This window comes from Ambystoma mexicanum, chromosome 1q, assembly GCF_040938575.1.
Source record: "Ambystoma mexicanum isolate Mex_15411 chromosome 1q, UKY_AmexF1_1, whole genome shotgun sequence".
Taxonomy (NCBI): Eukaryota; Metazoa; Chordata; class Amphibia; order Caudata; family Ambystomatidae; genus Ambystoma; species Ambystoma mexicanum.
The window spans coordinates 59,751,506-59,895,684 of NC_090922.1; the positions used below are offsets into that span (position 1 = coordinate 59,751,506).

The 144,179-nt window shown below is 48.3% G+C and overlaps 1 protein-coding gene across 1 annotated transcript; it reads left to right on the top strand.

The window, feature by feature from the left end:
* Positions 1-52,801: 52,801 nt before the first annotated feature.
* PSMD7 (proteasome 26S subunit, non-ATPase 7) lies at positions 52,802-115,574 on the top strand. Its single transcript, XM_069635511.1, has 7 exons — positions 52,802-53,084; positions 64,198-64,289; positions 77,869-77,961; positions 81,101-81,198; positions 85,570-85,650; positions 114,420-114,511; positions 114,613-115,574. The coding sequence occupies exons 1-7, from the start codon at positions 53,011-53,013 to the stop codon at positions 115,055-115,057; spliced, it is 975 nt and encodes a 324-aa protein (XP_069491612.1). The 5' UTR covers positions 52,802-53,010; the 3' UTR covers positions 115,058-115,574.
* The last annotated feature ends 28,605 nt before the right edge of the window (positions 115,575-144,179 follow it).

A 144,179-nucleotide genomic window follows, 5' to 3' on the forward strand; every position in this document is an offset into this window, starting at 1 on the left:
CCCCCACCCCCCAGCCACCAGGGGCAGCCTCCACCAGGCCCCCACCCATGTCTCCCAGCACCCCCACCCCCCAGCAGTGCAGGGGCAGCCTCCACCAGGCCCCCACCCATGTCCAACTCATGTCTCCCAGCACCCCCACCCCCCAGCACTGTGGGGCACCTGCCAGCAGGCCCCCACCCATGTCCAACTCATGTTCCCCACCACCCCCACCCCCCAGCACTGTGGGGCACCTGCCAGCAGGCCCCCACCCATGTCCAACTCATGTTCCCCACCACCCCACCCCCCAGCACTGTGGGGCACCTGCCAGCAGGCCCCCACCCATGTCCAACTCATGTTCCCCACCACCCCCACCCCCCAGCACTGTGGGGCACCCACCACCAGGCCCCCACCCATGTCTCCCACCACCCCCACCCCCCCAGTCACCAGGGGCACCCTCCACCAGGCCCCCACCCATGTCTCCCACCACCCCCACCCCCCCAGTCACCAGGGGCAGCCTCCACCAGGCCCCCACCCATGTCTCCCAGCACCCCCACCCCCCAGCCACCAGGGGCAGCCTCCACCAGGCCCCCACCCATGTCTCCCACCACCCCCACCCCCCAGCAGTGCAGGGGCAGCCTCCACCAGGCCCCCACCCATGTCTCTCAGCACCCCCACCCCCCAGCCACCAGGGCAGCCTCCACCAGGCCCCCACCCATGTCTCCCAGCACCCCCACCCCCCAGCCACCAGGGGCAGCCTCCACCAGGCCCCCACCCATGTCTCCCACCACCCCCACCCCCCCAGTCACCAGGGGCAGCCTCCACCAGGCCCCCACCCATGTCTCCCAGCGCCCCCACCCCCCAACACTGTGGGGCACCCTCCACAAGGCCCCCACCCATGTCTCCCAGCACCCCCACCCCCCAGCAGTGCAGGGGCACCCACCACCAGGCCCCCACCCATGTCTCCCACTACCCCCACCCCCCAGTCACCAGGGGCAGCCTCCACCAGGCCCCCACCCATGTCTCCCAGCACCCCCACACCCCAGCCACCAGGGGCAGCCTCCACCAGGCCCCCACCCATGTCTCCCACCACCCCCACCCCCCAGCAGTGCAGGGGCAGCCTCCACCAGACCCCCACCCATGTCTCCCAGCACCTCCATCCCTCAGCCACCAGGGGCAGCCTCCACCAGGCCCCCACCCATGTTCCCCACCACCCCCACCCCCCAGCACTGTGGGGCACCTGCCAGCAGGCCCCCACCCATGTCCAATTCATGTTCCCCACCACCCCCACCCCCCAGCACTGTGGGGCACCTGCCAGCAGGCCCCCACCCATGTCCAACTCATGTTCCCCACCACCCCCACCCCCCAGCACTGTGGGGCACCTGCCAGCAGGCCCCCACCCACGTGCAACTCATGTTCCCCAGCCAACATGTCATCACAATCTAGATCCCTGGTCCCTATGGTCAGCCTCCAAATGCAAAACACCCACCCGAGTATTGCATCCACCCACTCATAATTTGCAATTACATCACAGAACACCAATTGCAAGTTCCGAAACAAACACATTTCCCTCACATACACCCAATGGGTGTCAGTGAATCTCAAAACACATATCATGAAATGCATGAAACCAATGAGATACCACACATTGAAGTTCACCAAAAAAAATATGTATTAAAGGAAACATAAATAGAATAAAAAATGAAGAAACAGAAATGTGAATGTACAAAAATTAAAAGAAGCATGTCCGTGAAAAAAAGCAAAACCAAAAATAAAAATCCAAAGTAATGTTGTCCAAAGTCAATGGGCCTCATTACGACCCAGGCCGTAAACAGCGCCGACCCTTACCGCCTGAGTATGAGGTCCCTTAGCGCCATGGCGAATTTAACACCTGCTTTTAGCAGGTGTTAAAATCCATGGCGCTAAGGGACCATGGAGTTAATTACGCCACCGTAATTTACGCTGGCGTAATTAACGCCTTCCCCACTCCCATTATGCCCTATGGGGCAAAAATGGGAATGGGGAAGGGTAAATGGGGATTGGGGACTTACCGCCCCGCCAAGGTCCGAATGGGGCGGTAAATCCGCCAACCACCATGGCGTAAACGTAGTTTACGCCATGGTGGTAAAGTCACGGCCCAGGCGGTAACTTACCGCCTGGGTCGTGATGAGGCCCAATGTCCACAAAACAAAATCCAATGGGAAATAAAAAAGAAAGCCATTGCTCCATGGTTAAAAAGTGAAAAAAATACAATCCAACAGTGAACTATGTACATGGGAACAAGCCAGGGTCCATTATCCCAACAAAAGAAAGGAAACCTATCTAACTACACTAACTAATAAAATAAACTATATACAAAAATGTGGCCAATGTCCGAAAGGTCCAAATAAAATCAAAACAAAAATGAAACCTAACACTACCTACATAACTATGTACAAGGGCAGCGGGCTAGTTTCACGGCTCACTTGTGGATGTCCCGGGCCAGGGCATCATCGAACTCCTGCTCAATGTCCCGGAGGCGGTCCTCCTCCCTGGCCCCGAGGGTCCGCAGGGCCGTCGACGTCTCCACCTCCAAACCCCTGCGGATTGCCTTGAGGCATTCGGCCCGCCTCAGGGCCCTCCGCATGGAGTTCTCCGCCCTGACCATTGTGAGCCGTGCCTCTTCCGCCCGCTGCCGCTCCGCATCTATGGCGTGGCCCAACCGCTGCCACACGGAAGACACTATCTGTCCTGGGTCCTCCTGCCTTCCGGCTGATGCCTGCCCCTCCGATGTTGAAGGCCCCGAGCCTTCATGGCTCCCACCACGTTGCTGCTGCTGCTGTGCCTCTGCCCGTGCACTGCCTCCTGCTGCCTGCACATCCTCCGCTGGCTGGGGTGCAGTCATAGATGTGGCCACCCCTGCTGGACGTCCGACTCCCGACTGTGGCAGGGATGCCTCCTCCACCAGCCTGGCCGCACCGTCAGAGGCAGCTCCACAGGGCACCCAGGTGACTGATGGGTGGGAAGATGGCACAGAGGACGACTGGCGCTTAGGGGGTCCAGTTGAGGAGGGGGTCGTAGCAAGCCCCATCAGACGGAGGAATCCGGCCTGGGTGACCTGTCCCAGCAGGCTGACGTGGTCAACGAACCTTTCGAGATGACGTGCAGTCTCTTCATGAAAAGACTGCAGGTCACCTCGCATGGTCCGTTGACGCAACGCCACACCAGCCAGGACAGGCTCAACCCGGACCTGGATAGCCACGTCCGCAGGCAGAGGAAGGCCAGTTGACGTGAGCTCATCCCCTGCCTGAAAACGGGTCTGGACGTAGGCATCCATGCTGGTGCAAGATGATGCAGGGACAGGATCAGGGACAGGATTGCACATAGGCACCTCCGCGGCGGCCTGTGCTGCCTCCTGTCCCTGGTCCTGCACTGCACCACTAGCACCAGTGGGATCCCCACCTCCAGACCCCGTCTCTGGTGCTTGCACGGCCTCCTCCTCCACCAAACCCCCCACCAGCCTGGATGACTCCGTGCCATCTTCCCCTGTTGGGCCCTGTGGGGTCCCAGCTGGCCCTTCTACTGCCGAGGAGTCCAACTCCAACCTCCGCCTCTTGGACCTCCCCCCGGCAGCTGCGGCCTGGGACGCGGCACCGGACTCCTCACTCCTCGAGGAGATGACAACATGGGAGGGGAGCCGGGCCTTGCGTCTCCGGCAGGCGGTGGGATCCCCGCCGCTGTGCTCCACAGCACCTTCTCCGCCCTCTTCATCAGTTGTCGCTGCAGACAGGGAGAAACAAAACACAGGCATCAGGGCACTGTACAATGGACACATACACACATGACAGTTGTACATGAGTGGCATTGGCAAACCTCAGACATGTCATCACAATCCCCAACACACATGTCATTACAACTCGCACACATGAGCCATACCACAGCCATATCGCAACTGCCACCACCATCCATACACATACAACAGCATGAGCAGCCAAAGGTGAGCCAGACATCACATGCAACACAGGAAGTGCACCACACATGTACACACACCACCACACTTGCATGCATGTGTACACCTCTGCCAAGTGTCGCAGTGTTCAGACGGGCATCCATGTCACATCTGCCAATCAGGCTTCCACATACCGCTGTCACATGCATCCATGTTGCATCACTGTTGCACCCTTGTCAAATACACACACATGCACATGTACACAGTGCTAATACATGCAGCCAAAAACAACATACATGCGTGACATCACGGACATGTCTACTTACATACACATTCATCCAAACATGTGTGCCCACACAACTGCATTTGGCATGCAAGCCTACACACACAAGCACCATCCATGTCTCACACATTCCAGCCCTCGCATGTGTCAGCCCCACGGCCCTGTACACCCCCACCCATACTCGAGCCCATACAAACAGATGTGCAACCTGCACACTACTGAATAATCACCACACGCACTGCTCACAATCAGGATGCATGTACACTCACCGCTCGACTCCAGACGGGTCTGCCTCTCAAGGACCTGGACGTGGAGCGCTGGGGATATGCGTTCCAGGACCCTCATCTGTTCTTCCGACAAGTGGCCCCGGCGCCCCTTGGCATCCGCTGCCTTCAAGAGGCACCGGGCCTTGTTCAGGGTCCTGGACCTGAAGTCCTCCCAGCGCTTCTTGACATGTGGTAAGTCGCGGACTGCCACCCCCTCCGCGTTGATGGCAGTCACGATGTCAGTCCAGATCCGAGTCCGTCCTTCCTTGTCGGCGCGGGAACTTCCAAAGAGGGCATCATACTGCCCCAGGACTTGCTCCACCAGGACACCAACTTCAGTGGCACTGAAGCTGGTGCCCCTCCGCCTCTCTGGCCGGGGGTTGTCAGTGGTCACAGATGGTGTTTGCCCCGACATGACAACCCCAGAGGCAGGAGTGGGTGGGCAACTGGGTCCTGGGACTGGGCTGTGGAGCGATGGAATCCCAGTCGGGAGTCTTCGGTTCTAGCAGGGGTGGTCACAGCAACAGCACCCCTGGCTGATGTGCAGGCAGCAAATGGCAGGGCACGTGGGCAGCAGGCAGTCAGGCAGCAGCAGATGGCAGGTGGGAGCGTGCTCGGGGCTCTGGGGGGCAGTAGTTCGGCCTTCTGGGCAGGAGCGTGGTCTTCCGTGTGCTTACGCGTGGCCAGCTTGATACGGAGTGATTTGGCACGTGAAAAATCTGCACGTCAGCGTGTAATTCGAGGAAAGGCCCTTAGCGCGTAAGCGTGTCTGCACGCATACGCATTTTCATTGGACAGAAGGCCCCTCAACCGCAAGCGCCCCTGTGATGTGACGCATACAGACGTGCATGGGCATTTCAGCGCGCGTGAAAAAATGCACGTCAGCGTGTAATACGAGGAAAGGCCCTTAGCGCGTATGCACGGCAGCACGCATATGCGATTTCATTGGACCAAAGGCCCTCAGCGCGTGAGCGCGTCTGTGACGTGACGCGCGCGGGTGTTTCCCTCATTGCACGTGATGACAGAACACACGTGGATTTCCACCAATCGCGTGTGAAAGTTCCCGGCACCCCGGAACACACGTACCCAGGCTAATCACGTGTGGAACTTCCCGCGCACCCCGAAACACACGTACCCAGGCTAATCGCGTGTACGCTCACTCCCCTCCGATCACACGCGATGACACTCGGACCTGCAGTCTTACCACGTATCCGAATACGGGAAACCCGCGCACGGCAAAAAACGTGCACAGGCGTCAACGCGTCCGCCCACACGAAGGCAGGCGGAGGCGTCCCCGCGCACAGCATAAAAGTGCGCGCAAACAACAAACGCGTATATACAGCTACGATGAATGCCCCATTTGTCGCTGCACTGATCGTGGGACACCGCAGGAGGAGGAGAATAGCCAGGGCACGCATTTTCGCACCACGGACAAGCCTTTTTGGGATGCCTGACAACCAGGTCTACGGCAGGTATAGGTTTCCACCCCATATCATCCTAGACCTGGTCAGGGAGTGGGAAGATGACCTCACATCCCCCACCCTTTGCTCCCAAGCATTGAGCCCCTTGGAGAAGCTGCTCAATGTCCTGCATTTTTTGGCCACTGGGTCATTTCAGCGGACCACTGCCATAGTGGGGGGGTCTCAAAGGCCACGCAGTCACGCTGCCTACACCAGGTACTGGCAATCATGACAGCGCGCCCCTCAGTCCGCAAGCACATATACATGCCCAGAACACCCGCAGAAAGGCAGGCCGTTGTCCTGGATTTTTTCAGGGTGGCACACTTCCCCAAAGTGCTCGGTGCCATAGATTGCACCCATGTGGCCCTACGTCCACCTAGGGCCATTGAGCACATCTACCGAAACCGCAAGCTCTGGCATTCCATCAATGTACAGGTGGTATGTGATGCAAAGGGAATCATCACCTCTGTCTATGCAAACTACCCTGGCTCCACCCATGACAGTTTCATATACAGAATGTCCGCCCTGAGCTGGGCCCTGGAAGCTGGGCAGCATGGCGACACATGGCTCCTAGGTCAGTACAAATGCCCTTGCACATGCATGCAAGTCACACACAGACAAACATCCAAACCCTAATAATCTCAACTATTATCACCTCCCCAGGGGACAGTGCCTACCCTCTGAGCAACCACATGATGACGCCAATCCAGAACCCCACCACACCACCCCAGGTAAGATACAACGCCGCCCATATTGCAACCAGGGGCATAGTGGAGCGCACATTCAGAAGTGCTCAAGTCACGTTTCCGCTCCCTTGACCGCTCTGGTGGGCAACTACTCTATGCACCACCAGTAGTGTGCAGGATCATTGTGGCAGCATGTGTCCTGCACAAAGTTGCAACACGGCAGGGCGTCCCGGTGGACATGGTGGTGCCCCCACATCCCCAACCAGAGTGAGTGAGGACAGGATGTCCTGAGTTTTAGAGATGAAGTGGGAGGCCAGTGCAGTGCAGAGGGCCTGGGAGGGGACAGGAGAGGTAGAGACTGCAGCAGGGTTGGCAAGCTCCTTGCAGATTTTAAAGAGTTCAGCCGAGTTGTTAGATGCCGCAGAGATGCGGGCTTGGATAAGGGCTCTCTTCTTGGTGAGAACAGAGAGACGGTATTGCCTTTGGAGCAGGCGGCAGGCCAGTTTGTCAGAGGATGAACATGAAGCACGCCATTTCCTCTCTGCCACCCTGCACTTGCGTTTTAGGGTGACGAGATCCGAATCATACCAGGAGTTACATTGGGCTTTGGGCTTCAGGCGGATTTTCATGACAGGGGCAAGGATATCAAGAGTATCAGATATAGCAGAGTGGAGCAAGGAGAGGGCTGTGTCAGGGTGGGAGTCAGCCGAAGGGGAGGGGGGGGCGAGAAGGTGGCAGCGAAAGCTGCAACTGACACGCGTTTCATGGGTCGGATGACCGAGAAGGTGGGTGGCAATGATGAGGGTGGCTTTGCCTGTGGGGTAGGGAGGGTGAGGTGGGAGGATAGGAGAAAGTGATCACTCCAGGAGAGAGGAGTGGAGAGAGGGACAGAGAGGGGAAGGTCAGAAGAGATCAGAGCATCAAGAGTGTGCTCTGCAGAATGAGTAGGCCCAGACGGGAGAATAGAGAGTGAGAGAGAGCCGCAGAGGTCACAAAAGAGTCCAGTGGGGGGACAGGAGGCATCTAGGTGGATGTTGAAGTCACCAAGAAAGAGGAGTTGAGTGGTAGAGGACAGGAGTGAGGAGGAGAGGTCAGCCCACTCAGAGAGGAAGGAGGAAATTTGACCAGGTGGCCGATAGATAGTAGCCACGGTAAGGGAATGGCTAGGAGAGAGAGAGAGTCGGCAGACAAGACATTCAAAAGAGGAGTAGGTCTGCGTAGGAGTGACAGTGGCAGGAATCCACTCAGGGAAGATAAGGGCAACACCCCCCCCTGCACGGTTGGGCCTGGGCACAGAGAGGATCTTGTAACCTTCAGGTAGGAGTGTGTCAAAGCTCGTGACAGTGCTGGCTGTGAACCATGTCTCAGTGAGACCGAGGACGTCAAGGTCCAGTTCCTCAAGAAGGCGACAGATATCGGAGGAATGCTTGATGGCAGAGCAAGAGTTAAGAGTGGCAAAGTGGAGAAGGTTGCCATCCTTGAAGGACTTCCGGGGAGGGGTACAGATCAGAGGTACGCCCTGCGGAGGTGTAGAAGAAGGAGGTGAAGAGGGAGTGCGAGAGGGGGCAGGGAGGGAGGGTAGAGGCAAGGTAGCCGAAGACAGGGGGGGGACAGCAGGGGAGGAAAGGAAGTTGATGAGGCGAGGGAAGCATCTATCAAAGAGGTGAAGGTTGGCCTGAGGGCCTTGGACCAAGACGGTCCCATTAGCGTAGACATTAATGATGGCCTTAGAGGAGCGGAAGGGGGCCAAGAGGACATCCCAACGGGTGCCACCATTAATGGGAGAAGAGGAAAAAGGAGAGAGCACAAAGACCATATGAAGGGTCCATAGGTCAGGTGAAGGCACGAAAAAGAGGATGTCAGTGAGAGTTTCCTTAGAGCAGGCACTAGTGTAGGTGTCAGCGATAAGGAGGCCTGGGTTGGAGACCAGGGTGTCCTTTTTAAACTTTTTCCTACCAGATTTAGTGAGGAGAGCAGGATAGTCAATAGAGAAGCAGTTAGAGAAGATAGGCGAGATAGAGAGCACCATGGAGTAGGAGGGAGTGTGGGGGCGGGAAGACAGACGATACGAGAAGCACGCAGGCAGGACGTGAGCGGCAAGCCCAAGTTTACCACATTTCAGAACAGTGAATGAGTATTAGGTACAGAGGCCACCTAAGTTAGAGAATCATGCGAGGGGAGAAAAAACCCAAGTTTACCACATTTCAGAACAGTAAATGAGTATTAGGTACAGAGGCCACCTAAGTTAGAGAATCCTGCTAGGGGAGAAAAAACCCAAGTTTACCACATTTCAGAACAGTAAATGAATATTAGGTACAGAGGCCACCTAAGTTAGAGAATCCTGCGAGGGGAGAAAAACCCAAGTTTACCACATTTCAGAACAGTAAATGAGTATTAGGTACAGAGGCCACCTAAGTTAGAGAATCCTACATAGGATACCACCATTACTATGTCAGAGTTCCCATCACACTGCAGGGCAAGGCAACTTTCAACTACAACCCCCCCCCCTCCCTCACAAATGACCATGACCCACTGAACAACTGCACCAGGGTCATGGAGCCTCCAAACCTCAATTCCACCTGGCCACAGGATCACCTTTACCCTTCGTCACCATCTCCCACCTTGTGTGTAAAAAGATGCCTGAACCCTCAGAATCCACACTCATTTCCAAAATCACAAAATCAAAGGCATAAAAACGAACCCGAACACCCTCCAGTAGATGACTTGACGTAGCAGTACCTCACAAAGGCCAAGTACTCCCACAATGATGCAACAACCAAGGTAGCACAGCAAAACAATGTCACGACAGGATGTGAGACATGTGTGGTACATGACATAGGATGATGCACCATGAATGGATGTGTACTGTCACAGGTCCCCTGTACAGGCGCGGGAGTGTCACGAAACAACCACCCCCACCATGTCCCGGGTGCCTGCAAGGTCAAACTCACACAGGCCCCTGAGACCCTGGTGGGGAATGAGGTTCAGGGATATGCAGTTGAGACAGGTGTTGACACACTGGATGACTGGAATGAGTGGCAGGAGAGGGGAGGATGAATGACACATGAAACTAGGGAATGCACGAAAATGTACAACCTGCATGAACACATACACAATCCAAACAAACTTGGACATCATTGTCATGGCCTTCTGTAGTCCAGGCTCAGGAGTGGTACGAACCAACCACCCCCTCTAGGGTTTTGGCGCCTGCAAGTTCGGGGTTTACACAGGCATCCGCAACCCCAGTGGGGAAAGAGGGTCAGGGAACGTTGCTTGGATAGGCACGGGAAGCAGGAACACCGGGTAGAGGGTACAGGTTTCAAAATTGCATAGGATCACGGGTGATTAGGGAGAAAAAAACATACCAAATTGAACCACACATACATCCATGCATCAGTACACTCCCCAGCAAGCCTATGCAGATCAGTTCGTAAGAAAAACAACAAGACACTTAGCTCTGGTTTTGAGTGCTGGCCTCCTGCCTGCGCACTCTCAGGTCCGGTTACAGGAGCACTGCAATGCTGCAAAGAGAGCCACAGTCAACAACCTGTATGTGCCAATTACACAAAAACACAACACCAAACATGCCCCATAGCAACAAACTACTCTACAAACAGACAATCTGTGCTCGATGCTTCGTACCCATATATAACATCACCCCTGTGACGGGTCATACACAGTCAATGCAGTAAGTCAGCCGTGGGTGCGTGGCAAATGGAACACCAATGTGTCACAATTCACACAACATGCAATGTTCCCTGGGTAAGCAGACAGACCCATATAGCAAGCCATGACTACAGAACAAGTTGCGTACCACCATGACCGAAACAAAGTTGGCAGTGCATTTATCATGAAGTACGTGGATAAGACATGCACTGCACCCGAGTATGTCCCTTGCTGTATGTCCCTGTGAGCTGCCCCTTTCCATGTCTCGGAAGGCTACATGGTTGATACAAGTGCCTCAATGGACCTTGGTGTACCGGAGGGTATGTGCCACTGCCCCTGCATGTGTCCCAGACAACCCTACTTTCAACAGCCATCAGTCCACAAACACATCTGAGCTGCATTGTGTGCTTCAACACCAATATTCGTCTAAGCTCACCCTCAGTGCTGTGACTAAGCCTGCATGTGCAACTCGCCTGGTGCAAGCTTTGCTGTGTCGTGGCCCCCCTGTGATGCTCACCTTGCCTGGAGTTCCTTGGAACATGTCAGCAATTCTAGGATGTGGGTCTGCAATCACTGTGCCTCTGCTTGTGCACACATGTGCATGTGGGCACCAACAAACGGGTCCTGAATTCCGTCGTCCAATGGGCCATGTCTGCTGGCAAAGGTGCTCTGGAGGCTCATCCCCCTGCAGAAAGGGCATGAAACACATGATTAATGCTTCAAAGTCATCTGTGTGTGTCTCATCAGGCATCTCATTACTTGACCATGTCAGAGAGTCACATCACGAATCACACCATCAGTCCGTCTTTCACCTCCAAAGTGTGGAACACTATCTACAGCATGAATTGCAACAAGCACATGTACAGGAAATATATGAAACATACTACACAATGCATAGCAATCAATGTCCACATTAATCATGACACACCCCATCTAGCAAAAGATGAACAGTGGACAATGACACCTAAATCATCCCCACTAGGGGTGTCAACACAAGTCACACAGCACGAGACATGCCACAGATATGACAGTCCAAAGCCCTTGTGTAAAATGCTGTAACACCGAACCATCCTTGCGAGCCCATGGATAAGGGAGGCAGGAGTAGCATATGTGAGTCAAGGGCCCCAAGCAGCAAACACATACACAAGACAACCATGAAGGGCCCAGCTGGAACAGACAGTGGATGCCTTCAAAAGCCACAAAGCACCGCCACATGAAAGCACAATAGACTAGCAATTTTAAACTAAATCAACTATTAACTAATTACACTAACTATGGAAAACCTACATTACCTATTTAAACTAACTATCAAACAGAAACTTAACTAACTAAACTAAAAGAAAAATCACAAATGGCCACATACGACCCGGGGGGCAGGGGAGGCACCCAGGAGGGGGGAGGTACAGGGTGCTGCTCAACATCCACATGCGATGATGCTGAGCCAAAAGAAAATCCTCCATGGGCTCAACGCCTGCACAGCACGACCTATGTGGGAGATAGATGGTCGTCCGAGTCTGGCTCATCCTGGAAAGGAGGACGTGGCACAGTAGCCTGGCCACGCCTAGCCGCAGCTTGCCCCTCGTCGGCAGCAAGTCTGCCGGACGGGTGAGCCTGGTTCTGTGTGGCGATGTGACGTAGGTCTGCATGCAGAACCTCACGTGATACACGTGCTTCCTCTTGCAAAGTAGCACGTGTAACACGGAGTTCCTCCTGCAAGGCCTGGCTGGACAACCGCTGCACCTCCCGGCAAGCCTGTAGCTCAGCCGAGATGGTACGCTCAAGCTGTGCAAACCTCTCCTCTGCCTGCTGCCTCTGGGACATCATAAGGACACCCAGACACCCAGAGTGGATCTGAGGGAAGCATACTCCTCCCTCAGGGCATCCATGTGTGCCTCTGCGTGAGCAGCAATTGCTTGACACAGAGACGACATTTCAGCCTGGCGTGCCCAGCCTGAGCGAGCGGGCCGTGGACCGTGCCGCCTGCTGCTGGAGAAGCACCTGCCTAGCAGGGGGGAGCACAGATCGGGCCACACGCTCCATGCTCTCAGCGATCTGGGAACCACGGATGCAGAGAGGCAATCGTACCGAGAGAAAGGAACATCTTTGAATCCACAAGAATCTACACACAAGGGGAAAAAAAGAGAAAAAAAGAAAAAAAGGGAAAAAAAAGGGAAAAAGAACAAAAGGAAGACAAATAGAGAGCCGATGAGAGAGAAAATTGAATACCAATCAATACTGAATCAGAATTATGAGAAACATGACAAGGAATCTCCCCTGAGGAACCGTGGCTAAAGTCATGGGGAAACACGTGTTGGGAGACAATTTGGGAGACAAAGTTTGTTTATTGAAACTTCAAGTGTATGGAGTATCCAGAACCTATACTGAATAAACAAATTGGAATTAACATAACCAAGTGATTGAGTAATTCTTCCCAAGGAGCGCACTAAAGGGTACCAACTTTATTTCTCGGAATTGTACATATATTGCTGCAGCCACAATACAGGCACCCCTGGTGCAGACCCTTGGCCATCTGAGAAAGGAACCAGAGAGGCACAAAGGCTTCGCTCTAGATAGGAACTCAAGCCGACATTGGCTGCAACATCTGTTTTTTTCAAAAATATGCTCTCAGCGATGTTCTCCATTGCTGCCCCCTGCCGTTCGGAATTGGCAGTCATGTCTTGCTCCCAATCAGGATACAGCGGTTGCACGCGGCGACCGCGTTGCCGGGCTTGACCCCTGCGGGACCCAAGGACCGGGGGTCCTCGCTGTGTTGGCACCGCCTGCGGCTGCACGACTACATGCCCCCGTCGACGTGATGCCCCAGGCACATCAGTGATTGGTGTGGAGGGTGACCCTGCGTCCCGATCCACCACGGGCGGAGGAACCAAGACTGTCTGATCCCTCAGTGCAGGTGTCGCAGACAGAGGAGTGTCCACATCAGAATCACTCACCCCTGACACATGGACTTGATGCTCATCCAACTCAACATGGACGTCAGAGTCGTCATCAAGGCTGGACTCATAGGCAGCCAGAGACAAGATGGACTGCAGCACTTGGGGGTTTTCGTGGCCTACCACCCCACGATCCCCACTAGTGCCGGGTTGATGTGGTGTTACCAACCCTGTGACTGGCATGACAACACCATCCTCCGCCTCCATTGCGCCATCACCTGAAAAATAGAGAGAAAAAGGTCAATACACATGTCAGAAGCACATGACACACACACACCGACAGCAAAGGCATCCGGCAGACATGTGACACACAACATATGACCTGGCATGCATGCTGGGTCTACTTTGAATAGCTTCTGTGATCAGACCTGTTGAAAGGTGGCAGTTTCCATGGAAGTGGGTCTATGCAGTGCAAAAAATGTGTACGCCACTCACTACCTACATGTACAAGCACTACATGGTGTGTGCCAGGAAATGTGAAGGCAGTGCAATGTCAAATTCAGACATCACGTGCATTGTGCATTCAATGTGTACCATGTCTAGAAGCCAAGCACCCCTCCACCCCAGTACCAAAGCAGGGATGCCTAGCATGGTATCAAAAGGCTGACCATACACCTGTGAATTGACAGGCAGTGTTGACTGGCATCAACAGCTTAATGTGATTCAAATTACAACACTGCAAATGATGCTGGGACAGTGGGCAGGACACATGATGAAAACTCTGGAGGCCGCCCACGTGTGAAGAAGACACAAGAGTTGGACAGAGTCATTGGCCATTGAACAGGCTGAGGCCTGGGAGCCACACAGATTGTCAGGGCCTAAACATGTGTGCAACGCAGGACTGAGCCACAGTTGACATGGGGAGGCCGATGAGATGGCAGGCAATGTATGTAACCAAGGACTCATATTACAATGATCATCCAGTCAAGGACACATAGCGGTATGCGTGCAATGCACATGGAGCATGAATGGGCACTCATGTCCCTGCGGGACATCTGACCCATGCACAGTACAAGTGAGATACCCTGCATCGAGTACTAAGGCTGTACCACACGGCATATGTCTGGCAGTTTCTACGCTGGAAGTTAGCATCTACACAGGACACATGAACAAGAAACTACACATTGGCAAGATTGGAGCAGACCAGTGCAAAGGTGGAACTGGAGTGCAGAGTGGCGGAGGAGGGGCAAGGGAGCATGCCCACATGGAGTCCCGCATGCAGGCAGAGGAGACATGTATGACGGTAGCATTGCATTACTTACACATCAGAACCATGTACACGTCACATGTAGCAGCAATCATGCACAACACATCCCACAAGTGAAACACACACGTCCTCAACAAACACGCATCAACACTCACTGGACTGGGCATCAAAGTCCAGCATCTCTCCCACTCCTTCGACCAATTCAGGTGGTATGAACTCCACAACGAGAGCCTCATGCAGAGTGAGTTCTTCCTCCTCTGGTGCAGGCCCACCGCCAGTCACCAGAGTCAAGTTGTAATTTGAGGCACGCTTGGCCTTAGTGCTGCGCTTGATGTCATTCCAACGCTTTTTGCACTCCTGCGCCGTGCGCGCCTCATGGCCGAATGAACTGACATGTTCCGCAACATGCTTCCAGTGGGTGTCACGTTGGGCAGCCGTAGTCTGACTATTGGCACCCACTAGCATGTCACGGCTGTGGCCCCGCACGTAGTCCACGAGGAAGTCCAGTTCCTGCTTACAGAAAGGCTTCTTCCTCGACGTGCAGGAGGTCGTGGCTGTGTGTGGGGTCCCAGCCTGTGCTTCAGGTGCAACCTTCCTCCTCTTGGACTGTGGCGCAGACCCTGGCTGGCTAATGCCGCCCTGACCAGTATGGCCAGTGGGTCCGGTGGATTGAGCCAAGGGAGTGGCAGGTGGAAGGATGAGCAAAGGCCTGACTTGTGTCAGTGGCAGCTGGGTGCCCACTAATGGACCCTGCGCAGCAACATCAGCTGTGGCAGGGTCATTGACCGCAACCGTCCTGGTTGGCAGACTCACAACCGGGGTGCTGTTGGGTGCATCTGCCCCTGCACTTGCCAACACCGGCTGTTCGGGGCAGCAGATGACATGACTGCCCCAGGGACACGTGTCTTGGTCTGAGCAGCCCGGCCTGCCCCTATGGTTTCCCCCCTGGCCTGTTGGAGATCTACCAAGGGCTCTTCAAGTGCCAACGCAGCCTGCGCTGGCAGACCCTGAGCCTGGGTGGCGGTGTCCACAGCTGCACCTGCAGCTACCACTACCCTTGGGCCCGTGGCAGTCGATGGAACGGACTGCCGGGTCATATGGGTGCCAGTGCCAGATGCAGGAGCTGCATCCCCCGGAACCACAGGGGGTTGTGGCATGGCTGCACCGACACATGGCACAACATTGTGCTCAAGTGGCGCACCCCTGCCTCTTCCCCCTCTGTGGCTGCCCTGGACACCCTGGAGTCCCCCTACTCCCTGGTCACCACGGCCACGTCCCCGACCACGCCCGCCACGAGGAGTACGCCCAGCTGAGGCGCCCCTCACCTTTGGTGGCCTCCCAACCATGGCACAGATGTAGTAGTGCTGGCACAGATGGAGTGGTGCCAATGGGAGGTGTACACCACAATTGACCTGGGCAATTGGGGTGAAGGGGGTGGGAAGCAAGATGTTAACAGCCCCCCTGCACCTGCAAGGCTGTATGTGACCCCGGTGATGTGGTGACGGGTCACGCAACGCTTAGGCACCCCAAACCTGCAGTAAAACCATGCACGCAACCCTGCAGCCTACGTGCGTGGATTCAACCTCCCGCAGTACGCAGTGGCACCCAGTAACACGAATAACGCGTACGCGTGGGACATGCAGGCTACTATGACATCGAAAATGGGTGCGATACACAGGGGCACCCGCAGTGGGAAAAAGAGCGTGTGCGACTCACTGTCTGACTAGCGCGATGCAGAAAAACACGCGTAGCCAATACCCCCGCCAAAAGAAGAGATACGTCCTTGAGAGCTGTGAAGTTGTGATGGCGCGCGAAACAACAGGAAGCAGCAACACACGTTGGTCTCCATGAAAGGCACGTACAGCGAACTGCTGGGCCCACTCACCTTTAACCCGTGCTGAGGGAAACGCACGCGCACGTCACGTCACTTACGCGCATGGGCCCTTTCCTCGTATTACACGCGGACGTGCAGTTTTTCACACGCGCTTACGCCCATGGGCCCTTTCCTCGTATTGCACGCGGACGTGCAGTTTTCCACGCGCGCTTACGCGCATGGGCCCTTTCCTTGTTTTACACGCGGACGTGCATTTTTTCACGCGTGCTGAAATGCCCATGCACGTCTGTACGCGTCACGTCACAGGGGCGCTTGCGCTTGAGGGGCCTTCTATCCAATGAAAATGCGTATGCGTGCAGACGCGCTAAGGGCCTTTCCTCGAATTACACGCTGACGTGCAGATTTTTCACGTGCCAAATCACTCCGTATCAAGCTGGCCACGCGTAAGCACACGGAAGACCACGCTCCTGCCCAGAAGGCCGAACTACTGCCCCCCAGAGCCCCGAGCACGCTCCCACCTGCCGCTGCCTGACTGCCTGCTGCCCACGTGCCCTGCCATTTGCTGCCTGCACATCAGCCAGGGGTGCTGTTGCTGTGACCACCCCTGCTGGAACCGAAGACTCCCGACTGGGATTCCATCGCTCCACAGCCCAGCCCCAGGACCCAGTTGCCCACCCACTCCTGCCTCTGGGGTTGTCATGTCGGGGCAAACACCATCTGTGACCACTGACAACCCCCGGCCAGAGAGGCAGAGGAGCATCAGCTTCAGTGCCACCGAAGTTGGTGTCCTGGTGGAGCAAGTCCTGGGGCAGTATGATGCCCTCTTTGGAAGTTCCCGCGCCGACAAGGAAGGACGGACTCGGATCTGGACTGACATCGTGACTGCCATCAACGCGGAGGGGGTGGCAGTCCGCAACTTACAACATGTCAAGAAGCGCTGGGAGGACTTCAGGTCCAGGACCCTGAACAAGGCCTGGCGCCTCTTGAAGGCAGCGGATGCCAAGGGGCGCCGGGGCCACTAGTCGGAAGAACAGATGAGGGTCCTGGAACGCATATCCCCAGCGCTCCACGTCCAGGTCCTTGAGAGGCAGACCCATCTGGAGTCGAGCGGTGAGTGTACATGCATCCTGATTGTGAGCAGTGCGTGTGGTGATTATTCAGTAGTGTGCAGGTTGCACATCTGTTTGTATTGGGTCGAGTATGGGTGGGGGTGTACAGGGCCGTGGGGCTAACACATGCGAGGGCTGGAATGTGTGAGACATGGATGGTGCTTGTGTGTGTAGGCTTGCATGCCAAATGCAGTTGTGTGGGCACACATGTTTGGATGAATGTGTATGTAAGTAGACATGTCTGTGATGTCACGCATGTATGTTGTTTTCGGCTGCATGTATCAGCACTGTGTACATGTGCATGTGTGTGTATTTGACAACAGTGATGCAACATGGATGCATGTGACAGCGGTATGTGGAAGCCTGATTGGCAGATGTGACATGGATGCCCGTCTGAACACTGTGACACTTGGCAGAGGTGTACACATGCATGCAAGTGTGGTGGTGTGTGTACATGTGTGGTGCACTTCCTGTGTTGCATGTGATGTCACCTTTGCCTGCTCATGCTGTTGTATGTGTATGGATGGTGCTGGCAGTTGCGATATGGCTGTGGTATGGCTCATGTGTGAGAGTTGAAATGACATGTGTGTTGGGGATTGTGATGACATGTCTGAGGTTTGCCAATGCCACTCATGTACAACTGTCATGTGTGTATGTGTCCATTGTACAGTGCCCTGATGCCTGTGTTTTGTTTCTCCCTGTCTGCAGCGTCAACTGATGAAGAGGGCGGAGAAGGTGCTGTGGAGCACAGCGGCGGGGATCCCACCGCCAGCCGGAGACGCAAGGCCCGGCTCCCCTCCCATGTTGTCATCTCGTCGGGGAGTGAGGAGTCCGGTGCCGCGTCCCAGGCCGCAGCTGCCGGGGGGAGGTCCAAGAGGCGGAGGTTGGAGTTGGACTCCTCGGCAGCAGAAGGGGCAGCTGGGACCCCACAGGGCCCAACAGGGGAAGATGGCACGGAGTCATCCAGGTTGGTGGGGGGTTTGGTGGAGGAGGAGGCCGTGCAAGCACCAGAGACGGGGTCTGGAGGTGGGGATCCCACTGGTGCTAGTGGTGCAGTGCAGGACCAGGGACAGGAGGCAGCACAGGCCGCCGCGGAGGTACCTGTGTGCAATCCTGTCCCTGATCCTGTCCCTGCATCATCTTGCACCAGCAGGGATGCTTACGCCCAGACCCGTTTTCAGGCAGGGGATGAGCTCACGTCAACTGGCCTTCCTCTGCCTGCGGACGTGGCTATCCAGGTCCGGGTTGAGCCTGTCCTGACTGGTGTGGCGTTGGGTCAACGAGCCATGCGAGGTGACCTGCAGTCTTTTCATGAGGAGACTGCACGTCATCTCGAATGGCTCGTTGACCACGTCAGCCTGCTGGGACAGGTCACCCAGGCCGGATTCCTCCGTCTGATGGGGCTTGCTACGACCCCCTCCTCAACTGGACCCCCTACGCGCCAGTCGTCATCCGTGCCATCTTCCCACCCATCAGTCACCTGGGTGCCCTGTGGAGCTGCCTCTGACGGTGCGGCCAGGCTGATGGAGGAGGCATCCCTGCCACAGTCGGGAGTCGGACCTCCAGCAGGGGTGGCCACATCTACGACTGCACCCCAGCCGGCGGAGGATGTGCAGGCAGCAGGAGGCAGTGCACAGGCAGAGGCACAGCAGCAGCAGCAACGTGGTGGGAGCCATGAAGGCTCGGGGCCTTCAACATCGGAGGGGCAGGCATCGGCCGGAGGGCAGGAGGACCCAGGACAGAGAGTGTCTTCCGTGTGGCAGCGGTTGGGCCACGCCATAGATGCGGAGCGGCAGCGGGCGGAAGAGGCACGGCTCACAATGGTCAGGGCGGAGAACTCCATGCGGAGGGCCCTGAGGCGGGCCGAGTGCATCGAGGCAATCCGCAGGGGTTTGGAGGTGGAGACGTCGACGGCCCTGCGGACCCTCAGGGCCATGGAGGAGGACCGCCTCCGGGACATTGAGCAGGAGTTCGATGATGCCCTGGCCCGGGACATCCACAAGTGAGCCGTGAAACTAGCCCGTTACCCTTGTACATAGTTATGTAGGTAGTGTTAGGTTTCATTTTTGTTTTGATTTTATTTGGACCTTTCGGACATTGGCCACATTTTTGTATATAGTTTATTTTATTAGTTAGATAGGTTTCCTTTTTTTTGTTGGGATAATGGACCCTGGCTTGTTCCCATGTACATAGTTCACTGTTGGATTGTATTTTTTTTTCACATTTTGACCATGGAGCAATAGCTTTCTTTTTTATTTCCCATTGGATTTTGTTTTGTGGACATTGACTTTGGACACCATTACTTTGGAATTTTATTTTTGCTTTTGCTTTTTTTCACGGACATGCTTCTTTTGATTTTTGTACATTCACATTTCTGTTTCTTCATTTTTTATTCTATTTATGTTTCCTTTAATACATACTTTTTTTTGTTGAACTTCAATGTGTGGTATCTCATTGGTTTCATGCATTTCATGATATGGGTTTTGAGATTCACTGACACCCATTGGGTGTATGTGAGGGAAATGTGTTTGTTTCGGAACTTGCAATTGGTGTTCTGTGATGTAATTGCAAATTATGAGTGGGTGGATGCAATACTCGGGTGGGTGTTTTGCATATGGAGGCTGACCACAGGGACCAGGGATCTAGATTGTGATGACATGTTGGCTGGGGAACATGAGTTGCACATGGGTGGGGGCCTGCTGGCAGGTGCCCCACAGTGCTGGGGGTGGGGGTGGTGGGGAACATGAGTTGGAAATGGGTGGGGGCCTGCTGGCAGGTGCCCCACAGTGCTGGGGGTGGGGGTGGTGGGGAACATGAGTTGGACATGGGTGGGGGCCTGCTGTCAGGTACCCCTGCACTGCTGGGGGGGTGGGGGTGGTGGGAGACATGGGTGGGGGCCTGGTGGTGGGTGCCCCTGGTGGCTGGGGGGTGGGGGTGCTGGGAGACATGGGTGGGGGCCTGGTGGAGGCTTCCCCTGGTGACTGGGGGGGTGGGGGTGGTGGGAGACATGGATGTTGGCCTGGTGGAGGCTGCCCCTGCACTGCTGGGGGGTGGGGGTGCTGGGAGACATGGGTGGGGGCCTGGTGGTGGGTGCCCCACAGTGCTGGGGGGGTGGGGTGGTGGGATACATGGGTGGGGGCCTGGTGGAGGGTGCCCCTGGTGGCTGGGGGGTTGGGGGTGGTGGGAGACATGGGTGGGGGCCTGGTGGAGGCTGCCCCTGGTGGCTGGGGGGTGGGGGTGCTGGGAGACATGGGTGGGGGCCTGGTGGAGGCTGCCCCTGCACTGCTGGGGGGTGGGAGTGGTGGGAGACATGGGTGGGGGCCTGGTGGAGGCTGCCCCTGGTGGCTTGGGGGTGGGGGTGCTGGGAGACATGGGTGGGGGCCTGGTGGTGGGTGCCCCACAGTGCTGGGGGGGTGGGGTGGTGGGAGACATGGGTGGGGGCCTGGTGGAGGGTGCCCCACAGTGCTGGGGGGTGGGGGTGGTGGGGAACATGAGTTGGACATGGGTGGGGGCCTGCTGGCAGGTGCTCCACAGTGCTGGGGGTGGGGGTGCTGGGGAACATGAGTTGGACATGGGTGGGGGCCTGCTGGCAGGTGCCCCACAGTGCTGGGGGGTGGGGGTGGTGGGAGACATGGGTGGGGGCCTGGTGGAGGCTGCCCCTGGTGGCTGGGGGGTTGGGGTGGTGGGAGACATGGGTGGGGGCCTGGTGGAGGCTGCCCCTGGTGGCTGGGGGTGCTGGGAGACATGGGTGGGGGCCTGGTGGAGGCTGCCCCTGCACTGCTGGGGGGTGGGGGTGGTGGGAGACATGGGTGGGGGCCTGGTGGAGGCTGCCCCTGGTGGCTGGGGGGTGGGGGTGCTGGGAGACATGGGTGGGGGCCTGGTGGAGGCTGCCCCTGGTGACTGGGGGGTGGGGTGGTGGGAGACATGGGTGGGGGCCTGGTGGAGGGTGCCCCTGGTGACTGGGGGGGTGGGGGTGGTGGGGGACATTGGTGGGGGCCTGGTGGTGGGTGCCCCACAGTGCTGGGGGGTGGGGGGGGTGGGGAACATGAGTTGGACATGGGTGGGGGCCTGCTGGCAGGTGCCCCACAGTGCTGGGGGGTGGGGGTGCTGGGGAACATGAGTTGGACATGGGTGGGGGCCTGCTGGCAGGTGCCCCCCAGTGCTGGGGGGTGGGGGTGCTGGGGAACATGAGTTGGACATGGGTGGGGGCCTGCTGGCAGGTGCCCCACAGTGCTGGGGGGTGGGGGTGGTGGGAGACATGGGTGGGGGCCTGGTGGAGGGTGCCCCTGCACTGCTGGGGGGTGGGGGTGGTGGGAGACATGGGTGGGGGCCTGGTGGTGGGTGCCCCTGCACTGCTGGGGGGTGGGGGTGGTGGGAGACATGGGTGGGGGCCTGGTGGAGGCTGCCCCTGGTGGCTGGGGGTGGGGGTGCTGGGAGACATGGGTGGGGGCCTGGTGGAGGCTGCCCCTGCACTGCTGGGGGGTGGGGGTGGTGGGAGACATGGGTGGGGGCCTGGTGGCGGGTGCCCCTGCACTGCTGTGGGGTGGGGGTGGTGGGAGACATGGGTGGGGGCCTGGTGGAGGCTGCCCCTGGTGGCTGGGGGGTAGTGGTGCTGGGAGACATGGGTGGGGGCCTGGTGGAGGCTGCCCCTGCACTGCTGGGGGGTGGGGGTGGTGGGAGACATGGGTGGGGGCCTGGTGGTGGGTGCCCCTGCACTGCTGGGGGGTGGGGGTGGTGGGAGACATGGGTGGGGGCCTGGTGGAGGCTGCCCCTGGTGGCTGGGGGGTGGGGGTGCTGGGAGACATGGGTGGGGGCCTGGTGGAGGTTGCCCCTGCACTGCTGGGGGGTGGGGGTGGTGGGAGACATGGGTGGGGGCCTGGTGGAGGGTGCCCCACAGTGCTGGGGGGTGCGGGTGGTGGTGAACATGAGTTGGACATGGGTGGGGGCCTGCTGTCAGGTGCCCCTGCACTGCTGGGGGGGTGGGGGTGGTGGGAGACATGGGTGTGGGCCTGGTGGTGGGTGCCCCTGGTGACTGGGGGGTGGGGGTGGTGGGAGACATGGGTGGGGGCCTGGTGGAGGCTGCCCCTGGTGGCTGGGGGTTGGGGGTGCTGGGAGACATGGGTGGGGGCCTGGTGGAGGCTGCCCCTGGTGGCTGGGGGGGTGGGGGTGGTGGGAGACATGGGTGGGGGCCTGGTGGAGGCTGCCCCTGCACTGCTTGGGGGTGGGGGTGCTGGGAGACATGGGTGGGGGCCTGGTGGTGGGTGCCCCACAGTGCTGGGGGGTGGGGGTGGTGGGAGACATGGGTGGGGGCCTGGTGGAGGGTGCCCCACAGTGCTGGGGGGTGGGGGTGGTGGGGAACATGAGTTGGACATGGGTGGGGGCCTGCTGGCAGGTGCCCCACAGTGCTGGGGGTGGGGGTGCTGGGGAACATGAGTTGGACATGGGTGGGGGCCTGCTGGCAGATGCCCCACAGTGCCCCGGGAGACATGGGTGGGGGACTGGTGGAGGGTGCCCCTGCACTGCTGGGGGGTGGGGGTGGTGGGAGACATGGGTGGGGGCCTGGTGGTGGGTGCCTCTGCACTGCTGGGGGTGGGGGTGGTGGGAGACATGGGTGGGGGCCTGGTGGAGGCTGCCCCTGGTGGCTGGGGGGTGGGGGTGCTGGGAGGCATGGGTGGGGGCCTGGTGGAGGCTGCCCCTGCACTGCTGGGGGGTGGGGGTGGTGGGAGACATGGGTGGGGGCCTGGTGGTGGGTGCCCCTGCACTACTGGGGGGTGGGGGTTGTGGGAGACATGAGTGGGGGCCTGGTGGTGGGTGCCCCTGCACTGCTGGGGGGTGGGGGTGGTGGGAGTCATGGGTGGGGGCCTGGTGGTGGGTGCCCCTGGTGGCTGGGGGGTGGGGGTGGTGGGAGACATGGGTGGGGGCCTGGTGGAGGCTGCCCCTGGTGACTGGGGGGGTGGGGATGGTGGGAGACATGGGTGGGGGCCTGGTGGAGGCTGCCCCTGCACTGCTGGGAGGTGGGGGTGCTGGGAGACATGGGTGGGGGCCTGGTGGTGGGTGCCCCACAGTGCTGGGGGGGTGGGGGTGGTGGGAGACATGGGTGGGGGCCTGGTGGAGGGTGCCCCACAGTGCTGGGGGGTGGGGGTGCTGGGGAACATGAGCTGGACATGGGTGGGGTCCTGCTGGCAGGTGCCCCACAGCGCTGGGGGGTGGGGGTGCTGGGGAACATGAGTTGGACATGGGTGGGGGCCTGCTGTCAGGTGCCCCTGCACTGCTGGGGGGTGGGGGTGCTGGGAGACATGGGTGGGGGCCTGGTGGAGGCTGCCCCTGGTGGCTGGGGGGTGGGGGTGGTGAGAGACATGGGTGGGGGCCTGGTGGAGGCTGCCCCTGGTGACTGGGGGGGTGGGGGTGGTGGGAGATATGGGTGGGGGCCTGGTGGAGGCTGCCCCTGGTGGCTGGGGGGTGGGGGTGCTGGGAGACATGGGTGGGGGCCTGGTGGAGGCTGCCCCTGCACTGCTGGGGGGTGGGGGTGGTGGGAGACATGGGTGGGGGCCTGGTGGAGGGTGCCCCACAGTGCTGGGGGGTGGGGGTGGTGGTGAACATGAGTTGGACATGGGTGGGGCCCTGCTGTCAGGTGCCCCTGCACTGCTGGGGGGGTGCGGGTGGTGGGAGACATGGGTGGGGGCCTGGTGGTGGGTGCCCCTGGTGGCTGGGGGGTGGGGGTGCTGGGAGACATGGGTGGGGGCCTGGTGGTGGGTGCCCCTGCACTGCTGGGGGGTGGGGGTGCTGGGAGACATGGGTAGGGGCCTGGTGGAGGGTGCCCCTGGTGACTGGGGGTGCAGGGGGACATGCGTTGGTTGGCACTAGTGCAAGTTGACATGTGGTTTGGCTGGGGGTCATGGCCATGGTGGATGGTGTGCCTGCAGGACATGTGCAGGGTAGGCCCCTGTGGTGTGAGCCACCTGCAGGGGCCATGGAGGGTCTGAAATGCGCGTACCCTGCTTGCACGGGCCCAATCGCGTGTGGAACTTCCCGCGCACCCCGCGCACCCCTGGAATACACGTACCCTGATGGAATCGCATGTGGAAATTCCCGCGCACCCCTGAAATACACATACCCTGCTGAAATCGCGTGTGGCACTTCCCGCGCACCCCTGAGATACGCGTACCCTGCTCGCACGGGCCCAATCGTGTGTGGAAATTCCTGTGCACCCCTGAAATACACATACCCTGCTGAAATCGCGTGTGGCACTTCCCGCGCACCCCTGAGATACGCGTACCCTGCGGAAATCGCGTGTGGAACTTCCTGCGCACCCCTGAAATACGCGTACCCTGCTCGCACGGGGCCAATCGCGTGAGGTACTTCCCGCGCACCCCAGTGATACACGTAGCCCGCTTACCGTGCTGGTACAGGGTTAGCGCAGCCCTTTGCGCTGGATTGGGTATATTGATGGCTTTTCCCTGCGCGAGAGGCGTTCTTGGGGGCGTAACTGGCGCTGCTGCAGGGTCGCTGCGCCACTGTGCGCCACGGCTGGTTTTGGTGGCTGGAATCCATGAATACGCTGTGCGCGGAAATGGATTTTAGCGCACGCGGCTGGCGCAGGGATTCGCACGTGCACACTGTGCGCCAGCCGCGTGCGCCACTTGTGCGCTGAATTCTGTGAATTACCCCCTTGATATGCCCATCACCCTGATTATGCAATTGGCAGAAATAGCCCTGACCAAAAATTACTTTTGAAATGAAGACAACTACTATGAACAAATAGCCGGAACAGCAATGGGGGCGACCTTCGCACCAAGCTTAGCAAACTTATATGTCGCAGATTTTGAGGAGAAATTTATATATACTGAGACCAATCCCTTTGCCAGCAACATTGTGAGTTGGCGCCGACACATCGACGATATATTACTTCTGTTCGATGGAGACAGTACGACATTGAACAACTTCAATAGATGGATCAATGAACTCAACCCGTTTCTCAGATTTACACATGAGGCAAGTAAGACAGAAGCCACTTTTCTTGACCTCAAAATCACGAGAACGGGACACACCTTTGAGACCACAGTCTTTCAAAAACCTACGGACAGAAACTCTTTGTTCTGATCTTGATGGTCGTGCAGATTAATAAATACCTCCGTCCCCAAGTACCACACAGGCGGAAAAACCAATCACTGCCTGTGCAATCTTTGAGGCCACAGGTGTAGTGAGCCGTCAATCTGGAACCAGGAAAGCCGGAAGGACCCCCTGACCACTGTAAGGCAATGAGTGATAATTCAACAAGGTGCAATGTGAACAATATGCAATATATGAACAAGTCTTAGCAAGGCTTGCCTAAGTTTAATGTAATCAAGAGCCTTAATGGGTAGATCACCAGCAGGGGACCAACAGCAGAGTCAGTGAGCCGGGTATCCAGTGAGGCTTGGGTAACAGATCAACACCTGGGCCAAGATGAATTGCACAAGAAGTAATTTGTAGCAGTCCAATGTACAAAACGAGGTCAAAAGCCAGTGGTTTTCAAGAGCCAAAAGTTTCATGCAAAGGATGATCCGATATGCAGTCCGGTAAGCAGGTCCGAGGTTGAAAGATAGTATAAACAACAGCAAAGGTCCAAAGCAATGGTGACAGATGCAGGGAGAAGAAGAAGCAATCCGTGCAGCAGTCCGTGGTCGTAGTACCTAATAATCCAATGATAAACAAAACGCCAAACAGTCCTTACAAGAAGCAGCTGTGAAGCACTGCTTCCGTGGCTTCCGATGCCTTTAACTGCTAGATGCAGTCACATGATGCGCATCACGGAAGCGTGTGAAAAGTCACGTGATACAAGATGATGAAAAGTCACATCACGTGACGCGTGAATCTCCGTGTACCCAGGCGGCAGCGTAGAACATGCGGGAGTTTCCATGGCAGTTGCCAACGAAGGGAGGGTCGGAAAACTCCCGGAATGCCAACCAGCGCTCTCCTTTGTCTGGTGGAATGCCGCCTCTACTGTGTGCGAGCTCGTGAATTCCGAGCGCCCTGATGGAAGGTGACTGCTGTGCCAGGTAGGTGCGGGCTGATTGGTGTAACTGTAGAATGCCTAGCAGGATGTGTACTGGGAGACGTGACACTCTAGTTGACTACACTAGTTTCCATCAAAGGTCATTAAAAGAAAATTTACCTTTTGGCCAGTTTCTCAGGTTCAGTAGGAATTGTACCACCACAAGCGAATATGACCGACAAGCGGAAAGACTTGCAAATAACCTAAAGGACAGGAACTATCCACACAGAATAATAAAACAAGCCAAAAAGAGGGCAAGAAATATACCGAGAGAAATAACCCTCAACCAACATGGCAAAAGAAACCGAGATGAAAATACAATTACAGCAGTATTCAGTCACTCTGGAGTCACTAATCGCTTAAAAAAGGAAATTCGAAAAGCCTGGTACATTTTGAATGTAGAGGAAAACACATTACCGGAACCTCTGTTTGCAATTAGAAGGAGAAAAAATCTGAGGGACTCATTGGTGCACAGTTACAAAGAAACTAAACCGCTATTGGATACAACCACACTCTGGAATACACCAAGACTACTGGGAAACACACTGTGTGGGAATTGCTCAGTCTGCAAATTCACGGAACGCACTACATCTATAGATATTGGCTGGAAGTATCCCTGGGACCAGAGGAACTTTACAAATTGTTGTAACACCACGAATGTGGTGTATTTGATTCAGTGCACATGCAATAAAAAATACATTGGAATGACGACGAGAGCCATCAAAATCCGCATTGGAGAACACATGTCCAACATTAGGACCAAAAAAAGAACAGCTCCACTGGTTGAACACTACATTGAAAAGAACCACACAGAAAACGATCTTGTATGGACAATCTTGGAAAAGGTCAAAATACCAAAGAGAGGGGGTAACATAGCAGCTCTCCTATTGAGAAGAGAGCAACATTGAATTTTCAGACTACAGAGCCACTTACTTGGCCTTAATGAAGAAATTTGTTGGCAAGCGTTGGCGGTTATGTAAGAGGATTGTAGTATACCACCGGGCAGGCACAGAGGATGGACACATCCCTCCAGGTGTTTGAACAACCGTCTACCAGAGGGGGTTTCAGACAGTAACAATTGTGGACTCCTGTGTATGCACTAAGAATATTTAACAACTCCCACTGAGTCCCCACATGAAAGTAATACCCAACATTACTTGCACTGAAAACTAACCACCCGACCGGATCTATGGTCATATCCTACAGAGCCACCAACAGCTGGATAGATATATACATATTATTCTACAGCCAGAACACAAAATAGGGCATTGTACTACGTTTCCCAGCACCATCTGGGACCGACTAGCATATCTACTGGTATACAGTAGATGACCTGCAATAGTAGCCACAGATGAATAGTTTCATCCTACACGCACGAGATGCCGACGTAGAGCCGCAAAAGGCGATGACAGGATCACTATCCTCCCAGTTCTCGGAAGTTACAGCTACATCGACACTGTGAGGACAGCAGAAATAAGCATCCTGTAACATGGGTACGAAACTATTGCTACCCTAAAGCAGGACTTTGCGAAGATATCACAATTATAACTGTGCATATTATAACTTAAGTGTGTACTACATTTCCCATCATCCTTGGGGGCACAGTGGTAGTCACAATTTGTTTCACCCGACCTGAAGACACGAACATCTCCTCAACGCGATAGTGCGGAAACACATACTATTTCGGTAGTCCAACACTAATCCACTACAAACCGCATCGCCCTGACCGAGAGAAAAATAACCGCTATTTATGAGCACAAAATCTCAATCGATATTTTGAGGACATCAGATAGAAGCATCCTTCAACATGGGTATGCAATTATTGCTACCCCAAAGCATGACTTTGCGAATATATCGCAATAATAACGATGCATAAAAGAACATGAGTGTGTACTACACTTCCCAGCATCCGTGGGAGCATAGTAGGAGGCACAATGTGTTTCACGTGAATAGTGGATACAAGACACGAACATCTTCCCAGAACGGAGGTGCGGAAATACATAACATTCTGGTAGCCCAACCTTAATCCATCACTAACCGCATTGCCGCGAGTTAAAGGAAAAATAACCGCAGTTTAGGAGCGCAGAATTTGGGTCACGTGAGCGTGACGCCAACATAAATACAAACAGTAATCCAAGATGGCATCTACACGAACCGGCGAACGAGACGCGGCTTTCAAAAGAAATTAAGGTGAGAAACGATGACCGGCCACAAAGTAGAGATAATGCCTATAGATTTGCATGATAGTCCGGTTCACAACTATGAGCTGACCTAGATATCTAGGAACTACTAGCCACGTTGAAATAGTGATTAAGGTACACAATGGACCATGGAGTACTGGCGGATTAGCAGTTAATGATGCGATAGCCAGAAAATGTGCTAGTACACATGCCCGCAATGCCGTATAGCCAGCTACAAATCGAGATGTGTAGCAATGGCTATACACCACCAATAGGGGGACATAGATTTATACAGGTTACTGAAATGCATATGCATATGCACAGGCTACTGTCTAAGGGACCATGTGTTTTCTGTCCACAGGAGAAAACCTAAAGCGCAGAAGCACTGATCCTATACCTTCCACTGCACAAGATCCAGTAGAGAAGACAGGTGACTAAGCCGCATTGTTGTCCCTTGTTGAACTATAATACCCCTATGGGGATAGTTAATCAGAATAGGAGAGAATGAGTTACCAGCATTGATCATTCATTTATCCACAGATTCCAGTGTGGAACATATATAGTTGAATACAAGAATCGCTCATCATAGAACAGGCAGTAACAACAAATACTGCCCATACAGGTAAGAAATGTCTTACCCTCAGAACATGTGGAAACACATTCCCACACATTGAAAAGCAACAACCCTTTATTAGAAGCACCATAAGACTGATGACAGTTCCACTTGTCTTTTCTTGTCGTTGTATCCTACAGGATTCAGGGATCCATTCATTAAGCCCATTGGACACCCGAAGATATCCTCATAACCTTCATACATTGAAAGATGTATATAGAATGCCACACACATAGGTGTTCGTCCTGAAGAAAGCGGCCACTTACTGATCCCGCTGAAACCGGTTGACTCTTTCTCGAAGTAGTACTGGATTGATTATCCAGACTCCGATACCCCACATACACAGATGAAGGGGGCTCGTTGTTGAGGCAATTGTAATCACTATTTCTATCTAACTCACTGTTAGGAAAACAGAAATATAGTGTTTTTAACAGCCCTAGACTGTTGGCCACAGGGAAAACGTTTTGCGTGATAAGCCATACGCGTTGGAGGCGGCAAAATTAAAAGACTGAGACCGACTCCCACCACGTATGCACTTACTTTTAGAAACTAGGAAAGTAGTGAGAGAGGATAGGGACAGTACCTCTACACTCCATTTGTAGTCGGCACACCAGCACCTACTAGGGCTGGTAGCGACTGTGCAGGAGGTTACTTACCTACAGGGCTATCTAGTTAGCACTAGGGATTCAGTATCCTATAAAAGGAAAACGCAATGGTTCAGGAATAAGAACTGACTAATCAGTGGCTACAATTAGCATGAACAGTGCAGTAGTACCAAAACACAAGCTTACCAATGAAAAAGGTGTAGAAGTTCCATAGAAAACGTGGATGTCCAGAGGTGGGTTGATGATGACAAGAAATGCTCCTCCTAACACCCGCCGGCACGAGGACGCCTAACAGTGTCCCACAAGGCAGTCCCAAGTCCAAGCGGAAAGTTCCAAGGTTCACCTAACACCCGCTGGCACAAGGGCTCCTACTACCCCACAGAAGAGTCTCTAGTTCATTTGTCAGTACACGTTCCAGTTGGAATGAGATGGAAAGGAGTCAGCAGGTTGCAAGGTGAGTGATGATTCCAAAGGAAATGAGGAGGCGCAGCGCAGTGTTTAAAGAAACAAGTAGCAAGTCCAAGACGATGAGCATAAGAAAATGTAGTCAGGAGGATTCCGGGTCGATACCAGTGCGGGCAAAATAAAGTTAAAAAATCGCTAGACAGGACAGGTCAGTAAGCGTTCCAGGAGTCGTAACAGGGTTTTCTTGTTACCAGACAGAAAGGGGCAAGACAATCGGAGTTCCGTGAGACATAGCCGGGTCATGAATCAGTAGAGCGAAGAGTAACAAGGTTCACAAGGCTGCAGAAACAACTTCAGAATTAGCAAATCCAAGCCATGCAGGGTATAAGTAGGAAGGAGACTGAAAACACGTGACCCCGTGGAACGTGTCTAACGTGAGAAAACACGTGAACTAAGGAACGTGAAATGATCGTGTTTCCACTGCAACCCCCAACACCGCCAAAAAGAACCACAGCGTGTTGCTATAGAACTGGGTAGTCTAAGGACACGCCGTTCAGGTACATTATTGGGAAAACGGGAGACAGACGTAGAACGGGAACTTCCTGCTGAAAAATGTGTTTTAGACCAAACATAATAGCTGGGCTACCGTAGTTTCCTGACAGCATCCTCCCCCAATGATGCCACCCCCTTCCCAGATGACAGAAAACGCAACATGAGCAGCGGGGCATGGATGTTAGAGGCGGGTTCCCAAGTACGATCTTCGGGGCCATAGCCTTTTCAATCCACCAGGAACATCCTAGTAGCCCTGGAAACCTTTGTGTCTAGGATGGCATTTAATTCATACTCCTCAGATCCCTGAACCATGAGAGGAGGAGGCCGATCTGGTAGCCTGGCATCCTTAACCCAAGGTTTGAGTAGGGACACTTGGAAAACAGGATGTATCTTCCATGACAAAGGTAACTCCAGCCTGACAGCCACCGTATTTATAAGTGCCTGAATCAAAAAAGGACCCACAAAGCGAGGTAGCAGACACGTACAGCCCGGAATGCAGAGGTTTCTGGTGGACAACCACACTTTGGTACCAGGGGAGTACTGAGGGGCCTCCTGACGGTGCCGGTCAGCATACATCTTTGTTCGTTCTTGTGCCTACGTCAAATGGACTCTCACTGTCTTATGCACAGCAGAGAGGCTCGAAGGCAAGTGTGTACCACAGGGCTGGCCGTTACCGGAGTTAAGTCCATAGGAAGCGTACGTGGATTTTGGCCGTGCATCGCATAGAATGGCGTAGTACCAGTAGAGGCATGGACGGAGTTGTTGTAAGCAAACCCGGCATGGACGAGGACCGAAAACCAAGTTTCCTGGTACTGCAGGGTGAGGCAACGCAAATACTGCTCCAAAGTAGCATTCAGGCATTCGGTCTGGCCCTCTGTTTGGGGATGATAAGCGCTGGAATACCGGTCTTCGATACCAATGGAGCTAGCAAAGTGTTTCCAGAAATGGGAGGTAAACTGTGTACCCCGATCCGAGACAATAATGTCCGGAAGACCAAAGAAACTGAAAACATTGTGCAGAAAATGTTCAGCAGGAGCGGTAGGCAATCCCTTGCAGGGAACAAACAAGGCCAGCTTAGAAAAGAAATCGACTACCACCCCTATTGTATCATAGCCCATGACGGGGGTAGGTTCACAATGAAATCCATTGAAATCATGGACCATGGACATTCGGGAACCGGAAGAGGCTGCAAAAGCCCCATAGGTTTGGCTGTGGTTCCCTTACATTGTGCACATATGGAACAGGAGGATACATACGATGACACATCCCGATGCAAAGATGGCCACCAGCACCATCATCGTAATAACTCCATAGTCTTGCGTTTACCAGGGTGAGCCGCCACTAGTGAATCATGGCACCACTGTAAAGCTACGCGCCTAGTAGCTTGACCGGGAATAAAGACGCGGCCTTGAATGTACGGCAATGACTGAATAACGTCCATATTGTATGCCTTGATTTCGACTGGCTTTTTCGCTACCCATTTTTAGATTAAGGACTTCAATGAAGGCTGTAGAGTACAGGCGCAAACCACCTGATTACCTAGGAGGACAGTACCATCCCATGTACGAGCAGGAGAACCATGAAGCCTTGAAAAAGCATCAGCTTTCGAGTTCAACTGACCGGGACGATATGTTAACATGAAATTGTACATGGCGAAAAACTCGTGCCACCTGGCATGACGAGCTGTAGTGCATTTTAGCGATTGCAGTGCGAGTAAATTCCTATGGTCTGTGTACACCTGTATGGGAGATGCGGTACCGAGCAGGTGGTGTCTCCAAACTGTGAAGGCGTCTCTCACTGATAATAGTTCACAGTCTATGACCGTATAGTTTTGTTCGTACGGAGTGAGCTTACGTGAGTGATAAGCCACCGGATGTAACAAGCCGGAAACTTTACATAACTGTGATAGAACCGCACCTACCGCGACTTCCGAGGCGTCAGCCTCCATATAAAATGAATGTCCGGGATCAGGATGTTGAAGTACAGATGCAGTCGTAAAGGCTGCTTTCAAGGTATCAAAACCCTGTTGGGTCTCAACACTCCAAAAGAACTGACGTTTGTTACTGGTTAGCACAGTCAAAGGGGCGACTGTTTCAGAGAAGGAGCGAATAAACCGCTGATAAAAATTGGCAAAGCCAAGAAAAAACTGTAAGGCCTTAACGGTGGTAGGAGTGGGTCAATCCAAAACGGCCTTCACCTTCATATCGCTCATCTTGATGCCCAGGCTGGTGATGTCGTAACCAAGGAATTCAACCTCCTAAACAGGAAACAAACACTTTTCGAGCTTGGCGTACAAACGGCTTTCCTGCAGAAGCTGCAGAACAGCAGACACGTGTTTTACATGATCTTCATAGGATGAGGAATAGATCAGGATATCATCCAAATATACTACAACATACTGTTCCAGCATGTCACTCAGTACGTCATTGATAAATCTCTGAAACGTTGCCGGGGTATTACAAAGCCCAAACGGCATTACAAGGTATTCGAAAAGACTGTATTTGGTCTTAAAAGCCGTCTTCTACTCGTCCACTTTCCTCATCCTTACAAGATTGTAAGCACCCCGTAAGTCTAGTTTCGTGAAATACTCAGAGGCACCCAACTGATCCAACAAGACAGAAATAAGGAGAATCGGGTACTGATTGTGAATAGTAACTGAATTGATTTTGCGGTAGTCTATACATGACCGCAGGTCCCCCTCCTTCTTGGGGACGAAGAAGAGGGGAGATGCGGCAGGGGAATGAGAGGGACGTATGAAACCGTTCTCATGGGCTTTGTCCAGATATTCCTTGAGGACAGTGTTTTCCTTTTGAGTAAGGGAATAGATACGCCCTCAGGGAATCCTAGCCCCTTCCACAAGATCGATGGGACAATCATAAGGGCGATGTGGTGGAAGCGTCTCTGACCCTATCTTGTCAAAAATGTCCCGGAAGGCCTCATACTCCTTAGGAAGAACAACCGTTGATATGCCCCCAACCACAGAGGCTGAATCCAACAATGGAAGACATGTGCTGAAGGTTTTAGCCTGTGTGGAAATGCAGTGGTTGTCGCAGTAATCCGAGGTAAATGTGACCAGTCCAGTTTGCCAGTCCACCAATGGGTTATGCAACACCAACCAAGGCAAACCCAGTATAACCTTGAACTGGGGTACTGCAATAACATGATAATGTATCTTCTCCGTATGCCCGGAGCTAAGGGTCATGGTGAGATCTATGGTACGCTCTGTGACCACGCCTGATAACAGTGTGGTACCATCCACCGCGTTAACCAACTCCGGATGGTCTTTTGGTGTTACGGGATGTTCCAATCATATCGGGATGACGTTACGGGATGTCTATCCAGGCACTTATGGATTCAGGTGCTACAGGGAACTACATTGATGCACAATATGTTCCAATCATGAACATATTGTGCATCAATGTAGTTCCCTGTAGCACCTGAATCCATAACTGCCTGGATAGACCATGGTTCCCTAGAAGGATACGCCAGAGTAGCTTGTAAAACAAAAGGAAAAGACAAACAGGAGCCCTGTTTCTTATTGCTCTGCAAAGGGGCTCCCTCTATTGCCGGGCCCCGGCATTTCCCTGCTTCTTGTTTTCTTTTGGACATGTTCTTAAATAGTGCTCTGCGGAGCCACAATAGAAGCAAAAATTGCCTTTCTTGCAGTGTTCCCTTTCCTCGGAAGACAAAGGACTCCGAACCGCCCCAATCTGCATGGGCTCTCCATCAGCTGCAGAAGGAGCGCTTACAGTGGATGGAGCAGGAAACAAGCCTCTTTTTTCCCCTTTCCTTTCTGCCCCATGGGCGTCTATTTGTAGGACCAAGTCCAAAAGTTCTGGGAACGTGGAGGGCACCATAGGTACCGTGGCCAACACATCCTTCAATGCATCCGACAAGCCAGTGTTTTCTTTTCATCAGGCCACCCTGTTTCGGCCGCAAACTGGTTGAATTTGGCTAGATAAGCCAACAAAGGGGTATCTCCCTGTTGTAAGGATAGGAGTTCCAAATCGGTGGCCTGGGTCTTGTATCTGGTATCAAATACACATGACATAGCGATGATCAATGCATCGCAATCATAGAGTAAATGGCTCCCCTGTTCCAACAACGGATTAGCCCAAACTGCTGCTGTTCCACCCAGATAAGACAGAACAAATGCTGCCTTGGTGGTAGAGTCAGGGAATGTGGACGGACGACACAAAAAGTGCAGCCTACACTGGTTGATAAAGGTCCGAAAGTGTTTGGGGTCGCCATGGAAGCGTTCCAGTGGAGCTAGGGGAAACTAAGCAGCCATGTACACAGGAGTGTTCTCCTGTCTAGTGGAGGAGCTGCCTGAAACGGGAGCTGTGCCTGATGCCGTACCAAAGGCACCCGCTCCACCTGATTGCATGCCGACTCGTAACTTTGGGATATTGCGTTGAGTAGCTTCATGAGCAGCTGTCATGTCAGCTCTTAGGTCTGCCACTAACTGAGCCAGCGCGTCCAACTGGTCGCTTGCAGCGTCCATTTTGGAAGGCTTCTGAATATGTTAGAACTCTCTGGTACTTCCTAGGTGGAGTTCTGTTCTGGCAGTTGAACCTGTTGTGTAGCCGACGAGTTCTTTCTGCCAATGTACCTCTCAGGGGTATGTATAAACCACCTGAGAAGTCTATTGACCCAAAGATGGATGGATGGACACCACAGGATCCTGCTGGCCTGCAAAGGAAACACAAGGTTAACACCACAAGGTATAGCGAAAAAACAATTGGCAAAGATAGTAAGGTTTGTACCTTGCGCCCAGCAGGTGATACCCTGTAAGTGGTTGGAATCCGTTTGGATGGCTAGATGGCGTATCCTATAAAAAGACAGCACAATGGTTCAGGGATAAGAGCTGACTAATCAGTGGCTACAATTAGCGTGAATAGTGCAGTCATACCAAAACACAAGCTTACCAATGAAAAAGGTGTAGAAGTTCCATAGAAAACGTGGATGTCCAGAGGTGGGTTGATGATGACAAGAAATGCTCCTCCTAACCGCTGCCGGCACAAGGACGCCTAACAGTGTCCCACAAGGCAGTCCCAAGTCCAAGCGGAAAGTTCCAAGGTTCACCTAACACCCGCCGGCACAAGGACGCCTAATATCCCACAGAAGAGTCTCTAGTTCATTTGTGAGTACAAGTTCCAGTTGGAATGAGATGGAGAGGAGTCAGCAGGTTGCAAGGTGAGTGATGATTCCAAAGGAAATGATGAGGCGTAGCGCAGTGTTTAAAGAAACAAGTAGCAAGTCCAAGACGATGAGCATAAGAAAACATAGTCGGGAGGATTCCGGGTTGGTACCATTGCGGGCAGAAACAAAGTTCAAAAATCGCTAGACAGGACAGGCCAGTAAGCGTTCCAGGAGTCGTAACAGGGTTTTCTTGTTACCAGACAGACAGGAGCAAGACAATCGGAGTTCCGTGAGACGTAGCCGGGTCATGAATCAGTAGAGCGAAGAGTAACAAGGTTCACAAGGCTGCAGAAACAACTTGAGAAGCAGCAAATCCAAGGCAGGCCGGGTATAAGTAGGAAGGAGACTGAAAACACAGGACCCCGTGGAACGGGTCTAATGTGTGAAAACACGTGACCTAGGGAACGTGAAATGACTGTGTTTCCACGGCAACCCCCAACGCCACCGAAAAGAACCACAGCGTGTTGCTGTAGAACTAGGTAGTCTAAGGACACGCCGTTCAGGTACATTATTGGGAAAACGGGAGACAGACGTAGAACGGTAACTTCCTGCTGTGTTTTAGGCCAAACAGAATACCTGGGCTGCCGTAGTTTCCTGACACATTGTGACAGAATACATTTTTCATTATTCCTCTAATGTCTGGCCATTTGATCTATCTTGTATATATTTAAATGTTGAAAACACAAAAACCTAGCCAATTACATAGTAAAGCAAGCATGAATTGTATTGTGTGTTTTGAGGTTCGATAGCAGAATTGTCTTTTGATGTTTAATAAAAGTCTTCATTTCCTGGAGCTATTACTACCTAATGGTATGCCAATGTTATGATACAACAGTGCAGAGAGGCAAGGACTCCATTCTAAATTCTATGGGCCTCATTACGACCCTGGCGGTATTGGTTTAACGGCGCGGTAGAGCTGCCAGCCCTGTTAAACCCATACCGCCCTATTACGAGGTCCCCTTGCGGGACCCGCTCTGGACATCTGGTTTTACCAGACGTCCTTAGCGGGTCCCGCAAGGGGGCCAGCATGCTAACAACGGGCCTGTCATTAACGGGCCTGTTGTTAGCATGCTCCCCATTCCCATTGAGCCCTATGGGGGCTCAAATGGAAATGGGGATGGTCCGGGTTCCCTGAATGGGGAAATACCGGGCCCTCCAAGGTCGGAATGGCCCGGTATGTCCCCATTCAGAGGACCCAGACCCGAGTTTAAGGGCATGGCTACCTCCAAACTCGTAATGAGGCCCAATATCTAATCTCATGGTCAAATGGTTATTTATATAGCATTTTTGGCAAAGCGCTGTACAAAGAACATATTTATCACAATTATCACCAAACCGAAGTCGGTACTAATTTTTCAACCTTGAAAGGATGGAAGGCTGAGTTGGCCTTGCCGGGATTCGAACCTGCAACCTGCAGATCACGCACAGATCGCAGCAACGAGTGCCCAACCAACTGAGCCATCTTATTGACTAACATCCTCTATCCTTATTCTCTTCGACATCTCTGCAGCCTTTGACACTGTCAATCATCCCCTCCTCATTCACACTCTTTCTTCCTTTGGCTTCAAAGGCTCTGTCCTCAACTGGCTATCCTCTTACCTCTCTTCCCGCTCCTTTACTGTCTCCTGGGGTGGCCGCTCCTCTCCTACCTATCCTCTTGAGTACGGCGTACCCCAAGGGTCGGTACTTGGTCCTTTCCTCTTCTCTCTTTACACCTCCCTCATTGCCCCTGTAATCTCCTCGTTTGGCATCTCCCACCACTTCTATGCCGACGACACTCAACTCTTCCTCTCTTTCTCCTCCTTCTCATCTGACCTTCACCAAAAACTCTCCTCCTGCCTTACTGCCATTAAGAACTGGATGTCCTCCCGATTTCTCTCTCTCAACACTGACAAAACCGAAGTTATATTCTTTCCCTCTAACTCTATTTTCCTTCCCTCTCCTCCCGCATTCATTCACTTTCCTCCTTCCAATCTTCCTATCTCTCCCCAGGCTCGTAACTTAGGAGTTCTCTTTGACTCCTCTCTCTCATTCTCCGAACATATTTCCCTCACTTCCCGCACCTATCGCTACCACCTCTTCAATATTCACAAAATCTGCCCTTCTCTCACTTTCCACGCTACTAAACTCCTAATCTCCTCCCTCATCTTCTCCTGCCTCTTCTATTGCTCCTCCATACTCTTTGGACTTCCTACGTCTCATCTTGCCCCTCTTAAATCTATCTACCACTCTGCTGTCCGTACCCTTTGTCTTCTTACCACCCGCGACTCCATCTCTACCGCTCTCTCTTCTCTTGGCTGGCTTCCTTTTCACTCCCAGCTTAAATTTCAATTTCTCTGCCTTGTCTTCAAAACTCTCCATGGCCTCGCTCCCCCTTATCTCTCCTCCCTTCTCTCCTTATACTCCCCCCCGTCCCCTTCGGTCTGCTCAACGTTTCCTTCTCGCTGTACCTCCCTCCCCTTGTGCCTCCTCCCGTTTCCGCTCCTTCCAACTCCTAGCACCTCTACACTGGAACTCCCTCCCTCTTGTTATCCGCTCTACCCCCACCCTCACCTCATTCCGCACTTCCCTTAAATCTCTCCTCCTCCATTCCCCTCCCTGAAGAACCTCCCCCCTCCTGATTCCCCCCTCCTCATTCTTTCCCCTAAATCCCCCCTCCTACCTCCCCCTCTCACCCTCTCCCCTTCCCTCCTCCTACCATTCATCACCACTCCACTCCACTCTCATCCTCTCCCTCTCCCCTTCCCTACCTATCCCCTTCAGTTAATTGCTCTTTTCACTGTTTTTGTTGAATGATTCACTATGTATTTGCTTCAGCTGTTATGTTGTTTGTTTATGTATTATGTTGTTCAATTGTACAGCGCTTTGGCGTAAGGCGCTTAATAAATCAATAAATACAAATACATCCTTCAGAGGTCGCTTAACTGAGTATCGACTGAGGTATAATAATCACAGTGTCTGGATGTTGGACGAACCATATATGAAGGGCTACATAAAGTTGAATACCTATCTGGATTATCACAGGGACAGGTTTTGCTGAGTTTCTATTTCAATTAAAATGTAACTTTCATTTGTTTGTTTTTGAACAGCGCTTGCACTTCCTGGAGAGTCAGGGTTTGGCTAGAACACCTGGCTAGAACACCTGTGATTGGTGTAATGAAAATCACTCACCCTTCAACAAAGACTCTGCTGCCACTGACCATTTATAGTAATGTACCCCATTGACTGCAAGGTTGAATGAATGTAAACTGGACCGTGCATAGTCATAATTTTACACAATGTTTTTTATAATTAGAGTGTAAATTAAATTAGAAGTGTAAAAATGATCTACCTCTGCCTGATTATGCACACAGCAGGGGAATTCTGAAAAATACAATTGTGCAATACTGGTTTGCTGTCACTGGAAAAAAGGCATAAAATATTCTCAATTGCAACTTAGTTTTCCATCTCATTAATTTTACAATCCTAAAATGCTAGGAAAATAAATATGCACACTGCTTATGTTTGCTCCATGAACAGCAACACGGCAGAAGCTGGATGGAAATAAACCATTCCTTTTATCACAGTGTGCAGTTTCTTTTTTGAAACGCTTCAGAGAAATACATTCTGTTTCAGAGGTTTTTATCCATGGCTTGCAGTTACATCCATATAGATAAACATCAAAAGAAGCCTTCTGGTTTCTGTCAAGTAACCTGACCTTTGCAATGCCCTCTGCTCTAAACCTGTGTGTAAAAGTGCATTGGAAAATAATAAAGCTGTCGTATTTACACGATTTTAATGCCTAAAAAGGCCTTGTACGCACCTTATCTGTATCACAACCCTGACTTCAATCAAACTTCTCCCAAATGGATAAAAGGCAGAGCACAAAAGCACACTCTGAGCAAGGCACAGCACACAAGGAAACAGCAGTTCCAAGAAGATGGCAGTTTCATATGAGGAAAAAGACGGTGAGACCAGAAAGGGTTGCAAGGAGGGAAGTTAAATTGAGATCAGAAACATCCCTCTTGACATTCAGAAAGGCACTGAAAACCATTTTATTCAAGTAAATATGCACCCAACCCACTATCCGGAGCACGAATAATGTCTGTAACCATTCTTTTACTATGTCCACATATTGTACGTATGTCACTGTTCTCATGTAACCCTGGAACCCGAGCAATGTTTGTAACCATTCGCCTATTGTTGTCCTCATACTATACCCATGTCAAGTAAGCTTCATGTAACAGCGCCACGATGCCCGAGGGCAGTTGCATGCTTTAAAAATGAAAATAAATAAATAAGTGCCCTTGACCTTTTCAGACCATTATTTTCATGAACCTTCAAAAATAAAAAAACCTAAGACTTGGGACTAAAACTTAAGAAACCTGCATTGTGTGTCAGAGGTACCAGGGGCTCTCTGGTGTCGATAACCAAGGCGGGGAGGAGCGGTTGCTGCCGTGGTACTGTCCATGGCTCCTACAACAAAACAGCGCAAGTAAAGACAGCACAGCCGGTGAGTCGGAGAGACTAATACCAGACCAGCATGTGTTAAACCAAAGGTTGCAAGCGGCAACAATGTATGCAGAAATCTAAAAGGAACAGTGTGTGAAACCTATGTGACGAGCGACACAAATATAATTGAAAACTAGGAGTGATTGAACTTTGGAGGCCAAGATAAATACTGTAGTCAGAGTGGTCTGTGGCCACATGGATGCTCATTCGAAGGTCTTTGTTAGGTATCCAACTGGTTGGCGACTGTGAAAAGGGAACTTTGAGATCAAAGTGGTCCTGCAACGGGTCAAGCACATTCGAAAGTCTTTGATAGTTTAATGCAAACTGAAATTTGTCCGAGCCTGGCTGAGGGAGACTAATTGTGTAAGAGGAAGGATCTGAGCCTGGCTGAGGGGGATCTGGGGTGAACAGTGAGTCACCAGAGAAAGAATATTCTCTGGACATTATAAGAAGGGGGTTCTGAACCCGGAAGAGGGGGGTCAACAGTAACAATTGTGATATAAAAGGGATCTGAGCCCGGCTGAGGGGGATCCAGAGTGAATTACCTGAATTGAGTACTTATAGGAGGAAAGGAACTTTGTGTTTTGTTTTGGTACATCAGGCCCTCTGAAACAAGAGACTTTGAAGGAAAGAGACTTGGGCACAGAACGTCCTGATGCTGGTAATGGAACTGTATCCTTGTGCCGAAAAAGCCAGAGTGTGTGCTTTGCTCAAGTAAACTGCCTTGTTGTGTGCTGAAAACGTGAGGAAGGGAAGCCAATGGCCTGAACATCCTGACATATCATTTTGTGAACAATTCTTTCTTTTTCATGAACATTACCAACACTATTTGTATTTAGCAGTAAGGACTGGCAATATTATTTTTTTAGTATAGGCCCTTTTATTTTGATGAGACTCCACTTGGACTGCATTATTATTATATGATGGTCGTAGCTTGCTCCCTTCTGTAGATTTAGGATTAGATGTGTGTTTATCACACCCTTGTTGAAGCTCAATAAACACCCTTGAACTGTGGTCACTTGTGTCTGTCTTTCTGTTGATACCATGCCTTCCTTACATGTCTGAAAAACAAACGACTAAATCGCGCTGTGTTCATTTTAAACCAAAAGTGTGGGGGGGATCATAATTGCCATATGAATTTGCACCAATCTTGAAACCCTACTGCTAGCTTTTTAAGCATACTGGAAAACCGAAATTGTGCAGCACTACATCTATAAATCTGTTCACTGACCTGTGCTAATTATTTCTTGAAGTGAAATGTGTAGAAAGTAAAGAATTGTGATTTGTGTTCTTTTCAACTCACTTTTGTGATTTATTTGTGTTGAGAGAAGTTTATTGTGTGTGCCACGAATAAAGTGGTTTTTGAAATTTTTGTGTGAATTTCTATTACTTTTAATTTAAATAATACAAACATATTTACTGTACACCGGCCTGGTTCTTGGCTCATTATTAGCTCAGAGGAGAAAGGATCCAAGGGTCATGAAACGTGTCTGAAGTAGAGCTGAATAAAAGAATCTGTTAAACAGTTTGTTGCGTAACACCTTGAGTGAGGACAGAAGAAACTCACCATGTTGAGGGTGGCTTCTCAAAAAACCATTACAGGGTTGGCATGCACAAACTCCTTTGGGTCTTTTATTTTTTTAGCTCTCTCAAGCACTTTCAATTGTGATTTGTTGATGTGTTGTGGAAATAAACTGTTAATGGGGTGTTAGAGCAGCACTCTTGGAGGTCTGTTTTGTTCATAGAATGTTTTCACTGCCGTATTTGGTATGCCTGAAATGTAAGTACTAGGACAAGGAAGAGAATCTGGAGGTAAGTAGCTGTTTCCATAACATATATCTTCATTACTCCTCGTTCTACTTTTCCTCATCACTGTACTTACGAACTGTATCTCTGTCCTGGAGCTGAGTGCAAGGACCATGATGTGGTAGGTGGAATTGAACTGATCAATTATTGTGACTGGGTGTGTTATGCTCTCACTGGAGAGAGGTGGGACATATGAACAATACTAAAAAGATGGAATGGATTCCTGGTATGGAGGTTGGCACCTCAAATTTAAGTACTGTGAGGAAGAAGAGTAGAACTAATAGTAGGGAAGATTACTGGCAAGTAACCAGCTCGTTTTATCAGCTAAGAATGAGCTATAAAACCGCAAGTTGCCAGAAGCACTGCTGGTGGATGTTTGGAAGCAATGAGTACAGATCTTAGAAGGGGTCCATCTACATGACGTTCTATCAAAATCGCCACATTTTAATGATATGATGCAAGTACAATGCCAACTCATTGAAACACCTAGTAAATGTTCTAGCTGCTGTTATCTCATGACAAATGTTGTCCATTTGTGTGAATATCTGTCAATAATGTGAGTTCCTTACTATGTGATGACAATACCTGTAATAGGTTGCATGTTAACATATCCTGCCAAAACCTATCAAATGCATTTAACTTGGACAAACAATTGTAACACTAGGCAAATCACGAATGTACCTGGGAATGTGATTTCAATACCTACAGTAGCAAGAAAGAAAAGCTTTTCACTAACACATGTCAAAACATTTGGCTTCGTCATTTATTGTTGCTACAAAATAGTTTTCTACCTTTCCACATACATTTTTTTCACAGTAAATAAAACACACAACCAAACAACGGACGTAATCTCTGCAAAATCCCCTCAGCCTACAAACTTAAATTTGTTCAACTCTGGGGGCCTCATTACGAGCCAGGCGCTAATGGGTTAACGGCGCCGTAAAAGGCTGCGGCGCTGTTTACCTATTAGCGCCTAATTACGAGGTCCCTTTGCGGGACCCGACCTTAACGGCTGGTTTTACTAGCCGTTAAAGTAGGGTGCCGCAAAGGGACCTTGGTGCTAAGTACGTTGCCGCAATTTGCGGCACCGTACTTAGAGCCTTCCCCATTCCCATTGAGCCCTATGGGGCAAAAATGGGAATGTGGAAGGGCCCATGGTGAATGGGGAATTACCGCCCCGCCAACCTTGGAATGGAGCGGTAATTCCGCCATTCACCATGGCGGACCCTGGCATGGACCATGGTGCTAATAGCACCATGGTTTAGCGCAGGGGTCGTAATGAGGCCCTTGGCCCGTTCGCTAAAACTTAAAGGGCAGTAATATGCATATTAGCAGTGACATACCGAGCAGAGGGGAATGGGGGCAAGCTTTTAAGACGCAGACCGGGACATTTGTCAGTGGGACACCACTCCCATTCTGCACTTCAATAAGGGTGCCCAATGGGAAAGGTATCCCGCTGGCAGGATAATGTGGGCCGAGCAATTCCTGCTCAGCACGCTCATTGTCCTGGCTGCAGGACACCTTACCCTTTCCGAACAGGACAGGTGTCCCACAGTCAGGACAATGTCCCAAGAGGCTCCGGGCAGCAGAGGGGCTCTCACGCTGCTCTGTGTCAACAGAGTATTACAATTTGAGCCATTAGGCACTGATGGGGGGTATATTAGCAGGGACCTTTATCCCTTTAGAAACGTGAATGGGAGGAGTGATCAGAAGTGAAAAGGGTGCATAATGCGGCCTGCTTTATGAAATAATGACTATGGCTTCAAAACCCAATGGGATTTGTTAGGCTCACATTAATCTGCATAATGATATTATGACTTTGCATGCAGGATGGAGAGAATAAAACTAAAGCCATACTCATTGCTCAACGTTATCTATATGACAATGTATATAGTGCATAGTTAGTTTAGTATGAAAGGATAGTTTATTATGTCATTTGGTTTGCTTTCAAGGGATTGCTATAAATAAAGTATTATTTAAGCACATGAAATGCAAAGCAAAACCTTAATAAATATCTATATCAACTAAACCTGGGAAGATGTGCTCAGTTACTTAAATTGTCCACATCCTGGTGTCATCATTTAACCAAAGTGTGTGATCCTGGGCAAATAATGTAATCACACTGCGTCTTATCTGCAGCTCTGTACGTGATTCGGATTCACTTCTTAGTTTATGTTAATGCATCATACTATTATTTTTAAAAAGCCTAATGACTATACAGTTTCTCCATACCTAATAATTATGCAGTTTAGGTATTTTTCACCGCAAAGTTATTTGCTGCTGGACAAGGTTATGGTGTTGAGCGGCGCAGGTGTGCAGGAGATGCTGCCCAATTACACGTAGCACGTTTCGCCACGTCCACGCTTCTGTGCCTATAAGAACTAAGGTACAGACCATCTGCGGCAAAGCCCTTGCATGACAATGCCAGTGTTGAGCGACGAAGGTGTGCAGGAGACGCTGCCCGATTACACGTATCACGCTTCACTATGTCCACGCTTGTTAGGGAGATTTTTCATTTTAGTGCTTAATTCCTCCCACCTTAGAGACCCCCAGCTCTTTTGCTGGACATAAGGACTTTTTCATTTTAACCCTGGAGAGAGTGAGACTTTTTTCTCACTTTTTTCTGTTTTGACCTGATTTGGATCAAATGTTTCGTCTGTTTTTGGAGTCTGACAAACTCCATAGGCATCTACATTTTGTATGGTGACACACAGCACCTTCAGTACAGTGTCACAGAGAAATCCTTTAGATTTCTCATAAGGTTTAAATAAATGTACTTGTGTGAACTACTGTTCCCAAAAATAGTAAAGTGAAATTGACTTGACTTACCTTTTCTCTTTGTGGGTCCAGCACACACCATCTTATGTTGAGTGCTGGTGGGGTATCTAGTAGCCCCTTATACTACATTCTAATGTAATATTTGTTATGTCACGCTCCCTACTTTAAATGGCTGTTGGCATTGGTTTAATATTCCTACCATTGTGCGTTTCTACCGCAGGCTGAATCTTCCGCTGCAGTATAGCACCTATTGGTGACCATTTTGTCAAAATGGCCCTTGTCTTCTTTTTTCCCCATTTTCTGTTTGTCAGGTCTTTCTTGGGTTTTACCAGGTTTAAGCGCTTTGTTCATTTTGCCTTTGGCGGGCTTTAGTCTTGAAAGTGTGTCTGGAGAGGCATGATGTGAGGGAGGTTCCCGAAACTCCCCTGTCTTTTGTCTCTATGAGTGCATGAATGCAACCAGTCCTGATTGGCTGGCTGACTGTCAGTCACTCTGCTGTTTGAGTGACAGCCAAGGCTGTGCATGAATGGGAAAAACCTGCCGAAAGGCGAGGGTTTTGGGACTAGAGTCAGAGTCGACCACTGGGAGAAACGCCCGACGAAGTAACCGTGAACGAAGCTTGCTGCATCCTTCTGGACATTTGAATTGCCTGGTGAAGCCTTGCTGCTATGCTGAAACTCCTTTTTCTGATCAACAAGAGAAGCTCCGGAAGGGACGAGTTCTTCCCTTGGGTTAGTGGGACCAATTAACCCTGAGACAAACTCCAGTAGACGACCTTCCCTGATTGGCTGTATTCCTTTGCTGCTGCAGGAACCGAGTGCCAAGGGTCGAGAAATCCGGAGTTGAGTGAAACATCTGCAATCCGGCCAGAAGCGCTAGGAGTCTCCTAAGGACCCTCCAGAAGCAGGACGGCCAGAGCTTGAGTCCCCTCACCAGAGTGCAGGACTCAAAGAGTGAAGGAAGCCCAACTGGTATCCGAGATCTGCAGTGGTGAAGTTTACCCCGCGCTGAAACTGCTAAGTGCCGCTTATCCGAAAAGAGCCCGTAGCTGACGACGACCTCGAAATTGCTGCTGCAGGAGTCCTCCAGACGTCCTCCCTCTTGTCCCCACGACTGAGGCTCAAGAACACAGGATCTGCATCGCTGCAACAGGACAGAATCCAACTGGACCATTCTTCTTCAAACCAGAGGTACTATTTAGACTTGGGGTACTTACCACAGTGTCTTTAGCTGTGCCCTTCTCAGTTGAGACTTGCATTGGCTACTTTTGCTAGAGTTGATTCCAGCTCTGCTTTTCACAAGTGTAACAGCTTGTGACCCTACAAGTGATTTCTACAAAACTCTTTAACTTTGTGCAAGTCTTTTACTATCTAAGAAGTGCCTCTGCTCCATAGACTGTGCTTCAATTGACTTTGGCTGGCCTGGCTCCCTGCAGACTCTTCTAGTCCATTGACTTTGATATTTCTGACCCTCAGAGGTGGCAACTTGTTTTAGACTGTTATTGCTGGGAAAGGCTTGTCTAGAGCTCATTGGAAGAGTAATTGTCTTCACCTATACTGAGAACCTGTCTTAACCTTTTTCTTTCTGTTAACCTTTCCTTTCTACAACCTCAGAATCTGGAAAATATAACTAGTGATATATAAATGCCTTCAGCTATCCCTCCGCAAATACCTCCTCTCTCGAGCTCTTCGCTCCTCTACCTCCAACTCCCGCAGGTTCGGTCATTTTTCAGAGAAACGAGCTGGGGGTAGATCTCTGTCTTCGGCTGGGGCCTCCCTCTAGAGCAGCCTCCCTGCCACTCTAAAACTTGAGGAGAACCATCTCCGGTTCCGGAAGTACCTCAAGACCTTCCTCTTTTCTTCTGCCTTCGCTCCCCCTCTCCCCTGCAGATCTGTTCTCTCTTGGCACTGTGCACCTGACCACCCTTTGTCCTCCGCGCCCAGGTACCTGCTCACCCTGCCACCCTCCCGCACTGCCTCCGGGCCACCCCTTGCACTGGGGTCTGTATCTGTACCCATACAGCCTTTTTCTTCCTGCACTTATCAGACCTACCCTGTCTGCTGCATTAAACCTAGCACTTGCAAATTGCTGGCTGCACTACCACTGTTTGTTGCCTTTATTATTTATTTATTGTTATTTATTTGTTTCTCCTCTGCTTCGCACTTTCCACTTCTCCCCCTTCCATGCACTTTTCCCCTCCACTTCTCCCATGCACTTGCGCGTTCTCAATGCCACTGGGCCTAGTAAGATCGCTGTTTTGTTCTTCCCTGTTCCCCTCCCTTGCCTTGTCGCACTCTGAAACACTTGTGTACGAGTGCGATAGAAATAAAATATCAATATCAATATCAATTACTGTCCTTGTGAATGAAGTCACCTCCAGGTGTAGGAAGTGTATAAAAAGCATCTCTAAAGAGTATATACTAACTTGTGCTGATTCTGGAAAAGGTTTTTAAAGTATATTTGATTGTTACATATCTTGCCCTTTTTAAAGAACAATTATTTAAAAATTGATGTTAAATAAATAAATAACTATTTATAACTTAAACCTTAAGTATAAGTGTTACTTGGTTACTTGTATTTGTGAATTTCATTGCTACAGCTCTACAGCTCACATCTACCCTTCTTGAGATAAGCTAGCTGCTCAGTCACACTACCAACTTGTGTAGTACAGGCCTATAACAAAAAGTGGGTTACCTAATACCAATCAAATAAGTGTTGTGTAGTCTCAAACAGTGTTACTACATCAATTCTTACCTAACAACGCTTCTGTGCCTATAAGAACTGAGGTACAAAACCCTCTACGGCAAAGCCCTCGCAAGACAAGGCTGCAGTGTTGAGCGACGCGTGAATGCAGGAGAAGCTGCACGATTACACGTAGCACACTTCGCTACATCCACACTTCCATGCCTATAAGAACTGAGGTACGGAGACTCTCTGTGGCAAAGCCCTTGCAGGACAAGGCCTCGGTGTTGGGCGACGCAGGTGCACACGAGACGCTGCCCCGATTACACGTAGCACGCTTCACTACGTCCACGCTTCCGTGCCTATAAGAACCGAGGTACGGACCCTCTGCAGCAAAGCCCTTGGAGGACAAGGCTGCGGTGTTGAGCGACGCAGGTGCGCACAAGACACTGCCCGATTACACATAGCACGCTTTGCTATGTCCACGCTTCTGTGCCTATAAGAACCGACCCACAGACCCTCTGCAGCAAAGCCCTCGCAGGACAAGGCCACAGTGTTGAGTGACGCAGGTGCGCAGGAGACGCTGCCCGATTACACATAGCATGCTTCGCTATGTCCACGCTTCCATGCCTATAAGAACAGAGGTACAGATCCTCTGTGGCAAAGCCCTCGCAGGACAAGGCTGCGGTGTTGCGCGACAGAGGTATTTGGCGGGAAGGAGTTAGCGGCGTAGACAGTGAGTGCGGACAACCTCACCCTCCTGTCTGCAGCCGCAAGGTAAGAAGGTGCCGTGAGAGTTAGCCTGCCACTCTCCTCGTTACCCCCCCTGACCCGGTGCCCTTCTCACTCTTGCACATGTGTTGTTTCCCTGTGACCAGTTCTCGCACCCCCCACGCGCTCGCTCTGTCTCTCCTCTCTACGTGTGATCCATCGCAACCTAGGCTGCGCGTGCCCCATTGCATCTAGGTGACGTACGCTTCCTCTCTACTTAGGCCACGTGAGCTCCCTCGCATCTGAACCGTGGGCGCTTCCTCACATCTTAGGCCATGTGCGCTCACTCGCATCTTAGGCCGTGAGCGCTCCCTCGCATCTTAGGCTGCATGCGCTCCCTTGTATATTAGGCCACTTGCGCTCCCTCGCATCTCGGCCACGTGCAATCCCTTGCATCTGAGGCCGTGCGTGCTCCCTTGCATCTTAGCCTGCGGGCACTCCCTCGCATCTTAGGCCATGTGTGCTCCCTCGCATCTTAGTCCGCAAGCTTTCCCCTCGCAACTCTTAGGTTGTGTGCGCTTTCCTCTCTACTAGGCTGCGCACACCCCTCCTTTCTCTTCATCGCTGCGCTCCCTCGCATTTTAGGTCCCCTCACTCCCCGCCTCCCCTTCCCTCCCCTCCCTAGTTCCTGCCCCTGACCTATTGTGTACTGTTCTTGACGTTTGTCTCCACGGTTGTTGGCTTACATTGCATTACCTGCATTCCTGTTGTGTTCCTTCTTTACCTCTAGGTTCCCTTGGTGATTGACTTTTGTGTTTCCTCCTTTGCTCAGTTTTGTGCTTTCACTATACTGCCTGTTTCCTCCAATCTAGATCCACTGTTGTGCTCTTTGGTCTGTTGTTGGCACTGCCCTTCTGCCCTCCCAGGTCCCCTGCTGAGCTCTGTGCCTTGCTGCTCATTATTTACAACTGCATCCTTCTTCTTAGGTTCCTTTTTGTGCGCTGTACGTTGTTATTGTCTATGCATTACATCTGATTTTCTATCCGTTGTCTTGTCCACTGAGTGCCCCCTCCTACTGTGTTCCCCCCAGTCCTCCCCGCCTGCCTGCTCGCAGTGCTGCCCACCTCCCCCCTTCTCTTCACCCCCCTCTTTCTCTCTGCACCCTCTATGGTGCTCTCTTTCTCACCTATCTTGTCTAACAGCTTTTCTATCGACTACCCTATCCTTCTCACTAAGTCTGGTAGAAAGAGGTTCAAAAGGGGCATCCTGGTCTCCAAACCAGGCCTCCCTTTCGCTGATACCTACACCAGTGCTTCCTCCAGACCGACCCTCACCGACATCCTCTTTGTCATTCCTCTCCAGGCATATGGAACCACCATTTGGTCTCTGTTCCCTCTCCTTTTCCCTCTTCTCCCATTAATGGTGGCACCCGGTCAGAGGCCCTCCTGTCCCCCTTCCACTCCTCCAAGACCATCATTGATGTCTACCTAAACGACACTGTCTTGGTCCAAGGCACTCAGGCCAACCTCCTCCTTTTTGATAGACGTTTCCCGCGCCTTATCGACTTCCTTTCCTCTCCTGCTATCCCTTCTTTTCCCTCTCTGGCTCCTCTGCCGCCTCCATCCTCTGCGGCTCCCTCTGCTGCTAGAGAAGCAGTTCCTTTGCCACCTCTCTGGCACCCTCTTCCTCCTCCCAGGCAACCTTGCCTTCTCCTTCTTTGCGCATCCTCAGGCACCTCCAATACTTCCGCAGGACGTACCTCTGACCTGTACCCCTCCACGGAAGTCCTTCAAAGGGGGCAACCTGTTCCACATTGCTACACTGAACTCTCCCTCAGCTGTCAAACACTCCTCTGACATCTGCCGTCTCCTGGAAGAGCTTGATTTGGATGTACTAGGTCTTACCGAGACTTGGTTCACGGCCAGCTCTGTCACGAGCTTTGACACACTCCTTCCTGATGGCTACAAGATCCTCTCCGACCCAGAACGAGCCGTCCCGGTGGGGGTGTATCCTTGATCTTCCCGGAGTGGATCCCTGCTTCTATCATTCCTATGCAGGACTCCTCCTCCTTTGAATGCCTGGTCTGCAGGCTCACTATCTCTCCTGGCCTTTCTTTCACTGTGGGCACTATCTGCAGGCCAGGCCGCCCTCTTCCTCTGAGTGGGCTGACCTCTCCTCCCTCGTCGCCTCTACCTCTCAACTTCTCTTCCATGGAGACCTGAACATCCACCTGGATGCTACTTGCCCTTCTTTGTGACTCTTTGGCAACCTCTGCAACTCTCTCTCTCTCTCTATTCTTCCCTCTGGCCCGATTCACTCCACAGGGCACACTCTGGATGTTCTGATCTCCTAAGATCCCCCCCTCTCTAACTCACCACTCCTCTCTCCTGGAGTGATCACTTCCTCCTTTCCTCCAACCTCTCGCTCTCTCTACCCCTTAGGCCAAGCCGACCACAGCACTGCCACCTACCTTCTCTGTCATCCGACCCATGAAGTGTGTCAGTTGAGGCTTTTGCCGCCACTTTCTCTCCACCTTCTGCACCTTTGGCTGACTCACACTCTGACACAGCCCTATCTACCCTTCATCTATCTGTCTCTATAACTCTTGATGTCCTTGCACCTGTCATGAGGATCCGCTTGAAGCACAAATCCAAGTGCAAATCTTGGTACATCTCTGACCTTGTCACAATTAAAGGCAAGTGCAGGGTGGCTGAGAGGATGTGGAGAGCATCAGGTGCAACCTCTGACAAACAGGCATGCCTCCTGCTCCAAATGCAGTAGACTTGGCCGAACTCTTCAAAATCTGCAAGGAGCTGCCCAACCCTGATGCAGTCTCTACCTCTCCTGTTCCCTCAGAGGCCCTCTGCATGGCCTTGGCTTCTCATTTCATCACTAAAACTCAGGACACCCTGTCCACCCTCTCTTCTTCTACCTCCTCCACACCTGGCCAGCCTGTGGCTGTCTCTCCTCCTCCCTTCTCTTCCTTTCCCTTGTTCAACCCAGATGATGTTTCTAGACAAGTCTGATCTATGAAAGTATTGTCAAAGCAGGTTCACCCCTGTACATCCAGAACCATCAAGGACCACATCAACACCCTTGCTCCAACCTTGGACGATTTCTGCAATCACTCCTTTGCCACTAGAACCTTCCACTCCCCCCTTAAGCACTCCCTTGTGCGTCCCCTTCTCAAGAAGCCCTATGTCGATCCTTCCTCTCCGGCTACCTATCGCCCAATCTCCATCACTGCTTTCCTGGGCAAACTCTTGGAAAAGCTGGCCATCTCCCAGCTTAATATTCACACTGAATCTGCTGGTAGTCTCCATGAAAACCAGTCTGGCTTCAGAGCTGCCAGAAGCCGGAAACTGCCTAGTAATGACACATGGCCTAGTAAGGTCGTTGTTTTGCCCTCCCTCCGTTTCCCCCTCCTTGTCTTGTTGGTCTAGAAACACTTGTGTACAGGGGAGTTATAAATGCCATATCATATCAACTTATTCTAAAGTCACTTCCATTGTGCCTCCAAGTATCAAAGACTGATAATGCTCCTTGCAATGTCCTTTTTCTGTGAAGTCAGTCCTGTTGGTGCAATCCATATGCAAATTGGGTTTGCATGTATTTTATCCCAGGTAGATGGACAGAGCTCTAATAGATGAGTTTCCTGCATCTGTAATGATCCTGCAGTTTTATATATGTTTTGTTATGTGTTAAAATGCCATCTGCCACTAACGTTACCAAAAAAGTAGATTGGGGCAGGGGTGGGTGGTTTGCGGGCACGCATCATCCAATTGGATGGGGAAGCGCCTGCGTGGGTCCGCCCACGCCTACTCTAATTTAAAGAAAGAAAGCATGAGACCGTATTTGAATTGAACACACTGCTGTTGAGGGGCTAGGGGGGAGTAGCAGGACTTTTTTCATTACAGAAAAAAATGCTTTTCAAAATAAGCCCCAGTTGCGAACATCTCAGGAGGAAGCGGGCACTCAACCCGAGACGCGGCAGAAGCGGAGTTTAGATCTTCGGCGAAGCCGGACGTTGAACGTTGACTCCTTTCTTAGGGCCTTTTTGAACCAGTCATTTGTCGACCTTATGGTCGTAGTTGTTGAGAGTTTACCGAATAATGTTTTATGTAAAATAATTATATTTGTTATACATTATAGTCGTTTCGGATATGATCATTTAATTGAAAAAAAAATAGTTTGGTTTACGAATCAGATTTTGTACTGTATATTTCTTTAAAGTATACATATCATGAACGATATATCAGTTTAATAAGCACATTTTAATTTTAATGGAAGTATACAGACCTAGTATAACCAAAGTTAAAATAAAAGCAACTTTACAAGATGTACTCTATATTTACTCCGACCTACTTTACACTGTCATGATGGCTTCCTATAGTGTGAGTCTTCTATGTTGTTGAACAATATGGCGCCCACTGATGTCATTCACTTCCGATGCTGGTGCGGTAACCCGGAAGTAACCGCTTGTTGTTGGTATTGGATTGGTAGCTGTGCGGTGCCGGTTGTAGAGTGAGGCCGAAGATTTGCTTTCTTTAAGCAGCTCCACTCCTCGATCCCCCCCAGCGCCCCCATGCCGGAGCTCGCAGTGGAGAGGGTGGTGGTGCACCCGCTGGTTCTGCTGAGCGTTGTGGATCATTTTAACAGGTGATGCCCTGCGTGGTAGCCTGGAGTGCGGCACTGCGCTGACTCATGATAGATGGTGTCTCTGTGGGGAAAACCAGAAAGCGAGAGGGGAATCTCAGCTTCGGAGGGAAAAGGGTTGGAGGCCAAATAGTCTTGAATCAACTTCTTCCAGCAGAGTGCACTGACTTGAAGGGGGGCGTGCTTGGAAAACCGAACCTGGAGCAAGGGGCGTGACGGGAGAAGTGACAGTGCACGAGCGCCTGGCTTTTTAATAGGAAATACTTGACTTTCACCTATAAGAGATTGACTGCAGTGACAACGTGAATGGCGAATGGACTTCGAGACGTACATGGCTTCATTTTATGTTGAATAAAGTAGGGGAGTGGGCGCTCAATGAGACGAAAAATGTTCTTTTATGCAGAAGGAAGTGGCGTTAATATGTTGTGAATGGGCACTTCTCTGTGGCGTGCAGTGTCAGTGATGAGTGCGGTGGCTTGCATGTGCAAAAACCGGGGCTTTAATGTGCAGTCACTTGTAAAGAAGGCAGCGGCTTTAATCTGTGAGCATTGTCAGATCATAGGACATGTACTGCATACACGAGGTCTGTGTCAGGCTCTTTTTATTCAGTTGGGGCGGCGTTTAAAGTGTTTAATGTGCATGCGGATTGAAACTACTTGTATTGTTTATACAAGTGGTGCGTTTGCCTTGGGGCTGATGTACATTTGGAACCGGGTGCACTTTATAGTGAGGTAATAGGTGACGAGAAGGAAGATAATTTCTTGGGGAGCAGTTTCTAGAGTACTATCTGGAAGCTTCCCATTCAGAACTGCAGAGGAGGGGGTTCATTGATGGTGGTTGTGATTTTTTTTTTTTTTTTTTTTTTTTACATTATTATGACGAAAGTGTTTCTACCTGCACGTTTTCCGAGGGATTCCACTGTGGCACTGGACTGTGAGAGCAGTTAGTGTCGTGGGAGGCACTGAAGTAGACTGGCTCCTGCCCATATCTCTTGACAAACTCCGTACTATGCCCAACTAGTTCAACTGGCCACTGAGCATAGCACCTGAGCTGCCAACCTACATACCAAAGAAGGATTGGAATGAATCTTTCACACAATTTTCTGCGCCACTGTTGGTACAAAGAAACCCTTTCTCAAGTTTCTAGATTTAAGATTTTGTGGTGCATATTTTTTTTTTTTTTTTTTTTTTTTTTTTAGGGAAAATTTGGCCTTCTGTGAGACGCGTGTTTCGGTACCTCCTGTGCCGCCTTCAAATCAGGGCAAATCTATTTCATTACATAATGCATTGCATTAAATTCAATGTATCAAAACAGATGGGGACGGGAAGGATGAGTTGGGGTGAATTGAAAAGAAAAAGCAGGGAACGAAACGAATTGATTGGCGGAAGTATTGCTTACAGGACAACTCGGACATATATTCACTGTCATTTCTCTCTAATGCTTTTTCTTTTCAATTGACCCTAAATCACCCTTCCCGGTTCCCATCTCTGTTTTTTCTTGGTTACTTTTATTATGTTTATTTTTTTCCCACCTCATTTTATGCAACTGAATTAAGATTTATGAACATGTATTAATAACGGTCGCCTATTTTATATTGATACATTGAATTTAACGCAATATGTAATGTAATAGATTTGCCCTGATTTGAAAAAGGCACAGGAGGTGCCGAAACACATGTCCGAGGGCCAAATTTTACAAAAAAAAAAATCTTAAATCTACAAACTTGAGAGGATTTCTTTGTACCAACAGTGGCGCAGAAAATTGTGTGAAATATTCATTCTAATTGTACCATTACGGAGTAGGGGAATCATTTCTCCGTTTACTTTCACGCACGTGCCTGAAAACCTATGTAATTGAATAGGGCCCGGAGCGCCCTTAGCTGATATCACATACCCCACCCAACAAAATATACATACCAAGGAAACTGAAAGGTTCTTGACTCCCGTAACCATTAGAGCCTAGCTTTTGGTAATAACTGGAGTCTGCAGGCTCCCCTCTTCCCACATTTGCCTATTCCCAGTTGCATGTGGCACACCTATCTTAAGAGCACGAGTTAGGCAGGGGATATGCCAGTGGCAGCATGAGAAAGTGAAATGGGGCCTTGTCTGCACGAGGCCAGTGGTGGGAGCATGGCAAGGACACCAGGTTGTAAGGCCTTTCTTGTGTTTTCAGTTACTTCTAATTGTGGTGATCATACCCTTTTGCATGCATTTCCATTCCATGGTATGATCTGTTTGTTTTCCAGTTTCTGTCCATAGATGTCTTTGACTGCTCCCAACACTAACCCTCTCAAATTGTAAATTTGAAAACAAAATCGCATACAAATAAAGCCAATTGAACATCCCTCGGAACAGGCAGTAAACATAAGAACACTAAGTCTTCTGAGCCCACAACGAAGAGAACAGAGCAGGTTTTTTACATAGAAGTGAAGCAGTCATTTGTTAGTTTCCCATCCAAATCCTGGTAAAGGTCTTATTCACCGATTTCGAAGGACATTTCTTTTTAAATTTGGAACAAAACAATTATTTTACTTGCCTAAGAATGCCCTGTGAAGCGCATTGCTTGTATCTGGAATCGCTTTTCCCTTTGCTCTTAATTCACTTCCCAAAATCGTGTAGCTTCATTTGCAAAGGCTTGACAAAGGATCTTACACTGTGTTCTAAAAACCCTTTTCAACAGTAATGTGATTTACCGCCCACCAAATCGTATAATGGCAGTAACTGCAACTGGCCATCTCCTTAACCAACAATTTGAGTTTTTGGGGCAAAACCTTCATGTTTTAGCCATTTTTTGACCTGCATATGTGATGCCATTTCTTTCGGTTTTCTCTGGGGTGCAGGGTCTTTCAGTTGCATTACGTCCACTCTTCCTCGTCCCAGTACTTAACTCATGAGGCCCCTGCCTCTGACACAGGACCACCTTTTATTTCTTTCTATCCCTATAACTCCTCCCCCATAGCCATGTCACTCAGTTTAATTTGTCCTGCCTCCGGCAGGTTGGGCTTTTTATTTTCCCGGCGCTGGGGAGCGACGATTGCTGGCCCCCTTGTGGGGCTGTGTGGCGGGACTTTCGGCTTCCTCCGGTGCAGCGATGCTCCCGGATTCACTGCAGGGCTTGGGACCCGGTGGGGTTGGATACCTCGCCTGGCCTGGCTTCAGCGGGGCTATGGCCAGTGCAGGGTTTTCCCGCCCTGGTCCTGGAGAAGCGGGTAAGAGGTTTTGGGGAGGGGACTCGGGCGGCTGAAGCGGGAGTCGACTGGCTCCTATCTCTGTTGGTGACGCTTTCCTCCTAAACGCTACAAGCGGCTTTACAGCTTGTGTTGCTCTCTCCACGTTGCTCCGGAGGCGGGTGGCCTCCGCCTATGGTGCTGTGAGTGGGGTTGCCATTGGGAGTGATGTGTTCTTATTGGCTGACTGGCCTTTATTTAGGGGGCAAGCATCTCTAACGGCTGGTTGGCATTTAGTTTTGCATCATTACTTGAAAGGCCTGGGCATCCGTTGGTCACCTGTTTCTGTGAATACAAGATGGGTAACCATTCCACGAAGAACAGGCATCTGGTCCTGTCTTCTTCCTCTCCCTCTTCTCCTGTGGTCTTCAGCTGGAGAAAGAAGCCTAAGTGTTTTTCCTTATCCAGACAGGAGTTGAAGAGGCTGCTTATACATCATGGGTTGAGGCGTGCACATGGACACAAGCGCTGGAGCCTGTCTTCCTCTTAATTTTCTGGCACTGGATCTTGTTCCTCCTCTTGTTCCTCTTCGGCTGATGCAGACGGGAAGTACATGGACAGAGGGAGTGGAGAGGTGCTGGCTCATGGTGGGGGATTGCATGGGGGTTTTGGAGCCCTTGGTACCGATGGAGGGGGGCCGACCCTTCTATTCGCCAGTATAGACTTCCCTAGGTTGGGGTTGCCATTGGTTTCTGATGTCCGGGATAAAATCCTTCAGGAATGGCTTGACCTGGAGAAAATTGAATTGCAATGCCCCTCTTCATGTCCATACTTTACCCATTGAAGGGCAAGACTTTGCGGTCTGATCCTGTTGAAGGCGACAATATCCTCGCCAGCCTGGTGGGTCGCTTCTCTGTCGGCCGAGGAGGCGGCCGTCCGGGATTCAGTGGACCGCCGGGTTAATTCCAGCCTTAAGAAAGTTCATGCAGGGGCGCATCTGGCCATTAGGGCGAATGTCTATGGCTCTTACACGGCTGAAACGATGCTAAGCGGTTTTAAGGAAATTGAAGAGGGCTGTCAATGAAGGTTCTGATTTTGCCCCTTTGCTATCGGCATTGCAGAGACAGGTTGAACATTTGTCCTTTCTGACTTATGGGGTGAGTGGTTCAGCCATGACCATCGGGGCTGGTGTCTGCCCGGAGGCATGTGCACCTAAGGGACTGGAAAACTGATGGGTCTCAGAGGGTGGCTGCCCTGAAACTTCCTTTCAATGGGTCCAGGCTTTTTGGGGATTCCCTTGTGGATAAGGTAGTTTTTAGGGCAGACGAACATGCTGACAAACTTCAACGCTAGCCTCCTTCAATGGCCAAGAGGTCTTCCTTTGTTGCTGGTGCAGTGTCCAGTAGGTCTTTCCCTGGCTCCTCATCACATTTCTTTTCGGAGGGTGTGGGTGCGGGGTCCTCCATGCTCTTTGCGTCCTGGGTCGGCGCCTGTCCTGACGGTTTGGACATGCCAGTTGCCGGGCGACTAAGTTTTTTTTTTTTTCTTCTCCAGTATGGGTAAGGTGGTGTTCCGACTCCTGGGTTCTGGACACAGTTTGGAGGGGTTGTCAAGTGCATTTCCTATCTCCTCCTGTCCAGCATTGCATGGTTCGGACTGTGGTTCCTCGGTCACGGATCGAGAGGTTGGCCATGGAGGCCGCTCTCTCTGAGTTGATGTTGAAGGCGGCCATCATGCCCGTTCCTCTCCCTGTTCAGGGTCAGGGTTCCTACTCTCGTTCCTGGTCCCCAAACCTTTGGGGAAGTATCGCCTAATTTTGGACCTCAAAGCCCCGAACTGCTTCGTTCCAGAAGGAACACTTAAAACACTAACTTTACAGAACATTCTTCCAAAGTTATTCAAGGGGGTTTGGATGGCGTGTCTGGATCTCTAGGATGCTTATTGCCACGTGGCTCTCTGTCCCTGGCACATGAAGTTCTTCCGCCTTGCGGTGGGATCCTGACTTTTTCAGTTCAGAATGCTCCTGTTCGGACTGCGATCGCCCCCCAGGGTATTCACCAAGCTGGTGGCTCCCCTAGTGGCGCATTTACATCTGCAGGGCATTCAGATTTTTTCCCTACCTGGACGATTGGAAGCGTCCTGCTGGCAGGCTGTCATGACTCAACTCCGATTGGTATGCCAGGCGTTGAAGGACTGGGGGTTTCCTGGTGTACTGGCAGAAGTCTCACCTGGAGCCTTCTCAGGATCTAGTTTTCATTGGGGCACAGGTTTGCACCAGGATGGGGAGGGTGTTTTGCGTGTTTTGAGTTCCCTGGGCCTATCTTAATCTATGTCCCCTGGTGTCTTATCTTCTCTCCCACTGGCACCCAACGTCTCAAGCTTTCGAGGCTTTGATTCCGGTGTCACCAGATCTGCCAGCTGTAGTGGTTTGGGGTTCCGAATCTTTGGGCTGGGGTATCCCTGGTCCTTTCTCCTGTGACCACTCTTACTACCAACTCCTGCGGAAGGGGTTGGGGGTGCTACTTTAGGGATACACTCTGCTATGGGGATGTGGGATTTGGAGGAGAGTCGTCGATCATCCCATTGGCGTGAGTTGTGTGCCATTCTCAGAGCTCTGGTGTACTTCAAGAGGTTGCTGGTAGGCCGGGCAGTTTTTGTCCGACGATACGACGGCCTTGGCATATGTCAACCGCCAAGGGGGTTCCGGCCGCTCCTGTAATGCCTTGGTTACTCAGATAGGCGCCTGGGGGAATCACATCTGGTGTCCCTGATGGCCTCACATATTAGGGGGGTGGTCAATGTTCAGCAAGATCTTCTTGCAGTAGCCTCGGGGTCTTCTTTTTGCTTAACCACCTATTCCCCTTCTGCCATGGGTGGTCGAGCGCATCAGAGTGTCCATGGTGACTATTGTGTTTGGCTCCGTTCTGCCCCCTCCCCCTGGAGTTGATTCCCCTCTTTGTTGGTGCTTCTGTTCCAGGAGCCTTGGGTGGTCCCGAAGTGGCCTTGTCCCCTTCAAGGGGATCTGCAGTTGGGGATCCGCCGGATACAATGGGCAGTATGGCTATTGCACGGACTATGGATATCTTGGGGGTTCTCTGGTCCTGTAGTTGAGTCCATAATGAATGCTCTTAGTCCCTGCAGTAGGCGTACAGCAGGCATTGGAGCCTTTGCCGGGACTTTTATGGGCGGTCTGGGGTACCTCCCCTACCTTCTGGCCTCCCGCTACCCTTCAATTCCTCCAGGAGTGGTCTGACAAGGGCCTAGCGGTTTCCCCGCTTCACTCTCAATTGGCCTCCATTAAATTCCTTTTGGGGGACTCTGATGGTCACTTGGGTGGGGAGGTGTTGGTGTGGAAGTTGCTCCAGGGTTGTTTCTTCTTCCCGTCCTTGTACTTATAAAGTGCGGTGTAGTATTTGGCTAGGACTGCCCCTTTCCGCCACTCCGATGGTCTTCTGATTACTTTTGGCCCAGCTGGTGCTGGGCATGAGGCATCGGTGGTGTCCGTTAGCCGATGGATTTGTGTTGTGTTCTCCATGGCCCATGTGGCTTCTGGTCTGCCTGTGCACATTCAGGGGCGGTCCACCAGGGGTTTGGTGGCCTCCTGGGCCGATACATGGGGGGTGAAGGGGGTTCTCTGCAGGAGATTTGTAGGACTGCCACCTGGGCTGATCAAAACATTTTCATCAACCACTATAGGTTGAATGTCTCCCACTCAGGGGTTGGAGGTTTGTCAGTGGGGATGTGAAATTGAGTTCTTAAAGGTGTTTTTTTTCTGCAGTTTTTGGCTCTCTCTCATTGGGACCTTTTCCCCATTGCTGTTTTGGTATACCTCATGAGGTAAGTACTGGGACGAGGAAGAGTGGATGTGGAGTTAATGCTCGGATTACTTACCAGCAATCGTCATTACTCCTAGTCCTACTCTTCATAGTCACAGTACTGACGACCCTCTTCACCCTCCCGGCGGGGAAGGTCCCATTCTCCGGCTTGGTAATATGAAACTGAGTGACATGGCTATGGGGGAGGGGATAAAAAGAAATAAAAGAAGGTCCTGTGTCAGAGGCAGGGGCCTCATGAGGTAAGTACTTTAACGAGGAAGAGTAGGACTAGGAGTAAGTAATCAGAGCATTTCTAGTCTGTGAAGTTGCTACACAGAAGGGCCTGGGTAGAGTGCGTCAATCTAATTCTCTTTGCAATCAACCAAAGTACCAACTACATTGGCAAGCTGGCTGATATACATACAAGTGAGAAAGTCAGAACTTTCTGGTTTTAAAAAAGGACACCTGGCTGGCTTAAAAAGTTACTTTGATTACTGCCATCACATTCATATGTCACAATCTACAGTAGTTTGTTCTTAGTAAAAAAAAAATACACACGGTACTGTACATATTAGTATCCTTTATCTTTACAATGCATTCAATGAACTCTTCTATAATATCAATTTAACTCGTCCATATGTAAACTTGCTTAGGAAACTTTCAATAAAAAGACTTTACCTAGGTAAAAAAAATACACATAGTGAAAAAAAAAATGTCTGGACGAAATATAGATGCTTCGGAATTTTTGATGGACTTTGCAGCAGAACCTCACTATAGGGCCCTCTGAGCATGCTGTCCAGTCAACTACACCACAATAAGACCCATCCCTCCACCTTGGTGAGCCTCCCTATGTAATAAACACCTATTCTTCTCAGCCTCCCGAGACCCTAGAGTGGGTAAAATTGGATAATTTTGCTTTTGCCAGGTGAGAGCCCACTGAAATCTATGCAAGGTTTTGCGGCTTACATTGTGTATGAACTGAGTTTATGGTGGTTGCCACTGGCCAAAGACGTGCATTAAAAAGTTTGGATACATTTCCTACATACAGAGAATCATGGGGACCGTTTGTAGGTTATTAGTGTGGAGTTAACACATGAGTCTTTAGATAATGCAACTAATCTGATTCGTAAGAGTATACCACAATGGCTTAACTTGCAAAGTTAGCCTCTGGCGTGGACATAATAAGCCCAGGCTTGTTTGCTAGTGCTAGATTAGAAACTGCGTAGTGTAGTAGGTTGGTTTTAGGCCCAAAAAGAACACTATGGACCGGGCTTTCCGCTACACCTGGTATGGTAACGAAAAAATACACTGTCCTGAGAAATATGAATGTTATTTTCTGCGTTCATCGATCTCGGGACCGCTTTCTACTGTGTCGCGGGTGTTGCTGTGGTCCATTGTGGCCAAGAGGGGTATACAGCTAATCTATTGTAAATTATGGTACAGCTGTACTATAATAATAGTGATTGGGGAGTGGGGGGGGCTGTTAACGGTTTCATTCAGTGACCATAGGGGTGAGAGAGGGCTGCGTCCTCACCCCTTAGCATGTCGGGAAGAAATGCCTGGATCAGCCGAAAGTTGCACAAGAATCAATCGCAATACTCCTAGTTGCAGATGATGCAGTGCCTTTATCCACATCTGCTTACACTTGAGGCCTTTGTGGAGAAATGCATGGAGCTCCATTTTGAATAAACATGGGGGGAAAACCAAAGCCTTAGGGTTTTGTCCAACGTTCACAAAACTAACATTGAACATTAATGGTACATTCTTACGATTTATCTGGGGGTAAGGTATAATGACGAAGCAAACTGGACCTCCCAAATATTTAAATGCACAACCACAGTGCAAACATTTGGGGGGCCGATATGGAGGTTTTTTAACACCCATGGACTGGGTGCAATTCCGCCAGCCCTCAACAGGTATATTCCCCCTGTATGGGGCTGAGGTTTGGGGACATTCATCCAACCAGAAATTGGACTTGGCTGAATGAAGCTTTCTCAAAAAGTTGCTTAGGTTGCCAGAAGCATTCCCGGGTAACCCTGCCCTTTTAGAATTCGGCCTAGGGCCAAAAAACAGTGATGCAAGCTCTAGGCTAGTTGCTTATTGGTTCAGATTGTGGTCAACCCCTGAATTGAGAATGTATCGTAACGCATTAGCACATTTGCTGGAACTTGAGGGAGGAAGATCTTTACCTTGGTTTAAACATGTTAAAAAAAAAAAAAAAAATCCTTGTTCGCACAGAATATGGAAGACGCATGGAATAATCTCTCGAGTATCACCAAGGGTGATGCGGATAAGGCCAAGAGAATCTCACGGGAGGTGTAGAGACCAAAATGGTAATTGCGTGTAGTATGTTGTCAATGGGTGCTACATATGGCTAGCAAGCCAACATTGGTGTATGAGAAATACCTAGATTTGGTAAACCCTGCTCTGGCACGCACGCTCTATATGAAATTTAGATTAGGCTAATTTCCGTACAACACTGTGGGACATGTGTGAATGATTTATGTCCGGATCGTGGCCTGGAAAGGGAAACGTGGCCCATTTCTTCTTTTGCCATGGATATTGTGTGTCTGTGAACAAATATTTGAATTCCATGTGTAATGCTTATGGCATACCCTGCACGAGTGAAGTCCCTTCATTGTTTGGGTGTAACAACGACAGAAAAGTAGTATTCCTCGTTAGTTATATGTACTTTCTTTGCTGTTTGCACTCGTTGCTAGAAGTTCTATGTGTGTACAATTGTAATTCCTGTTTTTGAATATTGTGAAGCTTGGACATACAATTTTAGGATGTCGAATTACTTGTCGCTTACATTTGAAATTTTATATATTGGGCACTTATATTAGCCAATGAATTCTCATATCGTGCAGCCATTATAGATTAATTGTGTAGCCAAGGACATGTTCTCACCATTGGGCTATTATTGCACTTTTGGCCAACTGCCACTTTAGTGAGTAATTACAAATCATAGAAATTCCCATTGTTAAACGTTGCATCTTTGGCTTTTATGTATTTTGTTTTTGAATCTCCAGATTAACATGTTTTATGGCAACGACTAACATGTCGAATGAAGGCTATATGATTAGAAGTACTAGCTGGCAACTACTGCCTAGAATATTCATTCAGGGACTAGCAATTCTTCAGTAGATCTGGTAGGTCGTATCAGATGTGTGGAAACCTTAAGTGACGAATGCCAGAGGTTTTGCATGCAATTCAATAGACCTGGAAGAATATCCACCTCCCGAGAGTATCCCCAACGTGGAATGTTCACTTGTGTTTAAATCTAAAGGCATTGTGCGGGTGTGGGTTTACAAAATGGGGCTTTTTTTTTTTTTTTTTTTTAGAAGGAAGCTGTGGTGGCTGGAATTCACTTAATCACCTGGAATGTTTAGTTTTGAATGTCCTAGATGTTTTTTAAGATTCATTTGATTATGAATGGTGGGACAACTTCTGTGGTATGAAATGGAACATATTTATAGACTGGTGGATACATTGAGTATTGCAAGGAATATATTGGTACAAACGATTTAGGGGTGTACAGAAGGGAAGTTCCATTTGGTGGAGACTTGCATGTAGTATTATCTTCTGCCAAACTGGCAGTATGTGGCTGCATAGATAATTAAAATGTTTCTTGGAGAAGTGCCTGGTAACCTGGCTTTACTGGAAGATCTCAGAGAAGTAATCAAAAGGTTTTCCATTACAGCATTGGGAGCAGTGCAGGTATTTGGAAGTTATTGTATAGGGTTTTCAGTGCTGGTGTGCTTTTTAATGTGAGCAACACTGCTCTGCAACATGGTTGAAGTTCCTTTTTGAAGTTTTACATACTTTATTGCGTGGTGTTTTGTGGATCAATGCTTCCAGTAAATGAATGACGGAAGGGGCAAAGGCAGTGGGAGGTCGGTCTAAGGTGGGTCTTGGCAAGATTTTCGTGAATAGGACAGGTGATTTTGTTCACTCGTTATTGGACACCGTATTTTCAGCCATGAGTGGGTGCCTTCTGTGTTTTTGTCTGTCTTTATACAATTGAAACATTATTAAGCATCTCTGTGGTGTCTCCCAGGCTTCTAAATGTTGGCATCTAGATGTAGTATAAAGTGTTTAACATTAATGAGTTAATATTCTTTACTTCCTTTAGAATCGGAAAAGTTGGGAACCAGAAACGAGTAGTAGGGGTGCTGCTTGGCTCTTGGCACAAGAAAATTCTAGATGTATCCAACAGTTTTGCAGGTGAGTTTTTCCAGGTTCTTATGTGGCTGTTTTTTTGTTTCCATCTTCATAGCTGTGTTTAGTGTTGGTCTTGGTACTGAACAGGTAATGGTTATTCATGCACTGCCTCCAGACGAATGGCCGAGAACAGTAATACGTTTATCCGATGCACATTTTGTGGTTGCCCATTTGCAAGTTTATGGCCTTTCCTAGTGATGGAGTGAGTAATAATTTCACCCTTTATCACAACCAGCTCATAGTACAGAGGCTGCAATTCACTGCACCGTGCTTGCTCGTTCTGTTCCTAATAATTTTCTGATTTATGGAGCACTTCATGCATATAGCATTTATAACGTGCCTGTACACAAGTGTTTCTAGGTGCCACAAGATACCAGGGAGGGAACACCTAGGGGAGGACAAGACAAACGATCCTGCTAGGCCTTGTCATTCGGATTGTGCAAGTGCGACAGCTAGAAGTGCAGGGGGGAGTGCAAGGAAGAGGTTAGGGGGCAGGGGTCGAACAGGGCAGCAAGACTCTGTGCGGTAGGCCAGGAGGCCGTGCAAAGAAAGACTGGTCGTGGAGGAGCCTGGTGCTCAGTGAGACTCTTAAGGGAACCAAGCAACCGTTCGGCTCAGCAGACGGTTAAGTTATCAAGGGAGCGAGAGAGAAGGCAGAGGAGAAAATGAGGGCCTTGATATGCTTCCAACTTCAGGTTGTCCGCCTCAAGTCTTGAGAGAACAGGGAGGCAGTTCCGGAGGTAGGCACCTGCAGTGGAGAGAGATCTAGCCCGCACTCTGTCTGGAGAAGCGTCTGACCCTCAGAGTTGGAGTATAGCACTGCATTGCTGGATTCCACCAGCTTGTAAGTGCTGTAATTGTGTTATTAAGCTGTACAACCCATTATGCATGGCATTGCCTATTTTCAATGTGAGCTCTTGACAATTCAGCTATCCGCTTGGCAGAGGTCAAGTAGATAACCTTGGTGGGGATCAAGAAAAATGTGTTTGACAGTATTGGACGGTCTCTGCATACAAGCCTTATAAGGAACAGTTTGCCTCCTAGGCCTTAATGTGAATTTCTCCTTTGAGCTAGCTAGCTTGACATTCTTTATTGAGCAACCTTGCCTTTTAATTTATTCTCTCATACTTAACTACATTCCAGTGGCTTACTTAAATTCACTACATGCAAGGGCAAGGCTTCTTCTCTCTTCTCCACACAAAGCCAATCTGGTATGGCCCGGGCCGAGGGACGTTTTATTGTCAAACTTTCCTTTTGTGGCCCCAAACACTAATTCTACACACAGCCAATTCCTGGCTCTAACTACACCTTCAGCGTGGGTGGCTTTACTGAACCCCCTCCAGCTATCAATAGAAAGTAATCCAATAGGATCATCTAGTTGATGGCCCTCACAACTCATAGGCACTCCTTCACTTTCTCATTGTTTCTATTGATTGATTAAAACATCAAACACTATACGTGCATCCCAACTATCATTCACCCATACGTTTTCATTTCCCTAATGTTGTGAGTTAAGTTTGTATGTCCTTTCCCCACTCTTCCCCTTTGCTGCCATGTTGATCCAAATTCACCTTTACGCGGGTGTGGATCTGCCTTTTACAACCACCACAGTGGTGATATGTGCAGCATAAAAGACTGAGAACCTGTTTAAAAACAGGTTATGCATTCATAAAGAGTATAGTGGTTCAGCATATTGTTTGCACAATATATTCCTCCAACTAAAATACCATTGGTGATTGCTTTTATTTCAAGCATTCTGTCCTTGAGTTCAGCAAAGGGGCTCTGGGTAGGCATGTGCCAGAGAGATTTTCGTCACTCTCTCAGCACGCATTCCTTTCTGCTCATTTTAATTTCTTTGTTGTGTGCCGTTGGGAGATTTCATTTTTGCTGCTTCTCTCCTATTTAGACCCCCAGCATTTTTTGCTGGACTTCTGGACCTTTTTCCTTTATATCCTGAATGAGTGGCGCCTTTTTCCACTCATTCGTTCTTATGTGCTCTCTTTTGGAACTCTGTTTTGTGTTTTACCATTACTATGGAGTCTACTTTCCTCCATATCTCTTAAGGCATCTGTCTCTCACTTTTGCAGCATGCATGCAGTTCCTTATGGGCAGTGTTGCTGAGAACCTTTTCGGTTCTCCTTTGAGTTTCCTTTTCTTATCCTTATTAACTACAGTTCTTAAGGATAGAGGATACCTTGTATCCCTCCTAAAACTTTATACTACGAGATTGGCGCACATCACCTTACGTGGAGTGCCAAGGGGATAACTAGTATCCCCCTTCTCTCTGCTCTCGCATATACAACCCTCTAGTTATGGCTGGTGGCAGTAGATGTGTTCTACCAACTATTGTGCTTTTTTAAATGTTTATTTATTTTTTATACCACAGACTGTATTCAGTCTCGGTTGTGCACAATAGGGACACCAATGTTCTAATGTGGTGGCTCCTTTCTTTTTTCACCATTTCTAGCGTGGTTGCTCTTTGTTAGTCCTTCTACCATTCTGGGAGGGGAACGTTCTGTGTTGTGTTTTTGCCTCTGGGGGGAAACCCTTAGGTGTCCCTGCCTAGATTCCAGTGTGTTTGTGCAGGCAGGAAGTATGGGAGGAGTTGTTGACTCCCCGCTCTGTCGGCCTGAGTGACTGAATGGCCCCAGTTCCCACTAGGGGTCTGGCTGTTCTGATTGAACAGCCACCCGCCCCTTTCTATAAACTGCTAAGAGATTGCAGAGGAGTGTGTGCTGAAAATGAATGAAAGGTGAGGTTCTTGAGGTGAAGAGCAAGTCGACCTCTGGAATATGAAGTAACCAAAGATGACCAGAGACTCCTGCAGATCCTTCTGCAACACTGTGAAGCGACCACTGCTGTCTTGGCCCAGTTTTCTATGTGACAGAGGAGCTCTGAAGAGGACGCCTCCTTCCTTTTGGCTGGTGGGACCAACCAGCCCTGAGACAAACTACAATCTGAGCCTTCTCCTGAGGTGCTGTGCCTTTCCAGAGCTGCAGACTGCGAATCCCAGGAGACCTCGACCCATTTGTAGTGCAATGTCTTGCTGAGCCCAAATTCGTCCAAGTCTTTGCTGAGCTCCAGGTGAACCTCCAGAGGCACAATCGGACTCGTCAAGTCCCCTCACCATAGTGCAGGACTCTAGGAATCGAATTGCACCCTTTGGTGATGGGGAAAGGCGCTAAAACCACAGATTGACCAGATAAGATGCAGAGATCCGTGCGGGATGTCCTCTTTTGAGACTGCTGCTGAGACATCTCATTCAGAGTCCTGCCTTTCGTCGCCAGACTAATTAATCCAGTGTCCGGGTCCATCGCTGCTGCACGGGGGGAAAATCTAGCCATGAACATTTCTTCTAACCTAAGGTACTGTGGGGTGAAAAGGTATTGCTTACCTTATTACCTTAAACCAAGAAGTTGCTCTGAGTGTTCGAGTGCACAAAGAGGTGTGCACTCTTACCTCCCTCGGACCCAAGCTGCCGGCGTGTGTCCCTTTAATGAGTCCTTTAACAGTTTCTCCAACATTGTGTTAATTCTTCTAGCATCCTTATCTAGAGACTGAAAGTATTCACAGGAACATTTGTTTTGTATTCTCTAACACCTCTCCAAACTGACTTTCACATAGTGGGGAGGGAGGGGGGTGTCATCCTTTGAAAGCTTTAGTTTGTGCAGAAACGACCTCTAAAACATTAAGCTCTGCTACTGTTTGACTAACTGTTTTCCTTCCTAAAATACTTTGTGGTTTTGCTAACTAAATACAATTTCAAGCGACCATAATACACTATCAATGACTATCGCCCAAATGCAAGCCCAGCTGGAAGTCGTCACGCAAGGTTGCAGTTTAAAACTGTTGTCCGAAGCAATAAGAGATGTGGAGTCCAGATACAACGCAATGACCTACACAGATCAGTTAAAACTAATCGACTACGTGCCCTTGCTCATAGTCTACAAGACAGCGCAGACTAAAAAACACCAGCCGGTTATACACCCAAGACACGTCTACGACAAAACCTTAGCGGACAAGAGACGCGAATGGAGGAAGATTGAACGGAGAGCGAGAAAGTTGGGAAGGACGGAAGAACTCTGAGGCCATTGCTGCAGCTAACCAATACAAAACATGGGTAAGAGGACACTGCCTTCATCTTTACCAGCAAGACGCCGAAAACGTCATAGGCCATAATCGGTCATAAGGCAAGAGCATTCTAGACGCTCTTAAAATCAACTTCGTCATCCTTAGAAAACAGTATGATGAATAGCATTGGTGAACAGACTTGGACATTGTACTTTACAAACCTCTTTGAAATCCCGGAAAACAGCCTGACTCCACCCTCCAGCATGGAGTCCCAGCTATGGGTGAGGCTAGATGATCCAGCAGACATCCTTGAACAGATCAAAACAAATCATTAAAGTCCTCCAGAGATCCAGGCCCGGACAGGGTGACAAACGTGGACTTAAAAACCTGTCTGAACGAATGGTCAAACCTATTGAGTAAAATCTTTCAGAGATGTGCGGACTTAAAATCTATTCCGACGTCCTGGAAAACCACAACAGTGGTCCTGATCTTTAAGAAATGCAACAAATGCGACCCTGCGAACTATCGCCCAATAGCCCTGCTGGACGCAATAGGGAAAGTCTTGGGCTCCCTGTTACTAGACAATTTTAAAGAATGGGCAAAACACTAATATCTTCTTGTTAAATGTATTAAAGAACAAAGTACTCGAAGGAGGTCCACGCATATTTATAGCCTTCATAGACTTGAACCAATCATTTGATCGAGTGGAAAGATCCCGTCTATGGACCAGAACTAGCGGCTTGGAATTGCCCGCCGGCAATCCTTGATCCCATCAAGGCCCTCTATACAGCTACCAGCATGTGAGTCCGCTTAGACCAGCACAGAGTCTTATCATCGGAGATTCCAACATGCAGAGGTGTGAAGCAAGGGTGTCCGCTCGCCCTGGTACTCGTCTTGGCATTCCTAGGGGACCTAAAGGACTCAGATGTAGTAGTGCGAGCATTTCCTCCAAAGCTGAACAAAATGTCGATCACCCTTCCACTGTACGCCGATGACTTGATTTTATTAGACCATACGCCATTCGTTCTACAAGACCAAATCAAAAACTTGCAGCAATATATGAAGACAAACCACCTAGAAATCAACAAAAAAAAGGTCCAGTTCATGACGCTGGAAATAACAAGGAGGAAAAAGAAAATCCATCTTACTTTTAGACGGGAACCCCATCTAAAAAGTTCAAGCCTTTAAATACCTGGGGTCATTTTGGACAGTTGAAAAAACGACACATCAATGCAAGAGGCATTAAGGGCAAAAACGAACCAATTGGCGCTGCAAGGAAAGGCCATAGACAGGAAGTTTGGCCATTACTTCATGGTTCCAGTGTTGGAATTCTACAAAATGAAGGTGGTCCCATCACTAACCTACAGGGCCGAAGCAATGCCAAACATCCGAACGGCCGTTTGGCCAAAACTGGAAGCTCTATTCTGGATAAAGGTACTTGGCTTACCGAACTCAACGCTGGTGGCATCGATTCGCCGTGAACTAAGTCTATACCTCACTACAAGGTACGGTTAGATACGCTACTTTGATGCTTTACAGAAATCTACAACTTAATAAGCCAGGAAATGGAGAAATCAAACAGCAAAAGCCTCACCGCCTGGGAAGCAACTAACATCGCTGTACTAAAGTCAATAGAGTGCGACAAAGAGATGTTGCTGTACAATAAAGTGACAATCCAAAGGAGCTGGATTGGATACGAACACTGGAAGCAGCGGCTGGCAACAAACGAACAAATCACCTCCCAGGCAATGTTAAAAAAACTAAATGAACTTCAGACTTGCATCAAGAAATCCCCAAGAGGCATGGTCGTGACTTCCTCTTACGAGTCCGGTTAAACCCGCTACCAACAAATTAAATTTTGGCAATCGGAGGTATTTTAACTACTAGCCTCTGCCGCTTCTGTAACACAACCACGGAAAAAGAAACAATTTGGCATCTACTGCTACAGTGTCCGGGCAACCAACTGATAAAGAGCTCACTATCTGAAACATATATTCTCGAACTTTACGCGGATGGATGAACCAATGTGCTGGGCTCAGCTGATTAGTGGAGACAAAACAAAGTGGCTAAAATTCTTCATCACGTCAACTTCCCAATCAACTAATTGGGTCCTCAAAGACTTATGTAGACCTCGGAGTGCACCCACAGGACAACTTATGGTGAAACACAGACTTTACTTTTCTTCTCACTACCTTACTTGTGCAGACAAAGGAGACCTTTTTTTTTCTCTCCCTCGTTTTGTGAAAATCATGTTGATTAAATACAAATAATTTAAAAAAAAATACAATTACTGTATATCTTTGTCTTTGTGCGGTTGTACCAATAATATGGTAGGACTGTCATACTCTAACAATTGTACCACGAGCAACTATAACAAGCAGTGGCCTTTGAAAAGTATAAGTATTCATGTGTGTTGGTTAAGTGATTTAAGTATTTTAAAACATTCCTTGTGTAAATATATAAATATTTTAATAGATGTTTATTGGTGTTTTCTACTGTACTAGTTGGCTTCAGTATACTTGCCTCAGCTCACATCTTCCCCCTATGACAAGCCTGACTGCTCTGCTACTCTACCATTGTTCCATGAGTAGTACAAGCTTATACTAAGATTTGGGGACCTGTATGCCATTGAGATCGTTTTATGAAGGATAAAGGAAGAGGTCAAGAAGATGCTTCATCTCGGGGTTATTGAGCCATCTGCAAGTCCATGGGCTAGTCCAGTTGTACTAGTACCAAAAGCAGGAACCAAGGAATTGAGGTTCTGTGTGAATTATAGAGCTCTTAATGCAGTCACCACGAATGATGCCCATCCTTTACCCAGGACAGATTAACTAGTGGACAAACTTGGCCCAGCCAAGTTCCTCACTACATTTGACCTAACCTATGACTATTGGCAAATTGACAGGCCATGCCAAGGGGAAAATGCATTTTCTACCCCAGGAGGCCTCTACCAGTTTAAGGTTATGCCTTTTGGACTCAAAAATGCTCCTGCTACATTCCAGAGGATGGTGAATCAAGTGCTGAATGGGATGGAGGACTTCTGCATGGCATACTTGGGGAAGAGCATCGTCGCCACCTACCATACGTTTTGCAGGCTCTTGAACAGACCAGTCTGACCATTAAGGCTAGTGGTCTGACTACCTTGGAGATGAGGTAGGAGGAGGTGTAACCAGGCCATTACCTACCAAAGTACAAGCTGTACAAGACTGGGCCACCCCTACTACTCGGACCCTAGTGAGAGCCTTTCTAGGTCTCGCTGGGTACTACAGTAACCTCATAGAGAACTATGGGACATAGCTTCTCCCATGAATGTAGTGATCTCACCCAAATTCTCCAAGAAGGTCAGGGGGAATGAGGCGTGCACCAAGGCTTTTGAAGGACTGAAGAAAGCCCTTTTTGTCAAGCTCTAGTCTTGAGAGCTCCTGACTACAACCAATCCTTCATTGTGCAGACAGATGCTTCTAATACAGGTATAGGTGCAGTTTTGAGTCGGCTGGATGAGAAGGGCAGGGAACATCCTATCTGCTTCATCAATGGGAAACTGAAGGACTGTGAGACAAGGTGTGCAACTGTTCAACTGAGTGTTTTACCATTGTGTAGTCTCTGAAGAAGTTTAGACCGTACATTTATGGTTCTCTTTTGTTGCTTAGACAGACCACCAACCCTTGAGATGGTTAATGCAGATGAACGGGAAGAATACAAAATTAAGGTGGTCAATCAGCCTCCAATGGTTTGATGTCCCCATAGAAACCAGGTCAGGGTGTAATCACCAAAATGCTGATGGTCACTCCAGAAAGTATGACTTACTGGATTAGGAGATTCATCCAGGAGTGGGTTAAATTCTCCTGTCCCTTAGTTAGTCTAGGGGATACGAGTGTTAAAGAGAATTCCCATTTCTGTGCTAATTCCCTTCAACCTTAGACAATCCCCCCCCCCCGCTCTTTTGCTGAACTTTAGGACTTTTTAAAATGTTAAACATGGAAAGAGTGAGCCTTTTTTTCTCATGTTTTTTGATCTAATTTGGATTCTGTATTTCCTTTTGTTTTTGGAGTCTGACAAACGCGTAGGCATTTACTATTTTGTATGGTGACACACAGCACCTTCAGTGCAGTGTCACAGAGAAATCCTTTAGATTTCTCATAAGGTTTAAATACTTTTTTTTTTTTTTTTTTTTTTTTTATAAATTGTGTGAACTGCTGTTCCCAAGAATAGTAAAGTGAAATTTGACTTGTGCTCGGGGGTTACCTAGTAGCCCCTTTTCCTACCTACTCATGTAACCTTTTTTGTTTCCCTGACTACTTTAAATGGCTGGTAGCAGTGGTTTAACTTTCATACTGCAGGATGAATCCTCAGCTACAGTATAGCACCCTTGGGTGACCATTTTGTGAAAATGGCCTGGTCTTATTTTTTCGCCATTTTCTGTAGTTGGGGGGTTGGGGGGGGGGGTCTTTCCTGGGTCTTACTCTGCGCGCCAAGCCAGGTTTGAGCCCTTTGTTCGTGTTGCCTTTGGCAGGCTTCAGTACTGAAACGCGCCTCTGACTACAGTGTGTCTGGAAGGGCAGGAAGCGAGGGAGGTTCCCGAAACCCCCCTGTCCTTTGTCTTTAGGAATGCCTTATTGAACCCAGTCATGATTGGCTAGCTGGCTGTCCTTTCAGGACAGCCACCCTGCTGTTTGAGTGACAGCCTAGGCTGTGCATGAATGGGAGAAACCTGCTTAAAAGGCCAGGGTTTTGCGACTGAAGACAGTCGGCCACTGGGAAGAACAACCCACCGAAGAAACCTTGAACAAAGCTTGCTGCATCGTCCTGGACCTTTGCATTGCCTGGTGAAGCGCTTCTGCTGTGCTTTTTCTAATTGACAAGAGAAGCTCCGGAAGGGCTGACAACTTCCCTTGGGTTAGTGGGACCAACTAACCCTGAGACTAACTCCACTTGACCATCTACCCCAACTGGCTGTACTTCTTTGCTGCTGCAGGAACCGAGTGCCAGGGGTCGAGAAATCCGTAGTAGAGTGCACCGCATGGGATACGGCCAGAAGCTCCAGGAGTCTCCCAGGACCCTCCAGAAGCAGGACAAACTGAGCTAGAGTCCCCTCAGTAGAGTGGAGGACACAAGGAGTGAAGATAGCCCAACCAGTATCCAAGATCCGCAGTGGGGCTGTTTACCGAGCGATGAAACTGCGAAGTGCTGCTGACCTGAAAAGACCCTATAGCTACCGCCAACCTCCAAATTGCTGCTTCAGGAGTCCTCCAGACGTCCTCCCTCTTGTGCCCAGGATCTGCATCACTGCAACCACTCAGAAGCCAGCTGGACCACTCTTCAAACCAAAGGTATGGTTCTGACTCAGGTTACTTACCTCAGTGTCTTTAGCTTTGCTCTTTTCGGTTGAGACTTGCAGTAGCTACTTTGCTCGAGTTGATTTCAGCTCTACCCTTCAAGAGTTTACAGCATGTGACCCTACAGTGCTTTTTCTTCAGCAAACTCTCTAACTTTGTGCAAGACTTTGCTATCTAAGAAATGCCTCCGCTCCATAGACTGTGCTCCAATTCACTTTGGCTGTCCTTGCTGCCTGCAGACTCTTCTAGTCCATTTGACTTTTATACTTACTGTCCCTTGTAGGTGGTAACTTGGTTTTTAACTATTATTGCAGGGGAAGGCTTTTATCTAGACTTCATTGGAAGATTTAAAAGTGCTCACATGCTCGGAGAACCTGTTTTAACCTTTTTTCCTTCTCTTCGCCTTTCCTTTCTACAAACCTCAGAATCTATGAAGTGTACTGGTGATATATAAATGCCATTACTGTCCTAGTTGGTGAAGTCACCTCTGGGTGTAGGACGTGTGTAAGAAGCATCTCTAAAGAGTATCTACTAGCTTTGTGTTGATTCTGGAAAAGTATTTACTTGTTACACATAGTGCCCCTTTTTTTTTGTTGAAGAATGCTCATCTAAAAACTGTTAAATAATTATAACAAAAACCTTGAGTAGAAGTGTTACTTGGCTACTCGTATTTGTGGATTTCATTGCTACAGCTCACATTTACCCCTCTTGAGATAAGCCTGGCTGCTCAGTCACAGCACCAACTTTTGTTGTATAGGCCTATACTAAAGGGTTGGTTACCTAATACCAAGAGGACAAGGGTTGTGTTGCCACTCCCAGGGGTTACTACATAAATTCTTGCCTAACACCTGCGGTCCAGGAAGTCCCCATAGGAACATGTAAGCTCTGTTGCTAACCCTGCTGGTGCTTCCATGAAACCATGCCTGGTCAGACCTGCTTGGAGCACCGGCCCCTGCAGGCATTCTCGTAGTCTGGCAGTCGGGAATGGGTGCTGGTACATTGCTACCGGGACCCTTATTTCCAGACCGCAAGACCTGTAATGAGGCCAGTCTCTTAGCACTGTCAGTCTTGGACTAGTCATTTTCCCAATAAGAATGAACAAAATGGGCAAGGGAAATAAAGCAGAAGTCTTTACTTGCCTCCCAAAATTCAGGATAAAGTTAAAAATAAACACAAAGTACGGGGTCCCATAGAAATCTTTGGGGGAAAGGTGCAAAAAGAAAACCTTTCCCAACACACAGTATCCTTTCCATGGGTGGAAGAACTAGCAGTTACCACACACACAGGCAGGCACGCGCTTTTGCACAAATCGTAGCATTATGGTGACCTCCCCACCCAAACAATTCCCAATTTCAACAAGCTCATTCATTTCTAAGTTGTCACAGTACCAATATATCCCATTGTACTTCCAGTTTGACTCCAGCACATTCTTTGTACACTGCCCTGTTGGATTCTTTTTTAGCAATCCTAGTATTCTCTGTGTTTGCAAGTTCTGGAACAGTTAAACATTCCCGGTTTGGGAATGTATTCTGGGTGGAGAAATAGGAATATATGGGATGGTTAAGGTGAGAATGCACAATCATTGTACAGTTTGGCATACCTAGCATACTCCTAGTTTGTCCAGGTCTTTATAATTCCAGTTTGACAACTCTAGTATATTTGAAGGTTGTCCATCCCAGTATAAGGTTCCAGATCTACAGCCAGAGACTGCTCCCTTTTTGACAGTCCCCACATATTTCTCCAGTCTGCACTATGCCAGTTTACTTAAAACAATTATAGTAAACTGAATTTGGATAATTGGATTTTATTTCCACCCTTCGCTTTCACACTTGTGTTATTAAAGTCCATGTAGTCCGACCTTTGAGAGTCCGTGCTGGTTCATCTGATTGGTTCTTGGAGTGGGTTTTAGAGTCCAGGCTTGCAAATGGCTTAGACGTTGGAGGTTCCTGTTTGTGTGTCTCGGTCAATCGAACAGCCATGTTTGAGAGGTTTCAAGCACAGTAAATTCTCAGTTTGTGCAATCCCAATTCATTCCTAGTTTGTCAATTCCAGTACACTATTTGAACTAACCCAGTAAATTCTGAGTTTGCTGATCTGGTATACTCGCATTTCCTTTTACAATGATCGTCTCATTTTACTTTCTAGATATGTTTCCAGGTATTTATAAATCCTAGTACATAACCATTTTGACAATCCAGCTTGTTTCTATTTTGCACGGCATAACCATATATGCAGCATACCTGTATAATCCCAGATTCCATAATTCCTACATACTTCGTCTTAATATTGCGCAGTTACAGTATACTCACACTGTACTATACATGATTACTCCAGTTTACTGTTGCACAATTCCAATACAGGGCCATTGTGTTCTCCAGTCTGCTCTCACAGCATACACCCGTTGTCCTAACCCCAGTAAAATCGCTTTTGCACGTCTGTATTTTGCCACTAAGAGAATCCCAACATGCACCCAGTTTGTATAATCCTAATTTGACAACGTATCCTCCCACGTTGACAACCTTGAGGTACTGCACATGTTTCATGCCTACGTCTATCCCAAGTTTTCAGAATTACCACATTATCCGAGCTTGGCCATCCCACTATGCGCACAGTTTGAAAAATACTAGTTTGCCAGTCCCAGTATAGTCTGCTTGGCAACACAAGAATACTCTAAGAAAGTGTAATATTGTTTTTTTAGTTTTTCAAACATAGTATGCTTCCAGGTTGATGAATCCAATATATTCCCTACCTGCAAACTACTATTTACTGATGATCATTTAACATTTTGAAAGACTCTAAACACTGATCTGTGGGAGTTCCTACCCCGATCACTCTCTGATCGTTAAATTAGCTACAAAACAATATTACCAGTTTAATACTCTGCATCGTATGCAGTATCTATGTAAACCTAGAACTCTTAAAGGGAAATGCCAAGCATTGGGAATATCTGACTTTGACATCCTGCTGAATTAGATGCCATTGACCCCGATGAATCCACACAGCTGTCGCACATGAGCCATGCAGGGCTCCATTAATAGTCTGTCGCACCATGCCAAACGGGTCTCCTCTCATACAGAAATAATAATCCCTGTACTAAATTAATATACATGCCAGGCTTCAGTTGGGTTTCTCATTTTATAATTCACCCGTCCCAACCATAGTTTACTTGTGTTTGTAGTGATGGGGCTTATCTGGATAGTGACCTATTCTGCTCCTGCCCCAGGGTAAACCAGACTGTAGTCTGTGGGCAGCGATGGGTAAAATGGGAGCAGGTTCGAGATTAACAAGATTGTACAAAGGTACAGGTTAGATGAGGGGAATGTGTTCATATAATCATGCTTACAATAGATCTTAATGGTCCATTGTACACTTTTCTAAGGTGTGGAAACCACTGTAGGACTTCGGTGACCAACAGTGCCACCCACACTAAGATGGTATCCCTACATATTATCCCCACCAAAAATATTGGCGTACATATGGTTTTTTCTCGCCATAGGCGATATTTTTGAGGGGGGATAATTTGTGGTAGCGGGGGTGTCCCCCCGCAGGGTCCATGGCTCAATATTGCTGCAAACATATGGCAATATGTTTGTATTGCTATATTTTTGCGGGGATATTAACACTTGGAACCCACTAAGATATCTTCCTGTCACAACTAATACCTAGAATTACCCTCATGAAATGGTACCCTCGACCATACTCTGCAAACACTGTAATGGACATTGGGAATGCACAAACCTGCACCAACCTACTCAAATCTAAAAGATGGCTAAAGAAATCTAGCTCCATGCTTGAGCCCACTCATACAGCAACATAGCCTGGGCACCCCTCTACAGTTCAAGACCTACAAATAACGCCTCTCCCTGGCGTGAATGCCACTTATCCAAATGCACAAAGCACACCATTGTGAACAAATTATCCTTTGCGATTGCATAGTAGCGAATGCACGTTTTGAGGCCCACTATACACCCATCAAAATCTTGCTTTTGGGTATGTAATTAAATCTTTTTGAATGTTTATGGTTACATATGTGTTTTTTAATTGCAAATTAATATTGTTTTCAGTTCGAGTGAGCAGACTTTCTTGTTTTGCTGACTCGTATGTTGTAATTTCCTTGTTCATGCTGGCTGCCTCGCACAGAATTAACCTGCTGTTTATTTTTGTTGCTTTTTCAGTGCCGTTTGATGAGGATGAGAAGGATGATTCAGTTTGGTTCTTGGACCACGACTACCTGGAAAATATGTATGGAATGTTCAAGAAAGTGAATGGTGAGAGTTGAATGCATTTTGAGGCAAATGTGGGGGACTGTTAAAAGCTACTACTTTTGAGCGCATCTACCATTGGAACGGTCATAAAGACGCACAACAGAAATTACCCGCCCTGGATGTCGAGGGGGAACAATAAAGGCCTGGGAACGCTAACATGGCAAAAAAAAGCAAGGGGGGGGGGGAGGCATTTTGGTCAAATGAACACCCATGTGTGTCTTTACTGGGCCTATACAAACAGCCTGCGCTAAAGGTGCACAGAATTAATAAAAAGGTTCACTGCCACCAGCCATTAAAGGTAAGTTTTTCGTTGTAATTATCATTGCTATGAAAACCTTATCCAACCCTTAGCAAAGATACATGTATATTTGCTATCGGGGAGCCCCAGATTACCCACTGGACAAAGACATTCATTTAAAATGATTAATACATTCATTACTTGTCTCTAGCTTATGAAAAGGGACTGTTGGGTAAGAGTTTGTAGAGTTCAACTGGTGTATGACTTTACAAGACTTGCCTGGTATTAGTGACCCAACCTTTAACATAGTCCTGTACTACACACGTTTGTAGAGTGGCTGAGCAGCCAGGCTTATCTTAGAAGGGGTACTGTCAGCTGTAGAGCAGTACAATGAAATCCGTAGAAACCAGTAGACAAGTAAACACTTAGACACTTTAAAAGTGTATATTACAATTATTTATACACACAAAGCAAATAACTAGGTTATGCAGCTACTAATAGTAACATCAAGCAGTTTTTCAGAATCAAGTTATTCAAGTAGCAATAATGCAGGTAAGTGAATTCTTTTTGTACTAAAACATTTCGAGCACACAGTGACATCAGTTAGTAGTAGCACTTAGGTTTACCATACAATACAGAGTTTGGAGGGAAATGGTAGAGTAGGCTAGAACACTGTAGCAATGTAACAATAGTATTTTCTCCCAGAGGGATGTAGGCAGTCTTTTATCCCAGCAATAATAGTGTAAAACAATTCAAATAGTTCAGAAGGGTGCCTTTAGGGAGCCAGCACAGCCACTGTCAACAAGACAGTTCTAGTTCTGATGCAATCTTCTTAGAAAAAGTGAGTTGAACGTCAGTAGTTCATTGAAGAAAAAGCCAGGCGCTCAAGTGAGCCTACTTCAGGGGCACAAGCTGTTGGGCCCGCACACAAGTGAATTGCAGTAGTTTGAAAGGAGCACTCCCCAAACTAGGAAGCGCTAGATTTGGCAAAAGGTTAAGCCCAAAGCCCCACAGTACCTTTTGAATTGAAGCAGATGTTCCAGCTGACTTCCTTGTTGATGCATACCCTTGTTCCTGGTATTTGGTCGTGGTGACGAAAGGAAGGACATCTGGCGGGCATCTGCGGCCACACTCTCGAGAGGGACTCTGCAGCAATGGATTCCACTCGTTTCAGCTGCTCTTAGTGGTTTTGGCACCTTTTCTTTCTCAGTGCCAACGAAGAACAAATAACTCCAACCAGAGTTTCCTTTTACCTGTGGACAAAGAATTCCTTCTTCTGGAGGCCCTTTAAGATGCCCACAAAGTTTTGGCCGGATTCGTTACTTGGGAAGATGTTGCACTCGTCAGTGGTTCTAGTACCCTGGGTATTGGGGAAATTGCAGCCCAGAAAAGTCACAGCGACTCAGGAGTTGGCCCAGAACAAAGCGGGTCTTGAGACTAGTTGGTCCCACCAGCCTAAGGGAGGAAGTCATCCTTGGCAGAGCTTTCCTGTCGATGGGGGGAAAACGGGGTCAGCACAACTGCAAGGCTTCACCTGTGCTTTTGCAGTCCTGGAAGGTGCTGCTGGCATCTGTCGTCGTCGGCTTTGATGTTCCAGTGGTCGCCTCTGCCTGTAGTCCCAAAACCCTTGCCTTTTATGCGAAATCCCATTCATTCACAGCACTAAGCTGTCAATCACACAGGGGTGGTCATCCTCTAGGACAGCCACCCACCCAGTTGGAACTAGTTTTGGCCATGCCTACAAACAAAGGCCAGTATGTTTTGGGCTCCACCCTCACTTTCCGCCTTCCCAGACACACTGAAGCCTGGGCGGGCTTCAGGTCTGAAGCCCGCCAAAGGCAAAACCCACAATGGACTTAAACCTGATCGAAACAGAGTAGAAGCCCAGAAGGAATTAACAAACAAGGGCCATTTTGGTAATATGGTCACCCAGGGGTGCTGTACTGCAGATACAAAAGGTAGTAAAAAGAAACCACTGCAACCAGCCATTCAAGTTAGTGTAACAAAGTTACATGGGAAGTGGGAGGAGGAGTCACTATGTAACCCCCAAGCACTCCACATAAGGTGGTGTGCCGTGCCCACCAAGGAAAAAGGTAAGTAGGACAAAAGTTCACACAAGAAAATGTATTGTCACTATAATAGCAGATACCTACGGAGTTTACCAGACTCCATTAAAACATAAGGAACACAAAAGCTTTGAGTGGCAAAAGGCCCACTCACTCAGGAGGTTAAAATCAAAAGGGTCCCAGATTTCAGCAAAGGGCTGGGGATCTCTAAGGTTAAAGGGAATTGGCACAGAAACTGAAATCTCCCTAACGGAGACAAATGCATGTATGCTGTGAAACAGACTTAAAACAGAGGGTGGTGAAGAAAGGATGGGGAGAATGGTGTACAAACTGGACCCCGGCAGTGGTATTCCAACTTTTTTCTTTTCTTTGAGCGGGTGCACTCCTCTTGAGTAAAAATATTTTGTATCTAGGCCCCTCTGAAGCTAAAGCTATTCACATGTTCTTGAAAGCAGTCACTGTAATCCCTTGGTGCCCCTTGGACAGTAATTGGGCCCCCATGGGCGCCAGCCCCAAACTTTGAACAACACTGGATGAGGGTGGCTTTTTTTTTTTTTTTGAGTCTCTAGTAAGCGGATGCCTCACCTTAATTAAGGACTATGGTGAGGAAGATTGACGAGGAGGGGGTAAGGATTTTGTCTATTTTAATAGAAAATGAGCTGTAATAGCATGTTTGCACATATCTGTACATGGTGTTTAGAGGATAACCTAGTTCAGACTTTTAGCGAAGCAAAGCTTTATTTTTTATGTTGTGAGTTTACGCCTCGTTCACCGCCATCCTGAAAGAAGAGAAAAATAGTTTGTTATTCTAAACCCTGAAATATATTTTTATTTCTAGCAAGAGAGCGAATAGTGGGCTGGTACCACACAGGACCCAAACTGCACAAGAATGACATTGCTATCAACGAGCTCATGAAAAGATACTGCCCCAACTCTGTAAGTTATGTACAGTTCACTTGTGCTTTATGGTCTTAGATGTTCGTTGGCTCTGCTGTCACCCTGGGCTATAGATGCATGGTCCTAGTTTGCAGTGTTTGGTTTAGAAATGCTGTGGGGAGATGAGATTGTTTGCTTTCTTATTTTCGTTCAGGACTTGGTAAAGTGCAAATATGCAGTTAATATTCTTCCAGGTAAAATGTGTTGATCTGGGGGAAAAAAATGTTTTATTGATTTGTATTGCGCGCCAAACCCGAAGGTATCTGGGCGCATTTGCACAAAGGATACAAGTATACTTTAGGCATAGGTTACAATGATTGGAATGGAGTGAGTTACAAGGGTTACAATTAATTATACAAGGAAACGACAGAATATACATCAAAATATAAAAATATCAAAATATAAAAAAGATGCAGGTACAGAATGAAATACAATAAAGGTCAGTGGCAGCAGCTACAGTCCCTAAAAAGTCATAGCTACAATTGTCAAGGCTTGCACAAATCAGGTGTGTTGGAGGTCCTTAGTTACAAGCCAGTTTATGGTGTTTCGCCTGAAGTTCAGGAAGGGTTGGTCCGCTCTTAGGGAGGGGAGGGCTTTCCAGAGCTGTGCCGCCATGACAGGGAAGCTGCTTCCCCCCCCCCCCCCGCCTTTTTTTAGTCTGATTCTAGGCACATGTAGACTGAATGAGGTAGATTTTTTGACGATTCTCTCTGAGGTAGGGTAGGGTAGGGCAGCATGATTGAGGCACTTGTGGGTTAAGCTGACTGTCCTAAGCGTGATGTTGTCATTAATGGATAACCATTTAATCTGTCTCCTTAGTTCTGATGTGTGCTCCCTCCTTGATATGCCAAGTGCTGATCGGAGCGCGTTGTTTTTGTAAAATGTCGATTTTCTTAACAGTGCTCTTGCTTGCACCAAAGTACAGTGCATTGCAATAATCTAGCTTGGAGAGGATGAGAGCTCTGGCTAGGATAGTACAACTTTCTTTGCAAAGAAATATGCTGTTGCGGATGCCATAGCGTTCACTTGTTTGCTTAATGCAAGGGTTGAGTCCAGGTAAAAGCCTAATGTTTTTACCTCCTTTTTACCACTTTGATAATGTGCCCATCGATATTGAAAGAGGTGTACTTTGGGCAGAGTTTGCTTAGGTTAGCTACAGTTCGGAGAATCGGGAGCTCAGTTTTATCATCATTCAGGCATAGGCCGTGGGCGGCCATCCATGCCTGATTGATTTGGCAAATTTTGTTGACAAGGGCCATGTCCTTGTCATAATAACCAGTCAGAGGTATGAGGATCTGGGGCTCATCTGCATAGTTAGTGTAGGTGACACCCAGATGGTCCAAGTCGTCGACTAGATCTGTCCCAGCATTGCTACGTCTCCCATGTTGGTCCTCTTCCATGACTTCATGGTGAATGTGGAAGTCTTCCACATATGCATTTTTTATGCACACACAGGGGCCATAACCTACACCGCTGTAGACTGGCAGGGCCCTTGTTGTTCATGGGGATCCTGCTCAGCAAAGGGCCTTACTAAAGGTGTGTGTGGTGGCTTTTTCAGTGTTCGGCCTCCACCCTCCTGCACCTCACTTGGCTTGAGGTCTCCTTGTATTATGCCTCCGCTATCACTCATGATTAGCTGTTGCCTGGTGAGAGTGAAATGCTTTGACCTGGTTAGCGCATCCACTCAATGTCTACATTTCAAGCGTTATGCATTTTTGTTTTGGTCAGTTAACTCTGTATGGGCTGGGACCAATCTTTTATTATTGGAAGGCATTGACGCACGTGTTGTGATCAGCTGAAAGTCTCAGCTTTCTATATTGGCACATGCTAAGGTTGTGGCGACATTATATATGTGACCATATATATGTAGGGGCTGCAGGAGGGGTGTCCCCCTCATGTTCCGTATTAATGTCCCCACAAAAACTCACCTAAACAAATGGTACACACCCTTCCTCAAAAGTTTAAGACAGCAAAAAAGAGACACTGAAGCCACCTGGAAAAAACTCCCTTCAGCAGTGAATAAACTCAAACTTACCAAACTAACTGCCCTTTTGCAAAAAAAGTTTACCTTGCAAAACGAACCTCCTTCGACTCCCGCATTTCCCAGGCAAAATCAAACATGAAGGAATTATTTTCTATTCTTGAAGTAGAAACCCCCATAGCACCACTAGATACCTGTTCCAAAGATAAAAACTGGTGCTCAGAAATCCAAAATGCCTTGGCTAACAAGATTGCCACCCTACAAAACAAAATCTCTAGCAAGAAAGCTTCCCCTAATGACCCTCGCCCTTCCAAATTGCCTGAGAAGCTTACTGTAAAGGATACCACCCACTTTAACTTCTCCAAAGTCACCACATTAGAAGTAAAGAAAATGATTTTGTCTCTGAAACCTTCCAATTGTCAGGGCGATCTGTGCCCCGCAGAACTCATTAAAGATGCTGCCCGCGACCTTTCCCCGTTCATTACTAAATGAATCCATGCCTCCTTCTCTACTGGTTCCATCCCCACTAATTTAAAACAATCCTGGGTACTCCCACTACTAAAAAAAAAAAAAACATACTTGACCCAGCCACGCCTACTAACTATAGACCCATAAAGACTGTACCATTCCTCCTAAAAATATTGGATAAGGTTGCCCATGTACAAATTCAGAAGTATTTGGAAGAACACCACCTACTAGGAGCCAATCGGGCTTCTGTCCACAACACGGAACCGAGACTGCTCTCATCGATCTTAAAGCACAGATCGACAAGCTTAGAGACAACGGCCAAGCTGCCTTACCCCTCCTCCTAGACCTCTCTTCAGCTTTCGACTTGGTCGATCACTCTGTCCTATGCATGCACCTACACACTTCAGCTCACTTCTCGACTGAGGCCATCACATGGATCAGATCATTCCCCAACGACAGGACCATGAGCCTTTTCACCCACAGCTGCAGCAGACCCTATACCCATCACCTGTGGTGTGCCACAGGGCTCCTGTGTTTCCCCCCACACTATACAACATATTTACCAAGCCCCTTTTCAATGATCTGGATCACCTACACGAACTACGCAGATGATGCCCAGATCCTCCTTCCACTTTCTGGAGATTACGGGAAGGATTTGGCCTTGGTGAATAGGGTGTACATCATCATCAGGACTATGCCTGAAGGATGATAAAACAGAACTCCTCGTCTTAGGCCCCACCACCAGCCTAAACAAATTAGGCCCTGCCTATTGTTCTTTCACAATCGATGGCCATAGCATCAATGTAGGACAAGAGTTTAAAACACTAGGCCTTTATTTGGACTCTACCCTTTCCTTCAACAGACAGGTGAACTCCCTAGCCTCCTCCACGGTGTACACGTGCAAACTGATTCGTGCAGCCAAACCCTTTCTATCGACACTAGCTGCTTGACCCTTGCTAGAGCCCTCATACTGTCCCGTTTGGATTACTGTAACGCTCTCTATTTGGGTCCTCCAAAGCCACCACCAGCAAACTGCAAACTCTCCAGATAATGCTCTTAGAGCAGCACTAGGCATCTCCAAAATGAAGCATATTACCGCACATTCCCAGCAGAATCACTGGCTCTCTATCAATGACAAAATTCTCTTAAAAACCGCCTCTCACGCACAAATCACTCAACGCCGCCCCGATCTATCTGATCGACAGATTTCATAGACAGACCTCTTTGAGACCCATAAGATCGGCCTACAAAGACCGCCTTTCGATTCCTAATTTCAAACGTTCCACAATAGGGGGTAACGGCTTCCCAGTGAAAGCAGCCAAACTGTGGAACTCCCTTCCGCCATCTCTCAGAATGGACCTGCCCTTTCAGAATTTCCGTTCTAAATTTGTTTTATGGCTGAAAACGTAGGCCTTGATGAATCACTTCCAAACTACCAGCTGTATATATTGCACTGCTCACTGCTGTCACTTACTTGTACCTTTTGCCCATCTGTATATATGTATATCTCTCCGTCTATTACTTTTACTATGTATACGTATAATTTCTGTACTTGTTGTAACTAAGCTTTGCAATCTCTTGTAAATGCTGCGCACTGGTACCTGAGGGTATGACCGCGCAATACAAATAATAAAAACAAACACAAAAACGGCAATTTTTCTGTGCTTTTATTTTGTATGCTGATGTTTTATTACATGGAACCATAGCAATTGTGACCTGCATAATTGAGCTCTGTCCATGAAGACCTCCCCACCTGTTTGATATAGACTATGCCCCAGCACTGATTTTCATTTCGGCCTGTTTTTGTGTGTGGCTGGGATTTGCATACTGCTCAATCGGAGGTCACAATTTGGCCAAACTGTTTCCACTTGATTCTGGCGGAAGCTTGAGACATCTAACAGATGTGCAACTTTCTTTTTCAGGTACTTGTGATTATTGACGTGAAGCCAAAGGATCTGGGACTGCCTACAGAAGCTTATATCTCGGTGGAAGAAGTTCATGATGTGAGTTTAGTTGCAACCATCTTCTATACTTTCACTCTTTACATCATGCTTCGACTCTTGGTTCTTCCCTTGTTACTGGGCCCTAAACATATGTTTGACATCCTACGTGCTTGCATAATTTTCTTGCATGCCTTTTTGCTCCCATGCTCTTATCAGGCCACAAAATGTACTCTCGCCAAAAGCCATTAAATGAACCGTAAGCAAATAAGAAATGACGGTCTGTATGCGTGTAGAGTATTGAGGGGGACTATTATGACTGACTAGTAGTTTGCAACTATATTTTTGTGGTAACAGTTTCTCATATTTATGCCCCGCAAAGTGCTTCTTTGCCCCTCACCTACCCTTCTACCTGTTTGGCATGTTTGTTTGGAGACTGGCCCTAAACATGACTGCAGCAGTCAATTGTTGTGCCCTCTCCTTTAGTTCATGCATGCCATTACCGTTCCGTGTACCATACGTGTCAGTCCTCCCTATTTGTTGTAAATGTCTGCTTTGCATCTAATGGGCTTTTCATAACACGCCCTTTTTCATTGCTCTTTTAAATATCCCACGCCTTACTCTGGAGGGTTTCTACTCGTTCTTCTCACTTCTAAAACGGTGGCAGCGCTTTTCCATCATTGCCAGATCTTTTCCTAGCTCTTTGTTGTGCAACTGTGTGCACTGTAAACCTGTGCGCTTAAAAAAAAAATAAAAATAAAAATAAAAAGATCCCCACTTGCAGTAATTTGGTGATTTACAGAGCACTTCGTACCTGGATCTTCTATCACCATTGATGCTCTGTACAGTTTGAGGCCCTCCTTTAGATTGCTTGTTCAGTTTCTCCCTAATAGACTGTTTTGTTTCCCAATTGCTTGTGAACTTTCATCCCATTTTCATAGCTCTTTATGTAATGATTGCTTTCCTGCCTCTTCTGTGCCAACAATTGGACCTATGCAATTTCTTCCCCGCCATATTTTCACCTTTTCTGCCTGCGTTTTTGCGTCCCTACTGATGCTCATTAGCCTCCAGCACTGCTGTGCTCATATATATTCTTCCCACTGTTATGTGCTCCTTTTACATCTCATGTTGACCTCCCCGTTCTACCTGGAGCTTTGCGATTCTTGCATTCTTTTGAACATACATTTTTCTTCTCTATCTCCTTTGAGTACTCTCCCTTTGGTCTCTTCTCTCCCGCCTCATCACTTTAGCCATGCACTGCCATTAAGAAAACTCCCTCATCCTCACACTTTAACTCTCCGCCACTCCATAGCAGTCTTTCCATCAAACTTTCCTTTTCCGCAACCCCTTTTTGTGTTGAGGGGGCATTCATAAACATTTACTCTGTAAAGTGGGAGAATGTGACACAGAAGTTACTTAAAGGTAAGCATTTCATTAACACTGATGCCACGTACATTTTCCTGTGCTGGCCTGGCCACACTTCAGGAAGTTAGCTGCACCCCTGACCAAGCTTTGTGGTTACAGGTGTGGAATTATATCGCAACAACGTTTTCCCATCAAAAGCAGGGGTGCTAGAGAACTGATTGGATGGAGGTCATAGTGCATAGTTCTCAGGCGAGTGCAACCAAGAATGTTGCTAGAGCGCCTCTGGTGAGGCCATTCGTGGCCTTCTTGTAACCCTCAGCCCATATGTGCCCTGTAAGATAGGGGGGGTTATACATATATGGGAGGTATATAAATAAAGACACAACACAGCTTTATTAATGTGTGTGTTTTACATAGACTGATTTACCTGACTGTACCATGTTCCCGACCATGGGGGACACATGGAATCTTGAGGAGGCTGAAAGACAATGGCCAGGCCTCCCCTGCCAGGAGACGGACATACTTTGGATTAAAAAGAAAACATTGGAAGGTGACTGTTGAAGAGGGTAGATGGAGAAAGCAGGGCATACAAGAAAGAGAAGAGCTGCAGTCCCTGTGACATGAGCGTGGCCTGAGGCAGTGAACCGACCGGCAGCCAAACCTAGCGGGGCCATAAGAACAGTAAGACCTGGGCTGCATTTGCCGAGCGATTCTGGTGAAGATGACACCAAGGTCTGGGGCGGTGTGATGTGGCGGCCCAGAGCGTGGCCTAGTGGCTACAGGCTGCCCGGAGCGTGGCCTAGTGGCTACCAGACCACCTGGGGGTCAGTCCGGCCAGCCCAGAGGTGATGGAAGTCTCTGGGCCGCATGTGCAGTGCAGCCAGGGTGAGAATACCATGGCTGTGCTGCTGAAGCCCACCCGCACTGTTGCCGGGGGTGGGGGGGGCCTGCACGCGTAATCCGCTTTCCCTGTGGCCAGACTGGGAGAGTGGCAAAGCAGGACTTGGAGCCCTGCCTATAACATCCTATGCCGCTGGGGCTCATCTCCACGTGCATCGGCTGGTCGCTCGGACTACGGCGGTGGGTGGGCCTGGGCGGAGTTCACCAAAGACTTTGCCCGCTTGAGAGCACTGCCATGGTGGAAAATATTAACTATTACGATGCCAGCAGGGGCTCATAAGCTCCAAGAACTCTTTGGGGCTGGCAGAGCCCAATTAACTAACACACCGCTACAAAGAAAATTAAAGTGCCAACAACAACGCCCTTTCAATGGACATTTAAAAACACCACCACAGAGGAAATGCGAGCTTGTGGAGCCCAGGGATAGAAATCGGGACACTTCCACGGAGGAAAGAAAGGGCTGCCAAAGCCCCAGCAGATTAGAAATTAAAGAAAGGGCGGCCCAAGTCGCTGCAAGGCAATGTAAGGGCTGCCAAAGCCCCCAGCAAAGCAATCATTATTTCTTTTTTTTTCTGGTTGCCCTTGTTAGGAACTGTTTCCCTGAAGGGCTAATCACCCTGTACAAGCCACCCGCGGCTGAGCGGGGCAGTTACACTAACCAGGACAGCAAGGGCGAAACCGACCATAAGGTTCTGTGTTTGTAGAGGAGCCTTATTAGGGCAGCGGCTTCATTTTAAGTAATTACACCCAGAAAAGTACTTGTGAAAAGTGGGAGGCTGTGATGTGGAAGGGATGAAGCCCAGGGTGGAGAGCTTGAAAACATGCTCATGGTTAATACAAAGAGGGGTTTGTGCATGTGGCATCTCCTACTCCTGTAAACGTGTGGTGAAACGTAGAATGGGGAAACTGAATTGGGGCTGGTGGTGAATTGAGCAAAGAGGATAGTGTTCAAGTTTAATAAGTTAAGCATTTTTGTATAAAAGCCTTTGAGGGCACCACTCCCCCTCTGGTGTACTGTGCCTTATTAACATTTGGAACTTGGTATTGTGGCCCGTATCCTGAATTAACCTTTTGTTTGCAGGTTGCTTATCGCCTCATCAGAGCAGCTGCTCTAGGATGGTGGGGGTGATGGCAGTGGGTCCGTTCCTGGCATAATGTGCTCAACCAGGCCAGGAAAAAAAATAGGTGCTACACTATTCCTTGGTAGTCTAGGATTGCCTGACTTGAGCATATGCCGCCTTGTGTACCTGATGGGTGAAATATATGGCCCAATCATAATGTTTGAAACATACGTGCCATGAGGCTCTGTAGTAGTGGCTCTGTGGGTTGATTCTTGACGCGGGGTTTACCGGAAACTGGCCCAAACGTATTTGGCTGACTGGGGAGCCTGTGATGGTGGCTTTGCTTGTTAATTCCCCAATGGGTAAAGTTTGACAAGAGCAGGTCCAATAGCATTTTGCTGTCAGAGGAACTACTGCGCTCTGGGATTGTGGTGGTGAGCAGGAGTGTATGGATAGGTTGTATGACCGTGGTTGCCATCTCCTGGAGTGATAGCACTGTGCTTCCTTATGGGAAGATAATGATTTAAGCTCTGTTATGGGTGCTGTTGGCCTCTGGTTTCCAGGTTGCATTGTATTTGTCATTTTATGTAACACCCTTTCCCCAGTTGTATGGCCTCAATGCGCTTTGTGGTTGAAACTCCCTTGGGGACCAAAGTCCATGTGTGGGAGATTTTAAGAGTTAATTTTAATATGGTTGTGTGCATTTTGGCAGGTTAGGACTTGGGTGGGCTGGATCGACGCCAGTAGGCAGCCCAGAGGTCAGGCACGTGGGCGGGTGCTGTTGGGGAGGGGGGGTGGGGTTTAGGATAGAGTGCATGTGTTTTTAAGCCTAAGTCGCTCGATTTTAGAAAGATTTCCTATGGACCTTACCCGAGTTTTCGTCCATTAAACGCATGCAAAAACAGGCACCAGGGTGCTGCCATTTTGTGATAATCCTATCACTTGCCCCATCGCCCCTGAGCCTGTCATTATCAAAACATTCATATTCCCCACCTCTCTCCGTGACGTTACTGTGCTGCGTACGCAAACGCGCCCAGTCGTCTTCTACGCGACTTCACACAGAACCCGGGAACCAACACAGATCAACTCGCAACACAGCGCGCCACAATTTGGAATATGAAACTGTACTTTAAAATCAAACAGCAATACAGTAAATTTGGTAAAGTACATTTATTTGACATTAAATGTTTAGAGAATATTCAGCAATTGCCATATTAAATCGGAATGGATTTCTTTTCTTTTCTCTCGATCCGCAAATCCGCAAAAGTTTATCGTGAGTCACGCGCTGTTCCTTTATGGTACACAGGGTGTTGGTTTTCGTTAAAAGAAGCACTTTGGATGCACAGTGAACCGCAAGGCTGTTCCATCAACTAGGCACTAGGCCACCGTAAATGACGATATGTTGCTTCTAGCCGCTAGTACCACGTAAGGGCATATGGCCCCTTGGCGATCGTCCCATAAAATGGTCAATGTTGTGCAGTTGTTTACAAGAAGCTGCAGCTGGCGGTTGAAAAATCCATCTGCCGGGGTCTGGAATAGGTGGCAGTGGCAGTACGGTAGGATGTACCTGTTTAGAAAACATACAAATTGAAATTAGTCTCACCAGCCGATCCTTATTACTATTATTCATTTTATTTATTACGGGCAAGCTGAAACTATTTGCTTGCGAGGATAGTGCAATGGAGTATGTTCGGCTCTAAAAGCAATGCGAAAACTAACGAAACGCACAAATTAATGAGGTTTTTTTTTACCGTTGAACCACTGAGAAACGACTGTCTACATGCGTGTCGAATGGGCACATGCATGCCCATGTGCCCGGTAGAAAGACGATCCCACAAATGTTGTACTTGCTCTTCATTCATTCATTCCGGTATAAAAGTGTCTAAAGAGTTTCTTGCATTATATTTGCCATTTCCATTGTATCTCTGCGTAATGCAGTGCGTAAATCCCAGTGTTTTCGTGCCAACGATTTTTCATATACTGAACTAACATGAAAAACAGTCTAGTTTCAGAATGTTCAGCCTTATCGTCTCTTTCGTTATTGCCCCCCTCCTTCAAATGAAGTCCTTTCGGCATGGTCCCTGTCTCTCAAGGTCAAAAAACAATAGAACCTTATACTACCAGTGCGATTCACGGGCCTCTTCAGCCCGCGAGCAAAAAATCAAAGCCGCTGACCTTCACTCTGCATGAGCGTACATTCTTACTTTGCAACATCCCGTGTAAAGCCATCTGTGAGAAATTGAATTTTCGACTCCATCTTTGCACAAGGCCTCAATGTGCAAATGCGAACAGGCTTCTCTCCCATCTGCAACGCCTCGCTTGGCGCCTTCTAAGGCCCCCCAATTTTGTCCTTGTTGTCGGCGAGCTTTGCAGCCCTAGAGAACCATAACTATGGAGATATTGACTTTTTGGGGGAAGGTCAGGGAAAGTATAAAGTACCTGAGGAGTTGAGTTGAAAGTGAGATTTGTTTGTTTTATTATTTGCAATATGCAAGCCTCCCCTCGGTTAACGGTGCGCAGCATTTACATAAGATTGCGAAACTTAGTTACAGCAACAAAAATATATACATACACATATTCACAAGGTCAGCGATGTGAGGTGAATAGAGAGAGAAGTCAAAGATGACACCCATGTTGTTCGCCACCCAGGATGGTGAATAGAGGGTTTAGGGTTAGCATACTTTGTATGCACACTGTACAATAACATTATTTTCAAAAAGACAATCGGTTTACAATGATTTATTTAAACCGGGATTTCAACTTCTCAACGAGCTCTGCTTTGGGTGGAAATGGCACAGTGGCAATGTTTGGTGGCAATGCATCAGTGCTCTGCACAGAAACGCTCAAAATTCCATATCTTTGCTTCTCTAGTACACTAACAATAAGGCCTTTAACAAAGTCGAACTCCATTTCCTCATATACTGGTTTCACCACCCATTTCTTGCTACTTTTTCCAAAGGTCGTAGTGCAGCGAGGCATCCCTACATTTCCCGTAGTCCTAGACTGTTCACGGCCCACATTCTCGTTATGGGCCAAGACCGCTAGTAGAGTCCTATGTTTCATGCCCTGTATACCGAAATGCAATCGCTTTGGCCTGTACTTTAGGCACATATTGTGGAACACCTCCAATTCTCCTGTGACAGAATTCTGTGAGTCCCCTCAAATCTCTTGATAGTTTTATCGAAAAAAATCTTCTCAATGACTTTGTGTGTAGGTGAAGATGCAATCAATCACTTCTTCTTCCGTGCCTCCTCTGTGGACAAAGGGCCTTGTACACATTGGTGGAAATGTTGTAGGATTTCCACTGACCCTTCACAAGTTTTGGAGCTCCACCAAAGATGGTTGCTGATAGACTGGAACCACTGTGAAATACTTTCAAAACCTTTTTTTTTCCCTGCAGCTGAGATTTTCTTATTGATTGATTTAGCAAGATTTAGCAAGATGCCATACGCCAAATTGATGTTTCATATGTGGGAACTGCTCTCATTGTCTTGGCAATTGAAACGTGTCTGTCCGTGGCTATGAGGTCGATGTGCATTCCCCTTGTTTGTAGATATTGCAATGATTTTATAAACCCTAGTTTCTCCATGGCCACTGAGGATTTACATTGGGACACCTGCACAACCACCAAACTCACAATTTTCTTACTATCCATGTCCTGAATTGATGTTTCATATGTGGGAACTGCTCTCTCATTGTCTTGGCAATTGAAACGTCTGTCCGTGGCTATGAGGTCGATGTGCATTCCCCTTGTTTGTAGATATTGCAATGATTTTATAAACCCTAGTTTCTCCATGGCCACTGAGGATTTACATTGGGACACCTGCACGACCACCAAACTCACAATTTTCTTACTATCCATGTCCTGAAAGTGGTAGGTGCAGTACTTGGCAGAAAATCCAGGGCTGTTGCACTGTCCATCGCCGGCTAGCCTGAATCGTTTCCCTTCGAATGTACTTGCTAGAGACAATTGTTCAATTTTCCAAGCATCACTAATGGCCGGAAACAGATAATCATGTTGGTATTTGTAGTACTGCGTTTTAGAAATAAAATGGAGTCCCACAAACTGAAAGAAAGACTCTAACTTTCTAAAACTGGACCCACTAAAAAGTGAGGCAGCTGCACACAGTAGATTGTCTGCTGGCAGCTTCCCCAGCATCGGTTGTGCAGACCATGAGAACGCATGATTTTATCTACAAGCGGCATGTATTTTGACGTTACTGCCTTGTTTTTGACGAGTCACATGAATCAATGGCTCCCCACATACTTCCCCCTCCAACTGAATGCCCACATTTCAGCATACTTATAATATACATCAAACAACTGTCGAATACTATGTATTTGCCCTCTTTCATTAGACGGTCATCCGGCGTGAAAGTTGTTTCGGACTGTGCCGTTGAGGACATGTCAACAAATTTGAAAGAAATATCGCTGATATCCAGTTCTGATGCGTCGTTGGGTGCTGCTGTTGGTTCATTGTCATTTCAACATCTGTTACTTCAGCATTGATGGGGAGAACACAACAATGTCAACAGCTTTTTGGGTGGGTGTAGATTGTGTGAATTGATCTGCGACTACTTCAGAGCTATCTTCAATACATTCAGTATCCTCTTCTTTTGGTGGTGCGGTCGAACTGTAGCAATGGTACAATAAAACATTACTGGATTCTCCGGACAAATTCAATTCATGTTCTGGCCATTGGACATGAGCATCTCGAGTCTCAACACGCCGCGTCTGAATTAATAGTTCCTCCATAGTGTAAATGGTCTGGCAAGCAACATATCTCATTTGCTTCACTGTCTGTGTATGTATAGTTCGTACACCCACGGGTAACTAGAGGACAGATTGGTATAGTATAGTACAATTGACAGGAAAAAAACATAATATAGTCCCCAACACAAAACAATTCCTAAAATGATGAACTGTTTGTAACTAACCTTATTTTTCTTTCTTTTCTTTGCAACTTTCTTGACTCGAACTTCAACATCTGCACGCTGTTGCTTCGATTGGTTTCCACATGTCCTCCGTTCCTCTTGTGCTGCAGCGACTATATTTTCTGGATCCGCATAGACAGCACGGAATGACGCTCCATCGACTCCCTGAAACATAGTACTTTCATTACTATGTATCACAATATTGAAAACCTAAAACACGTGAGGACGAACACACAGGTACATCTCAATAGCTAAACACGAATTAAACATTGTGTAGAACAATCAAACGACAAGTATTCGAGCTCTGATGATCTAGTTCGATGGAACTGTCAGTATCCATACCTCTGGCTCCGCATGGACTGCCATGAATGGTTGTATTGGAGAGGAGGCATCAGCAACTCCCTGAAACACAGTACTTGCATTAGTATGGTTTTCAATATTGGAAACATAACACACACTTGGGGTCGACGGCACAGGTACATATAAAGAGATAACCACAAATGATGCATTGTCTAAAAGAATCAAGGAATATCTAAATATGATCAGATTTCATCGACCTATTTCTCCGATTTCTTTACATCTGCATCACCTACAAGGGATGTTGTAATTGTAGAGGAAGCTCCGCCGTCTCCCTGAAACACAGTACTTGCGTTAATAGGGAAGAAAGTATAGCAAATGGAATCACGTTCTATGATGACGCTCGATGGAGCTGTCATTTTCCATACCTTGTGCTGCCGCAGAATATGTAGGGATGTTGTAAATGTAGTGCGCACTTCTGAAAGCTGTTGCGCTGATTCGTATACGCAAGGTCCCGCTTCCACTTCCCCTGGAATTACTTGAATGTCAGGCTCCGCATCAAGTGCAGTGGTTGACGATCCAACTGCCTGAAACATAGTACTTGCATTAGTAAGGATTACAATTATGAAAACATAACACACACTTGGGGTCGACCGCACAGGTACATCATCAATGTCTAACCACGAATGAAACATTGTGTAGAACAATCAAACAACAAGTATTCCAGCTCTGATGATCTAGTTCGATGGAGCCGTCAGTATCCATACCTCGTGCTGCTGAAGAACATCTAGGGATGTTGTCAATGTGGTGGACGCTTCAGCATCTCCCTGAAAGACAGTACTTGCACTACTATGGATAACACTAATTATAACTGAAAACAAACACCAGTGGACGATAACTAAGGTGTATGTCAATTGGAAAGCACTAACCAAACATTTGGTAAAATAATTACATGATACAATAAAAATATTACTTGACATGCATAAAACAAGTCTGTAGCGGAATAGCCAAGTAAGATTACCTGATACGCGCTAGAAGTGGTTGATAACTGCGAGCACGTCACGGATGTAGAATGTTCCTGCTTCAGATTCAAGGGATAGTCAAGCAGTTGTAAAGGTAAATTGATTGCTAATGAAATGCCAGTATTAAAAATGGCCATGTAAGGAGACAGAATACTTGAGAGTAATGCTATTGAAAATGCGCAATATAGCACAGTTCCCTGTGCCCATATATAGATTTCGTTTGTGGGTTATGAAATCGAAAAAGAATATATTGATAAATGTCATTATTCAAAAAGCTATACACTCATATCAGTGTCGATTATTACAAGGGACACAACACCTAAAATATCAATGAATCCATTCGGCTACCTACACACTACCGCAAGGCCTAAAGCTAAATCCGGACACTTGACTCACCAGTGGCGGAATGTGGACGAATAGAGTGGGAGTAGCTTTCGCGAGCAATTTCCGTGTCGTTCGCCGTTTATTCTTCTTTGTTACCCAAGATGTTGTGTACATGTTCGAGCAAAAGTGCCGGCTGCAGATGCGGTATCGATCACCCCTCTTGTCCTCTAAGACTTGTTGGACTCTACTTTCCAGCGTATATCCGCAATGTCTGACCCATTCTCTTATTCGATCAACAGTTTTTGGAAATACATGCATTGTAGTGCCTTCAGATTTAGCATGGGTCTTCGAAGGGCAACCGCTAATCGAACAGGCAGGCAATGTTGAAAATTCTGAAAAGTAAATATCGACATTATTATACAATCTTGATGAATAAAAATGTGATACAAAAGTAAATTAACCATACAATGTTCAATGCAAGGTTTGTTTTGGTCACAGGAACTATACCAGTTCATCATGTGCGGCTTAGTATTTGCATAAGTTGCAGAAATGTATAAATGATGTGCCTAAACTCTGAACATGTGACTCGTCCCTTAGATGTTCTGTCTTGCACGAGAAGGCGACATGGCTTACATTATAGACTGGACCCCTGAAGGATGCAATTCGATGACAATTGACACAGATGAAAATAAATAGATCTATTGATAGCATAACAATGGAAACTCAAGTCAATATTAATGAGACCAATGAACATAGCACACTGTTGAGTACTCTAATCGCAAATAGATAGAAATTTAAAGATCAATGAAATATGACTAGGATACATGGCCTTACCTTGACCAACAAACAGTTGGATTCAGCAAGCCGAGCAGTATGTTGCAGGAGAACAGGTAGATGGCCACAGGTAGCACACTGACGAGTTTTCTCGAAGCGGTCACAGAAGTTCACGGATAGCACGACGACGAGCAGATTAGCATAGATCTCAGTGGTTCTCAGGTAGCACGTTCAGGAGTTGACTTGCAAAGCACAAAGATGTTCTCATGAGACATATCAAGTGGTTTATAAAGTATTACAAACGGGTGTGTTTGTGAATGAATTACGTGTGTATGTCGTGGTATTACGTGGTTTGCAGGGGGCCAGCCAGCGTGAGGGGGGTGGGGGGGTCCCTGGCCGGACACACAGAGTCTGAGGAGGCCATGTGAGCGATGGCCCCTTGGCGTGGGATACCTTTTGAAGTGTACATGGTGTTTGGCACCTTGGCCGTTCGCGCCCCTGACAGCCCCCATGGCAGCGCGCATCCACTGGTCTTGTTGTTATGGACTTTTGTTTTTGTTAAACTAACCACTTTTTTATACTTTATATAGTTCGCCTTTGATAGGGGAGACGGGTGGATGGATGGATGGATGGATGGATGGATGGGCCAGTGGGCGTGTAGACAAGGCACAGGAAGACTGCTGAATGGAGACCCACTTGATTCATTTAAAAAATCGAAAAACAACCGTTAAAATATATGTGGTGGTTTATTTAGTTTCTTTTTTTGATGGCACAAAAATACAAAACTTTACACATTGTACAGGTCAGGTTGCAGCACACAGCGAGGGAAAATCCCCTGTACTGACCGCTGTCACTCGGGGAAAGTTTCTCTTATGGCACGAACGGCACAGGCGGGTATTACTCTTCCACCATGTAAAGGAACGATAGGCCACCAGCCGGTACCACCTGTGAAAAATGATACAAACTGTTTTTAAATGACAAAGATAAGTTGATTAAACGTTTGTTGTCAATGACAATTCTTGTAACTAATGGCATTCTGCTCGGATAAATCCTTTCTAGACACTGCACACTATTGAACGACTTTCATGCGTTACAATATGTAGATGTAATTTTGGATATAGGAGACGACCATGAAATAGTAGTGGCATCACAAGCAGATTATACTTGCTCGTTACTCGGATTACGAGGACGAACAGTTGCGTGAAGTTCGTGCATAAGCACCATCATTATCCTCAACACGGACCGTGTGAGGCAGGCTGCCCTGAAGTCTGGCAGCTCGGTGATGCATTGCGGTCGTGGCTTGCCTTACAAAATGTAGGCCACGCGTCCCGAGTTCTCACAGCAGCAGCAGTTCTCCTCCTCGGTTGGCATTAGCTCGCACCGATTGCATGTGCACCAGGTGGAAACACCGTCATGCGACTAGATCCAGTGTCTTCATCCGTTGATTTGTCCTGCCAACTGCCGTCCGAAGCCCCATCGTTTTCGCATGTTTCCCTTTCCAGTAGTTCCTCCTCGGTATACTCGGGCTCATACATGTAGGGCATTATTGTAGCCATTGTGTGGTAAACAATCTAAAATAGTTTATAGCAATGGTACAGGTGTTCACACGGGCTACAAGCGGCAAAGGTAGCTGACCAGAGCACAGAAACGAGTCACAGAATAAAGTAACACAGAGGCATGGAATCGAAAATCTGCTGCTGTGTGTTGTGAAACGGTCTGATTATACTAATTGAGGAAAGAGGCGTCTTGCCATTTCCATGGCGACACGTCATTAGCTGAAGCGCAGCGATTGCTGACACGAGACGTGCTTTGGCGTTGTGAAATGGGCAGTACGTGTCTGCTGATGACAGGCTCAGAGGCGGGGGATATGATTTAGTGCCACAAAAGCAGGTCAGCCAGTGCCATGGGGCAAGTGATAGGATTATCACAAAATGGCAGAGCCCTGGTGCCTGTTTTCGCGTGTGTTTAATGGACGAAAACGCAGGTAAGGTCCATAGGAAATTTTTCTAAAATCGAGCGACTTGGGCTTAAAAACACATGGCCGACCCATAGGGACAATAAAAAATTTTGACCAAACCATTCCTTTAATTCCCTCTTCTGGTGAGACTCCCAACTCTTTTTGCTGGGCTTATGGAACTTTTTCTAGCGTGAATGAGGGGAGCCTTTTTCTCTAATTCATTCATATTTGCTCTGACTTTTGGGAGCTCTGTTTTACTTCATTTTATGGAGTCTGCTTCCCCCATGTCTTTAAGACTTGAAACACTTGTGTATAGGCACGTTATAAATGCCATATCATAAGGCATCTGTGTTTTTAACTTTTGCAGCACACAGCACCCTATGTACAGTGATGCTGGGGATCCTTTGGGTTCTACTTTGATATTCTTTACCTTTCCCTAAGAACTACTGCTCTTGAGGAAAGAGGGATACTTTTTATCCTTCCTAAAACTTTACATTATGAGAGATTAGCACACACCACCTTCTGTGGAGTGCTATGGGAATACCTAGTGCCCCCCTTCTCTCTGCTCCTGTTTCGGTGACAACCCTACAGTTGAGGCTGGTGGCAGTGGATGTGTTCTACCAACTATTCTATTTTTTTTTTAAACCACAGGCTGTTTTCACAATCTTGCTTGTGCACAATAGGGTCACCTATGTTCTAACATGGCGGCTCCCTTCTTTTTTCACCATTTCTCATGTAGTTGTCCTTTATTAGCCTATCTGCCATTCTGGGGGGGGGGAGGTTGGGGGAGGGGAGTGTCTCTGTCTGTCGGTTAGGGAGAATTCCCTACCCTAGAGACCCCCAGCACTTTTGCTGGACTCTAGGACTTATTATTTTTTAACCTGGAGAGAGTGAGACCTTTTTCCCACTCATGTATTTTTCTGTGATTTTAAACCGTTTCCTTTGGTTTTTGGAGTCTGACAAACTCCATAGGCATCTTTTTTACATTGCTGCACACTGCACCTTCAGTGCAGTGGCACAGGGAAGTCTTTCAGATTTCCCAAAGGTTTAAATATCTTTTGGATAAGCAGTGAAGTGAAATTGACTTTACTTACATGTGTAACTTCTAGACCTAGCACACCCTATCTTACAATAGGGTGCTGGAGGGGTTACTTAGTACCCCCCTGGTCTAGTTTTTCATGTAACATTTTTGTTACCCTTTCCACAATTAATGGCTGGTGGCAGTGGTTTACATTTAACTACCTTTGTGTGTTTTTACCGTGGGCTGCGTTCGCAGCAGCAGTACATCACCCATGGGTGCCATTTTTGTCAAAAGTTGACAGAGGCAAGGAAGATCATTGCTATGACAATCTTGCCTAACAAAGCCAAAGAGTTGCTCCAGTGTGATCGGAGTGCGTTACAAGGGGTTTGGGTGTCCACCCATATCTCTGGCCCAGGCGTGTCGTTTAGGGTGTCCTTTGCAGGGTCCCTATAACTTATCTTGCTAAGCATTTTTATTATAGTGACTAAAGTAGGGATACTTTGTCTTTCCAGCTGCTACATAACACTTTTATTCCACTCCTACACTGACTTTTTACTGCGCACTATAAGCCTTAAAAAGTGTTATTAGAACGTATAACATTGATCAAGTGTGCATAATTATCCTTTTTCTTCCCACAGACTGTCTGCTGTGACTTTATGATCTGAATGCCGTTAGAATTTATCTGTAATCTATGCAAGTGCGCAGCTTTATTAGTAATACAGTAGAGCTGACAGTGACATTTTCTGTAACAAGTGTAACGTGTGTATATATATATTTTACTATAACTTTCAGTCTGCAAGTGTTTCTTCGGGCTGTTGTATTTACTGGGTTAAGTGTACTTACCTACAGCTCACATCCTCCTGCTAAAATGAGCCTGGCTTCTCTGCCATTCTACCAGATCCTTTGGGTCCGATCCTTAGGACTTATACTAAGGGTTGGATGACCTGTATGCCAAGGGATAATAGTCTTACCTCAAGTGGACTTTAGGAACACTTCCCTAACACCACTCCCATGGGGATATGCAAATAATTGTGAAACGCCTCATTCACACCAATACTAGCCTGCTGATTATCATTGCCTACAATTGTCCAGGTTAACGAACCAATTTCTGGGATGAACGCTGAATACAGAGTCCACCACAACTAACTGATCTAATAAATTCTGTTTGGGCCTTTGTATACCTGGATATATGATGAAGCTAACACCCCAGCCCCAAACCTGTTGGTTAACCTGCCTGAAAATCATTCACAGACCCATGCACTTCACTATCGCACACTAGACATTCTATCCTCGCTCAGTTATGACGTAACTGACATCTCAACTCCATCCACTCAAACCCCTTTTCTTGTAAGACCATCACTTTATCTGTGACACCTTGCGCATGGTACAGAAGGGCAGAAAAATGCCTACTTGCCAGTCACCACCAGACCCATATCACCATCTGTCCAGGGAAGAACATTTCTTGCAAGGCTTTTGCAGACCAGTTTGCCTTCAACCCCTTGGCATCACGTTTAGTAAAAGGACCCAAAAGCTTTGCCAACATCGTTCCATTAAACCATCTGTTTCAACTTGAAAATCTGAGACACCTGCAGCCCGAAAACCGTACAAATGCAAAGTATTAAATGTTTTACTAACTGCCTGCAATCATTTAACAAGAAAGTTACATACTGAAATGTTTCTCGTATAAAACAGAACCTGAACACAAGATAGTATCCAACATGAAAGGAATTGCAGACACACAAATCGGTCAACCTGGGTCTACTACACAGAATGAACGGAGAAGCCTTTACTAGGAAACTTCCCAACCAATCCAGAATACGTTAATCTAACCAACCTAAGATCTGGGCTTGTCACCTTCGTTGGAACAAAAGTGGAAGACTGCTTCAGTACAACTGCCTAGCCACCTCTGCTGAATTTTCTGATGCGTCCCGGGAAGTTATGCTTCAAACTATCAACAGGATAAACAAGAAATGCAAGCCTCACTGCGTTCTTCACACTTGATTAAGACCGCCTCACTGCCTGAGGACCCCCTTCACAGCCCTTTTCTTGAGGTTGCTCCCACTTGAATCTGCTACAATGACACCTCCAATACACTAACCTTTCCATCCTTACTACCATCCAACCTGCACTATTTGTCACAAAAACGATCCCAACGCCTGGCAAAAAACAATTGCAAAACTTCAGGGTGACTATCCTGTTTTCTATGGAAGTAGAACTGAGTCCCCCTTGCAGAGAAGGCATCCTGCATGATCTTGAATCCGGACCTACGGCAAAGGTCCTGTTGAACCTCTGCAGCATTTGATAAGGTGGATCACTCATTCCTGAACTTTCACCTAAGATCATGTTTGGCCATCAAAATATGGCGATGAAAAGGATTTCCTCCTTCCTAAAGGATTGTACGGCTAGAGTGGGATTGCACTATTTCACACTGCTTGGTGACCCTTCCAGTCGCCCTGTTTCACTGTCTAAGAGTTTCTGCATTGATTGATCATTATTTTAATCTCCTTTTTCCACTCTTATGCAGTTAACACCCAACTTGGTCTCCACCTTGCGGATGACTTATCTCACTGGTTTACCGCTATTGCTTCTCATCAGCAGTTCAAAATGGAATTGGTGGCCTCTGGCTCTAAATTAAACCCTCTGGGTGCTGCTCCGCTCCAGCCACTCCCTACCCCCTAAGTGCCCCCCCGCCCCCCCCCACCATTGCAAGTTCTGTAAGTCACAAACCTGCTACAAGCCATTTTTGATCAGCCCATTCCGACTCAAAACAAATCTCCAGCTGTGTCCAGCAGCTGCCACTAAAATCCTCCATATGTTGAAGAGAGTCCTTTTGGTCTGTGTGTGAACCATAAAGTACACATTATTCAGTCCCTAATAGCCTCACAACTAGACTGTTGTAGCACATGTGCACAGGGCTTTTGAAAAGGGAGGTCACCAAATAACAAACACACGACAGTACAAAAGAATGTTGGCCTTAAACAATTTGACCACATTACCAGCACCTTCTGGAACACCAATGGATTCCCATCCAATGTCGGGAGGGAGTTCAGGCTCTTCGTAATCACAAGAAAAAAACGAGCAGACTGGAACACTGCACAAAGTAAGTTAAAAAAAAATTATTTCGGGAGACCACTAGGGGGCGCAGACAGGGATGGCCACCGGATCCACAGCTCCAGACCCAACAGTGATCCAAGAGATGATTGAGCATTTCCCGATTCTTCACCGACATGAACACGACAGACTGTGTGGTTAAACGTGGAGGCAATCGATAATACATTGAGAAAAGATCCAAGGGCTGATTGGAAGGAGAACCTGCGGATGACAGTGCTTCCCTCCCAACCTAGCACGAAAAGAGGCCCGGCGTAGAGGAGCACTAACAGGCTAACAATGTGTAATGGCCGCGATCCGTTGAAATTAATAGTCGGAGAAACAGCTGGCACCCCAGATAGAAAGAAGCTGCCACAGGGCCCGAGGTGAGGTCCGTGACAGTGAGCCCCCCCGGCAGCGAAAGGGGGTGAGGTGCGGCAGAGGTAAGAGTTTGAAGACCGGGTCGGACCCTGTGAACGTTCTGCCTCACTGATCCCTTGGGCTGGTACCCTGCGGCCCTGGTGGACACATCCAGCAGCGGCTGTCGACATCAAGGGGGTTGTGGGGGTCTGATGGGAAGCCCGCCGCCCCATTCCGAGAGGAGGAAATTAACAGGACCTGAGAGAGCTGGGGAAGCCCCAGCAGCCCCCGTGGGCCCAGATCTTACGCCCTGTCACTGTAGCCGGCGGAGAGTGTGGGCACGAGACGGATGCAGGAGGGCCATCACCGGTCCGCCTCAACAACGAGGGGAAAGTAAGGAGCGCTCCGCCTCCATACACGAGAGTGGGAGAGAAGCTTGCACACAATACGCGCCGGGGACTCAGCACAGACTGCCCAATCACCCCACCAACGCGCCTGCTGCGGGCAGAGGATACCTGGACAGAAGGCCTCCAGGACCCAGCGAGGAACCGTAGTGTACAGAGGCCCCCCGCGGAGCCACAGCAGCATAAGAGAATGTAGAAAGCTTCCCCCCTCCCCCAGCCAACACCACACGCCCCCGCACATTAATTTTGGAACACCCCCTGAAGTGAGAGGAAGTGTAGCACGCTCGCCCTCTAGACCGAATCAGAGCCGATAAGTGAAGGTGCACCCCCAGCAAGGAGTAAGGAAAATATACCTTCCCCGGGGGCCTAGGGGTGGCCACTGACTCCCAAGAGCACTAATGGAGAGCAGAGCTGCCTGGCCGCTGCACCGTGCCCAACCCCAGGGGGGGAAAGCACAGACTTGGGCCTCAGCGAGTCGCCCCAAGGCATGGCACCATCGGCCCCTACCGTGGTAAGCAACCATTAAGGTGCAGGTCTGCAAAACAACATCCGCCCAAGGAAGGAGAACCAGCAGGTTTTGCAGAAGGGGAAACCAGGTGAGGCGCATGATCACATATAAAGGCAATCTATCCCCAAAAGCACGAACTAGCCTGTACCACCCTCTAAACCGGAGGAAACCAAGCATAGGGGACACCTGCTGAGTCCCGAAGACAACATAGCACACGCCAATCCCTGCAGGAAAAGGAACATAGGCACGCAATGTGTCATTTTAAAAGTTGACACTGCCAGATCCAAATGAAAAGAAACCTGGAACCTCAAAAGTCTCCACGGAAGCTCCCCCGCAACTGAGCCAAGAACCTTATGATTGAGCAGGGAAACATGAGGCTTACTGGTGCGAGAAGCCTAGACAGGCTACAATACAGAAGGACAGAAACTCCAGACATAGCCACCGCCAAAATGAACACGGCTGCCCCAAAAGATGATTTTGCAGGAATCATGGCAGAAATTCGAGCGCTGAGGTCTCACATACATAACTCCATTTCAGAAATCATTGGAAAAGTGGAATGCATTGAGAATAAGGTTGAGAATCTTGAGCACAACTAAGTTAATGCAGACCTAATGGAAATGAAGCTTAATGTCAGAATGACTGAAATAGAAATGAAAGAAGGTGACGTGGAAAATAGGAGAGGCGATCGAACCTGCGAATAATCGGCCTAAATGAAACAGAAGGGGAGACGCCAGCCATGGTCGAAAAGTTCAGGAAATAATAAATCGGCTATTTGCATTGGAAGGGGCAAAACAGTGCGCATCGAAAGGGCCCACAGCGGAGGTCTGGCGTTTGCAGGGGGCCCACGATCGATAGTGAAGTTCCTAAGCTACAAAGAAAAGACAGAAGTTCTCTGAAAAGCAAAACAGACACATGACATCCTGTTCCAAGACTCTAAACTGAAGGTATTTCAAGATTTATCAAACTTTACTCTGAGCAGAAGGACCGTGCAAGCCTCTCACCACGTGGCTAACGGAAAAAGCTGTGAGGATCAGGTGGGGATATCCCTTTGATCTCACTTTTGAGTTTAAAGGAGAGGAATATAGTGGTGACCCCCGAGGAGGCAAAACAGGTACAGAAACATCTAACCGACCAGGACAATGGAGCCTCTGCTGGGCCTTTACACGAAAACCCAAGAAGCAGATAGACCCAAACAATGGCGAAAACGTTCCAAAGCTGGCAGAAAATGTCAAACTAAGCCTAGAGCCCCCATGAAGACGCAGAAAAGAGATGGGGTGCCAAGGATCCCACACCCACATAATGACGGAAAGGGATTCGCTACCCGTGAGGGTTGGGTCACAAACGTGTAGTGGCCCTCAAACTATAAGATGGCGTCTCAGCCCATAGAACCTAGGTCATTTACAATGACTGCGGTTCCATTACTGGGTAATGTTTTGTTCACAGTTCAGTTAATTTGGTTAATATTTCAGGGAGTGGGGGGGCGGACAAGCACAGAAGACCTGGGGCGCAAAACAACAATCCAAACTCAATGACTGGGAAAGAGGGGTAAGAGCAGGGAGGGACCTTCTTTAATGATGGCAACACTTATCAAACCCAGACAAGAGATAGGAACCTTGAAAGTGTGTACGCTCAACGTGAAAGGGCTCAATTCGCCCATTAAAAGGTTACTAGTGATACGAGAATTCGAGAGCAGACCTGGACCTGCTCTTCATCCAAGAAACCAGGCTCAAAGCGGGAGAAGAAAGGCCACTGAAAGGGAGAGGAGTGGTGCAAACATACTGGGCCTCAACAGACCACAAGAGAGGGAGGTGCGGGGCCTGATACGTCACGAGAGGTTCAAGGTAGGAAACCTGGGGGTACAATCATTGATGGAAGGGAGACTCCTGATAGTACAGCGAAAATGGGGGAACTCGCCCATAACTCTAGCCAGGGGTGTATACACCAAACTGGGGCCAAGGAGAATTCAACGAAGCAGCCTTTGGAAGAAGGGCCCCATATTGATGGGGGAAGACTCTAACGCCTGGGCGGACCCCCGGATGGACCGGCAAGCCACACAGGGGATTACCAAAAGCCTCCCTAAGGAGGATTGGAGCAGATTTCAAAACTGCATCAGGGGAGCTGATTTGGTGGACGTCTGGAGGACAATCAACCTGAATAAAAAGGGATACTTTCAGATCGGTCGCCCACGGGACGTTCACCAGAATAGACCTGACGGTAACCAGGGAAACTAGCCCAACAATTAGGAGCCGTGAAATCTGCCCAATAGGATGGTTGGACCATGACCTGGTTACGGTAACACTAGAGATGGAAGGGCTCAGTCAGCAGGAAACCAAATGGAGGTTCAACGATTTCCTTTTAAAGGATAAGCTGGTCTCCCAGGAACTAGATAAGGCTATACAGGAGTATTTTCAGATTAACCATAATGGGGAGATCGTATCACAACAGTATTGGAAGCAGGAAAAGCTGTCTGGAGGGGGCACCTGATGAAACAAGGGGCCCTGTGAAAAAGAGAAGGGAAGCTGCAGGAGGAGAAACTGAGGAAAGACATTGCATACTTAGAAGAGAAACTACACGCTGTGAGCTCATACAGAAGGGACCGCCTGGAAATGCTAAAACAGAAAAGGGAAGAGTTGAAGGCACTAGGACAGGGCGATGTTATGAGAACTCGCACTCTTGAAGCAGAAGTTGTATGGAAAAAGGGGACCGGGCTGATAAAATGCTGGCGTAATAGACTGAGAGCCCAGAGAGATGGGTGGACAGGACTATAACGGAGGAGGGGGGCTGGATACACTCCCCAAAGGGACTAGCCAACCAATGTGCCGAATACTCCGCAAAACTATACACATCAGAGGGAGTTAGAGATGGGGGGAATCCATAAAAAAAGCCGGTTTAACCCACCAAACATGCACTGAGCAGGCCCTCCTTGAATCCCCAATAACTCCCGAAGAAGTAGCAGCGGCAATTAAACGCCTCTCCCTGCGGGGAGCCCGGGGTGAAGATGGCTGCAAGGTGGGCTTTTACAAGCACTTCATAAAGACTGTATCCCTGCAACTCGCTAGGCTGTTCAACCACATACAGGAGTCAGGCCAAGCCCCACCCTCATGTTTAGTCGCGCACATAGTGGTGATACCAAAAGCAGATGGAGGTCCCACCTCATGCAAATCCTATAGGCCAATCTCGCTGCTAAATACGGATGCCAAGGTCTATGCGAGAGTCCTGGACACGCACATCTGCACACTGGAGATAGAAACACCTACACAATAAACCTTGAAGTATCTGGAATCAGAATCACCAAAGACATATAGGACCTCTACAAGGCAAATCTGCCTCCACTGCTGCAGGAATTAACAAAGGATTTGGAGAGATGGGGCAAGCTCACAATATCTTGCCTAGGCCACCTTAACGCCATAAAAATTGTTATACTGCCAAAACTCCTGTATCAATATCACATGATCGCTATCCCTGCCTCCCATTTTACCGAGTTGAAAACCTTGTTCACGAGATTCCTGTGGCGGGGCAAGAAAACAACGCATTGCTTATGACATGCTAATCCAACCAAAGGAAAAAGGAGGAACAGGACTGCCTGACCCCTATGCTTATTACTGTGCTGCCCAGTACCATGCCCTCGTCCCGCACCTGAGCGATGTGCAGAAACAATGGGTGCCCATTGAGAAGTATCCACTTAGGCCGGTGTCTCTTGGTGAGTGGCTATGGGCCCCCAAAAAGTATTTTCCCAGTAGTGTATTGGAACACTTCGCATTGGGCCCGCTTTTGAGAAAGTGGTGGAACAAAAAAGAAATGGAAGGTCTTACAATCTGGCCCTCCCCATTGAGCTGTTTCTGGCCCCCACTTATTAGAGACAGAATCCAAGAACCAAATCGCTAGCAGGAATGGTATGAAGCAGCCTAGAAAGAGTGTGGCAAATCCCAAAGGGAGATGGGTGCATATCAATCCAGGACCTGGAAGCAGGGCTACAAATGAGATCCCGCAACGTGTTTAATTACCTGCAGCTAAAAGGGGTGCTCATGACACCTGCACAGAAGAATGAGCTCCAAAGAGACATCAGCAATTTTGAACGGATACTCTGCGCAGCCCACTCGTGTAAAGGCCTCACCTCCCGTCTATACAGATCCCTGATAATGGAATGGAAAAACAACCTGGAGAACCTCAAATAGATGGGAGAAAGATCTAGGCCACTTAATGTCAGACCAACTGTGGTCAAAAATGTGCGGAACAGTGCAAAAAAATATCTATCTCAGCGCAATATAAGTTACATGGACTAAAGCTATTTCACAGGTGGCAGTACGATCCCCTTCAGACTCTCAAATGTACTGGCATGAAGTACTGGCCTGGATAAGGAACATAGAAAGGATTGCCAGGGACAAAGATCCAAGGCTAGTGCTATTCGGACTTGAGAAACAAAGGCGCTGGGTAAAAGTCCCACACATGACTCCCTTCCTCCTGCTTGCTGCTTGGGTCTGTATCACCATAGGCTGGAAAGCCAGGAACCTTCTAACAGAAAGCATGGGCCCGAAAAGCCAGAGAACTCTACAAAATGGCAAACATTACAGGGGCCATTCATGAAATATCCCCTAGTAGGGAAATGGAATGGGCACCCTTCCTCGAAGCCTATAATGGACTGAATGAACAACCTGAACCCCAGGGGAGGGGGCGGGGGGGGGGGAAGGTAGGGAGGGTGGGAGTTAAATTAAGTTAAAAGTTGAATGGTAGTCAAGCTTGTATTTTTTCCGAGCCGATTGTTTACTGCCAAGGAGATGTGCGATTATATATGCTTTGAAAAGAATCAATAAAATTAATTTGGGATTTATTTTTTTTCTTCAGAAAAGAAAACTCTCCCAAGAATTTTGCTCAAGCTTTGCAAATAGTCTCGGCACAAACATACAAACAACAAATATTAGGGAAGGAATTCTGGAACTCGCTCCCGTTTGATTTAAGACTTGCTCCACTCGCCTGAAGCTCAGGAAAGTGTTAAAAACATCTGTACAAGAAGGCGTTCCTCAAGGAAGGGAATTGGACAAGTCAATTCTATTACCCAGTCTAGCTTCCGCACGGAACTCTCAGCATTTGTTTTTACCCTTTCACCTATTCATTCTAAAATGTTGTTCAGCGTAAGGCAGGAATGTGCTGTTCCAAGTGGTTGTATTGATTGTTCTCCCAAACCTGTGTTTTCCTCCTTTGAGATATCCACCTACTCCCCCCTCTGCGCTCTGAAGTGTCCCACATATGTGAACCTAATAAACACTGATTGGAAACAAGTAGACACTTGCAACCAGTGAATTTATGCTAAACCCCTTTCCATACATTTTAAGTGCTTTGCCTGCTTTTAAACCTTTCCCAGTCTCATCCAAACCCACTTCTGCCTACAACTATTTTGCACCATTTTAATCTGCCTTTCCTGTCTTCAACCTATCCATGCCCTACCCCCCCCTACATCCATTGTTTGGATTCTTCTATACCATACCCCCTTGATTCACAGATATCCTGCTGACCGTTTCTCCCTCTTATCTATTTACCTTTCATTCTTGTTTCCTCCCCTCAGACCCCCAAATCCCTTGTCATTATTTGCACATGATATGGCATTTGGAGCACGCCTATACACGGGTGTTTCAAGGCGCGACGAGGCAAGGGAGGCGGAACAGAGGGAGGACAGACAACGATCCTACTAGGCCAGATGACATTCAGATCGCGCAAGTGCATGTGAAGGGGAAGAGGAAAAGTGCGGGGGGAGTGCAGTACATGGGATGAATAAACACGTGAAGTAACATCCCGCAGATGGCAAGGGTAAGTGCAGACATCAGATGTCAAGTGCTGGTAGTGGGACTAGTAGGGATACAGAACAGTCCCCAAGTGCGGGGGTTACCAGGAAGGCAATGCAGGTGTGTAACTGGCGGGGGAGCGGACCTGGGCCAGAGATCAGACGGTGGCCAGGTAACCAGTGCAATGTCAGATTCAGCCAGGAAGTCAGCAGGGGAGAGGAGGAGAGAAAGCCGAAGCAAAGGGGAAGGTTTTGAGGTGCCTCTGGTACCAGAGCGGATTCTCTTCAAATCTCAATGTGGCTGAGGGAGGCCCCAGCAGAAGAAAGGGATCTACCACCAACTCGTTGCGTGGAGGAGTGACTGACCCTGAGGGAGTTGGAGGTGGATGAGCGAAGAGCTCCAGAAGGAAGATATTTAGGAAGAGAGAGTTGAAGGTATTGAGGCCCAAGGCCACAATGCAGAGGGTTTTGAACTTAATCCTAGCAGCCACTGGGAGCCAGTGCAGAGATTTCAGTCCTGGAGCAATATGATCCCTGTGCTTGAGGCCAAGGACAAGTCTTGCAGTCCTGTTTTGGATAAGTTGCAGAGGGCGGAAAGAAGAGGCAGGTAGATTTAGAAAGAGGCTGTTGCAGTAGTCCAGCCTAGAGAGAACCAGTGCTATGGAGACGGTGAGCTTCTGGGGGAAGGAGAGGAAAGGAAGAATACCTCTGAGGAGGTGCAGCTGGTAGTGTGACTTCTTAGAGACGTCAGATGTGAGGAGAGAAGAGTGTGGAGTCGAAGATGACCCCAAGGTTTTTAGCCTCGCAGGTAGGAGCAGGAAGAGGGCCAAGAGAGGCTGGCCAGAGTGACAGGAAAGGAGGGAGCGGATGTACGATGAGGAGAATCTGTCTTACTGGCATTAAGGCAGAGATCATTGCCGGCACACCCCTCCTGGCAGACAGTCAGAGATGAGAGAAGGAGAAGGTGGCTGAGGGTAGCCTGAAGATGAGCTGGGTGTCATCCGCATAGCACTGGAAGTTGGGGTAGAGTACGGCAATGCAGTGGGCAAGAAGTGCCAGGTATTGGTTGAACAGCCAGGGAGAGAGGTTAGACCCTTGGGGAACACCACAGGTAGACATAGAGGAGAGGAAGGAGCCAAGTTGAACCTTGGAGGGTCGATCAGAGAGGTAAGAAGTCAGCCACACCAGGGCCTGACCGGTGATACCCAGGCTATCACGGAGACGGTTGAGAAGGGTGACATGGTTGACCGTGCCAAAGGCAGAAGAGAGATCAAGTAAGATGAGGACACTGGGTGTTGGAGTCAAGGTTGGAGAACAGGTCTTCACAGATGTTCAGGAGAGCGGTTTCTGTGCTTCTGTCAGCTCTGAAGCCAGACTGATGATCATGGAGACAACCAACAGATTCAGTGTGAAGATTGAGCTGGGAGATGGCCAGCTTTTCCAAGAGTTTGCCCAGGAAAGGAGTGATGGGGATTGGGCGATAGGTGGCTGAGCAGGATGGGTCTATATACAAAAAAGCGTGCCACCATCTAGCAGCAGTGGTTTGACCCAGGAGTGACACACCAGGGGGGTCAAAAAGACATATGTGTTTACAACAAAGCAAGGTCCTGGTGTATCAAAGGTTGGCCCGTATGGGGTGTGAATAAATTAAAATTATTCATCCGGTCCCAAAACCTTTTTATCTAGTGTAATTCATAGATATTGCATGCAGTCAGAAATTAAAGTCATTCCTTCAAAATGAGACAAACATTATGGAAATTGCAAATTAAAAGCTTTATATCAAAGGAACAGAAAATGATATACAAAAGTAAGGTCTAACATGTAACAGCATGTAAAAACAATGGTTTAAATGGTACATACACAAATTGGGTGTAGAATCATTAAAAAATTGAGAATACGTAATGAAAAAAATTGAACATAAGTTCGTTAACAGTCACAGTTGGTTAACAAATGAACTCTTACATAAGTTCGTTAACAGTCACAGTTGGTTAACAAATGAACTCTTAACAAGTGAAAGTATAAAATTGAAGAAGATGAAATGAAAAAACTGTAATATTCATCGTACGTTGTAACCTTATTAAGGAAAACACGTGCCCCTTGTTGTGGGGCAATTGTGAAGAAACAAATAAATTAATTATTTTTCGTATCCCAAATTCGAAAATTATTATGTATTGGGATTGGGTCTGCCTACGCATCAGGGGGACAAAGTAAAGGAGACAATGCAAAAGAACTAATGGGTAAGGTGTCCTTGTCCTATGGTTGATTATTTCAGAAAGGAAGGGATCCTAAGTGTTGCACTGTAATATGATGAACCTTGTGTCCCCTCTGATTAGCACTGCGTTTCGGCGGTACAGACTCCAAAGAATAATGATCTTCGTATCTGAAAAGAGTACTCCGCCTTCATCAGGGCAATAAGTAGCAGGACCCTGTAATTGTGAAAAAAAGGGGGAGAACCAGTTAGGTGGAAAAAGAGAGATAAACTCTAATAGTGTTATGCAAAGTTCTGAGGATAGATGAAGGGTGACAATTATATATCAAAAATCGGCATGCAAACTAGAGTGTCATGCTAGGATATAGGCAGGTCAGAGGACGTAGGTCTTGTCTGCCTGGGGTCTCATATTACCAAGTCTACATGTTTGTGGGGGTGAGGAGCCTTCAGATCGTGCTGATAGTATACACCCTCCCCGGAAACATAAAAAGATAGTGGTATTGGGTCCCCTTCGGAAGCGCAAATACACGGGTCTCTGTCTGCCCTGTCAGTCCGGCGGTCCACACGTGGGGGGAAGAGAAGGAAGACAGAGAAACAAAAATAAACAGTTTGAAACTCACCACAAGAGGCTGCCATCGAGTGAGAGTGAAGCCAAGGTGGCTGTTTAGTATGATGCAGTATCTTCGTAGAGTCCGTGAAGATAGTTTATTTATTTTGAATCACGAGAAAAGGTGTTATTGGAGAAATTCGTGATGTTCGTAGGTTCTCGTCATCGGACCGGTGAACCGGCTGAGACCTAGAATGAAAGTATGCCTGGATTAAAAACCGGGGCCCGGGGGGTGTGGAAAAACGGGACAACCGGAAGGCATCAGATGTCATAAGTATTTTCCTACATATAGGAGCATAGAAAGTACATAACCGGTTATCTATGTAGGTATCTAGTCTGGCAAAAAGATTTTGTAAAGAACTGTGGCCATAGAGGAGTCATGTGGTAAAACCCACGTAGTTACCTTTATATGGTAAACAGGAAAGGTCAAATCCAGATGGCATTCATGCAGAGTGAGGGCGAGCGAAGTCGTCCCTGAATGTCTGTCCTCGCTGACATCGGCAACATGAATGCGGGCTGAAGCTATAAAGTAGAGGCAAGTAATTGGTTGTCAAGGCAACCGAAACGAGCGTCAAGCCTCGACGTAGAGGGAAAAGTTCCCACAGGAAGTAGGATGTCCAATGGAAAACGCCGATCACAGTGAGTGACGGCTATGTTGGCCAATGGTATGGTCAGAGGCCGGGGAGTGTCAAAAGGTGGAGCCACAGTGGGTTGTCAAATATGCTGTTGTTGCCAAGAAACGAGTGATTGTAAGTGTGTTCCAGTTGTCTGCAGTCCCCGCGGGTGCCCAGAAATGATTCTGTCCCGTGTTCGAGGACCAAAAATGGGGCCGGCTGTTGGACGCGTGAGTGTTCATAGGTAACACCGTGTGTCCCTGTGAGTACATGGAAAATGGATGTCTGTGCCTGTAAGCCCGATTTCTGGGAAAACAAGGGAAAATGTGGGAGTGAGGGGTGGTGGGACGGAAAGAAAGGGGAGTGCAACCAGTGCATCTCGGAAAGTGATGTGAAGGTGAAGCAGAGTTATAGTGTGGCCCACGGAGTGTGGTAGTAGGAAGAAGGAATAGAGGGGGGAAGGAGGGGTTGGTTTGTTATATTTAGAATGGAGATTGTTCATTCAATCCGTGTTCCAAAGAATCCAATCTATAGATCCATCTTTTTTCGAGTTCCAACAGTCTGGTCTGTATGTTCTGACCTGTATTGATCCGGTCCAAAACCCACCAAAAGATATCATCAGGTGTGTGGTGGTTGGCCAGAAAGTGAGAGACTAATGGGGAAGTAGTATTCTTACATCGGATTCTCGATCGATGTTCAGAGATGCGGGTACCCACGCTACGTGTGGTTTGTCCCACATATCGAAGCCCACAAGGGCATTCGATGCAATAAATGGCTTGATTAGTCTTGCAGTTAGTCAGATTATTCAAGACCCATTGTTTGGTGCCTATCTTGAATGTTTGTAATTTTCTAGTGAATTTACATACTGTGCATGACCCACATGGGTAGTGTCCGGTCACTTTGCGTAAATTCCACAGACCTGTACGTGGTGTGGTTTTGGTAAATGATGAATGGACCACATATTCCCTGATATTTTTCGCTCTTTTGAAGGCGAATCTCGGTATGGGTTCCTCAGCTAGTTGTAGTCTCACAATGGGCCAATATTTCCTAATGACTTTCTTGAGGTCAAAAGTGTTTGGCCCGTAAGTGAGCAGGATGGGTCGGCAGAGGGTTTCTTGAGAAGAGTGTGCATGAGGGAGTGCTTCAAAGGGGAAGGGAAGACTCCAGTGGCGAAGGAGTGGATGCAGAAGTCTGCCAGAGCAGGAGCCAGGGAGTCAGTCTGGTCCTTAATGGTTTTGAGGAACTGGGATGAACCTGTTTTGACGAGACTTTCATAGATCAGACTTGTCTAGAAACCTTGTCTGGTGAGAACAGGGGAAAGGCAGAGAAGGTGGGAGGAGAGGTGGCCGAAGAAGGGCCAGAGGAAGAGCAGGGAGTAGAGGGAGGAGAGCGAGGACAGGATGTCCTGAGTTTTGGAGATACATTTAGGCTTTCCAAATGTTAATGCTCTTGTGTACTTCTCAAAGGACATGCTTGGACAACTATTTTATGGTGTCTTTGATAGTTGGTGTTCATTCTTGCAACTGTTTCAGCTTTTGCATACAATTACACCGATTGTGTTCATACTGAATGTGCCTTGTATCATTTATTTTATGTATATTTCCCTTTCTAGGATGGCACTCCCACATCCAAGACGTTTGAACATGTTACGAGTGACATTGGAGCTGAGGAAGCTGAGGAAGTTGGAGTTGAACACTTGTTGAGGTAAACCCATTTGTCTTTTCATATTTACTCCACCTTGCTTCGTTCTGCATGTTTTTGTAGCATTTGACATTATTACATGTTTGCTTCTCTACTGTTTGCAGAGATATTAAAGACACCACAGTAGGAACCCTGTCTCAACGGATCACGAACCAGGTACATGGCCTGAAGGGGCTGAACTCGAAGTTGCTAGACATCAGGAGTTATCTAGAGAAAGTGGCAATGGGCAAGCTACCCATCAACCATCAGATTATATACCAACTTCAGGATGTCTTCAACTTGTTACCCGATGTCAACTTGCAGGAGTTTGTCAAGGCCTTCTACCTTAAGACCAATGACCAGATGGTGGTAGTATACCTTGCATCACTTATTCGCTCTGTTGTTGCTCTCCACAATCTGATCAACAACAAAATTGCCAACCGTGATGCAGAGAAGAAAGAGGGCCAGGAGAAGGAGGACAGCAAAAAAGAAAGGAAGGACGAAAAGGAAAAAGAGAAGGAGAAAGAGAAAATTGATGCCAAGAAAGACGAGAAGAAAGAGAAAAAATGAACAATGTAGATTTTTTTATTTGTAAATTAAAAATCTTATGAACAAAATTGCTGCTAAAGGGTTATTTTCGGTTTGTTTTTAAAATATTACCAGTTGCCGAGATAAAAATCTACGATTTTACTTGAGGGATGGATTGATCAACAGATCAGTGTTCTGCATCTAGTTTGTGGCATTTAATTCTGTTACCATGTAACCGACCGTATGAATTTGATGGTGTTACATCGGGAGTTAGTCCAACTATTATTAGTTGAGCTATGTGTGACTAAAATATCTGGCTATTGGCAAAAAAAATGTATCTAGACTTTACAGGGCATCGATGGTCCCCCACAAGCGCAGCGCTATCAGTAGCTCCTTAAGAGCTGACCCAGTTGTCATAAGTTTGGAACACTCTGCAGGGCATTGACTGACGTTGCCTTTATGGGTCTTGTGTGTGCTCTGTGGGGGAGGGAACAGTTCCTTCTGCGAAGTGCAGACCCTTTGCCCACCTCTGGAAGAGCATTAAAGGATTTGGTTTATACATTTGTCCTGTTTTTGATTACTAGCATTTGAGGAAGCGTTCATCTGTGGCAAATGTTACCATTAGGATGTTATCATGACACTACAACTTTAGACATGGTTTCGAAGGGAGAGGAGAGACTGAGGGGTGTGGTCTTGTCAACGCATCAAAAAGAGAATTTTAGTTTTTTTGGTTTCACCTGCTCTGGGCAGTACTGGGGCAGAAATATTTTATACATTAACTAAAACGCACTTGTTGGTACAGTGAAATTGGCACTCTTTAATGCATTCGTTGCAATTTCTTTAATTTCCAAAGACTGGACATTCTAAATAACCACCCAGTTAGTGCACGTTTTCTTTACAACTGGTTTATTTTCAACAGTTAATACAATTGCAGGTTTGTGATCTGCATCCATTGCAGGTTTGCGATCTGCATCCTTAATGACACTCTTAGCAGGTGGATTGTGTATCATTTGGTAGCTCTTGTCACATGCATCAATCTAGTTACCTCTCTGGTCTCAGTGTCAACACCTACTCATCTCATTCCCTGACATAGGTAGACTTCTCAGGCCTGCAAACCTTTGCTATTTAACGCTTGTTTGAATACTTTGGAGATGGTATGAATTTGTCTTCTAAGAGGGAATGCTGGAACAGGGACATCAGTGCTCATGGTGAACGCTTTTGTTGATTTTGGAGTATCTAAAACGGTAGCCGGATTCCTTGCTCTTTCTGCAATGGCAATTTTTTCTGGTCATATTGGGATTTTGTAACATGCTAATGCCGCAAATGGACTACGTGAGGGGAACTTTGGAGAGATGGGCTATAGGTATGTCGGAGCAGAAAATGCCTAGGCAGGATCATTCAAGCAGGCAAGACCCATATACCATCATTAACCCTCCCCTGCCCTTTTCAATGTCTGGTGCTTGAACGTGGAAATGGCAAGACTTCAAGCCCACTACAGGTTGGAAGTTTCTTTTTTCTTTTGTGCAAGATTAAGTGAGCTTGATTTCAAGGTACCACGTTTATTACACCTTTGCAAGAGCATATTGCTCATGAAACATGCATAATGAAACTAATGTTTGTAATTCTTTAAGGGCAGTTAACACTCCTACTCCCTACCTCCAGTATGTCGATTTCAATAGAGGGGTATTAATACTTAGTTGCTATGGCTTCAAATGGAACGCAGTTGAGGTAGTTTTGTGAAGTGAAAAACTGCTTCCTGTCAGCCGACTTGAGACACTAAATTGGACCCCGACACTGGGTAAGAAAGCATAACTGGTCAACCTAGCAAGACTGTATTAGCCAACTTGATCAAATATAATCATCGATTGGATGGTACATTTGACCGAATCTGGCCAGTACCATACGATCGATCGATTATAAAACATACCAGACATGTGTCCCCCACGCCCCATGTTTTGTATTTTTGGGTGGAGGGCTTTGGGTGTGTCCCCTGCTTTCTCAACACGTGAGGCGGGGGGGGCGACAAAGAAGGGGACCCTGCCGTGTCAGATCCGACCCGCGTTAGAAGGACGGATCTGATGGCGCAGATGATGTGGAGGCGAGCAAACGGGTAAGTATGGGACGGTGGATGGGGGCTGCCACATTTCGGCTTCATATTTATTGGGCTTGTTTGCTCACCTGATAATTGTTTTAATGCGGGCAGATTTATTGTGTACAGTTCTCCGTGAACAATTGTCAGACGAACAAACAACCCCAATCCAGCAAGACGTCCCATTTAGTCAGTAAGTATATTTTGAATAGAGAACAACAGTGGCAAATGCTTGAAACAGCACCCAGAACTAAAGTGGGAGTCTACTTTGGCCATGAAGAAAGGGCGATCTTCCGCTTTAGCTTCAATGGGTCTCACGAAATCCACAAGCATAGTGGAGTACTTTTTAGGGGGTGGGGGTCGAGTACCATTTTCATGATGCTCAACTCTGGTCGAGTGTCCCTTCATAGATGTCTTCAAGCGATAATTGTGCTATGTATGGCTGCTTTATAGATGACAACAGTGCAGCAGTTTAATCCAAATTACCTGGAGGTCAATCCGTGGCAGTCTGCAATTCATGCCTGTTGATGAAGACAGTCCATGGGTGGGCTCTGGAGCAGTGGTGAAGTGCACTTGTACTGGGGAACCAAGCAGTCTGCTTGGGGGTTGACCTGCTACTGCTTTCTCTAAGAAGTGATCACAGAAGAGCACGTGCTTAAACCTGTAAGAAGTCATCACAAAAAACAGGTAGCCATGTGGCCTAGAATTGGTGTGGTACAACGAAGGGCTTAAATCGGTTGGTATGTCAAAATACTTCACATCAGACCCTGCCCCACCACCAGTGTCCAAACTGCAACTCGTTTGATGATTATTTTGTTTGCGTGATGCAGACCTGCACTGGATTAATTTGATTTTTAAATGTCTTGTTAAAGCATTGATAGTTGGTCATAAAAAAATCTCTATGGATTTTAATTTATTTGCCAATCTGAGGCCTGAACTGAAGAAGCTCCGGTGTTTGAACAGCAGCATTGCAAGGAGTTTGAAAAATTATCCTTGGAATTGTTTAATGCCCTTCTGATGATGGGGCACAGAGCTGGGACAGGCCAGAGCTCAAATGGGAACAGTGGGAGTTTCACGATGGATACATTGAGGGACCTTGTATAGCACTTTTCTTTTGTGGTGAGGTCGGATGTGACCATAGAAGGCAAAGTTTTGCTCGGCAGGGGTGTCAACAGAAGTCTAGGTGGCACCCACCAAACCCTACATTTCTTTCTTTATTTTATCTATTGTGCATTTGTAAGTCACTTATACATCAAACAATTGTTTCAAAGCGCCCACAGGACAAACCGGGAGGGAACAAGGAAACCAAGGCAAGTAGAGTAAAACGGATGAACAAGAAAGGGGTGGTCCTACTAGGCCTTGTGAGCATTCGGAATGTGCAAGTGCAGAGAGAGAGAAGGGGTAAAGTGCTAGGTGTTACACAGAGGGAAGTTCCAGGGAGTCCCGTCAACTGTAGTGCCTGGTAGAGATCACTGAGACACAACACACGCCAGTAGGTGCCCAAAGGCAAGTGCTGTGAGAGGGAGGGGGGCCAGGACCCAGAAGGACGCATAAGGGTCCAGGCAAAGGGATGATCCTGCCCCCAGGCTTAATAGCTTCATCTGAAAGCACAGGAACAACCATGACCAGTTCATTGTGGGGAGCAAAAACTCAGTGGTGCATAGCTGCCCTTCCGTTAAAGGTACTGTGCCATAAAAAGAACCTAATCGGAGAAAATGTGGATGACAGTGCAAAGTAGACGCAAACCTTGGACCTATGGGCGCTTTTTTTTTTGTGCGAATTCCTGACCGGACAGATAAGAAGTGAGGGGCTAAGGAGGAGAGGCTGCTGCATTGGAACCTAGTCTGTGGTACCCTTGGCTGTTAGTCAACATGCGCCCCTCCTGATGACAGACGAGGGGACATATTGAGCCTCAAAATAGATATGTAAATTGCCCTTCAAGTTTAATTGGCTTGTACATGGCAGACACCTGGCTCATTTATATTCCTGAATGACCCTGCGCATCAATTTTCATGAGTGTCTATTGATCCAACATTTGTCAGCCGCATGTATCCTGTTCTGCATGCCTGTGCCACTGCTGTTGCGCAATAAGACCAAAGATTCTTTTGTTTTTATAATTGGTTTTTTATAACGTGCTTAATACTAAAGCGGTTTCTAAACATGGACCTTGGATTCGAACCTGTTGCTCTACGTCTTGCTTCCAAGAGTAGCGCGTTGCCACTGAGCTATACTACCAGTGATCATTAATGAGCAGCTGCGTTGTGGGCTACACGGGAGTGTCTAAACACATGAATTGTTACTCGTAATATAGTACTACATTGTTTTGAAGCCAACATATTGTTTATGAGAACATCCTGCGCTACTTAGCGGTCCTTTTGTTCCAAACACTAACTCGCACTATAACCCTATCCTGGGCTTTTCCCAATTGTCCATTGTGTATGGGATCATTTAACTGAACCGTAACTCAAATCTTAACCTTTAGACATATTCTTACCCTAACTCAAACCAATAAGTTGTTTCAAACTCGAAGCCTGTCACCCAAATGGATTATAACCCCCATATTAGCCTCTTCTAATTGTATTTCACATGTGGGTGCAGCGCTATATAGACAATTGCGTTCCATCGTGTCCAGGAGGAGGAGAATATTGAAAAAACACATCAACATTGCTGGTGATGTGTCACCGAATTAATATGTCTTAGAAAGAGTAGATAACTAAGTTACTTGACCTGCAGTTCTGGCAGGATTTTGAAGATTGTCCGAGGCATGGCTTCCAGTGTCCACACGGGTGTATATGCAAACTTGGTGGTATTTCCTTCATCCCTGTTTCTCTGGTGTGCATAGGATTTGCTTGCTATGGTCATCCAGGCATGCACTGAATTTTTCTTAAGGCCTTTTGCTGTGCAAAGAATGTGCAAGCAATTCAAACAAACATGATTCACACAGCTGATATGCATAACTGAAGCTGTGGCTCCTTCCCTTATGGGAAAACTTGAAGCACTAATTGTTCCCCGGAATCAGTCATTTTGTAGACACAGCGCATGACCTTCAATTAATACTAGCACAATAATGTATGAAATGTATCACAAATAATAGTTTCAACTTGAAAAAACATTTACGAACCAGTGTGTAAGTCTGAGATCCACACTTGCCGGAGAGGCAACAGCCAGCAGAGAAATGGTGTTCTATTTGGAACCAAGGTTTTAAGGAAGGTCTGGATCTGTTAGAAGCAATACGGTTGCATTTCTAACTACATTGAGAGACTTTGGTAACCTTGCTTATTTAAGGAAATAATGTCTAACCTATTTAGACACTGGTGCATTCTTTCATGGATAGTCTAAATACGTGTAGCTTTTAAAAGTATAAAACATCCATATGAATCTCCTTTTCTTGTCGCACCTAGAAACACCTGTGTACATCCTACTATAATTCAACATAACCTTCATTTGAATCAAGAAAATCATTGTTTTTTTTTGTTGTTGCATTTTCTTAAATATAAGCAATTAACATATTATCTTAAACTCTACTCCATTGATTTTTCTTAGACTAATGCCTTCTTTTCTTGTCAGCCTTTCCATTTTTGTGTTCAGTTTGATATACTGTCCTTCCAGGTGCTGAAGTGACCAAATTACTTAATTGGCTAGCTCTCTTATGAAACGGTACAGTTATTCTGCCTGCTTACCTGTTCTAAGTGTAAGAAATCCCATTTTTTTTAACCCCAGGTGGTAGCCCCCTGTACATTTGCTAGCTTTACTGGGTTTTGGATTTGTTCTTCTCACAGTCCGGCATATTCCAAAGCCTGACCAAGAGTGTGGGTGTTTCATGTACTCTGCCTTAAGAGTCCTTATGACTCCTTAGGTGGGGGTACCGCAAAGGTACCCTATACTCAACGAGAGAACCCTCTATCTGTTAATCATGTGGTTAGGCTTGTGGTGCATTTCTTTTTGACTGTAAACCCCCTCCCTCCCATACATCAAAACACGTTTGCCTTTGTTTGCCTCAAAGAACTGGAAGGCATGGAGGGGGGAGGGGGGAGGGGGGGTGTCGCATGACTACCCCATGTTTCTCTTTGTTTGGAAATTCTTGGCTCGGTAAACAGTTTTGCTTTAAAACTGAATTTCTCCTCTAAACCAATCACTGTCCTCTGGGTCATATTGCCCCATCCAATGACAGTCCTTTCCCTAAGCTCCACTCCCGGTGGCCATCTTTAGATATGTACTGCACTCTTCAGTGTTGGCAGTCCTCTTAGTGCTCTCTACGCTATTTTACTAATATTTGAGTTTTTGGTTAAAAAGTTTAAAAACATTTTTATTTTTAGAACTATTGGTCGACTGGAAGTCGACTACTGGCAGTGGGGAACCACTGTCGCAAAAGATTGAGTATCCCAAATCCTGCCACCTCACTATAGGGCCCAAATCTCTCCGCCGGCACACAACCCGGTCCTAGCCCTATTCCCCTCTTTGCCCATCCCCCTTGGCCCAACTCCAATTCCCCACTACTTCTCGCCACACCCTCCACTGCCCACCCATTTGCCCCTACCCACCCTATTTTCATTTTCACCAATGCCACATAGTAATTTTATTTATTGTATTGTTAATTTATAACCTGCTTAATACCAGAGAGTGGTTTCTAAGCACAGGATTGGGATTCAAATCAGTTTTGCACTGCACTGTCTCGCTTCTAAGACAAACATGTTGCCCCCTGACCTACCCCAATCTTCAGCCACCCATCCCCCTCCACTCCTCCCACCATTCCCGACCCATCCAGCTCTTGCAAACACATCCAATCAACTCTCTTGTGCCCTCATCAAGGCCAGGTCAGGGTCACGCCGGACCTCCACCAACCACAACTCTCATTCTGCTAGGGAATAAAGTAGTTATCACCCCAAATCCCTCCTCCTCAACAGTATCCCTTCATTAAAGTGCCACCCCCCATCAAACTCTTAAACCTCTGGCTCTCGAATGCCCTTACACCCCTCACCCCAACAAAATGGTCCTGGCTGAGATTAGGACCAACACCCAGGTGGTAGGTTTCAATTATAAATTATTTAACATCAATTTTTAAATAAGTGTTCTTTAAAAAAGGGCAAGATATGTAACATCAAATATACTTTAAAAATACTTTTCCAGAATCAGCATAAGTTTAGTGTATCCTCTTTAGATATGCTGTTTACACACTTCTTTCACCCAGGGCTGACTTCATTCATAAGGACAGTAATGGCATTTATAGATCACTAATAAACTTAGCAGATTCTGGGATTGCAGAAAGGAAATGTTAAAGGAAAAAGGTTAAAAAGGCTCTTGGGGCATGTGAGTTTACTTAAATCTTCCAAGGAAGTCTAGACAAAACATTTCCCAGCAATAACAGTCTAAACAAAAGTTATTACCTCTGATGGACAGAACATTTTAGTCCACTGCAAGTCTCAACTTGAAGAGCAAAGCTAAAGACACTCAGGTAAGTACCCCAAGTCTGACCACTACCTGTGGTTTGAAGAAGAGTGGTCCAGCCGGATTCTGTCCTGTTGCAGTGATGCAGATCCTGGGTTCCTAAGTCTGTCGTGGGGACAAGAGGGAGGTTGTCTGGAGGATTCCTGCAGCAGCAATTTGGAGGTTGTCTGCAGCTACGGGCTCTTATCAGATCAGTGGCACTTTGAACAGCACCACCGTGGATCTTGGATACCGTTTGGGCTTCCTTCACTTCTTGAGTCCTGCACTCTGGTGAGGGGCCTTGAGCTCTGGTCGTCCTGCTTCTGGAGGGTCCTTAGGGGACGCCTGGAGCTTCTGGCCGGATTGCAGATGTTGCACTCTACTATGGATTTCCTGACTCCTGTCACTCTGTTCCTGCCGCAGCAAAGAAGTACAGTCGTCAGGGAAGATGGTTCAGTGGAGTTTCACGCGGGTAGTTGGTCCCACTAACCCAAGGGAAGAGTCGTCCCTTCCAGAGCTTCTCTTGTTGATCAGAAAAGGGAGTTTCAGCACAGCAGCAGGGCTTCACCGGGCAATTCAAAGGTCCAGGAGGACGCAACAAGCTTTGTTCACCGTTTCTTCGTTGGGTGTTCTTCCCAGTGGTCGACTCTGCCTCTAGTCCCAAAACACTTGCCTTTTTAAGCATGTTTTTCCCATTCATGCACAGCCTAGGCTGTCGATCACACAGGGTGGCTGTCCTGAAAGGATAGACAGCCAGCCAATCAGGACTGGTTGCATTCAGGCACTCCTAGAGACAAAGGACAGGGGAGTTTCGGGAACCTCTCACATCCTGCCTTTCCACACATGGCTTCAGGGCTGAAGCCCACCAGAGGCAAACTGAACAAAGGGTTCAAACCTGGCTTGGTGTGCAGAGTAAAACCCAAGAAAGACCTCACAAACAGAAAATGCCGAACAAAGAGGACTGGGGCCATTTTGACAAAATGGTCACCCATGAGGGGGTTATACTGCAGCTGAGGCTTCAGCCTGCAGTGGAAAAGCCTAATGGTAGGAACATCAACCACTGCTGCCAGCCATTTAAAGTAGTGAGGGTAACATAACAAATGTTACATGAGTAGGTAGGATAAGGGGCTACTAAGTAACCCCTCAGCACTCCACATAAAATGGTGTGTGCTGGACCTACAAAGAGAAAAGGGTAAGTAAAGTAATTTCACTTTACTATTCTCTGGAACAGTAGTTTACGCAAAAGACAAGGTACTTAAACCCTATGAGAAATCCAAAGGATTTCTCTGTGACCCTGCACGCGAGGTGCTGTGTGCCACCATACAAAAAGTAGATGCCTATGGAGTTTGTCAGACTCCATAGGCAACAGTGGAAACAAATAATCCAAATTGGGTAAAAACACATGAGCGAGTGAGGAAAAAGGTCTCATTCCAGGGTTAAAATTTAAAGTGTCCTAGTCCAGCAAAAGAGATGGGGTGGGGGGGGGGTCTCTAAGGTTGGAGGAATTGAGCACTAAAAATGAAAATTCCCACTAACTCCACAATGTCGCTATCACTCTGACATTTCTAAATTGGAACACAGCCCTCCACCCACTAGCCAACCCCTGTCAAAATCCCTCTTTGATGCAGACTTTCACCTCTTTCACTCTTATCACACACCAGTTGTTCTTCTTAATCCAAGCACAAGCCTCCCCTGAGGACCCCTGCCTGCTCACCCTCTTCAAACATCATAGCCTCAACCTGTGCAGGCATTATCACATGCTCACCCCTCAACCACTCCCTAACATCGGGAATATTCCTGGAAGCTCTTAAAAACCTCCTACATTAACCCCCCCCCCCTCAACAAAAAAAACATTATTCTCAACCCTCACCTCCCCCAGAATACCGGCCCATCTCCAACACCTGCTTCATGGCCAAACTAATGGACCACACAGCATACAAGCAGTTTGGCCTTTTCACTGAAGCCAACAGTCTCCTGGACTCTGTGCAATCTGGCTTCAGACCGCTCCGAGGAACAGAATCCTCCCTAGTGTCTGACTGGGATAATCTAAAAAGAACAGCTGATGCAGAAAGCTGCGCTGTACTACTCCTCCTGGACCTCTGCTTCCTTTGATACCACTGATCAAGATAGACTACACTCATTAGGAATCAAAGAAACAGCCCTCTTGGATCTCCTTAGTTCACAAATCATACTCCTCCACCTCACGACCAGTAATAAAAGGGGTCCCACAAGGAGCCATACCTATCTCCCCTGCTCTTCAACATCTATCTAAACCGACCTACCTGCACTCATCTGCTCCCACAATCTTACCTGCTAGAACTATGCAGACGACATGCAGACCGTCCTTTAAAAATTACCAGGCACCAACCATCCAGATCTGTCATCATGCCTCGGATATTGACTGCAGGATGATGACCAACCACGTCATCCTCAATCCTGGGGAAACTGAAATCCTGGTCTGTGGGAAAACTGTGCTTGCCCACCCCCCACTGATTCCCTGGCTGCAATCCCTAGGACCCCCACCGGCAACCTCCACCACAGTGAAAAACCTCAGATGCATGCCGGACACAGATGAATCCCTCTCCCAACAAGTCAACTCAGTTTCCAGAACCTGTTTCTTCCACCTATACATCCCAAGGTGTATCTTCCCTTACCTATCCTCACTGTTTCTCTATCGTCTCCCGCTTAGACTACGCAAACTGCCTTCACCTAGGTGCGGCAGCGTTTCGGCTTAGAAAAATGCAAAGAATCCAAAATAATGCAGTCCGCCTGCTCTTTAATCTACCTCCCAGAGAGCACATCAGCTCTACTCTGAGAGTCCTTCATTGACTCCCTATTGGCTGACACACTACCTTGAAAGCCATGTGCATTGCCCACCGAGCCATTCACAGCACAGGACCAAATTCCTTCAAGACAGTCACCCTCTACCACCTGTCAAGGACTCTCAGATCTGGCACAGCATCTCTCGTAGTAGTCACACAGTACGTCCAACTCCTTCAGACTTGGGGGATCCTCTTTCTCTGTCCAAGTGCAGATCATATGGAACTCCCTACCCCTGCACGTTTGCAATATTTACAACCACCTGGCATTTAGAAAGGCCCTCAAGACCTGGCTTCCCTTACACACTCCCCCCCAACCCCCCTCTTGAAACCCTCCTCCACACTACTTTCTTGATAGGAGTGTTGTGTTTGGATCAGCTTTTGTACACCTATCTGCCAACACCCCATGGATGCCGGCAGCGTACGCAGAGGTACTCCTTAGCAAACTATCGTCCTCCTCAAACACAACACTTCTACCCACGGATGCTGGCAGCATTCACAGAGGTACACTGTAACAAACAATCATCCTCCTCTCACCCCCTGCCCCATCATCCCTCCGGGCCCATCTCCTACTGCTCAGACTTTCATTCCAGGAGACTGCAAATAGTGAGACCAGCCAATCACACTGGACTAGGAACAGAACACTGCAATAAAATTCCGGTCTAGCAGTGCGCATAGCGGTCCACACTGAAACCCCTGATGTCATTCAACACCTCTGCCATTCATATACAACGACCACCAATGGAAATAAATATTTGGTCTAGCTGGTCACACATTGAATCTTCAGTACTAGAACTCTATCCTAAACCTCTAACAGCACCCACCCATGTGCCTGACCTCTGGGCTGCTTACTGGATCCTAGCCAGCCCACATAAGTTCTTACCTGGCAAAAATGCATACAAGCATCTTTATTTAAACTCTTAGAACCTCCTGCACATGGACTGTGGTCACTGAGGGCGTTCCATTGGCGAAAGGGTGCTTTATAAATAACAAACACAATGTGTGCGGCGGGGCGGTTGTAGTGATTGGCATGTGTTGATTCCTGTTTGGAACATAGTGGGTTGAATGAGGGCCCTTGCTGTGTTCTTGAGGGTGCTTGGAGGGTCGGCTGACCACTCCTGTTTGAGTGGTGCTTGGTGTGCGTTTAGGTGTCTCCATAGGGGATGAAGGGAGACCACCTTTCCCACACGCCTTGTGAACAGCTATATAGCTGAACCTGCACTCTGGAAGGCTTGTTGCTTGTGGAAGAACTGAAGCTCTGCAACAGCTTCCTTTTGACCCTATGAATAATCTGATGGCTAAGAGCTGCCTCTCCAGGATGACAAGAAGGAATCCAGTGGTTCACCTTTTCCCTGATCTGATGAGGACAAAAGGATTACATCTTCTGCTAAGAGGCGTTTTCTCCCTGAGGTTCCTAACAGTGCCTGGATTACAGGGCTTTGAAGTGGGTGCCCCTTCGCTGCCAGGACTCTCAATACACTCTGTGCTGAACTGACCAGAGAGTCTTCATCCCAATAAATCAGGTGACTGCTCCGGATCGATCTCCCACCAATTGGGAGCCTCCAGAGGCCTATTCTGGCTCAACACTTTAAAAGCACTGCCAAACTCTCCTTTCCAGACAATCTTCCTTGGCTGACTCCTCTCTGGTGCGTCTCTCGGAGCAAATTGTGAGCAATCGTTTTCCCCTGGGGTCTCCTTTACGACCCAGTCTCAGAAGCCGAATCCTGTGCCTGAGGACTTCAGCGGGAGCCCTACATCACTGAAAACAGCACAATATGAACAGCTTTCTGTGCCTGTCCCAAGAATCGGTGGATCAAGAATAATTGCTCTTTTTAGGGTTGTGGAGTCCATCCTGCACCATTGACTCAACACTGGATCCACTGAACAATGTACACAGCAAACCACAAACTGCCTGCTTGCTTCAGAACTGCTCATTCAGTGCCATGTTGTTGCTCTCCTGATAGCTGGTGGGTCTTTTCTTTGGATCTTTCTTCATCCACGGCCCCTTATGTTTTCGAAGACTCTTGAGGGCTTCTCTTTAAACTGCTCCTAATCTCACTCGTGCCAAAGGCTGTCCTACTCGCACTACCGGTCTTTGTTGCTACTTTAACTTGCCAACCTAGATAGAAAAGACTTTACATACCTACTTGTACCTTTTGCTTTGTAGGTGTGACTCTTATTGACACCAAAGAACTGTGTGTGTTGTTTTTCCTCTCTGCCTTTTCCTACATAAAGATTATATTTTTATAAAAAAATAGTGTGTGGACTGTCGATCGTTTGGTATTAATGAAACGTTTATTCTGTACCTCTGAACCACCCCAAAGCTGATTTAGCCATGGACTGCTTTCACGATTAACATTTATACAACCTTGTGTGCTTAAGGGAATCCTTAGTATTACCTGAGTCAAGAAGAGCTACCTCAGGACCCTGACCACAGGGTGTTAAGGAAAATCTATTTTACTAACACTAATGAGGCCTCCATAATCTAAAATCTAACAGTTGCTTGACATTGAAAAACACCTGTGCCATTCATTCAGTTACACAGGGTTGTAAAATTCTGTGAATCCTTGCCTGTTCTGGTTTTTTTGGCAGTCTGGCATATTCGACCCTATCTATTGCCTAGATACTTGCATCGCATGTCAGGTCTCTGCAGCCTCCCCTCCCAAGTATCTCCCTATTGTTCTTCATCTCTTGTCTTGTGACTGGCTGCTTTTACACTATTAGCTAGCATTACACCCAAACTCCCTCAGGCTATTGCACAGGTGCCTGTTTTTGTAAAGTAAATGGCATTCTCAGAAGCTTTCTGGTGGGTACACATGATTTTCCAATGTTTATGCGTTTAAAAAAAACAAAAAAACAAACAAAACCTTTACATCTTCTTGACTAAGCGTCTACTAGCGTGACAGGTGGTTTCTAACTCTTGGCTTCAAACCAGTTGCTCGGGATGCTCCTGATGGAGTGCTGCTGTTGTACATTTATCATTTAATTATCAATTAATAAGTCCTCCGTGTCCAGGTTCTGAGTGATTTGCAAGTTGCACATAAATCTGTGGCAGGCACAACAACCTAGTAGAATGCGCTGTCAGAAGAGGCAAGTGTGATATATTGGCCATTGATATTATACAAACCACACCAGAAAGGTCTTTAAGCATTCAAAAGTTGTTAGTATTCCCAAACTGGATGCTATTCATTTTATGAGCCTCAGAACGCTTCGAAGCTGGTCTAATATCGATCACCATCATAAAAGCTGTATCCTGTGGATGATAAAAGGCTAAGTCGGCTACATGGGACTTCTCTAGCATTACTGGCGTTTTTAGAAGTGCCAGTATTTTGTGACACTTTCCCATTTAAGGTTAGCACCCAGTTCACCCACTCACTTACAAATGCCAACCACGTTATCTTCACGCCACTGTCCCAACCAACTCCCACCCCACTACCACATCAGGACCTCTGGCCACAAAACTAAAAACAACTGCTGCCGCCATTCCTACCTTAGAATCACCCCCTCAAACATCCCAACCACTCCAGGGCGCCCTCATTAATGCAAGGTCACTCCCAGCCCTTACCCTAGATATAAATGCCCTAATCACTGCCTAACAACTAGATCTCCTAGCCATCACAGTGACATGGCTCCACTAGGCTTCTGGCCCTGCACTATCGCTAGCCCTTCCACCAGGCCAAACCATCATAAAGCCAGAAGCCAAGGGGGTGGAGCCTTTATCTATAGGGAGTCCCTTCAAGTTAGACTATGTAGCAACTCCACGGAGGAACACAGTGAACACCTTGGACTAAGACTGACCACATCCCCAATGGACTCCCTCTCCCTACACATTCTCTACCAGTAACCCAGACAGTCGCGTTCGAGGAACATATCAACCATCTGCTAGGCAGCAACATAAAATCCACCACCAGAGCCATAATCCTAGGTGACTTCAACCTTGGCCTACACGACCCCTCTGACGCAGCAGCCACCACTGCTGCAAATGCACTTACAGAACTTGGCTTCACACATTGCATATTCTCTCCCACCCATGACCAAGGCAGAACCCTCGACTGAATAGCCAGGTCACATCACCCCATGCCCATGGTTGGACCACCACATCATCAGCTTCTCCTTCCCACCCTGTAAACAACCCATCGACCAGCCGCCTACTCTGCCCCGTAGCTCGAGACTAATCACCAAAGACTCCATCGCCCCCTCACTGAAGCCCATTACCTCAGGAGGTAACCGCCCCCCAAGCCCTAGCTGACCTATATGCCATCACCCTCACTAATGCTATCAACATGGTTGCCCCTCTCATACCCAGAAAGGCTAAACCACTTACCACCTCAACCCCTGGTTCACTGCATACCTTCAATCCCTGCGCAGTAAGAAAAGACAAGCAGAAGCACTTTGGAAAAAACAGCCCACAAAACTGCCTTTAACAAAATCGTCAAACAATACAAGCAGGCTATCACAGCTGCGAAAGCCCAATTATACAACACTAGAATTGAGAATGCCAACTCGAACGAATTGTTCACTCCTCAGAGAACTTGACAGCCATCACAGCCCCTAATCCCATTGACAAAGACAAAATGTGGTGCACAAACATTCAGAATGCTATGTGTGAGAATGTCTCCCTACTACATAAATGGAACAGAAATTGAGAAAAAACAACCTCCCCCCCTCGAAAGAACACCTGACACCTGCCTTCAAATTCAGGTATTAGGCAATCAGGCTTTCGTCCCGGCCATAGCACCGAAACAGCACTATTCGACCTTAAAAGTCCATCTCGATTCCTTCAGAGACGAGGGCAAACCAGCCATCCTCCTGCTAGAACTATCGGCTGTGTTCAACCTTGTAGACCACCTCTCTATGTCACCACCTCAGCCAGTTTCTCCACCAATGCCACATTTTGGATAGCCCCCTTTTTGGAAGACCAAACCATGAGAGTCTTCTCAGACAGTGCCAGTGCCCCCTTCTCTATCCCCTGCAGCGTCCCCCCAAGGTTCCTGCGTCTCCCCTTCCCTCTGCAACATATTTGCAAAACCTCTTTTGACATCCTGGATGAAATCGGCATATCCTACACCAACTATGCTGATGACAGCCAAATTCTCCTCCCCTTGTCAGGCTGCTACGAAGAAGACACAAGCTTGCTAAACAAAATCTATTCCATGATACACTCATCGATGGCAGATAATAACCTATGTCTAAATGATAAGACTGAGAGCCTACTTGCAGGCCCACCTGCAATGCTACAGAAACTCGGTCCCCAATACACTGTCTTCACCATAGATGGACACCAGATCCCAGTATCAGCCGCAGTACAAACACTGGGGCTCTACATAGACTCTGCACTCTCCCTCGCCAAACAAGTTATTATTATTTATTATTATTTGTTTATTTGTACAGCGCCGAACTGCTCGCAAGCATCGAGGCGCTTACAAGGAGACGTAGACAAGTAGTGGGGACAAACAGTATACAGGACGTTTCATTACATATAGGGGTTGTCCATCAGAGGTCGTAAAGCTATATCTCGAATTACTTAAAAAGCAAGGTTTTAAGTTTTTTACGGAAGGAGAATAGATTTGATTCCAGTGTAAGGCTAGTAGGGAGTTTGTTCCAGAGTGCAGCCGCACGAGTGGGGAAAGCTCTTCCTAGACCTAGTTCTTTTTTGAATTTAGGAGTGGTTATCAATCCCTTGGCTTCAGATCTTAATGTTCTGGTGGGGTTGTAGGGTGTAAGTTTGGTCTTACGGTAGGCAGGTGCTTTTCCATAGAGGCATTTATGGGTTAGGCACAAGGACTTGAATTGTACACAGTCTTACATTTTTAACCAATGTCGGTCGCATCTGGCTACGCTGGTGTGATCTCCTTGAATTTAGTTTGATGACTCTTATCGTCTGATTTTGAATCAGTTGGTACTTATGTAAGCTTTGCTTGCTGGCACCAGCAAGGAGCGCATTGCCATAGTCCAATCGTGAAAGAATGGTAGCTCTAGCAATGGTGGCGCAATTATTTTCATTGAGAAGGGGTCTCATTGTTTTGAGAAGACGAATGTAGTAATTACAGTTTTTGCTGACATGCATGGCTTGAGCATCTGCATTGAGATTGGCTTCCAGCGTCATGCCAAGTGTTTTCACTTTACCAACTACTTCAATGCAAGATTCCTTGATTTGAAATGCCTTGTAGTCAGAAGTCAGTTTAGTGCAGGCCTGGGTAGATCCAAAAACCATTAACTCGGTCTTGTTGCTATTGAGGCACATTCAGTTATTATTCATCCACTCTTTGCTATTCTTGCAGAGGGTGTTCAATTTAATACTATCTTTAACACAGTCATCGCTCAATTCCATGACTAGCTGAGTATCGTCAGCATAGTCAGTGAAAAATACTTGAAGTTGTTCTAGTAATTCACACAGGAGGCGTATGTATATATTAAAGAGTAAAGGCGACAAACTGGCTCCCTGAGGAACTCCGCACGAGATGTTATGTTCAATTGAGAATTTATCTCCCCAATGAACTCGTGAAATTCTATTCTCCAGGAAGGAGGTGAGCCAGCTTACTGCTTCTTTGGAACAGTTTGCAGTTTTGGCTAGTGCTTTTTGTAAGAGCTGGTGGTCTAACAGATCAAACGCTGCACTAAGGTCTAAGTACTAGTAGTCCTGTTTTGCCCTTATCCATAATTTCCAGCATTTTTGTTTGCAGATCTAACATTGCTGTTTCTGTGCTGTGCACTGCTCTAAAACCGGATTGTTGTGGATGTAGTAGTTCATTTTTATCTACATAATCCTGTAGTTGGGCTGTGGCAATTTTGTCCATGACCTTAAGGGTGAAATTGCAGTTGGTAATAGGCCTCAAATTGTTGGGGTCACATAGATCTAAGTTGGGTTTCTTTACCAGTGGAGTGATGGTGACTTTTTTAATATTGACTGGCACAGTTTTGTCTCGGAAGGATGAATTCACAATTTTTGTAAATAAAGGGGCAAATATGTCAGGGTGTTCAAGAATAATTTTAGGTGGAAGCTTGTTTTCCGCGCCGGAAGAAGGTTTCATAGATGCCAGTGTCTTCTTCATGATATCAATAGAGATTGGTTGAAATTGGAATTTCTCAATCCCTGTGTCCATCGAAGATTCGACTAAGGGGTTAGATTGTGGCATAGTCTGAAGGGCAGATGTAATTTGTTCTCTTGCTTTAGTGATTTTATTAGCAAAAGCTGTCAGAGTGTTATCGCATTCTGATTGTGAAGGATTAAAGTTTGGAGTCAGGGCCTGAGGTTTGTCAATGGATTTCAGTATATCAAAGAGTTTACTTGTAGAATTCGCTGATGATTCGATTTGACTGTTGAAGTAATTTCTTTTAGCTTCAATAATACAGTTCTTATATGATTTTTCTAGTGACTTCCAACTGATCTTATTGTCGTCAGTAGGTTTTTTTTGCCATTGTGCCTCTTTACAATTTTTTTCCTTTTTTAGATTGGTCAGTTCTGGTGTATACCATTTTTGGTGGTTAGAGTTGGGCCTGACTGTTTTTTTTTTGCGATTGGGTGCTTTTTGTTTTATCAAACTTAGCATATGATGGTCATATTTGCTAATGATTATGTCACAGGAATCTGTTTCTTTAATATCTGCCAGAATTCTGTTAACGCAGGATTGTAAATCAGTGCTTTCAATATTTTTAAAGTTTCTTGAGTGAACTTTTTTAGCGTCGTTTGCAGGTTTGTTGCTAACTGAGGGATCAATAAATTGAAAACTACTTTGTAGTGGTCAGACCATATACACGGAGAAGTGATAACATTGTTTGTTTTGATGTTATTGGAAATAACCCAGTCTAATTGGTGCCCATTGGCCATGGTAGGGGCGTGGTTAGAAACATTGAACTGGATTTTCTGAAGATTTTTTTCAAGATAAATCGCTTCTTTATCTTTGGGGTCACCGCGCCATCGGTTCAAATCACCAAGGATAATTGTAGATTTGTTCTGTCCTATTAGTGAATTAGCGTGGTGTATGAGTTCATCATTGAACTCAGAGTCGAGTGATGGTGGTCTATAGACAAGTAGGAAATTAATACAATTGTTCTCCAGCATGGGGTCTGGCATGGATTCACATGCTCATGAATATTCCCCGTCGTCAGGCTGGGAATCCTCGGTAAAGAAAAAACCAGTATCAGTTTCGTTTCTGATCTGTCTTTCGTAGTAACAACCAATCACTGGTCTCTGCGTCATACTGACCACAGCCAATGACTGCCCTCTACCTAAGCACCGCCTCTGGCAGCCATCTTCAGATTTTTACCGCACGTTCATGTGTTGGGATCCTCGTGCTTTTGCTCTCGAGCGTTAGTGCTATTTTTTTTACGTTTTTTCTCAAAAACTTTGTTTTTTCGGTCAAAAGAGCCTCAAGCTCCACCGACTCTCCATCCGATCAACGGGGACCCGTTTCGGATTCGTCTGCGCCCCTCAAGGGTGAAGATTTCGTCGAGCTACACTTTTGGAGGACTCCAGAAGTTTCTCAGGCCCGGCCATGGCCCAGGAGAAGGGAAGCTCGACGCCCGGAAAGCTGTTCAGGGTCTGCCCTGGATGCCAGCTGCAGAACGTCTTCAAGGAGGACGAACACTCTTTTTGTCTTTACTGCCTACATGAGGACAAGACGCACGTGGAGAAGAACTGTGCGTTTTGCGGCAACATGTCGGAGCGGACCATGAAGGACCGCCATCAACGTCTCGCCAACTGGCTAGAAGGGAAGAGCTCGTCCGGCGAGAAGAAGAGGAAGAAATCCGAGCGGTCTTCTAAGACCTTTGAGGACGCCCCGGCGACGGGGGTCCAACATAAGGCCAAGCACCGCGAGTCCGCTGGCACCGGGAGCGCCGAACGGTCGGGCTCTACGGGCGCCAGGCAGGGCGCACCCTCCCCGGCACCATCAACCACGAGCCAACGCTCTGGGTCGGGTAAGAGGAAGGCCGAGCACCCGGCGAAGCTCCTGGAGAGGCCCCGGTCGAGCTCGAAGGCGGAGGGGGAGCGAGGCAGTGTCCCCCCCCTCAAGGATAAGGCGGTGAGCGCACCTAAGGTGGTGAAGGCCTTAATCCATCCGGCCAAGCCCTCTATCGAAACTGTCGCGGCGGCCCTGGCTCAGCCTGTGGAGGCTACACCAGTGGTGGCGACCTCGGGGCTCAGAGTCTCCCTGCCACCTCGGAGGGAGTCCTCTTTTGTGCCCATCGATAGGACCCCCGTGAAATCCCCCGTGGGGAAGAAAAAGGGGGGGCAGGGTGTCGTCGTAGATTCGGCCTCAACCTCGGAGGAGGAGCTGGTCGAGGTCTTAAGCCACGGCCTCGGCGTGGAAGAAGACCGGCCCGTCGGGATGGATCCCGACGCAGGTGACGACGACATCGTCGAGGGTACCGACGGGGCCCCTGATCGCCCGTCGGATTCCCCTCTGCCAGCGCCGCGAGACAACTCGGCGGCCATTTTGTTGGCTATACAGTCCTTATGCTCTGAGATAAGGACGAGACTACTGTTGCCGACGGAACCTCTCCCGTCGGGGGACCCAGAACCGGGACCTTCTGGTGTTCCCCCTACCAAGAAAAGAAGGATCCACCCTCCACCTCCTTTTCAGCCGTCGCGCCCCTTCCAGCCCTCCGCCCCGTCCACCTGAGGGGATGATACGGGGACTGACACGGCAGCGACGGGTACGGATGACGAGGTATACGACGAGGATGTACCGTCGTCGCCTCCCACCAGGGCTTCTCCGCCCGACGAGATTGGATCGTTCCACTCAATGATCGCCAGGGCATCCGAGCTTTTCCAACTCTGCCCTGAGGAGAAGAAGAAGGAAGGTTTCCTTTATCAGCGGCGCGAGGCCAAGAGGAAGACGGTCCTCGCGGTGCCTCTATTGGACGACATTTGGGATGAGGGCCTCACCCTCCTCAAGAACCCGTCCACGACGCCAGCTAGAAGAGACCGGTACGAGAAAAAGTACCGGGTCCCGGACACGGCCCCCCTGTGCCTCCGGGCGCAGCCTACCCCGGACTCCGTCGTCTCCGCGGCGGCCAGGAAAAAAGCGGGGGGGGGTGCGGCCTCCACTTCGACTTCCCCACCGGACGGCGAGGGAAAGAAATTGGACGCTATGGGACGCAGAGTCATCTCGTCTGCAGCGACGACGATTAAAGCTGCCAACGCCTTGGCTATCGTGGCCCGATACGACAGGGAGCTCTGGTACAAACTGGCTCCCCTGCTGGACTTCTTGCCGGACGACAAGAGGGCAGAGGCCCTGGAGATCCTGCAGGAAGGTGAGGTGGCTTCGGACCACGCCATTACCGTTGCGACGGACATCGCCGACACTGGGTTCCGCCAGTTGGGCAACGGCGTTTGCCTTAGGCGGCGTGGATGGCTCAAGGCTACGGACTTCCGTCAAGACGTTCAGACCAGGGTCCTGGACATGCCCTTCGATGGGAACAACCTGTTTGGAAAAACGGTGGACGATTCCCTTCAGGCCATTAAAGCGGACACCGAGACGGCCCGGGCCCTTGGAGTTCTGCAACAACGACGGACGCCCTTTCGGAGCAGCGGAGGCAAGGGCGCCTCCAAAGGTTCCGGCGGCGGTTTCTCCTCCTACCGTCAAGCGGCCCGCTCGTCATCTCAGGAGGCCTACGGAGGACGAGGCAAGCCTGGCGGACCCCGCCGTCGTCGCCAAGGACAAGGTGCTAAAGCCTCGTCGAAGCAGGATTGAACCGGCCGGGGGGTTGGGCCCCCACCGAAGCACCCCGGTGGGAGGCCGGCTGGCGAGCTTCGTCAGCGTGTGGGAGTCCATCTCCACCGACCGTTGGGTGCTGGACGCCTTGGCCCGGGGCCACGTACTCGAGTTTCAAAGAAAGTGTCCGCGCGTCCCCCCCGTGGCCAGGAAAGAACTTCACGTCCCTCAACTTCTCCTGGAGGTGAAGGCGATGCTCAAGAAGGGCGCCATCGAACTCATCCCAAAGAGGCTGCGGGGCTCCGGAGTCTACTTGAGATACTTCCTCGTGAAGAAGAAGACGGGGGGGATGGCGCCCCATCCTGGACCTGCGACGTCTGAACAAGTTCATCAAGGCGCAAAAGTTCTGGATGGTCACCCTCCAGCACGTCCTGGGTCAGCTGGAGGAAGGAGACTTCCTGTCGTCGTTGGATTTGGAGGATGCCTACTTCCATATTCCCATCTTGAAGGGGCACCGAAAATTCCTCAGGTTTGTGGTCCAAGGGCGGCATTACCAGTTCAAAGCCCTCCCCTTCGGTCGGCACCCAGGGTGTTTACCAAGTGCCTCACACCGGTGGCGGCTCAGCTGCGCCGCGAAGGGATCCACGTCTACCCCTACCTGGACGACTGGCTCATCCGAGCCAAGACAAGGGAGCTTGCCGTGGTCCACACGGCAAGGACCGTCCAACTTCTCACGGACCTGGGATTCTCCGTGAACTACGCCAAATCCCACCTGGTACCCGCGCAAGACACTCTGTTTCTGGGAGCGAGGCTCAACACAGTGTCCCTTCGGGCCTCCCCGTCGGAGGAGAGGACCAGGACCATCCTGGGCAAGCTGCAGCGGATGTTGGTGGCCGACGCGGCCAAGGTGAGGTCCATCAAGTCCCTCCTCGGAATGATGTCTTCCTGCATCTACCTCATTCCCATGTGCAGGCTCCGGATGCGCCCGTTGCAGGAGTTCCTGGACGCGCGCTGGATCCAAACGACGGGCAACTTCGAGGAAAGGATCACACTCGACGAGAGTTTCCGACGAGCGATCCGGTGGTGGGGCACCCGCGCGCATCTGACGGCGGGCATGGCCTTCCAGACCCCAGCCCACCAGGAGACAGTGACCACGGATGCCTCCCTGGAAGGGTGGGGAGCGCACACCGAAAATCTGCACGCAAGGGGCCTTTGGCTCCCGACGGAGAAATCCTTACATATCAACGTCCTGGAGCTCCGTGCAGTGTTTTGGGCCCTCAGGTCCTTCCTTCCGTCCCTCAAGGGCAAGGTGGTGAGGATCTTCACCGACAACACCACCACCATGTTTTACATCAGAAAACAGGGCGGAACCAGGTCCCCAGCACTGTCCAAGGAGGCGCAGGACCTGTGGCATTGGGCAGTCGCCCAAGGGATGTTTCTGGTGCCGTTTCATCTGGCAGGGATAAAAAACGCCATCGCCGACTCACTCAGCAGGGAGCTGCGCTCGTGCCACGAGTGGGAACTACGGCAGGATCTGGTGGATCGCCTCTTCCGACGGTGGGGCACACCCCAGATCGACCTGTTCGCGACGGCGACGAACTCCAAGTGCCGGAGGTTCGCCAGCAGGTTTCCCCAGGCGAGGAGCATGGGCGATGCTTTCTCGTTCCCCTGGGAGGGCCTGTTCCTCTACGCGTTCCCTCCTTTGCCACTGCTAATCCGGCTCGTCAACCAGCTCAAGAGGTCACGGTGCAGGATGATCCTCGTCGCACCTGCGTGGCCGAGGCAGATATGGTTCCCGGACCTTCTGGATTTGTCAGCGTCCCCGCCAATCAAGCTGCCGGTGGACGCGGATCTGCTCTCCAGGGAAGGAGGCGCCATCCTCCACCACGACCCGAAATCGCTGAACTTGCAGGCCTGGCTCCTGCAGCGCTAGAGTTTGGAGGATACGACATACCGGCCGACTGCAGAGAGGTTCTTGCAAAGGCCAGGGCGTCCTCGACTCTTAAATGCTACGGACACAAATGGAAGAGGTTCTCTGTCTGGTGCCACGCACAGAAGATTAACCCTCTACGGATTACGGCTCCCCAAGTTCTGCCGTACCTGCTGACGCTGGCCAAAGCTGGACTGGCACACGCGTCCATCAAGATTCATCTTGCTGCGATCTCCCGATACACCAGAACCACGGGACGGACGTCCTTGTGGTCTCATCGTCTGGTGAAAGAGTTCATGAAGGGACTGTTCAGATCGTTCCCGCCGGTGAAGGCTCCGGCCCCGGCGTGGGAGCTCAACGTGGTGCTGACCAAGCTCATGGGACCTCCGTTCGAGCCTCTGCACTCGGCCCCATTGAAGTTTCTGTCGTGGAAAACAGCGTTTCTTGTGGCCATCACCTCCGCACGACGGGTGGGAGAGATCCAGGCCCTTTCCTGCAAGGCCCCGTACTTGACTTTTCACGACACGAGGGTAGTGCTCAGGACGCACCCCTCCTTCATGCCCAAGGTACCGTCGGACTTCCATCTCAACAAACCCTTGGTGTTGCCTGTGTTCTTCCCGTTGCCTTCGTCGCCGGCTGAGAGGACTTTGCACTCGCTGGATGTGGCTAGAGCGCTGAAGTTCTATGTTGACCGCACGAAGTGTTTTCGGAAGACGTCACAACTCTTTGTGAACTTTGGACCTGTTAATCAGAGGAAGGCTCTCTCGAAGGCTTCCATTTCCAGATGGCTCTCCGGCTGTTTCATGTACTGTCATCGGTTGGCAAACCGACCGCTGCCCGGCCGTCCGAGAGCCCATTCCACCAGAGCGATCGCAGCTACCACGGCGTTCCTTTCTGGTGTGCCCCTGCTGGACATATGCAGGGCTGCTACGTGGAGGTCGACGCACACTTTCACGAAGTTCTACTGCGTCGATCGGGATTCCAGGGAGGAGTCCAGGGTCGGCCAAGCAGTGCTGCGCAACCTGTTCGCCTGAGGTGAGCCTGGTGAGGAGGTAAGATGCTTAATGTTGAGTTTGATGTAATGCTTAATGTTGAGCCTTTGCCACCTCCCGTGGTTGTGCATGTGTGTACTGCTATGTATTCTTTATTCATGAGCATGTGAATCCATGCCAGACCCCATGCTGGAGAAGGAACAAGTTACTTACCTGTAACTGTTGTTCTCCAGCATGGGTCTGGCATGGATTCACATGCGAACCCTCCCGTCTACCCCTCTGCGGCTCTTCACTTGGTCATACTGCCACTTCACGTGCTTCCAAATCTGAAGATGGCTGCCAGAGGCGGTGCTTAGGTAGAGGGCAGTCATTGGCTGTGGTCAGTATGACGCAGAGACCAGTGATTGGTTGTTACTACGAAAGACAGATCAGAAACGAAACTGATACTGGTTTTTTCTTTACCGAGGATTCCCAGCCTGACGACGGGGAATATTCATGAGCATGTGAATCCATGCCAGACCCATGCTGGAGAACAACAGTTACAGGTAAGTAACTTGTTCCTTATCAGTAGTTAATACGATCGCCTCCTCAGCAGCTTACACAACCAAACTTATCATCGCCGCAAGACCATTTTAACGCCACAGAGCTGCTTAACCATTGCCAGAGCAACAACAGGAGTGAAACTGGATTATTGTAATTGCTCCCTTTGCAGGAACTTGAAAAAACATTAATCAACTCCAAATAATCCAAAACAATGCCCTACGAGCAGCCCTAAACAGCCCAAGGAGAGACCACATATCAGCCGCCAGAAGAGAAGTGCACTGGCTCCCCATTAAAGAAAGGATCATTTTCAAAACGCTATTGATGGCTCACCAATGTTTGAGCAACTCAGCACCGCACCACCCAACCCAGAAAAGTGTGAGATCCAAATCCAATAGACCAGTAAGGTCTATCTATGCCCACTGCCTCCCACTACCTAAAACCAAAAGAGTGAAAGGAGGAGGGGCAAGCTTACCAACGATAGCAGTCAACCACTGGAACTCACTCCCCACCAAACTGAGAGCTCCTACTGGACATTCTGCAAAGCTCTAAAAACGTGACTTTTCACCTAACTGATAAGCACCCGCCCTGGCCTTCTTACCTCTGAACACGGTTTGCTGTCCGTAATCTGCTGTTCATGCTGTTCTATCCTTTAATGTGAAATGTACTATTTAGTTCACTACAGTTGTATCATGTAACTGGTCTCGCAACAGTGCCCTGGTGTCTCAGGATTTGGGTGCTTTACAAATGTAAAAAATAAATAAATAATTGTAATATCAAACACAATTCCACTGATTTGTTCTCCTGTGGGAGCAGAATGAGTCAAACACGTTCAATGTGTGACTCATTCTGCTCGAGTACAAAGGCCTTGACTTTGAAACAGTAGCTGCAGTGAACCTGACCTTTTTGTAAAAAGAATGAGGTGTGCACATTAAACCAATAGAAGAAGCCAAATCGGTAAGCAATGACCTGTGCCTGGGAAAGGGGCGGGTAGCAAAGAGGGGGCAGCGACAACAGGTTGAACACTTCTTAGACTAGGGAAAGAGCAAGAATGCTTGAAAAAGCAATTTGCTGCTAAGACATGGTCCAAGTAGGGGCAGATCAGGCCCGACTAACTAGCAATCAGTTGGACTGCAGGCAGGGGCGGGGACATCTTGGAGAATGGCAAACCAGTCCAGTGCATGCAAGCTCCGAATTTTTGACACAGCGCACGCGCTCTGAGATGCGGTGGAAGCCGCACGCACTCTTGGGAACCGGAAGCGCCTAGGATGGCCAACTACAAAATGGTTTCTTTAGACACTGAGGCGCATCGGAAGCGTTGTGCGCGGTTCCGTATGACATCACGTGGGTCCATTTTCCCCCATATACATTTTTATCGGAACATTAGTGCAAATGCATTTTAACACACAACACAAATAAATAGCAAGCCTTTAGGCCTATAAAGCATTTGTTTGTTCCGGGGCCTGTCCACTTTACTTTAACATTTATTTGCACACAATAGTCATTCCCATCAAAGAATGTACAATAAAAACACAATACAACCACAACAGTACCTTTTTAAAAGAAATAAAATGGCATGTTTCATTAAAATGAGCAACACATGGAAAATACTATTCAAAGTAGTTGGCTACGCAACAGAAAAGCGCTGTCAGTGTAAGAGTAAACCCAATGTTCTGTGAACAGATCTGGGACTGATAAAAGCAGCCTAAGAACTAATTGAACACGTCTCACTCCCCATGCCCTTCATTGTTGGCTGGAGGAATTTCTTCCCCGGGATCGTAATGATGGGGCAGAAAAACAAATTGATGCAAATCGTGTGCTTTGTGCCAAGAACATACACAGTTCCGTCCAGTGGACCTGTCAAGCAAAAGCCATGCAGACCCCTTTATTTTGCGTGTGTTCTGATATCTTCAAAAGTGGCGAGGAGTGTCTTCGGTCTTTCTTAAACTCGAGCACATCACTGGTAGTTAAATTAAAAGACGTTTCCATTTTCAAGCCAAGAACCAAATAACTTTGCGGTGTGCAATATACAAATTGTCACTATTCTTGTACATCTAGCAACTCTACAGCAAACTTATGAGAGCAGATTTTGTGTATAGTGGAAAACGATGCAAACTGAATAATTCTAGGGGCTCACAAATTTGCCAGGTAAGATTAAAAATGTGTCCGGGATCTCACACACTGCCAAAGTGGTGATACTGGGATTTGGGCCAAGTCTGTGATGGAAGCAGTTGATCAGATATTGTCCCAGCTTTATAGTTCATGTAAGTATTTATTACAGTTTGGCGTCTAGACCTTAACAAAAAAAATGTTTTATAGCAATGCCTCTAAAAATGGCATAAGAAACTAACTGGACAATATATAAATGATTATAGAAACATGTCTAGCAAATGTAATCGGATTGTAACTTTAATGTTCCTCCTCCGGAATGGAAAATTACAGTCGAAGCCGCAAAGGTACGTGAACCTAAACCTCATATATTTGGGGTATTTATTGAGCAAGGACCTAGCCTCAGGGAGCGACAGAGCCACAGTCATTAAGGGGTTGATCTTGGAGGCCATCCCATCCTTCCATGCGTGGATGTTTCGAATTGATGAGTGTACAAGGTTGGAAGCCTTGGAACCAAAAGGAGAGCACAACCACTGTCATTGGGGTCACTGGAGAAAGAGGTTGGTTTGGGGGTAGCCACTCGCCCCAAACACTCTGGCCAGGAGCCTCAACCCTTCTAACTCTTTGACAGTTTCTACCGTTTCTCTTGCTCTCCTCTCTTGGCAGCCAATCCCATAGGCTCACCTAGAGAGAGAGGCAGCGACTTTCGGGCATAACCCAGGCCTTCTTGGGCCACTGCACCCTGTTGGCCGTGGGCCTGCTGGCATCCAACATTCCTCTCTCCTGCGTCTTTGTGCAGAGTTCAAAGAGGGGATTGCAATGCTTGAAGCATATGTGGTCTTCCACTCAAAAATAACAGAGGGATTAGAGGTTCAAATAAGTTTCACATCTGAAGTTTTTTTGCGGTTTGCTCAAGCCCCCTCCCTCGCATTACCTAGGGGAAAAAGAACAACCTGCAGGGCGATGGAGGCTGACCAGAAACCTACACGTACTCCCTCATCCTAACACCTAGCCCTGAGCATAGTTGCTGCCTTTGACGCATGGTGGCCTTTCTGGAATTAGCGCATGCGTGATATGCGACAGACCTGAAAGTGGTTCTGGGTCTGTTAGTTAAGGAGGGGGAAAGGAGAGGGTGGGGGGAATTTTGGGGCTCTGTGATGGGGAGGGAAGGGGGGAAACAGAGGTGTTCTGCACTCTGTAATGTGGGTTTGGGGAGGTGGGCAGGGGTGTCCCTTACTGAATGCTGGATGACTCCCACCGGCCAGGTCTGTGATATATTCGTGCAGCATGAAAGCCAGGCTCAGGAATCCAAGCTTAAACAAATATGGTGTGCTGGAATGCCTCCTTGATGCCAATGTTTCAGTGGACTACAAAGAGATGGGCATGTGGAGGATATCCCAGCGGTCACCCCTATACATGTAGTTCCAGGTCCAGTCTACTCTGCTTTTGTTAACCACGCGGATCCTTTGCTCGCCTCAAGATGCCTCAGAGACAGCAGTGGCAAGAGTGCCAAGGAAGCCGGTTGCAGTGACTTCCACCAGCAGGCCGGGCGGTATATGTGGCGTAGTAGTTCAGCCTCGCTTTGCGAGGGGGACGGGGGCAGGGTGTCTTTCCCACCCACTGTGTTTGCATGTAGTGGAAGCAGAGCCATGCCATGGCAAACCAGTTGCCCTTTTCCACTCGTCGCAGTAAATGACGAGTGGAGCAGGGCTTTGTACGCATGTCATCACCCTCAGAAGGAAGAAAGGCTAGGCCACACACGACTGACGCATGGCTTACTGTTAGGAAAGATTTCATAATTGTAGGTAATTTTCCTTCCATGTGGCAACCCCCAAACATTTTGCTGTTGTTTTACACCCTGATATAGACTTTGCCAGAGAAGCGCAGCCTTCCGCCGCACTCCTCTGTGCTTTCGCTCACTTCTTACGGGGAAACTGACATGCCCTTAAGACAGTCAGTACCGGGAGACTTCGTTTCCCTTAGTCATTTCCTCATGTTGCACCTTTTGAGCAACATGAAACAAGAGTGCATCGTAACTTACATTACCGCGCTCTTGGGTCTCTAGTCATTCCAATGGCCCTAGAAACTCTCGCTGGACTTATCATGAAATGTGCCGTGTGTCACGGACGGGACTGGTGGCAGCTATCGTTTCTTTGTGTTTTGAACCCCTTTTTGCCATGTTAACCACGCTTCCCGCGTTTGGTCGAAATGGGTGGCCTGGCCTCCAAAATGGCCATGCCACGAGGTTCTTTGTCCTGTCCGCTGACCGTCTTACCTCTTCACCTAGGTCGAGCCGACCCGGGTCAGTCCTTATTTGGTCATGCACTTTCCCGCGAAACACAACGCTTTTGCGGGCTTCTGCATGCCTTGTGTGTGTGCCTCCAGGATGTGGGCTGGGATGTCTGTTCCCAATACACATCATGGGTGCCACAGAGTCTAGAGTGTCTTGAATGCCTGGGACCATCGTGGTCCGTGATAGGTCCACGTATGGTGTGAGTGTTTTGTGAGCAGATCTCCCATTGGGTCCTCTCCGTTTTGGCACGAAGGGAACTCTGGATAAGAGGAGGCTGGAAACACCACTACCATGTTGATCTCCTGAGTTC

Excerpts from the sequence above, each read along its gene's own strand:
- PSMD7 (XM_069635511.1), top strand. The coding sequence starts at position 53,011 with ATGCCGGAGCTCGCAGTGGAGAGGGTGGTGGTGCACCCGCTGGTTCTG. Across the intron at positions 81,199-85,569 it reads AAAGATACTGCCCCAACTCT|GTACTTGTGATTATTGACGT; the intron begins GTAAGTTATGTA and ends TTTCTTTTTCAG. Across the intron at positions 85,651-114,419 it reads CGGTGGAAGAAGTTCATGAT|GATGGCACTCCCACATCCAA; the intron begins GTGAGTTTAGTT and ends TTCCCTTTCTAG.